Consider the following 144,179-nt stretch of genomic DNA (forward strand, 5'->3'; position numbering starts at 1 on the left):
ACCTTTCATACCTCTGTCTTACCACAAGAAATCTGGACAGAGCCACAAATAAAGGGGAACAAAGGAACAAAAATAGGGACTGACTTTAAATATTGCTGTTATAAACTTAGAAACATGCTAGAATAATATGGTTTCTGTTAACATGCATTACACACACACACACACACACACACACACACACACACACACACACACACACACACACACACACACACACACACACACACACACATACATTTACTTCTCATTTGTGCAGATTTTCGCAGAATGTCCTGACTTTTGGCTCATACTTTTGGTCTGTTTCTCATAAAAGTGTGGTTTTCTGGGAAATCAATGAGGGCTGAAGTCAGAAAAATACAGACATTTGACTTTCAGACTTCATACCCCTCAGAAAGTTCATCCTAATGCAAAATCTGTTATTCTATCAACTTTCTAAGTTTGTAAGAGCAATATTTAAAGAGTGTCTGTATTTTTGGGCCTCTGTGCCCCGTTATTTATGGCTTTGTCCAGATTTCTTGTTCTAAGAGGTCGAGAAATATGACACACACACACACACACACACACACACACACACACACACACACACACACACACACACACACACACAGCGATCGAGCAATCCCAAGAAAGGAACAAAAATAGGGACAGATTTTAAATATTGTTCTTATAAACTTAGTTCTTTTATATTTAGTACAGTAACTGTATATAAAACTTTATACACTGTGTTATCTTCATTTTAGGGATGAAATAGGTTTTGTGGCTCCTAATGAGTTTTATTTGGTGGGAGAGGGGGCCAAAAATGGCTCTTTTGATAGTGAAGGTTGCAGACCCCTGGTCTAGTAGCATTAAGCAGCATGACCTTGAGTTTGTCTCTAGTGGATTTTTTTATGTTGGAAGTTTTGATTTTGACATTGCCTAAAAAAAGGTGCTATGGGAGAGGCATGCATCTTTACCAGTATCCGAAAGCCTTGAGGAGACATCTCTCACATACCATATCAGTTTGCTTGAGAATTAACTGGTTGTTAGTAAATGAGACAATTTCTACATTGCCTCAGGATGCCCGTATTCACCAAGCTGGTAACAGAGGTAGTAGGAAAGTTCATATCCATGGCAACAGACCCTTTCTTATTGATTAGACAGTTGGAGACATTTTATTTGTTTGTTGAGTGTACTAATTTTTAATCATAAACAGTTTTGGCAAAAGGCTGTATTAAACATGATTTTTTGGTCTGTAACCAGTTGGGGCCTGAAAAAAAGGAGAAAAAGTGGCCCAATCTTCTAATATAGTAAACAGCTGCATATGAGTTAGCACAATCTGCATGTGTATGTGCCATGTCTTTCAACATTTAACGCATGGTTATAGACAAAGAAAAAATAATTAGGGAAAAGGTACTCTTAGTGGGTGGTATTCACTCAAAATAATTTCCAAACTTAGGAGGGATGTAACAAAAGTTTGAGAACAAATTAGATATGTCCAATATTGTCCCAACAAAGTTTTTTTAAACCCCTGGAGCCATCTTGCCTTGCTCACAGCAGCTGCCAATTCCCTTCAGCTCGTGGTGTATCTCATTGTAAGTGTTGGAGCTTTATTTTTTACATTGCAGCTAAGGTCTCTACCAACTCAATTGTTCTACTGCTTTGTTACTCTCAGCATGGCTACTGTTGCAGAACTGGTTTCCTATTTATAAAAGTTGTAGACAAAGTGTTACAATGTATCGTTTTTCCAGTCTGACTTGGTGCCTAGTGTGCTCAGTGCTGCTAGCACCTAGAGATGCTATAGTATCAAACTGGGTTGCTACTCCTCATCACTTTTGTTTAGCAAATACCTTTTAGTTAAAATAGATGCTAAGCACAGTGTGACTGTGTGTTCTGTGATTCAGTTTGAAGGAAAGCAATAAGTTAAATACAAAACACCATATTATGGCTAAAGTCCTGTTTTGCTACCAAGTTAGAGTGATCCTTAGTTGTTTTAACTGCTGTACCATGAGAAATATTATAGCAATGTAGATATGTAAATGTCTGTGTTGCGATATTTAAGTACCGTTGTATACAATTGTTGATAGTTTACTACTGCTATGGCTGTGATAGAACTGTCTCTTTAAATTCTTGGGTTACCTAAATTATCTGGTATATATCACTAGGTAAGGTGTTTTTTATGTCAAGGGCTTCATATGCAAATGCATAACAGTTGCCTGAGCCTTTTTTACTAAACACTTTCTACCTGTGTAAATGGTGTAACGTGCTGCTACTCTTAAACCCAATACCCTTCCTGCCTGGGTGATAATTTATTATTTCAGTTACGTTTTACAGCACTTCTCTCTCATTCCCCTTTCAGAGACCTTAACGTAATAATTGTTTTTGTCTCCATCTTTTCATTTAGTGACCACTGTCCCTGAAAATGGGTTCTCTCTCAGTCCCCCACTTGCTGAATCCTTGGCCATTGGCTGCATTTGCAGTGAAGAAACCAGCCACAAGGACTCAAGGGCTTTAAAAAGAAAATAAGTTACTGTAGATGTCTAGCTATGTTTCCCTCTTAGCCTGCTACTGTAGAAAGTACCTGGTCTAAAGCAGAAATAACTGGCTCTACCCATGGCTAGGGACAGCAGCTGCACCCCCCCCCCACATCTGCTGTAAATACATTCCCCAGTTAACTTTTTCTTTTTAGTTATCAGTAAACCAAGATAAAGCTCTAGGTGAAAATAGGTAACACAGTAGATACACTGGAATTGCCTACTTGTAAAATAGAGGCAAAAAGGTACTTAAACTGACACTTTTTGTCTGCTTCAAACTAGGTATCTACCCGGAAAGGACACATCTGAAATCAGGTCTATAGATTGTTTTTCACTAGATTCTAATAACTCCTAACAATATGGCTATTTAGACACTTACCCTGCAATCTTTAGCCTGGGAGAGGTCGTATATGATTCCCAGTTAATAGCAGGGTAATTAAATTTGCCCATACTTATCACATTAGTGTGGATGGTGAGTGTTTCCAGTAAGTTTATATATATGGTAAGGGTTTCCTTGCTCTTAGAGGAAGTGGTATTGGGGTTTGCCTATAGTGATTTGAATGTGGATAAGTTATAAGCCTTGAGGTCTATTTATTTTTGATGTAAATCAAGACATCTCATACTTTAGTCCCTGTTGGTGTAGTCTCTGGTCTAAATGTGTACAAGACATTATAAATTTGCACTGCTGGTGCACTCTACACAGCTTTAAACCATATCTCAGTGACCACAAAGATGTCAGCATTCTCTAGGATAAAGAGAGCTTCTAGGGAATGAGGTTTTTGTTTAGACTCCTAGCATTGAGCACTAAGACCTTTACATTTTCTTGGTTTTGATTTTTATTTCACAAGTATGTTGATTTTTGCAATACCTAAAAAAAGCACTATGCGATGACAACAGTTTTTAGCTAATATTTGAAAGTCTAGAAGGGAGAGGTGCAGACCATCCCTGGCAAGCAGCATGGTCTGTTAACTAGCTCCTTCAATGTTGACAAATATTGCATCCCCTTAGAATGATAATAAAAGCTAAGACAATTATTAAAGTCAGTCATCTTTTCTTCATATTGTGGCATCATCCTTGGAGTTGGTAAAATGCTGCTTAATGCTAGGCTCATACCAGATTCAGATGGATATTTCGAGAGCTCCATGATGTCCCTCTCCATATAGTCTAGGGAGGTACATCTCAGGTCATTTACACCCAAGTGCACTGTGACTGAGTCATACACATATCTGTAGTCCACTGATCTGAGTACATTTGTTATGTGGTGGATCCTGGCCCCTGATAAGCAACTGACACTGACTTTCTCCTTACTCAGCCCAGTGAGAGGGACATCAGTGTATTTCACAAAGGGGTCTCCAATGACTAGAATTTTGGATTCTGTGGTGACTTGCCTTATGGGGTTATAAGTAGAGGCTCCCTGAAATGTAGTTGTAAGGGGTGATGTGGGTGTTGTTTTGAAAGAGTGCATTCAGGGTTGCTGAGGGAGTTTGTTTTTTGTACTTCACCTGGGAGGTCTTTGGGGTTTAGGCAGGTTACATTTAAATGCCTCTGCATATGTGGGTCTATGTGTCTACTTTGTATTGTGTGTGTGACTGGTGCAGTGTATGTACTACTGACAGCCTTATCATAGGGGATTACTAGGCTGTCAACCTGGAGGTAGTTTTAAACCTAGCCATTTCATCCCATTGTAATACCATAGAAATGCTAGTTAATACCCAAGATTGCATTTAGTGATGACTGCCCATGTCCAGGAGGGTTGTGGGTGCTATCCCTGGTAAGAATTTATGGTGCCCCATCCACTTGTCCAGGTTCCTCTTGAACAGTGTCATAGAGGTGCTCTGTTTCACATGAACTGGTAACCTGTTCCAAGGATGCGGCAGTCACTGGGAGATAAATCTGTACCTGCAGCATGTCCTATTTAAGTCGCAGGTCATATTTAGTTCCCTGGAATAGTTAGCCGTAGTCCCATTTGATTTATGGATATGCAGCAAGTTCATTTGGTGTGGGTCTTGAATTGCTCTGTAGACCAGGCATAAGTCTGCCCTAAGACGTCTAGGCAATACGGAGTATAGTGACAGGCACTTTAGTCGGTCTGTGTAAGGCACATGCTGGAGCCCCATGATCTTCTTTATTAGAAACCTCTGAGGTCTCTCTGATGCAGGTGCTTAGTGTGGTACATGTCAAATGGGGAATTATATTCAGGTAGGGGCTGGATAATTGCTGAGTACAGGGGTTTATAACTTCTTTTGCTCTTGAGGCAATGCCTTTACTAATCAAGTGTGCTATGTGGAAAGCTTTCCTTACTACAGTAGACACATGGTTGAAGATTTTATATCATTTGGAAAAATGCATGCTAAGTCAAATCCTGTTATTCTAGCAACTTTCTAAGTTATTAAGATCAATATTTGAAATCTGTACCTATTTTTAGGCCATTGCCCCCCCCCCCCCATTCTGTCAGGCTTTCTTCAGATTTTTGGCACTAAGAAGTTGAGAGGTATGATGTGTGTGTGTGTGTGTGTGTGTGTGTGTGTGTGTGTGTGTGTGTGTGTGTGTGTGTGTGAGATCCCCGACAGCACTTTCTGCTGAAGCAGAAATCAACGAACATACTTAACAGAAAGTGCTGTTCACCGAAGCAGCACTTTCGGATAAGTATGCTCATTGTGCCAGTCGCACTAAGGTGCAAATAAGGGAAAATTCCCTTTTCCCCACTGTAGTGTGACCTCGCAGTGAGAATATTAAAGTGGGGGTGTGTGGGGGGGCACAGCACCCCACATGGGGGGTGCAGGAGGGCTTGCCCCCTGCATAAAAGTAGATTTATTGTTTTTTTTTTTTTTTTGTAACATACTTTAACGAAAGTGCTTTCGTTAAAGTGTGTTCGGTTATTGTGGATTCGGGATGCTGAAGTTTCATTCAACAGTCCTAGATCCATATATATATATATATATATATATATATATATATATATATATACACACACACACATACATGGGTCTACTTCAACCCACTGAAATTACATTTCTACAAAATGAATTTTGCAACTCCGTTTTCACAAAAGTGCATTTATCTGAAAATGCACTTTCTCAAAGAAATGCTGCACAGAACACAAGCGAGGTTGTTGCGCAGCTAATAGTAAAACCATGAATGTAAATCCACTACAAAAAATAAGTGCACATGGTTGATGTACAGATTTACAACATAGTGCTTTTCTACCTCTATAGAACAAACTAACTGTGCAAGTTAAACAGTGTGGCAAACACTCTGCCTTTAAAAAGGATAACTGGTTGGGTGTTCATAAACTGACTCCCTGGCACGACTGGCCTGACCTGGCCCTTCTTTAAAAGGGTGGAAAGGTTTAAGGGTGGGTAATGGCAAAGAGGAAATGTCCTTGCAGCTGAATTGATTTGCAACTACTGTGAGCCTAGGACATATGACTAAGTCACATCCTTGTATTGAAGCAGAGTTGGTGGGAATAACATGTTTAAGCCTTCTTTCCTGGTGACTCTTGGGTGACCTGCATGGACTTGCAGTATGTGGCAGTGGAGAAGGAGTATGTGCTGTCTTGTCTGCACTGAAGGCTGGGATCTTTTGCAAAAAACTTAGACAAAATGTATATGCATGGTATTTTTAGACAGTATATGCACTAGTGAGTGCATTTAAAACTATAACATGTTTACATGACTACAACAAAAAAGGTACATCACTCAAAATGCTGTAATGTAGTTTTTGCTTTTTTGTGTTTCAGGCCATCTTGAGATGCCAGTATCTGTAAGCCTAACCCAACTCATACATTTATAGGTTTTGGTTCTTGCAGGGGGGACCACACCATTAAAATATATGTGTTTCATCTCATGCCAACCTCTCTTTCTCAACTGTCCTCTTGGGCAACTGATATTTGTGGTTCCCCTGATGTTCACTGAAATTGTTTTTTTCACATCTGTTGTAAGTGTTACAAGCCTATGAATATGGCTCTTACAACTCTATACATAATTTTATTATCATTTGCTGAAAATATCAATATCCACTGAAAATTAAGTTTCTTAAATTTTGTTACATTCATTAAAACACTGATTAAATATATAAAAATAGCCACACAATTCTCAGTTTGTGGTAAGAGAAGCCTCAGACAATTGGTTTGCATGTTAATTGTTCTAAAATTGCTACAGTCATCCATGTATTTCTGTTAAGTGTTTGTAATCTTGGACATACAGGATTAAACAATGGGTGCCAGCAGAGGTGAAAATTGTCATATTCAACTTGATGAGGTGCTAAGTGCATTGGTTTCTGGCTTGGTATTGACTTTCATTTCATTGAATGAGAGTATTAAATGCTGAGCTGTTTAAGACATCTTAAGCATTTCAATGTATGCATTTATCTGAATGTGTTAAACAGTGTAATCTATTCATGAATTAAGTACAAAGTAGTAAAGTCAGATATTGTCTAGGTGCATCATGTGGAAAGACAAGGCTTGGCTTAATTGTTTGGGGTGGCTATGCTATTTTATAAAATGTGTGTCGCTGTCTATAGAATTTTGCTCAGTTGTGGAACTCATAGTCATAAGGAAAGGTTGGAGAAGAGGTTAGTGCAGCCTTTTTTTATTAAATTGCTACTTTTTAAGAATTTTACTTTTTGTGTGGCTTACTAGTTACCTATTTTTATACAATATTTATAGTGTTTTCCTTTTGTGAATAGTGACAGTATGTTCAGAATTAGTTTTATTGAGGGGTTGTGAAACCAGAGTTGTCACTTCACCTCCTGTGATGTATGTGGCTGATTATGGCCATGCTTTACTAATTATAGGTTCATAGGTAGGTACTAGGCTATCGGCCCAAGGGCCTATGCAAGCCTAGCCAACAAGGTTCCCTGGCTTATGCCACTCAAGAAAGTTATTTTCCTGTGCCACTGATGAGCAGAGACACAGAAGTGATCCCCGGGGTGTACTTCCTATTTCCCATCCACTCATCAAGATTTTTCTTGAAGAGTGCTAATGAAGAACTTTGCTTGACATAGATGGGTAGCCTGTTCCAGAGTATGGGAAGTCTCTGGGATAGGAATCTATCCCTCCAGCATGTCCTGTTTATTTTGGTGACAAGGTTTAGGTCCCTAGAGCGTGTAGCTCGGAGGGATTGGGATTTCTTTAGGTGTAGCATGTCCAACAGCTCTGGGTTTGACATAGCTTTCTGCAAGGCTATGGAGAGGATCATCATGGAACTCATAAACAAAGACATTGGGGACCTACAGACACTAGAACCTACCCAATTTGGCTTCATCAAGGGCAGATCCTGCCTTTTGAACCTGTTGACTTCTTCGAAACAGTCACCAAGGCCATAGATGAAGGGAAGGTAGTCCACACAGCCTATCTGGACCTTGCAAAGGCATTTGACACAATACCCCACTCGGGCATCATAGATAAGCTATCCAGCCTAAATATAAACCCCTATGTCACAAGATGGGTCGCAAACTGGCTCAAAGACAGAACCCACAGAGTCAGAGTTGCTGGAGCCATGTCAGACTCGAAACCGGTCACAAGTGGCATCCCACAAGGTTCTGTCCTGGGACCTCTCTTGTTTGGTATTTACTTTTCTGAGGTACAGGCCAACGTGGGAGGACTATGGCTCACCAAGTTCGCAGATGACTGCAAACTGGGCGCCATAATCGACTCTCCAGCTGACACAAACATCCTTCAAAAAGGTCTCGCAGAGTCAGATAACTGGTGCCAGAGCCATGGTCTAAAGCTAAATGCCAAAAAGTGTATAGTCATACCTTTTGGCAAAAACAATGTGCCCACAAATTACCACATAGGTGGTAACCCATTAAGTACAGAGAAAGTAATTAGGGATCTGGGGACCCAAGTTGATAGCAATCTCTCCTTTGACAACCACATTGCCAAAGTGGTTAGAAAGACCTTCTACATAGCCCACCTCATCATGAAAGGATTCACATCTAGATCAAGAGAGGTAATCGTGCCCCTTTATTCATCCCTCATCAGGCCCATCATAGAATACAATGCCCCCTTTGGGATGTACCTTACCCGACACCTGCAGCAATTAGAAAGACCCCAAAAGTATCTCACCAAGAGGATCAAGGGTCTCAAACAGATGCCATATGCTGCTCGGTTAAAAAAACTCCAGCTCTACTCAGTTGCATACCGCCTACTTCGAGGCGATCTATGCCTGACATATAAAGCTATGTCCAACCCAGAATTAATGGACATGCTCCACCTCAGTAAATCTAAATCTCTTAGAGCCACGCGCTCGAGGGACTTGAACCTCAGCACAGAAATAAATAGAACATGCTGGAGGGACAGATTCATAACCCAGAGGCTCCCTTCGCTCTGGAATAGAATTCCAATTCATGTTAGGCAGAGCACCTCACTGACTCTCTTCAAGAAGAATCTTGATGAGTGGATGGGGGATCGTAGGTTTGTCCCGGGGATTACTTCCGTGTCACTATTAGACAGAGGCACAGTTAACTAAACTTTAAAAAGGGCACAGTATACTCAAATCAAGGGGTGGCATAAGCCAAACACAATCGGGCTAGGCTTATAAATGCCCCAGGGCAGATAGCCTAGTATGAACCTATGAACCTATGTTAGGCAGAGATCACCTCTGAGTAGGCGATATGCTACGGAGTAAAGCTGGAGTTTTTTGAGACGGTCAGTGTAGGGCATTTGTTTGAGTCCAGTAATCCTCTTTGTGAGGTACTTCTGTGGCCTTTCCAGCTGCTGCAGATGTCTTGTGAGGTACATTCCAAAAGGGGTGTTGTACTCTATAATGTGTCTAATGAGTGATGAGTAGAGGGTAACAATGACCTCTTTTTTCCTGGATGAGAACCCTTTTATGATGAGGTGTGCCATGTAGAAGGACTTCCTGACTACTGTGGCGATGTGACTATCAAAGGAGAGACTACTGTCCACCTGGGTCCCAAGGTCTCTTATCACGCATTCAGTGTTAAGTAGATTGCTGCCTATGTGGTAGTTCATGGGTACAGAGTTTTTACCAAAGGGGATGACACTGCACTTTTTGGCATTGAGCTTGAGGTCATGGCTCTGACACCAGGCATCTGTCTCAGAGAGGCCCTTCTGTGGGATGTTCACATCATTTGGGGACTTGACTATGGCTCCTAGTTTGCAGTCATCTGCAAACTTCGTTAGCCAGAGGCCTTCTGTGTTAGCCTGTACTTCAGAGAAGTAGATACCAAACAGGAGCGGTCCCAGGATGGAATCTTGTGGTACTCCACTTGTCATTGGTTTGTGGTCAGATTTGGAGTCTGCAACTTTTACAGTGTGGGTTCTGTCAGTGAGCCAGTTGGCAACCCATCTTATGACGTAGGGATTTATGCCTAGTTTATTGAGTTAAGCTATAATTCCAGAATGGGGGATGGTGTCGAAAGCCTTGGCGAGGTCAAGATAGGCTGTGTGAACCACTTTACCCTCATCTACGGCTTTGGTGACTGCCTCAAAGAAGTCGATCAGGTTCAGGAGGCATGATCTGCCTTTCACAAACCCGAACTGGGTGGGATCCAAAGTTTGGAGGTTACCAATGTCTTTGTTTATGAGTTCCATGATGATACGTTCCATGGCTTTGCAGACCAGGCTCGTCAGGCTAATAGGTCTATAGTTCCCGGGATCAGTGGTGGCTCCCCCTTTGTGGAGTGGGATAACTGTTGCTGTGTGCCATTCAGTGGGCACAAAGCCTGATGTGAGGCTATTATTGAACATGGTGCTTAAGTGGGGAGCCAGTTCATTCTGAAGTTTGTGTAAAACGCAGCCTGTAATGTTGTCCATTCCCATGGATGCCGTGTATTTGGCTTTAGAGAGTGCAGCTTTCACCTGCGTAGTTGTGATTACAGGGACTCTGCATTCTTCCTGTATAGATATGGGCCCTTTAGGGGGTGAGGGGGTAAAGTTAGCACTGAACCTATCTGCCAGGATGTTGGCAATATCAATTGGTTCTGTAATTTTCATGCCTTTGTGCTGTAACTCAGAGCAGATCTGGGTGTTGCCATTGAGATTCTTGACATAGCTATAGCATGCTTTGTGGTTGTCCTTGGAATTAGTGGCAATTTTATTTTTGTAGCTAGCTTTGGAGGATCTTATAAGGGATCTCAGCTTCTTACTGAGGCTGACCAGGGAGCTCCTCCACTCATGGGATTTTACTCACTTTTGCAACAGTTTCTTCCTTCTGTTGTACAGTTTGTTTATGGCAGGGGACCACCAGATTGGCTTTCCTTTTTTGGAGGATAGCATCTTGGTTCTGTTTGGGATAGCACGATCCATGTACTCATGTAGGTGCTTATAGAGCGCATTTGTGTAGGATTCAGCAGTTGTAACTGTATTGTCCATCTGCATGGGTGTCATGAAGTTCACTACTTCTGTCTTAAGAAGCATGAAGTTGGCTTTGGAGAAATTTCTTACTGTGGTTTTCTTAATGGGGGGTGGGGGTGGGATGTGGATATCAAGGGTGATTAGCTTATGGTCAGATCGGACCAACGAGGTGTTGACTTCAGGTGTGGAACACCGGTCACTCATGTTGGTAATGACTAGGTCTAGGATATTGTTGCCCCTGGTGGGGGTGTGGATAAGTTGATCTAGGGTATTGGAGTTTATGAATTCCAGAAAGCGTTGCGCTAAGGAGTTAGTACATGAGTAGTTTTCCCAGTTAATGGTGGGGTAGTTGACGTTTCCCATTATTAGGGTGTTTGGTTGAACCCTAATATTTTCCAGTACATCAAGAAAAGAGGAGTGGGAATCCTGGGGCATGGTGGGGGATCTGTAGCAAGCTACAATTTGGATTGCAGTTTTGCCTAGAGTTAGTTGCACTTGGATAACCTCGGATGCATTATGCTGAGCAACTAGCCTGGAGGTGTGGATATCCTTAATGAATATGGACACACCCCCACCTTTGGTGTTTCGGTCCAGGTTAGATGGCCGAAAAGTGTGGTATGAGTTATAGCCTGGTAGTGCAGGGGTGCTCTCTGGAGCCTTGAACCAGGTCTCAGTCACTGCACAGATATCAATGTTCTCCATTTTAAGGAGTGCCTCTAGTGAGTGCATTTTGAAATTTAGACTTCTAGCATTGAACAGCATTACCCTCAGTTTTTGCTTACCTGTTCCTGTTATGGTGGTGAATTTGTTACTTGAACCCTGCCTAAAAAAGGCACTATAGGGGCAGCAAGAGCCTTAGCCAGTATCTGGAATCCTAGGGGCGACAGGTGCAGGCCATCTGTGGCAAAGCATCGTGGTCTGTCAACCATGTCATCCCAAGCAGACAGATACTGGATCCCTTTTGAATGACACCAGAAGCTTAGCCAATTGTTGAAATCAATTATTTTGTCCTTGTACTGCGGTATCATTCTGGGCGATGGCAGAATGCTACTCAGGGTTAGGGTCATACCTGCCTGGGCTACAAGATCGCAGAGCTCTTCCATGTCTCTTTTCATGTAGTCCAGGGAAGTACATTTCAGGTCATTCACACCAACATGGACAATGACAGAGTCATATTTGTACTTGTTGTGGAGTGACCTGAGTGCGTGGGTTATGTGGCGGATCCTGGCACCTGTCAGGCAGCTGACAGTAACCTTCTCCTTGTTTAGCCTGGTGAGTGGGACATCAGTGTGCCTGACTGTAGAGTCACCTATGACTAGTGTGTTGGGTATGTTGTTTTGCCTTATTGGCTGTGTTTGAGTGGCACACTGAATCTGTGGACTATGTATCATTTGGGTTGTGTTGGGGGATGGAGGTTGCTTGTGTTTCTGCTTTGGAGGTCTCTGTTGCTTAGGCAGATTATTATTGAGAGCCTCCGCGAATGTTTTTGAGTTTCTATGTGCGGATTTTGGTGGTGTAGACGTAGTGAGACTATCTGATGAGTGTGGTGTGGTGCAAATGTTTACCTTCTCCTCATGACTGTCATGTTCAGTCTTGGTTGGTGAGAGCTTTACCTCCAGTTTGGCTAGATAAGTGCATCTCTCACAGGTTGTAGTGTTGGGTGGTAGGAGGAGAGGGTTGTCTGTGCATATGAGGCAATTTCTACATTGCCTCAAGATGCCCAGATTCATCAGATAGACAGGGGAGAACACTGGGAGCTGACCCTTGGACATGCCTAAATAAAAAACTATTTTCCTCTAGATAAGTGAGTACAAGAGCTGTTTTTCTCAATGCCAGTGAGAAAAGTAAGTACAAAAACTGTTTTCCTTTAGGTAATGAGGAAGATTGAGTGCTATAGTAATTAGTAGCTTATTTAGTGCTTACAAGTTCTGAACAAGTGCTGAGTATGAATAAGCAAATTTACTGCTCAGATACTGGGTAGGTTTCCCTGCTGGCTCAATTGAAACAACAGTCCGCTGCACGCAACAACATGGCTCCAGTGAGACATTCTGGTACATGCTTTCAAGCCTACTGAATTATGCTACATGTTAGTGCATGTTTTTATGTATGACATTATTTAAATTCTCTTTCATTGTTTATGTCAAATATTGAATTTGGAGTATATGTTGTAGGAAGAAGTAAGTATGAATGATGCATTCATTGTATAGTTGTGCCATGTTTTGTGCATAACTAGCACCACACTGGAGTCTTTACAAGTCCAAAATCAGCTATAACTTTTAAGTATTACCCTAATTCACATTACTAGGAGAATAACCTGACTGGCAACTAATCGTGACTTTCTCCTTATCCAGCCTGGTGAGAGGCATATCTGTGTGTCTCACAGTGGAGTCTCCTATGACTAATATGTTCGGTTTATGGTAAACCCTGAGTGGTTGTGAGGCATAGGTGTGTGGACTATGTGTGGTATGTGGTGTGGAAGGCTGTGGAGATTGCGTGTGTTTTTGCTTCAGAGGTCTCCTTTGTTTGGGTTAAGTTTATGCGGAGGACCTCCATATATGTAGGTGTGTGTTGTGTAGGTGTGGATAGTGTTTGAGGCGTAGTGATTGTGTTGACAGCATTTTCAGTGCCAGATATACTGACTTGATGTGGAGATAGCTTGGACTGTATGTTCTGTGTCTTGAAGATTATACACTGTCATTTTTTCCAATCCTGGAACCAGTGCGCATATGAGGATTGGGTATGTGTTTTTTTCCTGGGATTTATGTACCCAGGTCTCTTTTTTTATTTTTTCAACCTACTTGTGTCCATGATGTATCTTATATAAAATACATTGTATATGTCAGTATCATACCCAGTAAAGTCTAGATTATTTAAAGAAAAGCTCATCACTAACCAGTATCCTACCCTCTCCTATGTTCCACTATAGCTGCTATTGGTTATTATAGGTATTTCTGGATTCCAGCATGTTAAGCAATTTCATGCATTTGCAACTCACTAGAAGAAATTCCATAGGAGGTTACCTGGGTAATGGCCCTAGAGCCTTTTTAAGCCTAGCTATTCATGCCCCGCTTTTCATAATTGTCAGTGCCCATGGACTCGAATGACTTTGGTATATGCCTGTGCTTACAGCATCTATATGCTGCTGTCCTTAAAGGCCACAGGTGACAAGCAGGGGTGAATTTATGATTTCCCATCTATTGGTCTAAATGTTATTGAAATAGGCTTAAAGAAGAACTATGTTTCACATAAATGGGGAGTCTTTTCCAGAAAAAGGGTAATCTCTCACACACACCTCTTCTTCCAACATGTTTTGCTCATATCACAGACAAGGTTTAGATGCTTAGATTGGGTAATTCTTGTGCTGTTTGTCTTGTGAATGTGTAGCATATCCATCCGGGCTGGATCTGACAAGGCCTTGTACGCTAAGCATAAATTGCCCCTCAGTAGTCTGTGGGAGACTGACTACAGGGACAAGGGTTTTGGGTTTTCCTCATAGAACATGTTATTTACACTCTGTATTCTTGTAATGCTTTTAATGAGGAATATCTGTGGCCACCATAGTTGTTGCAAATGCCTGGTCAAGTAAATGCTGAAGAGTGCAGTGTACTCTCAATTATTGGTCTACTGAGGGATTATGATCTCCTTACATCTGGATGCCTTGCCATAACTTGCCCACATAAAAAGATTTTCTCAACACTATGGATACATGATGATCAAAGTTCAGATTACTGTCAACCCAAGTTCTCAAGTCCCTTACCACTGGGTCTACTCTTAGGAGAGTGTTTTCAATGTTGTAATTTGCAGGGATGGTCATATTCCGAAAAAGTATAAATGTGCATTCTTTGGCATTGAGTATTAGGCTATGTTTCTGGCACCCAGTTAGTTGGCTGTCAAACCCTGCTCAAGGATATCTACATCTTTAGAGGAATAAGTCATTGCACCCAACTTGCAGTCATCTGCAGATCTGGTCATCCACAGACCCTCTATATTTGCTAGGACTTCAGAGAAGTGTATTCCAAACAGGACAGGTCTAAGTGCTGAGTCCTGTGGACCACCACTAGAACAGGCCTATTGGTGGAGGTGGATTCCCCCACCCTGTGTGTCACATCCATGCTCTGTTTGACTATCCATCAGGTTACATAGAGATTTATGTCTACATTTTTGAGTTTGTCTATAATACCTAAGTGAGGTAGTGTGTAGAATGGCTTTACCAGATCGAGGTAGGCAGTATACACTTTTTTGCTCATCATGTATGGCTCAAGTAGTCTTCTCAAGGTAGTCCACTGGGTTTAGTAGGTGTGACCTATCCTTGATAAACCCAAACTACTGTGGGTCCAGTGTTTGAAGATTTCCTATGTAGTTATTAGAGCCATTATAACTTTTTCCATTGCCTTGTATATAATACTAGTCAAACTTATGGGTCTGTAGTTCCCTGGGTCTGTTGATGGTCCACCTTTACATAGGGGGATGACCAGTCCTACATTTTATAGAGACGAAGCCTGCCTGGAGGCTGTGGCTGAATAGACATTGTAGTGGGCCTGAGGGGTAAATTTTCAATCTAAATATGTGGCAACCCTGGATGTTATCAAGACTCATTGCTGTTGTATGTTTAGCTCTGGAGAGTGCAGTGAGAACCTAAGCTTTAGTAAGAGTGGGGGGCTAAGTGTAGAGGGTATTTCCTGGGGAGTAACTAGTCATCTTTGAATCATATGGACTCTGTTTCTACTTGTACTTTATTCCTGTTGTGTGACACTTTTCAGTAAAGCTACTGTCATCTACTCTTGTATCTTGGACTTTTGGTAACTACTTTAGCCATTTAACTGTTTCTGTCAAGGCTTTCCTGTCTGCACTATAAGGTTGAGAGGTTTGCCTTCAATTATAACTAAAATGTCATGAAATTACAATAAATTAATGGCTTTTATTGCATGTATATTTCTATAAAAATAAATAAACAAGCAAACAGACACACAGGTTCCATGTGAAGTCATAGTTTTATTTAAATGACTGTTCTAGAACTATCATATCTAGGCATAGACAGATAAAATTTAACAGGTTTACAGTCGGTGTACATTTTAAATCGAAGCAAGTGTGATATTTTGTTGCAAGGAGACAATTTTCCGACGACTCACAACAATGCAAGACATCTATAATACACATTCATTAGTTTAAAGAACACCATTGCACATAAAACTAAAAAACTAAATAAAAATGGAGAGATACGTCTATACTTGACATAGCCACTGTTAAAGAGCTTATTTATAGTTATGCAAGTATTTCAGGTGTGAGTAATACTGCCGTTCTAACACGCAAACTGGTAGTTATAGTTGGACCTCATTTCCATTTCTTATATTTTTTAACTGCCATCTTGCTTGAATTCCACTTCTGCATTTTGCCAAACTGTTTGACATTCTTTCAGAGAATGGTATAATTCTTTATTCTGTTTACAATTTTCTGCTTGTGAGTTGCACCATGTAGCTCAGGTTGTGATTCAAAAGGGACTGTCCACCTCCCACTTACATGGTCATTGAACTGAATTTAATAAGTAAACAAGCAGATAAACAGTTGTATAAAGAAATAAGGGGAATGAATTAAATGATCTGAAACAGAGGGCAAGTTTAATTCATGGTACTTTGGAGAGTACAGCAAATCATTACTTATTAAAGTAAACAATTAAATGCTTGTTTACAGGCACCTTCTTATGTGTGTATACAGTTGGTACTCTTACAGGACAAAAACACAGTAGGGGATATTCTGAAACGAAAAATAGTACAGTGTGTAAAGCTAAACTATGCAGTAATGACATTCAGATGAGATGGATTATAGAAATAAATTTTCAAACTGATGGTTTTGTATGCATATATTCTATATGCAGCATGCACATGTGTAAGATACTTGGTAATTATATTAACTGCCTTTTTTGGAGGAGATCATCTTGGTTCTGTTGGTTATGGCTAGTTCCCTGTGTTTATGGTCATGTACATACAGTGCACTGGTGTAGGATTCTGCAGTCATGCAGCTATTTTCCATTGGCTTGAAAGCCGTGAAGTTAACCACCTCTGTTTTAGGAGCCCAAAGTCAACTTTAGAGAAGGTTTTCAAGGTGTTTACCTTTTTGGGGGGGTGTGGGTGAGATGTGGATTTCCATGGTGATTAGTTTATGGTCAGATGTGACCAGGGAGGCATTGACTACTGGTGTAGAGCAACGGTTGCCCAATTGAATAATAACCAAGTCTGGGATGTTGCTTCCTCCAGTGGGGGTCAGAATGAGCTGGTACATGGCATTGCAACTGATGAATTTCAGGAAGTGTTGGGCCAGTGTATTGGTGATTGAGTAGTTTTCCCAGTTGATGGAGGGGTAGTTGAAGTTTCCTAGTATGAGAGGGTTGGACCTTGATAGATTCTAAGGTGCTTAGGAACATGGAGTGAGATTCTAGGGACATGGCTGGGGACCTATAGCAGGCTTTAACATTGGGTAAGATGACGATCCAGGTCAGTTGTACCAGAAGTATCTCCAATGTGTAATACTGGGCTACTAGTCTGGAGGTGTGCATATCCTTTATGAATGTGGAGACACCACCACCTTTGGAGCTTTGGTCTATCTTTCAGGGCCGAAAGGTGTGGAATGAGTTATAGCCTGGTAGCACAGGGGTGCCTTATGCCTCTTTAAACCAGGTCTCCATTACAGCACAAATGTTGATGTTCAACATTTTGAGGAGTGCTTCGGGCAAGTGCCTCTTGGGCAAGTGAATTACACCACAAGTAATTGAACCAGTCAATGGATGGCTAGTTAATGTTGCCCAACAGCCTGGTTGGATGTATCTTGATGGACTCAATAGACAGAGTGGGTGTCTGGATTCATGGAGGTGGTCATGTATCTGCCATTTACTTGATTAGGTGTCCTATCAACACTTAATTGCACCTGAACCATCTTGAGGCAATTCTACTATTGCACCAATCTGGAGGTGTATTTATCTGTAATGAATCATGCAACACTACCTCCTGCAGTTTTCATGCCTTCACTTTGTGTTGAGAATGTGTGGAAGGAGGTGTAGCCTGGTATGGCTGGTGTTCTCTCCACAGGAGCGAACATGGTCTCTGTGACTGCACAAATGTCCAGTGTGTGCAGTTTCATGTTAAGACTCCTAGCATTTAGCAGGATAACCTTGAGGTTGTTTTTACATGGATTTTTTACATCAGGAATTATGTCCTTGAGACACTGGGTAAAGAGGCACTACAGGGGTAGCAATAGCCTCAGCAATTAGAGGAAATACCATGGGTGACAGATGAAGACGATCTCTGGCAAACCATTGAGGATGGTCAGTCATGTCATCCCAGGCTGACAAATACTGTATCCCCTTACAATGACACCAAAAACTAAGCCAAATTTTGAAGTCCATCATTTCTGGTTGTACTAAGGCATCATCCTACTTGAAGATAAAATACTGCTTACAGTTTGGGACATATATTTGCATGACATATGGAGTCTGAGATCTCAGTCGTGTCTCTCATCATATAATCTAGACAGGTACATGACAAGTCACTGACACTAACATGGACTGTTACAAAGTCATAACAGTGCCATTTTTTGAGAGACGTGAGTGCATGTGTAATATGGTGGATCTGGACACCAGACAGATAACTGACCCTGACTTGCTTCTTATACAGCACTACAATGTCACTAAATACATTTTCCCCACCATTCAGTTCAGCAGTCTGACCACTTCACATACGCACTTTGGTGACACATACAGAAATCATTTCACCAGTGATCACTTCAGTTGTTTGCACATGTATGCACAGACACTTCATTGACACATTCAAGAATAATTTCCACAATCACTCTTTCAGTTGTTTGTCCATGTATGCACAAGCACTATACTGACTTATAAATGACTAATTTGCCCTAGAGATACTATCAGTAGTTTGACCATGTATGCACAAGCACTTCCATGACACCATTTTTCCCAATAATCCCAACAGTAGTTTGAGCATGTATTCCTAAGCACTAACATAAACTCTTGTCATGAAGTAAAGTCAACATTCTAGCCTCCTATTAAAAAGTATGGCAGTAGATGTTCATTCTCTCCCTTAGTCAGTTAATGAGTCTGCAGCCCAACAGTGGTACTCCCCAAGTAAACTGATACTTACTGGTATAACTTAGGGCTCGTTCTGTGTTTTGTATGCAGATGAAGCCAAGTTATGTGTATCACTATGAATGCTAGTACTCAGATGTCTAATACCCCTTATCCTCATAAAACTGCTGTCCATAATACCTGTGCCTTAAGCACATTATGCTTCTGGGCTAGGAAGGTGTATGTACCAAAATTCTGCCACATATCCATAGATAGGCAGAATACTGCCCTTGGACTTTTAACTGTGAGTGTAACAGCATTAGGGTGTGCGATAACTCGCAAGTTTAATATTAAGACATTTACGAGTTTGAGCTGTGTAGGAGTATGGAGACTGTCCTTTATTTTTTTTTTAAGTTGGACAAGGGTTAACAGTTGCTTGGCTTGAGTTAGGAGGCTCCTGTTGGTTTCTCAAACTTGGTTAACTGCTGGGCAGGTAACAGGTTCATAGCTAACTTTATGTGCCACGCTGTGTTGGAAGCAGTCTGCCCAAATTAGTTAGGCTTGTTTTTGATGAAGGCTATTTGATGTAAGAAATAGCAGCTCCCATCACAGACAATCAATTTTCTGGCTTAGTAATGTAGCTATTTACTTTTTTTGGTCACTTTGGTCATGTTATTTTTATGTATTCTCATGAGGCTACTATGTCTCTCTCTATATATATATATATATGTATGTGTAGATATGTGTGTGTGTGTGTGTGTGTGTGTGTGTGTGTGTGTGTGTGTGTGTGTGTGTGTGTGTGTGTGTGTGTATGTGTGTGTGTGTATGTATATATATATATATATATATATATATATATATATATATATATATATAAAAATGTGTATACATATATGTGTGTGTGTGTGTATATGTGTGTGTATGTGTGTGTGCGTGTATATATATATATATATATATATATATATATATATATATATATCTATATCTATATATATATATACATACATACATATATATATGGAGAGCGGGACACAACCCTAATTTGAGCAAACGGGTGAACCAATCACTGCTGAAGACATTGACAGTTGGAGAGCTTGAGGGAAAAAAAAAGGAGGAGAGGGGAACCGGCGGAAATGGTTGGAGAGTAACATTACGACGACACATTTTCCGACTGAAATCAAACGTCCCCTATAAATACACAAAAGGATGCAATGATGTGAAAGATGGTAAAGAGTACATGACAATGTTCGATACATGTGGTTGAAAAAGAACTTAAAGCAGAAGTGAGACAAGCCACGGGAGACAGATTGCGAAGGAATTTTCCAGCTGAGAACAAAGGCAAGTAGGCTTCCAAACCTGGTATTGATATAAAGAGGCAGGTACTAGTTGAATGATACCCAAGAACATAGGATTATTCCAGAATGAGTAAGTGAGGCACAAATCAGCAAAAGGAAGGAGGATATGAAGAATGGACACCAGATTAAAAAGAATATTACAAGAAATGGACAATGTTCATGCTGGAATTGTGTCGAGGTCACGACACAGTAAAGACAAGTCAGAAATGATACCCAACAGAGGTATCACACAAATACAGCTGTCACCATGTACAAGGTGAAGGTAAATCAGACAGGCCAGGCAATTGTGAAATTTAGGAACAGGATTCATGAATAAGTGGAAGCTATATCTTTTATGAATAGACACATGCCATTGAAGAAAAAGACCCAAAATGTAGAGCAGCTTTATGTAATCTACTGTAGTGAGTAAAAGGAGGTTCTGGAATTCACAGGTTTATTGGAAGCACCGCCATGTGCAAGTGAATGAGGGCAACTCATTTTAATTCAGACCTAGTCCAAACCAGAGCTTAGGCAGTGGTTGGGTAGAGTACTTAATGTTGCTGCTAACTCATGGTGTAAACCATTCATAATGGGGACTGGCAGGTTAACCGGCACCAGTGTAGGCTGTACTTGCCCTTGAAGGCATCTGTGAAGACCTGCTGTTGTGTGATACCAGGTGAGGAGGTGACGGTAGGAATGTTTTGGAGTATATGTGGTGGGGACAGTGGTGTGGGGAGTTGTCAGTGAACTTGTCTGCAATCAAGCTGTCCATTTACACTAGTAAAGCACATGTGGCATCATCCACTACTGTGCCTTTAGCCCTCTCTCGAGTTATGGATGATAATGTTGATTTGTTGTTAGTTCAGATGACTATGGTGGATGTCTTTTTTGCTTGATCCACCTTGGAAAGGTGTCCTTCCAAAGGTGGGTTTGTTCATTATTGCCCTTAGACAGCAATTCAGTTCTTGGTTGATTTCAGTTGTTTATGTTGATGTTCACTGTTCATGCTTGTTGGATGTTTTTTTTTTTTTTTTAACTGTCTGGATTTTGTCCTGTCATGAATGTCTAACTCATAAGAATTGTACGAATGTGTATGCATTGCTCCTGGTGTATATTCCAGTGTGTATATATCCTTGGCATCAGTGTGGACAAGGCCTAGAAAGCTACTACTGCTATTTGCTTTACAGTCTGTACTTGGCTTTAGAGACATTTGTTAGCCTACGTTTGCATATGATTGTGGTCTGATGATGTCACTCTGGAAGACACTGATTTAGGATCAAATTTCAACAGGTAGGAGTTTACAGCATACTGGCCTTTTTGATGTGGACAACATTTGATTACAGATAGCCTCTTAGATTGCAGAAGTGCATTTAACAATGATTTTATGTACCCTGAATTTTTAATTTGTTTTCCTGAAGAGGTCAAAAACCCTCTCTCTTTCCAAAGTTGCCCAAAATCATGTACCATCCCAAAAGCATAATTGCTATCTGTACAAATATTGGCCACCAAATATAACTTTTGGTCAACTAATAATTGGCCAAATATAACCACAAAGCCTTCTTTAGCTATGTTAAGAATCTAAGTGGCAACTCTCAGATATGCACTGAACTAGTGCAAAATAGCACAAACTATACTGAACCTACTGATATTGCCAACATCCTGGTAGATAGATTCAGTGCAATCTTCACCACCCTCTCACCCCCAAAAAGGCCCACAACAATACTGGAAAAGTGTAGTGTCCTGGAAATCACAGACGCACAGGTGAAAATAGCCCTTTCAAAAGCCAAAAACACAGCGTCAGTGGGGCCAGATGGTGTCCCAGGCTGTGTCTTGCACAAACTACAGAACGAACTAACCCCCCCAACCTAAACACACTGTTCAACCTCAGCCTCTCCACAGGCTACATGCCCATAGAATGGTGCACAGCAACGGTTATTCCACTCCACAAAGGAGGGGCCACAACTGACCCTGGTAACTATCGCCCCATAAGCCTGACTAGCCTGGTCTACAAGGTTATGGAGAGCATCATCATGGAACTCATTAACAAAGACATTGGGAACCTCCAAACACTTGACCCGACCCAGTTCAGCTTTGTTAAGGGCAGATCATGCCTACTAAACCTGGTTGACTTCTTCGAGACAGTCACCAAGGCCATAAATGAGGGAAAGGTTGTACACACAGCCTACCTTGACCGCGCCAAGGCTTTCAACAGCATTCCCCACTTGAGTATTACAGAAAAACTCACCAGACTGAATATAAACCCCTACGTCATGAGATGGGTTGCCAACTGGCTTACAGACAGAACTCACACGGTAAGAATAGCAGGTTCCAGGTCCGACTCTAAACCAGTCACAAGTGGTGTCCCACAAGGCTCATTCCTGGCACCCCTACTGTTCAGCATATACTTCTCAGAAGTACAGGCAAACACAGGAGGACTATGGCTGACCAAGTTCACTGATGACTGCAAACTGGGAGCCATAACTGACTCTCCGGCTGACATCCTCCAAAAGGGCCTTACTGAGACAGACACCTGGTGTCAAAGTCATGGCCTCAAGCTAAATGCCAAAAAATGCATAGTCATCCCGTTTGGGAAAAACAAAACATCCACGAATTACCACATAGGTGGCAGCCCCCTTAATACAGAAGTGGTAATAAGAGATCTGGGGACCCAGGTAGATCATAATCTCTCTTTTGGCAATCATATTGCCAAAGTAGTTAGGAAATCCTTCTATGTGGCTCATCTAATTACTAAAGGGTTTGCATCTAGAAATAAAGAGGTTATAGTGCCCCTCTACTCCTCACTCATCAGACCCATCATAGAGTACAATGCCCCATTTGGGATGTACCTCACAAGACACTTCCAACAGCTGGAGAGACCACAAAAGTACCTCAACAAGAGGATTACTGGCCTCAAACATATGTCCTATGCAGCCCGACTGAAAAAACTCCGGCTGTACTCAGTGGCATATCGCTTACTCAGAGGTGATCTCTGCCTGACTTACAAAGCCATGTCCAACTCAGAATTGATGGACATACTCCACCTAAAGAAATCGAAGTCACTGCGAGCCACACGCTCTAGTGAGCTAAGCCTCGCCACAACAATAAATAGAACATGCTGGAGGGATAGATTCCTGTCACAGAGACTCCCCATGCTTTGGAACAAAATTCCAAACTACATTAGGCAGAGCCCCTCATTAACACTCTTCAAGAGAAACCTTGACGAGTGGATGGGTAACAGAAAATACACCCCTGGGATAACTTAATTGGCTCTCCTTGACACAGGATCAGTTAATTAATCAATGGGGTGGCGAAAGCCGACACACTCTGGCTAGGCTTATAAATGCCCTTGGGCAGATAGCCTCGTGCCTACCTATGAACCCTGTCTTTGGCTAATGCATCGATGTTGCAAAGCTAATAACACAGCTATTTGAGCAGAGTGAACACCCTCTAATCTTTGTTGCAAAAATATTGTCTCTTCGGTGCAGATGGCTATTCCCACAGTCAATTGGTTTCTTTGATTTCTTCCACATGAGCCATCCATGAACAAGTTCAGTTCAGCATTGGGTATAGGAGTATCCTTGAAGTCCTTCCTAGGAGAAAGCAAATAGTTACACACGCACAATCATGTGCTTCACCATCATCAGCAGCAGGGAACAGAGATGCAGGATTTAGAACAGGACAGTGGATCATAGAAATAGATGGATCAGAAAGAAGTGCAAGTTCTAATCGATTTAGATGTGCAGTCGATAGTGGTTGAGTTTTCATTTTAAGCAAAAGTAATTATACAGAATGAGGGACAGCTACTGTGAGATCATGCCCAAGCAACAGTGATGGTGCAAGATTAACTATAATGGCAGCAGCAGCAACTGCCCTTAAACTTGGTGGAAAACCTTTTGTAACAGAATCAAGTTCCATGCAGTAATAAGGTAATGGGCGATAACTGTCCCTATGTTTTTGTGCAAGTACTCATTGAGCAAATCCATTTCTTTCATGACAGAATAAAATAAAAGTTTTATCATAGTCTGGTAACCCTAAAGATGGGACAGTAACTAAAGCTTGTTTAAAATTATGAAATGAATTTTCCTCTTCACTATTGCAAAGGAGAGTCTGTGGTGTATGCTGCTTTAAAAGATTTGTCAAAGGTTTTGAAATTTCTGCGTAGTTAGGAATTCACTGTCTGCAGTATCCTGTCGTACATAGGAAAGACCTAAGCTGTCACTGAGTAGTCGGATGTGGGGCCTTAGATATTGTATGACTATGAGATGGTAACACTAGCCTGCTACCCTGTGATATTAAATGACCAGGATAATGTACCTGAGGTGACAATTGTAGTTTTTCTCTAGACACTTTGTGCAAGGATACTCTGATAATGCAAGGTATCTTGCTGACATTGCTGAAAGAAATTTGATGCTATTAGTAAACCATCTGCGTATTGTACCAACACAATCCCACCAGGAAATGTAACATTCTTCAAATCTTTTTTCTGACTTTGATAAAATAATGAAGGATTCTCAGTATATCCTTTTGGCAACCATGTAGGAGTATATTGCTGTCCTTGATAAGTAAAAACAAATAGAAAGTGATTGTCAGGTTGAACGGGTATCAAAAAGAATGCAGAATATAAATGTATGCCAGAATACTAACTAGCTGTAGGTGGTATGCAACGCAGTACTGGCGGTGGATTTGGATCAACAGGAAAAGAAGGCAATACTCATTTATTTACAGGTGTTAAGTCTTGTACATATTTATAAGTATCCTTTCCTGCCTTTTTAACTGGAAAAAAATAGGAGTGTTAAAAAGGCTTTTAGCTGATATTATTATCTCTTGCTGTATCAGAGACTGAATTACAGGTTTTATTCCCTGCTCTGCTTAGGGCTTTAGCGGATATTGTGGCACTCTAGGAAGAGGTTTTGATGGGTCTAATTTTATTTTTACTGGTTCTGTTGATTTCAGTATACCTAGTTCATTTGCAAGCTTTGTCTACAAGTTGTCAGGTAAATGCTGTAGTAACTCTCCATCTGTGTATGCTTCCAATAGGGTTCTAATAGGGTTCCTCACCTTCTGCTAAAACTGGCCAAACTTCCACCTTCTGATTCTGTCAGAACATTTTCGGACAGCACTTCTGGGGAACAGTAAATAGCAGAACCCAGCTTGCATAACAAATCTCTTCCTAGCAGATTTACTGGTGCAGTTGAACTCCAAAGAAAAGAATTATTTTCTTCAATCAGACCCAAAGAAATGGGGATGGGTTCCAAAACAGGATACGTAACTGTAGTATTTGTGACTCCGACGGCCTTTACTTTATGCTCTGATTCTTGTGTCTGGCTATCTGAAGTAATTTCTAACACTGGCCTAGTGCCTCCAGTGTCCACCAGAAAAGGTGCTTTTCTTTTAATTTATTTTGATCTTAACATAGGGTCTATTTTGATCTATTGGCAGTAGAGGGTTAAAATTTGCTTCCATAATATTTGCTTGACCTAGTCAGTATGGAGCTTCTTGACTCCCTCCAATCTGAGGTAGTGGTCTTGGAAAAACTGCATTATTTTAATTTGGTTGTCATTCAGTCCACGTATCTTGGACTCTGCATTTGCCTTTGTGGAGATTCCCCTCTCCAATGTGCTGCTTCTGCACAACTGAAGCAAGATGTGTTAGATGAAGCCCGAGGGTCACTGCCAGCTCGTGGTTGGTCCACAACTGAAGCAAGATGTGTTAGATGAAGCCGGAGGGTCACTGCCAGAATGTGGTTGGTCTACAACTGAAGCAAGATGTGTTAGATAAAGCCCAAGGGTCACTGCCAGCTCCTGGTTGGCCAACAACTGAAGCAAGATGTGTTAGATGAAGCCAGAGGGTCACTGCCAGCTCGTGGTTGGTCCACAACTGAAGCAAGATGTGTTAGATAAAGCCCGAGGGTCACTGCCACCTCCTGGTTGGCCAACAACTGAAGCAAGATGTGTTAGATGAAGCCAGAGGGTCACTGCCAGCTCGTGGTTGGTCCACAACTGAAGCAAGATGTGTTAGATGAAGCTGGAGAGTCACTGCCAGCTCATGGTTGGCAACCAAACTGCACCTTGTTCCCCTCGGCTAGCACTTTTGCTAAATGCACTAGCAATTTCCCTACCCCTCCCCCTCTGCTTCTGCCTCAACCGCTTTGGTTTTCCAGCTGCCTGATTTGTAAAGTTAACCACTTATCCTCAGTAACCTTTCTACATTTTTCCTAAAACTCTGTACAGTGATTTGGATCACTTAATAAAGACTCAAAGTCTTGAAGCTTGCCAGTGTAAGAGCACGTGCTGTATTTGATTTGGTACATCCCAATAATGCTGTGGGCACATAAACTTGTTGTATAGGGTACGTCCCAATCATGGTGTGGGCTCATGAATTTGTTTTCACAGTTTACAGTCTACGTCCTAATCATGCGGTGGGCTCATGAACTTGTTTTCACAGTTTACAGTCTACGTCCTAATCATGCGGTGGGCTCATGAATTTGTTTTCACAGTTTACAGTCTACGTCCTAATCATGCGGTGGGCTCATGAACTTGTTTTCACAGTTTACAGTCTACGTCCTAATCATGCGGTGGGCTCATGAACTTGTTTTCACAGTTTACGGTCTACGTCCTAATCATGCGGTGGGCTCATGAACTTGTTTTCACAGTTTACGGTCTACGTCCTAATCATGCGGTGGGCTCATGAACTTGTTTTCACAGTTTACGGTCTACGTCCTAATCATGCGGTGGGCTCATGAACTTGTTTTCACAGTTTACGGTCTACGTCCTAATCATGCGATGGGCTCATGAATTTGTTTTCACAGTTTACCATCTACGTCCTAATCATGCGGTGGGCTCATGAATTTGTTTTCACAGTTTACTGTCTACGTCCTAATCATGCGGTGGGCTCATGAATTTGTTTTCACAGTTTACAGTCTACGTCCTAATCATGCGGTGGGCTCATGAACTTGTTTTCACAGTTTACTGTCTGCGTCCTAATCATGCAGTGGGCTCATGAACTTGTTTTCACAGTTTACTGTCTACGTCCTAATCATGCGTTGGGCTCATGAACTTGTTTTCACAGTTTACGGTCTACGTCCTAATCATGCGGTGGGCTCATGAACTTGTTTTCACAGTTTACTGTCTACGTCCTAATCATGCGGTGGGCTCATGAACTTGTTTTCACAGTTTACGGTCTACGTCCTAATCATGCGGTGGGCTCATGAACTTGTTTTCACAGTTTACTGTCTACGTCCTAATCATGCGGTGGGCTCATGAACTTGTTTTCACAGTTTACGGTCTCGTCCTAATCATGCGGTGGGCTCATGAACTTGTTTTCACAGTTTACGGTCTACGTCCTAATCATGCGGTGGGCTCATGAACTTGTTTTCACAGTTTACTGTCTACATCCTAATCATGCGGCGGGCTCATGAACTTGTTTTCACAGTTTACGGTCTACGTCCTAATCATGCAGTGGGCTCATGAACTTGTTTTCACAGTTTACGGTCTACGTCCTAATCATGCGGTGGGCTCATGAACTTGTTTTCACCGTTTACAGTCTACGTCCTAATCATGCGGTGGGTTCATGAACTTGTTTTCACAGCTTACAGTCTACGTCCTAATCATGCGGTGGGCTCATGAACTTGTTTTCACAGTTTACAGTCTACGTCCTAATCATGTGGTGGGCTCATGAACTTGTTTTCACAGTTTACAGTCTACGTCCTAATCATGCGGTGGGCTCATGAACTTGTTTTCACAGTTTACAGTCTACGTCCTAATCATGCGGTGGGCTCATGAACTTGTTTTCACAGTTTACAGTCTACGTCCTAATCATGCGGTGGGCTCATGAACTTGTTTTCACAGCTTACAGTCTACGTCCTAATCATGCGGTGGGCTCATGAACTTGTTTTCACAGTTTACGGTCTACGTCCTAATCATGCGGTGGGCTCATGAACTTGTTTTAACTTTATCTGTAACTCTTAACTTATATTTTTTCTTTTGCTTTCTCTCATACATTCATACATTGACGGAATAAAACATCTCTCATACCTCTCACCTTTCAATAATGAGGGTACCGCCCTCGACACAAGGTGCTTCCTTGAGTTAATTTTTCCTTTACTGTATGTGCACATACAATTAATATTCTCATTTGCTGTGGGGTCCTCCCACTATTACTTTGCATACCTTACAAACAACTCAGTCAAACAAAAACAGTCATGCACTGATTCTATATTTTGCTAAAATTTTTAAAACAGAAAAAAACAAACCAACCCCTTTCTCCTTTACAAAACATTTTCCCTGCCAAAGCTGGTATGTTGCACATCCTGAATAGCTGCACATCTGAGTCTCTGACTATTCCATACAAAGCAGCGTGGAGTATGCGTAAGTGATACTTTATTCCCTAAAATATTCAGTAAGGGACAACCCAGCTCCCCCCCAAAAAATGTTTCAATACATGGACTGTAGACTACAGTGAAATTTCAGTACATTCTTTTACTGAGACAGTATCATGAAGTCAGGTTTGCACATTACTGTTTTGGTGTAATTTTAGAAATGTGGAGATGAGTTGAATGCCAGGAAATTACCAAAACAGCATGTCACAAGACAACTGTACCTCAAAAAGAAATGCTGAAGCAAAAATAAGTTAGCATAATAATGGCTTGTATACAGAAATGGGGTTTAATCAAAAGTTACTAGTAACAAAACACACTGAAATAATCAACAATTGCTTGCAAAAATTAAATTGAAAGTGTTTATATAAATATTTCTTTCAACTGCTGGCAAAGTGATTAAATAAATACATGACTCTTACTGCAGGCAGAGTGGAAGAAATTTAGACAGGACGTCCCTTCCTTTCAATTGTGAGCTGACTGTTGCAGTGACAGTTTTAACACCTTTGCAGTAGTGTTGGGGGAGGGGACTGTCAATTCATGTTGGACTACAAAAGAACAAAGGCCTCTAATTTAGCTACTTCTGTGACTGCAGATAGATAACTTCAAAGTATAGTGTAAAAGAAGCTCTGAGCAAAACATAAATGAGGGTGATTAGCCAAAGAAAAGAAGCAGCCCTCTTATAGAAGGAATACAAACTGACAGTGAGTCAAACATTAACCATTATATGTCAATGGCATGGGAATTCACAGTGACTTCCCTATGTCTGGCATGAGTCATAGAAAGAAGACTTGAAATACTTTATGGGAAAGAGAAAGGGTTGAAGCAGAAGAAGATCACATTGCTATATCAAGCGATTCTGAGGTGTTAAAATAGGTCTGGAAACAAAGATAGACTGAAAAAAAACATAGTTTTAGTTCTAGGGTAGAGTTTTCCTTTAATAAAGAGATGTCAAAGTACATTAATGCATAATAAATCATATATGAAACTGTATGAACATCCGTTGTATGTCTGTGTCCATATTTTCTTAACAAAAATCATCTCTGGATTCCATTCTAATTATCATATGCAAAAAAAACTAAAATGGTCAAAAGTACATCAATAGAGAACTATGGTAATACTCTGAATTCCCTACTGCCAATTTAGTATCCACAAACTAACATATTCTGTATAACTTAACTCCCCATGCAATAGTATAGAGCTTTTATCACAGTCACATAGGCAATGCTAGTATTACAACGTAACATTCTTTTTCAACTCTATCAATCACAAAGGCAGTATCACACCACAATTCCTCAATTATCAATTAAGGTTTCATTCCTCTTTATTTTCCCCAAACTCCCTTTCTGTTCCCCAGCCTAGATTATCTTCTGGAAGTAAAGCCTTTCATTTTTTGGTCCCATGCAATGGAATGAATTGCTCAGCCAGTTCCACATCACAGGGATGCAGCCTTGTCCAAGGCTTCTGTTGATAAGTATGACTATGAAATATGACATAAGGTTAATAACATTTGATTGTGTTAAGATCTGTGTTTTCCAACATATCCTATTAAGTTCAGAGAGAAGTTTCCTAACTATACATTCCCTTAAACTGAAGTTAGATTCAGGAATAATTCCTACCTCTCACCTATCTGAAAAATAGCTTCTAAGATGGTCAGATACTTTCATATCATGTACATAAAGGAGAGGGTGAAGAGATGGAGTTTATACCAGGGCCTAATAAGCTGTTAACCCCTTTCAGAATGTTTCTGATAACATATGAATAACTTATAAGGAGGAAAGCAGTTACATTTATACTGCTCAACAGCTTTTTTTTCAATAATTTTTGAGAGATCTGTATTGATTAAAAAAAGACAAATAACTTGATCTGTTGATACTGGGCCCATATCTTATCCTTTAAAAGAGTAAGACACCTAGGGTTGTGGGGCATGTTTAACCCTAAAAGGCTTCGTAGTAGTGAGGCTATCAAGCTTATCATGGATAAGTGAAACAAAATAACTTGTTTTGTTAGTGGGAGAATTTTCCGTCTGATACCTATAATGGTATGGTTAATGCGCTTCTGGTCAAGGTTTTTTAGGCTTCTATTTCTGATGTATGCATGTATGGCTAAGTTCAGCTTTGGTTTGTGACAGGATGGCAAAATAATATGATGGTCAGTTACAGCATCATAGTTTCATAGTTTAGTACTAGGCTATCTGCCCTGGGGCATTTATAAGCCTAGCCATAGTGATGTGGCTTTCGCCACCCCATGTAACGGTACAAAAGTGTACAGAATAGATTTAGAATACTGTGCCTCTGTCTAGTAGTGACACAGTGAAGACCCCCTTACATAATAGAATTAGTTTACTGTGCCTCTGTCTAGTAGTGACACAGAGATGACCCCCGGGGTAAACATACGATCTCCCATCCACTCGTCAAGATTTCTCTTGAAGAGAGTCAGTGAGGGGCTCTACCTAATATGAACTGGGATTCTGTTCCAGAGTATGGGAAGCCTCTGAGTTATGAATCTGTCCCTCCAGCATGTCCTATTCATATTTGTGCTTTGTGCTGAGGTTTAAATCTTTAGCTCTCGTGGTTCTGATGGATTTGGATTTTTTGAGGTGGAGCATGTCCATCAATTCCTGATTGGACATGGCCTTGTACATCAGGCACAGATCACCTCTGAGTAGGCGGTATGCTATTGAATAGAGCTGGAGTTTCTTTAGTCTGGCAGCATATGACATATGTTGGAGACCCTTGATCCTCTTGGTGAGGTACTTTTGGGGTCTCTCCAGCTGTTGCAAGTGCCGGGTGAGGTACATAGCAAATGGGGCATTGTACTCAATCATGGGCCTGATAAGGGAGGAGTACAGGGGTACAATGACCTCATTTGATCTGGATGTGAATCCCTTCATGATAAGGTGGGCAAGGTAGAAAGTCTTTCTAACCACTTTGGCAACGTGGGTGTCAAATGAGAGGTCACTATCGACTTGGGTCCCCAGGTCTCTGATTACTTTTTCCGTACTCAGTGGGTTACTGTCTATGTGATAATTTGTGGGTACTTTGTTTTTCCCATAGGGGATGACTATACATTTTTGGCATTTAGTTTAAGGCCATGACTCCGGCACCAGTTGTCCGTTTCAGTGAGGCCTTTCTGTAGGATGTATGTGTCAGCTGGTGTATCGACTATGGCGCCTAGTTTGCAGTCATCTGCGAACTTTGTCAGCCACAACCCTCCCATGTTTGCTTTCACATCTGAGAAATAAATGCCGAACAAGAGGGGTCCCAGGACAGAGCCCTGTGGGACACCACTTGTGACTGGCTTTGAGTCTGACATGGCTCCAGCGATTTTGACTTTATGGGTTCTATCCTTTAGCCAGTTTGCAACCCATCTTGTGACATATGGATTTACATTTAAGCTGTTGAGCTTATCTATGATGCCTGAGTGGGGTATTGTGTTGAAAGCTTTAGCCAAGTCCAGGTAGGCTGTATGGACTGCTTTGCCCTCGTCAATGGCTCTAGTGAACGTTTCAAAAAAGTCAACCAGGTTCAAAAGGCAGGATCTGCCCTTTACAAAGCCGAACTGGGTGGGATCAAGTGTCTGTAGGTCCCCAATGTCTCTGTTTATGAGTTCCATAATGATTCTTTCCATAGCTTTGCAGACCAGGCTGGTTAAGCTTATGGGGCGGTAGTTACCAGGGTCTGTAGAGGTGCCTCCTTTGTGGAGTGGGACCACTGTTGCTGTACGCCAGTGTTTAGGTACATATCCTATAGTAAGGCTAAGGTTAAATAGCATTTTTATGTGCCTCTGAACTACATAGATGTGAAGCAAGGATCCAGTCAATGATGTTGTCATGAACTGCTCTTTGTGTCAATTTAAGTTACAGGTTTATAGGCTCATAGGTAAGTACTAGGCTAGCAGATTTTCTTTTGGTAAGAATCAAACTCTGTACCTTGTGTCTTTGAGGTAAACACTTTTAACCATAATACCCCCCCCCCCCCAGTTAGTGTAGGCTTTTATGTATATACATTTTAGTATTACATCAAGGAATAGCCAAAAGGAAAGACAGAAGTTGACACACACCTCTGCCTAATGGGAGAATAAAACTTGTTGTTTCATAATAGACATGCTGATGGAGCATATCACCAGAAACGTATAGTAACATGCAATGCAAAAAGAAATGATGGAAAAGATACTGTCTTACCCTAAACTTTTTGTAGGATGATGATAGTGCCACATTTTAAAAAATGCTAAAAAGTACTTAGACTTTTGGGGAAACTCTTGAACTAACGTAAAACACTCAAAAGACCTAATGACCTTGGAGATGCTGTGAGGTGACTGTGCTGGATATGGTTCTTGCTTTGTCAGCAATGTGATCCCTTAAGTAGCTGGGGGGCTGGTGGGGGAAGGCATGGTTTGCACAGTTAAGGCTGTCAGTCATGATAAATAGTACTAAAGGTATTGATTGTGAGAACACTAACAAATAATACTAGGCTATTGATTGTGAGAACACTAACAAATAGTACTAAGGTACTGATTGTGAGAACACTAACAAATAGTACTAAAGGTACTGATTGTGAGAACACTAACAAATAGTACTAAAGGTATTGATTGTGAGGGGTCTATTTTAGATATTTGAACGCTTAAGTGTACGAATCACTAAAGATCGAACTTTAGTGATCGAACATTTAAATGTTCGAATATTTTAAAAAATTAAAAAAAAAAATAACTAATCAAAAAAAAAAAAAGAAGCCCCCCTGCACCCCCACCCCCCTGCTACTTAAATATACCAACTCTAAGATCGTGCTACAGTGTAGGAAATGGGAAAGTTTCCATTTCTGCACTGTAGCACACTGAAGTGCGATCTCGGAGTTGGTATATTTAAGTAGCGGGGGGTGCAGGGGGACCTGCTTACTTTTTCTTTTTTTTTTTTTTTTTGTAAATATTTATTTTTAATATATTCAAACATTTAATTGTTCAATCATTAAAGTTCGAACTTTAGTGATTCGAACAATTAAGTGTTCAAATATATAAAATAGACCCAATTGTGAGAACACTGACAATAGTATTAAGGTATTGATTGGAAGAACATTAACAAATAGTACTAAAGGTTTTGATTGTGAGAACACTAACAAATAGTACTAAAGGTATTGATTGTGAGAACACTAACAAATAGTACTAAGGTATTTATGACGACTGGGGAGAGATGGGCAAAGGCTCCCAGTCTAGTCAAATAGAATTTGATATATAATTCTGGCATTTGTAAATAAAATGTAAAATACAGGCATGTTTTCTTGAATGTAAAAGAACACTATGAAATGTGGAACTGCAAAATATGTGACAACATTGCCCTGTACTGGCCCAGTGAAGCATGTTGTGACCCTTTCATATTAGAATTCGGCTCCAGGACGACTGGATGAAGGTTTCAAGCCCATTGTTTTAAGGCTAAAGTTTATGATCAAAATTTAGATGTGGAAGGTGATTTATTGTTCTAGTTTCTGTTAGAATATACATGTGAAATGTCTTCTATTGTTGTAAGTTTCTGTGCAAGTGTTAGATTGCTAAATAATGCAGTTTGTTTGTCTGGGAAAACCTAAGTATCAAAAATGATGTAATTTGGGGAGGGACCCAACAAACATGTTTGTTAGTAATGTTTAAATACTATTTCTCACAAGAGACTAAAGCATTTTGACTTTGGATATCTAACTTATCAGCACTCTGCCTTGTGCTCACATGTAAGTTTTAGCACCGTGATTTCTTGTAGGAATAGTTAAAGCTAGTAAAGATTATTAGGTATTTTTCTTTGAAATCAGACCACCCCCAACCATCCCCAGACTAATGGTCTTGTTGAGAGGTTAAACTCTACAATCAAGTCCATGCTATGGGCATTTGCATATCAGTTTAAGAGGGAGTGGGACAAATATTTGCCCCATCTGTTGTTTGCTTACAGAGAGGCTCCCCAGGAATCCACAGGTTTTTCACCCTTTGAGTTGCTGTATGGGCATAGGGTGAGGGGACCTCTAGATTTAATTCGAGATGAGTGGGGAAGTGTGTGTGAGTCTCACAAGGTGTTGTGGCATATGTCCTGCACCTCAGGGCAAGGCTCAGGGAACTCATGGGCCTGGCCCAGGAGAACCTGTCAGAAGCCCAACGACAGAAAAAGGTGTGGTATGACAGGAATGCTTGAGCTAGGGAGTATGCTGTAGGGCAGCAGGTGATGGTTCTCATTCCTGTCAGACACAACAAGTTGCAAGCAGCTTGGGAGGGACCCTACAAGGTGTGATGTTAACTACATGGTGGAAGTGCTAGGCAGATGGCAGGGGCACAAAGTGTACCATGTTAACATGATAAAACCTTACCATGATAGGGAGGCCCTTGTGCTGAGCATTTGCAGTGGATTTCAGGAGGAGTCTGAGAGAGATCTGGTGACTGATTTCCTCAGTGAAACTTGGGCTGATACCTCGGTGGAAGGGGTAGTAATGTCCCAGCAGCTACGTCCTACCCAAGTTCAAGAAATCCGAGCAGTGTTGCAGGTGTTTGGGGGCATGTTCACTGGGAAACCAGGGAGCACCCACCTGGTGCAGCACCAGGTGGATACAGGACCCCAAAGGCCTATCAGGCAGGCCCCTTATAGGGTGCCTGAGAGAGTCAAACAGACTCTGAAGGAAGAGGTACAGGAGATGTTGGAACTAGGGGTGATTCAAGAGTCCAACAGTCCCTGGGCCTCACCGGTGGTACTGGTGCCAAAGAAGGATGGCAGCACCAGGTTCTGTGTAGATTACGGGAAATTAAAAAGTCACACAGAGGCAGATGCTTACCCCATGCCTAGGACAGATGAGGCACTAGAGCAGCTGGGTGGGGCTAAGTATCTTACAACCACTGATCTTACCAAGGGTTACTGGCAGGTGCCCTTGAATCCCAGTGCTAGAGAGAAGTCAGCCTTTGTGACTCCTTTTGGCTTGTATATGTTCACAAAGATGCCCTTTGAGATGAAGAATGCCCCAGCAAATTTACAGAGGCTGGTAGATCATATCTTAGCAGGAGCAGGAGGGTTTGCCCTTGCTTACATGGATGATATTGCTATCTACAGCCATTCCTGGCAAGAGCACCTTCAGCATGTCAGGGAGGTGCTGGGCAGACTACAGAGGGCAGGGTTGACCATTAAGCCGAGCAAATGTCAGGTGGGTATGGCAGAGGTCTCCTACCTAGGACATAGGGTGGGAAGTGGTAAGATAAGGCCAGAACCTGCCAAAGTGGAAGCTGTTCAGGCATGGCCTGCACCTGTTACCAAAAAGCAGGTGAGGGCATTATTAGGTACAACAGGGTACTACAGAAAGTTTGTTCCCAATTATAGTACCATAGCTGCTCCCCTCACAGACCTGACAAGGAAGAACAGACCAGATAAGGTAGTGTGGACCCCAGCATGTGAGCAGGCATTTCAGAAGCTTAAGGAAGCTTTGGGAGGACCCCTGTGTTAGCCAGTCCAGACTATAGCAAATAATTTGTTGTGCAGGTGGATGTTTCAAACTATGGGGTGGGGGTTGTAATTAGCCAGATTTCTTCAGAGGGAGAAGAGCACCCAGTGGTTTATCTCAGTCATAGGCTCCAACCCAGGGAGGAATGCTATGCAGCGGTAGAAAAGGAATGTCTAGCCATAGTGTGAGCACTACAAAAACTTCAGCCTTATCTTCATGGAAGAAAATTCACTGTGATGACAGATCACAACCCTCTAACATGGTTAAACAGAGCCAGTCAGCAAAATGCCAAGTTGCTAAGATGAAGTCTGGGGTTGCAAGCATATGATATGTCAGTGCAGCACAGCAGTGGGAGTAGCAATGCCAATGCAGATGGGCTCTCAAGACAGGGAATGGGGTGAGGTACACCCAGACAGACCTGACACTCTCAAGCGACGTTTCTCAATGGGCACTTGAAAAAACTTGCTTGAGTTCCCGGGGGGGGGGGGGTAGATGTGATGATTGGGGAGAGATGGGCGAAGGCTGCCAGCCTAGTCAAATAGAATTTGATATATAATTCTGGCATTTGTAAATAAAATGTAAAATACAGGCATTTTCTTGAATGTAAAAGAACACTGTGAAATGTGGTACTGCAAAATATGTGCCAACATTGCACTCTACTGGCCCAGTGAAGCATGTTGTGACCCTTTCATATTAGAATTCGGATCCAGGGCGACTGGATGAAGGTTTTAAGCACATGGTTTTAAGGCTAAAGTTTATGACCAGAATTTCGATGATGAAGGTGCTTTATTGCTCTAGTTTCTGTTAGAATATACATGTGAAATGTCTTCTATTGTTGTAAGTGTCTGTGCAGGTGTTAGATTGCTAAATAATGAAGTTTGTTTGCCTGGGAAAACCTCTTCTTCTTCTTCTTTCGGCTTTTCCCGGTTAGGGGTCGCCACAGCGGATCACCTGTCCGCTCATGATTGGCAGTGGAGTTTTACAGTGTCGAGTTGCCAGCCAGGCGCCCAACCTTCCACAGAAGGCACACACATGCACTCACACCTAGGGCCAATTTAGAGTGTCCAATCCACCTACTGCATGTCTTTGGGATGTGGGAGGAAACCGGAGCACCCGGAGGAAACCCACGCGACCACAGGGAGGACATGCAGAAGGCACCCCAACCAAGGATTGTCAAAAATGATGTAATTTGGGGAGGGACCCAGCAAACATGTTTGTTAGTAATTTTTAAATACTATTTCTCACAAGAGACTAAAGCATTTTGACTTTGGACATCTAACTTATCAGCACTCTGCCTTGTGCTCACATGTAAGTTTTAGCACTGTGATTTCTTGTAGGAATAGTTAAAGCTAGAAAAGATTAATTAGGTATTTTTCTTTGAAATCAGACCTGTCCTACTGTATTATTTTAAGTTTCTGTGTGATCTCTGAACTCAGATATATCTGTGGTGTTGTCATTTTGTCTTGTGTTTTAATTATTTATTATTAAATATTTTTAAAACCTTCTACCTGTGGCTGATTTGTGTAGAGTTAAGCTCTAGAGTACATTGCATATTTAAAGTGGTTATTGTAATAGGCCACTCTAAAGTAAGCATTGACTGTTAGTCATATTACCATTGGATATTAATATTGTACAGTAATAATTGGGCACCCTTTTAAGGGCTTTTTAGTAGCTGATATTATTAACTGGGTGGTGGCAGTAATTACTACAGTATAGTCTGGGTAAAGGGGCACAGTTGGAGAATCTGTGTCAGCCTTTCCCAGGAGTGTCTGTGAAGTTGTATAAATATAAGTATAAATTTAAAAATGGTTTGCTTTTTCTTATGGATTGTCTGGTGAAGTTCTGTGTATAGACGAAAGCACTTACCGGCTTTCTATGTCTGTTCAATAAACCTCATTTGCACCTGAGACTTGTGGCATTTTCTTGCTTTTTGGAGTCTGCCTTGTTCCCTATCTGCAGCGGTGTTCAGCAGTTTTTTTGTGCTTTTCGTGTGTGGAATTTGTGATGGCAGATGTGGATAGTGTGGAAGACTCCAGTGAATTATCTGTGAAAAGCACTGATTTCAGTGCCTTACAACGTGCCGTTCTGGACTTAACAAACATCGTTCAAAATCTAACGCAGAAAGTAGATTTTCTTACTACCACTCCCCCTGGTGATATGAGATGTACAACGGGAGAAGGAGATATGGCGTCTTCTGCTTTATGGAATACTTTGAGTAACTTTAATCTGCTCAACTGTTCACAACCTGGTACATCTAACGTCAATTTGACTCTGACTTCAAATAACAAATCCAATGCGAGCCCTATGAGTTCCATACCTTGTGGACAATGATTTCCTGATGTCAGCATGGGAATACAAAGTTCGGGTAATATACCACAACTGAAGGATTGGCTTGCAGCTACAATTTCTTTACAGAATGGACAATCCAGTAGGACAGAGGCTGATAACAAAGGCCTTCATTTTTTATTAGAAGAATTTGAGTATTATTTGTCGAAAATTAAGTGTTTACAATTAGATAATGCTTACTTTATTGAATGTTTGAAAGAAAAAGTGGTACCAAAGGGGTTACAGATGTGGAGGTACCCTAATGGACTAAAAGCTGGTTCTGCATTTTTTTAATGAACTGTTTTATTTGATCAACATGGTTTTGACTATATGAATTTAATTGTAACTAATAATGACAGACTTATAAATGAATTAATAGAAAAAGTTACGGAATTAGATTGTTTTATTTGTGCACACAGACAATATATTGATTTTAAAAGTGAACATCTTAGAATTTTTAAAAGTATTGACCAGCTCACTAATGAAATTAAGGTTTGCAAGATAAAGAAATTGAATAGGGATAAAATGGAATATAGTAAAGGTAATGCCTACCCCAATCCCCCACCATCTCAAGAGTGGGGCAATAAATTTAATAATAATGAAAATGGGGCGGTAAATACTAATAATGCTTCTGAGACACACTTCATACAAGAAGAGGGGGATGATTTTTTAGACGAAGAGGAATACCCTCCCCTGAGACGTTCTGAATGCCTGAAAAACAGGGCACCCCAAACCAACAACTTGAGAACAGAGAATTATCCAACCCATGGTTATACCAAAGATCAATGAAACAGGGGGAGGGGGGTATGAACAACAACAGGGGAGGGAGGAATTTCTACAACAGCAGTTGGAGCAACAGGAAATAAAACAAATACACCAAACAGGTTATAATGATGAACAGATAGGTGAAGCACCCATAAAGAATAAAGGATATTACATTCTACCAGCATGTAATGTTACGACAAATAGTTTGGGTGATTTTAAGGTCTATAATTTTTCAAACATCAGTTTCAATATAGAACAATGTGATGTTTTTACTAAAGGGTTTACTTATGTACCCTGGCAGCGTAGTAATGTGGCCAACACCTTAATGGATTTGAAATTGTACACACGAAAATTAAATTTTAGGGTACTACTTCATAATTCATTTACAAATCAGTTAATCAACCCCCTGGCAATCTCCAGTACATATAATCCCCCCCTACATCCAATGGTAGCACTATTTGAAAAAATATGTGAACTAGACATTCGGAATCTACTTTTTAGCCACCGTGTGGTGGATGATTGTGACATCAAGGATTGTGCTATTATTAAAGAAATTAATGGCCTCTAGGATAAAATTAGAATCATGAAACCTGACAAAGGAGGCGGTATTGTTGTACTGAATTTAGATGATTATAATAAGAAAATGTTGTTCATACTTAATGGGAAGGCTTATAAAAATATTCTCTCAGTGAACTGAATGGTACATATGCAAAGATTAGAAATGAATTACAGGATTTATTTATTGATGGTTTTATAAGCATAGATGTTTTAAATTACTTAACTGTAATGCATCCAAAAGTATCAATTATGTTTGGGCTTCCCAAGTTACACAAAGATTTACTACAACCCCCCATGCGCCCCATAGTGGATTCCAAAGGTTCAATTACACAACCTCTGGCCAAGTATTTAGATGTTAAGTTAAAACATTTTGTATATAAGGAAGCACATGTCTGTAAGGATTCATGGGGCTTCCTGAGGGACATCAATCAAATTTTATTTAAAGATTCATATATGCTATTAACTATAGACATAAAGGATCTATGTTCAGTTATCCCTCATAAAGAAGGCCTAGAGTGGTTTAATGAATATTTGTATAAGAAAAAAGTTGAACATTTTGATGTAATAATGTACACACAACTTATGGACATTATTTTGAAGAATAACTTCATTTTATTTAATAATGAGATTTTCGTACAACAAGAAGGTGTAGCTATGGGGTCAGCATGTGGGGGCCTCTATGCCAACATAGTAGTATTGCAATGGGAAAAAAATATTGATTCCCCCCCCCCCCGAGTTTTATAATTATGTTAAATACTACACGCGATTTTGGGATGATATATTTATTTTATGGGATGGTCCCTATACTTTGATTAATGAGTTTATATTATTTCTGGATTCTACCACTCAGTTTTTGAAATTTACACATCAATTTGATTTACATGAAATAGCATTTTTAGACATTATGTTAACCAAGGACTACCAGAAAAATAAATTTACATCAAGAATATACAGAAAGGAGACATATTCAAATTCATTACTACATTATACTAGCACTCACCCACAAAAACAAAAAAAGAGCAATAGTTAAAGGACAATTTGTTCGTGCTGCTTGGATGGTATCAGGATTTGAAGAATTCTTTAATGAATGTGACACCTTAAAGGGTATGTTTTTGAAGAGAGGCTACCCTATGAAACTTGTGAATGAAGTCCTATTAGAAGTAGTTAATAAAAGAGAAAGGAAGTTTTACATACCCCTTTTATCTGAAATAGCAATAGGGGAGGGTGATGTGATTAATGAAATTTCTTTTAACACTGGGCGGTTAATTATAAAGATTACAACATTTCATTTATTACTACATTTACAATAGATGGTGTTGATATAAGGAGTATTTTGGGTAAGATTTGGTCTATCTTAACCCAAGATAGGAACATTAGACCATATACTGATGAGAGGCCAGTCACTATTTTCAGAAAGGGTAAGAACTTGAAAAGTGCTTTTGAGAAAAAACTTCGAAGCAATAACACCAACATGAATGGACAGATGAAGAAATGTGGGATGTGCCACTACTGTAAATATATTAGAGAAGGAGAAGTATTTAATGTTAATAATACTAACATTTATATTAGGTATAAATATAATTCATAGGTTCATAGGTTCGTACTAGGCTATCTGCCCAAGGGCATTTATAAGCCTAGCCCATAGTTATTTGGCTTTCGCCACCCCTTTAGTTTGAATAAAACTATGCCTATTATTTTGCTGTGCCTCTGTCAAGCAGTGACACTGAAGTAATCCCTGGGGTATATCTGCGATCCCCCATCCATTGGTCAAGATTCCTCTTGAACAAGGCCAGCGAGGTGCTCTGCCTCACATGTACCGGGATTTTGTTCCACAGCATAGGGAGTCTCTGGGTGATGAATCTGTCCCTCCAGCACGTTCTATTAATAACCGTGTCAAGGTTTAAGTCTCCGCCCTTGTGGTTCTGAGGGATCTAGATTTTTGAGGTGAAGCATATTCATCAAATCTGGGTTTGACATGGCCTTATATGTCAGGCACAGGTCACCTCTGAGCAAGCGGTATGAGACTGAATAGAGCTGGAGTTCTTTCAGTCGGGCAGCATAAGACATATTTTTGAGACCCTTTATCCTTTTGGTGAGGAACTTTTGGGGCCTTTCCAGCTGCTGCAGGTGTCGGGTCAGATACATTCCGAATGGGGCATTGTACTCAATCATAGGTCTAATGAGTGATGAGTACAGGGGACGATGACCTCCCTTGATCTAGATGTGAATCCCTTCATGATCAGGTGGGCAATGTAGAAGGTTTTCCTAACTACTTTAGCAACATGAGTGTCAAACGAAGGCTACTGTCAACCTGGGTCCCCAGATCCCTGATGACTTCTTCTGTGCTCAGTGGATTGCCACCTATATGGTAGCTAGGGGTAACCTTGTTTTTCCCGAAGGGTATGACTATGCATTTCTTGGCATTTAACTTTAGGCCATGGCTCTGGCACCAGTTATCCGTTTCTGTGAGGCCCTTCTGAAGGATATCTGTGTCAGATGTGTTTTCGACTATGGCGCCCAGTTTGCAGTCATCTGCAAACTTTGTCAGCCATAACCCTCCTGTGTTTGCTTGTACTTCAGAAAAGTAGATGCCGAACAAGAGTGGACCCAGGACTGATCCCTGTGGGACACCACTTGTGACAGGCTTTGAGTCTGACATGGCTCCAGCAACTCTGACCCTGTGGGTTCTGTCACTTAGCCAGTTTGCAACCCATCTTGTGATGTATGGGTTTACATTCAAGCTGATGAGTTTTTCGATGATACCTGAGTGGGGTATTGTGTCGAAGGCCTTTGCCAGGTCAAGGTAGGCTGTATGGACTGCCTTTCCCTTATCAATGGCCTTGGTGACTGTCTCGAAAAAGTCAACCAGGTTTAAAAGGCATGATCTGCCTTTGACAAAGCCAAACTGGGTTGGATCCAAAGTCTGCAAGTTCCCTATGTCTTTATTTATGAGTTCTATTATGATCCTCTCCATGGCTTTGCAGATAAGGCTTGTCAAGCTAATGGGATGGTAATTTCCAGGGTCGGTGGAGGCACCGCCCTTGTGAAGTGGGACCACAGTCGCCGTGCGCCACTCCTTGGGTACGTATCCTGAGGTGAGGCTAAGATTAAACAGCTGTCCTAACTGCGGGTTTAATTCCTTATTGAGTTCGTGGAGCACACAGCCGGGGCACCATCCGGTCCCATGGATGCTGTGTTTTTTGCTTTGGAGAGAGCAGTTCTCACCTGGGTGTTGGAGATGTTTGGGGGGCTACAATCCTCTGGTATAGATATCTCTCCTTTTGGGGGGGAGAAGTTTGCACTGAACCTGTCAGCCAGTATGTTGGCAATGTGTGTAGGTTCAGTAATCTTCACATCATTTTGAACGAATTCTGAGCATATCTGGGAGTTTCCTCCTAGGTTTCTAACATAGCTAAAGAAGGCCTTATGATTGTCTTTTGAGTCCTTGGCAATTTTTCTCTCAAAATTTGCCTTGGATGATTTTATGAGAGCTCTTAGTTTTTTACTTATAATGATCAAAGGTGTCTTACCTTTCAAGGATTTTGCTCTATCTTGTAGTAGCTTCCTTCTTTTGTTGTAGAGCTTGTTTATGGCTGGGGTCCACCAGACTGGACGCTTGCCTTTGGTACAAAGAGTCTTAGTTTCGTTTGGGATTGCCTGATCCATGCAGTCCTGTAGGTGCTGGTAGAAGGCATTTGTAAGTGATTCAGTGGTTTGAGTAATGTTTACCACTGGCTCAGGGGCCTTAAAGGAGACCACATTAGTTTTTAGAAGTGTGAAGTCGGCTTTTGAGAAGTTTTTCACTGTGGTCTTTTTTATTTCAGGTGGGGGCGGGATGAGGACCTCCAGCGAGATTAGTTTATGATCTGATCTCACAGTGAGGGGTATACTTCTGGTGTTGAACATTTTGATCCCATGTTCGTGATGATGAGATCAAGTATGTTTTCTCCTCTTGTGGGAATGGTGACTAGTTGTTCCATGGCATTTGAGTTTATGAACTCCAGGAACCTTTGGGCTAGAGTGTTTGGGCTTGAGTAGTGTTCCCAGTCTATATTAGGGTAGTTGAAGTCACCTAGTATGATGGTGTTTGGAGATACATTTATCCCCTCCATTGTTTTCAGGAAGGCCATGTGAGGTTCCTGAGTTTGAGAGGGTGGCCTGTAACATGCTACAAATTGCAGAGCAGTCTTGCCTATGGTTAATTGCACCTGGATGGTCTCCGATGCATCGTGCGTTGCCACCAACCTTGAGGTGTGGGTGTCCTTTATGAATATGGACACCCTCCTTTCTTGGTGTTGTCCGGATTTTGGGGCCGGAACATATGATATGAGGTGAAACCTGCTAGTGCTGGGGTGCTCTCAGGAGCCTTGAACCAGGTTTCTGTCACAGCACAGACATCGATGTTCTCCATACTGAGAAGGGCCTCGAGTGCGTGCATCTTGAGATTGAGACTTCTGGCATTGAGCAGCATTACCCTTAGTTTTTTTACTTTTTTGTGTTCTAGGGTGGTAGGTTTAGAATTTGAGCATTGCCTAAAAAAGGCACTATGGGGGTGGCAAGAGCCTTTGCCAATATCCGGAAGCCTAGGGGTGACAGGTGCAAGCCGACCCTTGCGAAGCAGCGTGGCTTGTCCAGCATGTCATCCCAGGCAGACAGACATTGGATCCCCTTTGAATGACACCAGAATTTAAGCCAATTATTAAAGCTGATCATCTTATCACTGTATTGTGGCATCATTCTAGGTGAAGGTAGTATACTGCTCAAGGTCAGGGTCATACCTGCCTGGGCTACATAATCAGAGAGCTCCTCAATGTCTCTTTTCATGTAGTCCAAGGAGGTACGTCTCAGGTCGTTGACACCAGCGTGGACAATGACTGAGTCGCACTTGTACCTGCTGTTGAGAGACCTGAGTGCTTGTGTTATGTGGCGGATTCTAGCGCCCGACAGGCAGCTTACTGTGACCTTCTCCTTACTCAGTCTGGTGAGCGGGACATCAGTGTGTCTGACTATGGAGTCACCTATGACAAGTATGTTTGGTGTTGTATTTGGCCTTAAGGGCAGTGACTGCTTTGCACACTGATTTTGTTGTTTATGTGTTGTTTGTGTGGTGTATTGAGTTTGCAGTTGCTTGGGTGTCTGCTTTGGAGGCCTCTGCTGTTTAGGTAAATTTTTACTCAGAGCCTCCGAGCATGTCTTAGTGTGTTTATGTGTTTGATTCAGTGGTGTGGTTGAGTTATGTGAGACTGGTATTGTGGTGTGTGTAGTTGCCTTCTCCTCCTGCCTGGTCTTGCCAGTCCTGAGTTGAGAGAGCTCAGCCTCCAGTCTGGCTAAATAGCTACATCTCTCACAAGTGTTAGTGTTATGTGGGAGGAGGAGAGGGTTGTCCGTGTACATGAGACAATTGTAACATTGTCTCAGAATTCCCAGATTCACCAACTGGGCAGGAGAGGACGCCAGCATCTGACCCTTCGACATGCTAGAAAGAATTATGAGTTGGTATGAGACAGAAAAGTAGTGGGCTTAGCAGGGAAGTGGGCACTCCTGGGGGTTTTGCTAGTGAGAGATTTGTATAATATAGGAGTGCTTGACCTGCAAAGAGAATGCTTATAAGACAAGGGATATGCTTATAAGACAAGTGCTGAGCTTTTTGAGAAGAAAAAGCTATTTGGAACAAGTGCTGCACTTTTTAGTGTAGGTGTAAACTGTTTAGGTTCCTAACAGAGCAGTTCTAAGGGAAAAATTGAAGAACAGACTTTCTTGAGCCAGAAAGAGTTTAACCTTGTTTAACCGGCGCTGCCCGATGCTGCTCTAGTGGCAACTCCTCGCTAAAGCACGTTAAAGCGTGCTTGATAGCAGGGGCTGGAAAGAAGCAGGAATAGACCCAAAAGGGAAAATAAAACTACAGTTTCAAGTCAGTAACCACCTCTAGGGGGGGCAGGGAAGCTGCTCAATGTTAGTCACTGCCACTGATCAACAGAGAGACCCTCCTCCAGCCCAAGCAAAAATGGCCTCACAGAAACTTTCAAACAGTTCAGGAACAGCAAGCCTGTAACTGAACTTTTTTAACTCTCAGAAAAGTGGGAAAAAAGCAAGATTTTTTGTTTTTGTTTTTTACAGAGATAGCAGAGGTTCACAAGTAATATCAAGTTATAACAGTGCAGTAAATGACCCCACACAAGAGTGCTAGGTCAAGGACAGAAAATATGCAAGTTTTAAGAAAAAAACGATTTACAATTAAGTGCAAACAGGAATACTGAAAGGGTTATATACTGCACCCTCTATAACCAGTGTAGTTGTTTCTACATTGGAAAAACAGGAGGCTTAAAAATCATGTCTACGAGCACTTATATGAAATAAAAACCTGAAAGGACACAAACGCACTATACAAACACATTTCTGAAAATAATGAACATTCCTTTTGTTTCTTTATCATAGAGAACATTACCACAGATATCAGGGGTGGTGCTTGGTCTACTTTACTTGAAAGAAGGGAATTATACTGGCAGTTGCTACTAGATTCTAGCAACTGGCCAGGCTTAAATGAGAATCTTTCTATTAGTTCCCTCTTGAAATTGAGAGCATTAAGAAGATAACATTTATTTATTTATTTGTATAAACATATATATAAATGTTTTAGGATTTTATATTAAAAGTTGTGCACATATTTATTAACATTTTATATTAGTTTTTATGTATTAATTTGTCTATGACGTTAAGGGGGTGTGGTTAGTAATGATGACAGTGGTTATGACAAGGTTTAAAAATGGTTTGCTTTTTCTTATGGATTGTCTGATGAAGTTCTGTGTATAGGACAAAAGCGCTTACCAGCTTTCTATTGTCTTTTCAATAAACCTCGTTTGCACCTGAGACTTGTGGCATTTGCTTGCTTTTTGGAGTCTGCCTTGTCCCTGTCTGCAGTGGTGTTCAGCAGTTTCTTTGTGCTTTTTGTGTGGGAAGTTGTATAAATACTTATCTCAAAGTGTGTGTGTGTGTGTTGTGTCAGCTACTTGACAGGGACACGAAGCACTGGTTGGACAGAGAGGGTACTGGAGGTTTTAGCTTGCCAGTTAGGTTGAGACCTGGACCCTATAGCTGTGCCAGTGGGGAGTCTTATTGGGGAGCTGGTGTGCAAGGGAGCAACTAGCCCCAGACTAACTATGATCTCTGTGTGCACTTAAGGGAAATTGTACTTTACTGTGTGTATTAGTTATCCTTTTCTCTTCTAGGAGACAACCTCCCTGGTGTTAGCGATGAGGATTGAGGCTCCTTGATTGCTGGGCCAGGGCATGGTCATCACAGTATTGATTGTGAGAACACTAACAAATAGTACTAAGGATTGATTGTGAGAACACTAAAACCATTGTTGTATCAACCATAAGATAGGTCTTGTACATCAAAGGGCTGCAGTAAAAGTTAAGGTCTGTACGAGAAGGTACAGATTAGAAAGGTATACGGCAAGAACTGGAGAAGGAAGACAGATAATACATACCACATAGGACAAGGGAAAGAGGGCTCCAGATTACAGGTATAAGAAAGAAAGCAAAAATATTAAAACACATGCATAAAGAGTAGGGGACCACTAGAAAATGGGAAAGGAAAGTAAGAAAGTGGAATATAAACTACCAAAAGGATGCAATACAGACTACAAAACAATAAAGATGAACAGTTTGTAAGTTAACTAACAACTAGCAGAAAATAACAAGCTTAATAGATTGTGAGGGGGAAGAGAAGCCAGAATAGGGAAGACATTTAGGGAGATTTTGTAAAGATATGCATTACTGTTTAGGGTGTTTTTTCTGATTTCAGACATAAAAGCCACTAAATACAATGACAACTGTGTTCTTCCACTCATGTAGCCTGCTAAGCGCCTGAACTAAGCATGAAAGACAACTAGAAGATGTAGGTAAAAAGAAGGACTGCAGGAGAGACTGCTATTTCTGCAAGAAAACCACAAAAATGAAAATAGAAAGATTTTATATATATATAAAGCAAAAACAACACAGATGACTATAGGAAGACAGTTTATTGGTCAAGGATGTGACACACAGCCTTCAGGGACTCATAGACAACCATTGTAAAATAGAAGTTTAAACAGCAAAAAAAAAAAAAAAAAATCAAAATACATTAAATAATTAAAACTATTATCACCTAAATCAAGTTCCTTATTATGGCCCTTAGAAAACTGGGTCTGAAACTTGAAAATCAAATATGCTTCCTCTTAAGGTAACATCTGTTCAACAATATTACCTTCTCTAATTTTATAAGTAATATTTTTCAAAAGAATAAACTTAAGCAAAATAAAACTGCTTCCATGACAAGACAAATAAATATAGAAGAGTGTTGTCTCATACTTTTATTCTTAATATCCCTAATATGCTCTGTTAGTTTGCTCTCTCCCTCTCCCTCTCTCTCTCTCTCTCTCTCTCTATATATATATATATATATATATAAAACAATATACACGTTTAGCAGCATGAACCATGTTGTCATCATTGCTTGCAACAGAACTGTCTTGTTTGCATATTATAAGTGATATTATTGATTCTATACACTCCTAATATCAGTGTACCAAAATATTACAAATGCTACAGGGGAATGCCCCTGAAGCTCAATGACAGAAACCTGGTTACTTCTCCTTTCAAAACCGGTATAAACCAAAAATAATCTGAAAGATTTCTCCCTCTTCCTCTTTTGTAAGAAGGTGTGAGTACAGAAAAAATATTATATAAGGTAGGGTATTCAATAAGATAGAGCAATATTTTTTAAAAAGGCAATGCCTTCATTCAACAAAATGATTGCATCTAATATAGCGATTCACTTCATTAAAATTCAAATATTGCTGGTGAGACAAATCAGCCTGGGTTGTATTATAAGCTTGCCAATAGGCATATTCCATTATTTCTTACCATACTCCATTTGTATAATGTTATATGTTAATGAAGAATTCTTACTACATAGGCTATGAGGTCTGCATAATACATGCAATCAGGGGCGGCTCATGCTATTGGACTGCAGGACTGCAGCCCTCCCAGCTGCGCAGACCCCAGCTGTAAAACTGTAAAATAAAACAAAAAAGAAAAATAAATAAATAAAAATAAAAGAAATAAAAATGCGAGTCCTGGAACATCGCTCAAGCAGCATTCGGACTGCTGGTGAACCAGTCTGGAGGATGCGCACAGAATCCAGACTGTCTCCACCAGCAGTCCGGAGTATGAATACAACATCCAACTCCAAATTTTCCCAGCAGTCTATGCAGTTACAACTGCATAGACTGGAAGGGGATCGGACTGCAATGTCCGCAGGCAGGAAGGGCAGGATCAGAGTAGGAATTACTCGGCGGATGTAGCGCAGGCTTTATTCTGCATGGAAAGGACTTAGTTACAGCAGCTTTTGGCTCACAAAGGAAGAGATGTATTTGGCATGGAAAGCAGCTTTGGCTCAGGTAGGGTGTGTGTAAAATGCCCCAGTTGCTACATGGTGGTGGGTAGCAAATAAGGCTTGAACTCTGTACCTTGAGGCCAAGGGGCAAGAGCTTGAATTCCCTACCCACCACCATTTATAAAAATGTGCAGATTTTTGCCTCATATTTGTTCTGTTCCTCATAAAAATCTGTGTTTTTTTTGTATTTTTGTTTCTTAACACACTCAGTAGTGCAGTGGTGCAGTGGTAGCATTGTTGCTTGACAGCTACAGGTTGTCTGGTTTGATTCTTGGCTGGGATGCCTTCTTTGTGGAGTCTGAATGTCCTCTGTGAGTTTGGTCTGGTGTCCTCCCATTTTACAAAGATGTGTCTGGAGTGTTTCTGCAGAAAATTGGCTTTTGTTCCAAGTCAGACTTTCCTGGTTAACAAATGTTAAATAAAAATGACAAGCATTTGAATTTCAGACTTCATATTCTTCAGAAAGTACATGGTAATGTAAAATCTATTATTATAGAAATTTTCTAAGTTTATAAGATGGATATTTGAAATTTGTCCCTATTTTGGGACTGTATTCCCACATTATTGGCTTTGTCCAGGTTTTTTGTGCCAAGGTTGAGAGCTATGGTGAGAACTGAATTCACTGAATATGTTTGGAGGCTGTATTCCCCCATTATCGGCTTTGTTCAGGTGTTTTGTGCTAAGATGTTGACAGCTACGGTGAGACCTGAATTCACTAAATGGTACCCATTTAAGTTTCAGTCTTCCTCTTTTTCATAAAACAGATGATTTGGCATAGTGGTATGCTGCTTGGACTATTTTGCACAGGGTCCTGGGTTCAATACCTGGCAGTGAAATTTATGGTGGTAACACAGCATTTTATTCTAACAACTTTCCAACATTATATAATCAATGTTTAAAATGTGTCCCTGTTTTTGGTCTTTTGCCCCCCCCCCTAAATTTTGGCTTTTTCCAGAATTTTTGTGTTGCAAATTTCAGAGATACAACTGAGTGTCAAGTAGATTTTACAAGAAGCTGAGAGCTGCAGGGGAACAAATGTTTAGTGCTGCTTATGCTGAGTCTGCTTGCATTGTTAATAGCATAACAGGTAGTGTACTTGCTTTTGATTCAGAAGGCTGTGGGTTCTACTCCCACAGTAGATAAATGCATTGCTGATACTGTATTGTATTGTAAAGGGGGTGGATGCTGCAGTCCTTTTTGGTGAAGATACCTAGTAACTATATGAACGTGTTATCAGTTTGCAACTATATGAATGTGTTATCAGTTTGCCATCCATTCCCTATTGCAATATTACTAGCTTATCGTTTTTTAATGCAACATAGGCAATTTAGTCCTCAAGGGCAACATGCACTTTATTTGTAGATAAAACAATGAAATATAAAGTTGTTTGCTAGCAGCAACCTCTTCATTAGTTACAGATTTCTTTAATGTGGAATTATTTAGATGACTTTTACTTATTCAGAGATTGTGCATATTTACTGATACTGGTGGACTGTAGACATTTGAGTAGACGTTTATGATAGAAATATTCTGAACTGGGCAGTTTTGTCATTATTGGTGCATGCATTTTGTTTCATTGTTTACTGGAAAAATGTTCAAAACAACAAATTTAAAATGCCCTCTAACAACTGTACTATATTGTACAAGGAATATAATTTAATACAATCAGGAAAGTGTATCAAAGAGCACGTGTATGTTTCGTGTGCAAGGGGTCTATGATTTGAAAACAGCCCAAAGTTAATCTTTATCTACCACTTTTCAAATGCATTTTCTTTGAATGTGGGTTTCAATACTGTTTCAGTGAATGTGAGCTTCAAGGGCAGAGAAGTTTTAATGCTAATAAGTCTGTTTTCATTGTGAGATGGCATCGCTTTGTTTAGCAGATGTTTTAGTGTTTGTGCTGTAAAATGCAAAATAAAACTTTCAAATGAAGTCCAAATCATTGTAGTACGCAGGCAGTATGCACATTAATGTTTATGGTAAATGGGGTGATATAGCCAAGTAATGGTTCATTGGAATGGCTGCAGGGGGGAGGCTCCATTCAACCATGATTTTGTGAGGGGGGAGGGCGGCAAACTCAAAGACAGACCCAGCTGAACTATACCTTTCAACTGTCCAGATTTTCACAGAATGAATAGATTTTTGCTTCTTATTTTTGGTTTGTACCTCACAAAATGTGTGGTTTTCTGGCAAATAATTTAGAAATTGTCACTAAATAATGACAGACACTGAGTTTCAGACTTCATAACCTTCAGAAAAATGCATGCTAAATCAAGACCTGTTATTCAATCAACTGTCTCAGTTTATACAACAATTTTTAGTACTGTTTATATGTTCCCCCAGTATATTTGGCCTTCTCCAGATTTTCTGCATTAACAGGTTGAGAAGTACATGCAAATAAATTGCTTTATAGAATTAGGCATATCCAAACCTCTCAACTGTCCCCAGTTTGGCTCAAAATGTTGCTCTTCCCCTAATAATCCTGCCGCAAAATGGTAATTTTGGAAGAAAATGTGGAGGGTTTACAATTAAGAAATAACTGTAATAATCAGAGTTATAGATTACTTTTATTTCAGAAATGCATGTAGATTCTTTTATTTTGTCAGCTGCTCAAGTTAGCAGTACTAATATTAAAAAAGTGTCCCTTCTTTGACAGGTTCCCAGCTGTATTGTGTGGCAATTTTATATTTTTGCATCACATTTTTGGTCCATTTTTCATAAAATTGTGTTTTTTTGGCAAATTAGTGGCAAATCATTAAAAACTGAAGTTAGAAAATAATGACAGACATTTGAGTTTCAGATTCATACCCTTCAGAAAAATTCATACTAATGCAAGACCTACTATTCTATTATCTTTCTAAGTTTATAAGAGCCATATTTAAAAAGTGTCCTTATTTTTAGGCCTTTGTCCCACTTTTATGTATGGCTTTGTCCAGATTTCTTGCTCTGAGGTTGAGAGTTATGACAAATGTGTCAGGGCCATCACAGTCACCAGAGACATTTCAAATTGTGACATACTTGTTGCACCCCACTCCCCCATGTAGTGACTCTGTATGTGTCCAAGCAAGGCAAGGAGCAGTTATGCAGTGTAAATGTGCAGAGTATCCCCCCATCCAAGGTAGACACAAATACTGCTTTTATTCTGTCCTTGATTTTGCAGAATGATCTGGCTTCTGTCATATTTTTATACTGTTGATTTACGCTTATTATTACTCAGAAAGTGCCTGTTGCTCTGTGTTTAAGTAGCAATGCTTTAATGACCATCAGGTAAGCTTGTCTGAGATTGTAAGCTTTAATAAGCATACTGTTAAAGAACTGCCAACATTGAAAGCCTTTCTGTTGTTGCCTTGCAGAGAATACTTACATAATGTATAAGCCTTGGGTATTGAAATGCATATGACAGTATTTGTAATAAAGGACAGGATTACATTATTTTAAGAAGCTCATTACATTTGTTGGAGACTTGCAGTCATCTTTGCAGGCTTTACATGTAAACCAAACAGAATGCCAATCTATCATGTGTGGCCCATTACCTGTACAATAATCCTTAAAGCGATGTATCTTGAGCTTGTTTCTTGTTTGCATTTCATTTTTTACTTTGATCATGTTTTCCCCATGAAACAAGTAAATAGTTGTTGCAGGCAGCAGGTCTTTTTTGGATAAGAAACATTTTTACAAGTAGGGGTATCACAGAGATTGCTACTTTCAGCATGTTACTTGGTACTTTAATAAAGCTGAATATAAATTAGAATTAGAATTGCAGTGCAAGGAGAAGTGGTTTGAGTTGAGTGCTGCTTGTTTTTCTTATACTTGATTTTGACTGGTATTCCAGTAATGTATTTAAAAAGTAATTTATTTTTTCATGCCTCACAACCTTTTTGTTTCCATCTAGATATTAAGTAAGCTGTCATGCAGCCAATGCATTGAAATATTTTTTTTCTTTTACACTTCATTTTGTCTTGATTGGACTCTCATAATGACGGTTTGGTACCCAGTGCAGCTTATTTAATTAAAGTTCCAGTTGTTGTGGTTTTGAGCATAGCTCCTTCCCTTTCTAGTTGGCTGCACCCCTTCCCATTGGCTCCACCCATTCAGCTGTCTCCTGCAGCCCCCCTTTGATTTGAAGTCACCAGCCGCCACTGCATGCAATAGTACTGCCACCATAATATGTGGAGGGAGGGATGACAACTGTCACCAATATAATTAATGAACAACAGAAGTATCCTTTATAAACCATTCTGCATGTACTGTCAGATTTTCAACATAGTTCTAAATGCAAACATTATGCTGCCTGCCTGTTCAAAGTAAACCATCTATTTGTTCTACAGTCCTGAGAGAAATCATGCAACAGTTTGGGGTCCATCTTGTACAACATAATACATTATCTCTGTATCAGTAATAAGCAGGAGTATTCCTATAAAATATATATGTTCATCTGATGCAATTCAAAAATGCATCAACAAATTTGCAGAATGCTCTGCAAAGGGGGGATCCCTTTGCTGGTTCACAAAATTGTAAATAAAATGTAGCATCAAACACAAAAAAACATTATGAAAATAAAAAGTGGAGGAAAATGAGAACGTGAGGAATCATCCAAAAAGAAGTCTACAGCCTTAGGCCAGAGATACAGATTGTCTCCACTGTCTGCTCAGTGGGTAACCACATACAACAATACCTGAAAATGCCACATCTCACCAAGATTTCAACTCACTGAAATTGCAACTCATTAAAAGTTGCCAGTTTCATTATGTTAAGCCATCCTTGGAGTTGATATATTTACATAAAGAGGAGACATCCTACGTAGTAAATGAGGGGATGTGCAGTTCCTTGCAAAAATGCTTGCTTTAGTACTTGATTTAGAGGACTAGTTGTTGGTGCTTTGATGAAGTGAAACTGTGATGAGATTTTATGTTTCCCAATGGTTATTTATTTCTTAGATACCAGATGATAGATATTTACTATATAGGGAAACATGCACAGAATACTAAAAAATAAACTGATCATGAACTAGGTATGTAGTGCTGATGTAACAACATCCAGTAGACATTAGGGACAAGATTTATGAAGGAAGGGTCAGCAAATTGAGAACTGTCTGAAGTACATAGCAGGAAGTATGCAGGTATCCAACTCTTGTTACATGAAGGTGCTAGCGAGGGTGATTTGTAAATGAATAAGCAGAGTAGTAGGAAGTATGAAGGGAAATAAGGAGGTCAGATTCAGATCAGGATGCAGCTCAACTGACCCGATGTTTGTAATGCCACAGGTAGTAGAGAAGAAGCTAAAGATGTTGAAAGAGTCTAACTTGGCATTCCTACTCTTGGAAAAAGCATATGGCAAGATCCTAACAAAGCTGATTTGAGCAGTCCTGTGATAGCTCAAAGTCCTGGAAGCATTGGTAGAATTAGTACAGGCTGTGTACAAGGACCCAATGATACAAGTATGAAGAGTGTTCAGTCTCACAGAGGGTTTCCCAGTGGGAGTGGGTGCTGCATCAGGGTTCAGCTCTGAGGCTACTGCTGTTCATACTAGTGATGGACTACAATAGCAAACTGGTTGAAGGTAAGGGATCAGCAAAGTTGCTGTATGCAAACAATGTGGCATTACCAACAGACTCTGAACAGGAACATTTGCAAATGACACAGGAACAGAATGCAAAACTGAAGGCACAGGGAACAAAATGGAGTGTAGACAAGGCAGAAGGAGCTGAGCACCGAGATATAAGGAAATGGTACTGGATCAAGAGATCAATAGCAATAAGAGTAGGGGAGAGAAAACTAAATTAAGCAGTATGCATCTTTACTTAATCATGTTTCAGAAAGTATCAGCTGTTGCTTTAATAGTCTGTGCAAGAGAAAGAAAACATACAGCTTTCAAGTACTTTTTGGGGAATGCATGCTGGAGGTGATTGATATGGCAACATTTAGGAAAAGTGCCTTAATCTGATGGATGATTTAACTGAAAAGAATATTTAGATAGGGAATAGTATCCTTTAATAATATAGATGAAGTACATTAGTGTATTGAAGTTCAGAGAAAGAAGATACATCTAGGGTAGCTGTGTATCGGTAGTATAATTCAAGTTTGTTTGTTTGTGTCTTTTGGCTTTTCCCAGTTAGGGGTCGCCACAGTGGAATTCCGGTCCGCTAATGATTGGTAGTTGATTTTTACGTGCCGAGTTACCAGCCCTGACGCACAACCTTCAACAAAGGTACGCCCATTCACGTATGTCTCCACGCAGAAGACGCTCTAGTTGAGAATCGAACCGGACAGCGTCTTACTGTGAGGCGACAATGCTACCGCAGCACCACCACCGCGGGTAGTAATTCAAGGCCGCACAGAATATCATATATGTTTATTATAGTATGGGGTTTCAGTTTTTACTGTAACTTAAAAAATATTACAATCAAATTTTCACTGCAACTTAACTGTTGAGAAATGCTGTGTACAGAGAATGCGGTTATTAAACAAGTTGGTTTCTTTTTCCAGTATTGCCAGCTTCTGTGGTGTTTTTTTTTTGTTTTGATTTTTTTAAATTGAAAAGTATATAATACTGTGTCAGTACAAATTTACATTAAACACCTAGGCAAATGATTCAAACAAGTCCTTTAAGATGGCAGTCATAAATATATATTACCAACCTGCTTTAAATAGTGATTTAAAATCTATAACTATGTTATCCTTTTTATATATCTTTGCAGTTTTATTTGGTACAAGGAATGCCCTATGTAGATATCTTCTGGAAGAGTTTTTTTTTTTACACTAAAATCCTAGACTCTTCAATCTCAGTAAAATTAAGATAGTTTGGCGTACAAACTTTCAGTATGAGTTAAGCACATTTATCTTTTGGAAAAATTATAAGTCTATGTGATTTGAGTAGATAAGATTTAAAATTTGTATGATTAGAGATGGTGGACTTAATAGTCTATTAAAAGTGAATATGTAGTATTCTCCAGTTCTATCATGAATTGTATTTTTGATTTTATATATGTATATACTGTCTGATACTTTGCATTGTTAACTAATCATTCATTATTCATGTACTCTTTTCTCATCTCTGTCTTCTTCTCAGCTATCTGTCTTACTGCAGACATTGGCTCAGTTGTGTTGCATACTGATCTGAATCCAAACTTCTCATCTCACATCTTACTTTCTACTGCTGTGCATATTCAGTTATAAATTATCCTCTCCAGAACATTCATGCTTCGTAACAAGAATTTCATACCTCTGTACTGTCCATAGTTTTGAATGTCCCATTTGTTCATGTACACTGGCATTAGTATGGTTATCCTCCAGTCATTTGGGATTTCTCTCTATACTGCTATGAGTACCCTCAGGAGTAATGTCTCCCATTTGTCTCCCCACATCTTGATCATATCTGCTGTGACCACATCTGAGCTTCATTTTCCTTAGTGCTCTTCTTAATTCTTCTATGGTGGGCTCCTCCTCTTCTTTCATTATTGGCTCTGTCTGGGGCAATACAACTCTGTAGGGTTTTCTTCATTCAGAAGCTGCTTGAAGTAAACCTTCCATCTACCTTTGATGTCTTGGGGTTTGGTGATCAGGTTTATGCTTCTATTCATTACAAAGGGTGTCTGACTATCTTCTTTATCTTTCTGTCTTTTCCTTGCAACCTGATCTCCCACTTTTTATTGCACCCCTTCTTTCTTTTGAAGACTTTGCAGACTTCTGCATTCCACCACAAGCTTTCCTTATGTACCTTATTTCCATAATTGGCTTGGCTGCATATTTGTTATGTAGTCCTCACACATGCTGTTTAAAGAAACTGCCATTCTTCTTTGGGTCTATATCACGTTGTCGAACTTTTAAAAGTTCGAATGTCATATGGTCAACTCCATATGATTGAACTTTTAAAAGTTCAAACATTTCAGCAGAGATCTCTGTACAATGCGGAATGGGAAGATTTCCCTTTCTGCACTGTAGTGCAATTTCGGAGTTGGTATATTTAAAGAACGGGGGGGGGGGTGTTGAGGGCACAGCCCCCTATGTGGGTGATGCAGGGGAGGCATGCCCCTCTGCTTAATCATTCAGGTAGGTTTTTTCTTTGGTTTATTTATTTTTTTATTACATTTTCGAACTATTAAAACTTCGATCATAATGTGTCGACCATATGATGTTCAAACTTTTAAAAGTTCAATTATGTAATATAGACACTTCTTCTTCAACGTCACCTATTTCCTCTTCTACTGGAGGTGCTAGAACCCTGATTAATTCCTTGATGTTTTGTGTTCTCTACAGTCAACTTCAGGTCTTCAGCCTAGTATCTGTTGACCTTAGATCCTTCTATGACCACTGCTTGCAGCTGATTGTGGTTACCAGTGATTTATGCCATGGGCTGACTGTTTCATTGGAGATTACTTTGAAATCAGTGATTTTACACCAGTGCCCTTTCCTCGGTCGGAGAAAGCCCATCTAAGTTGCATATTGTCCACTCTTGTATGTGATCTTGTGATGGTCTCTCTTGCTGAATCATGTGTTGGCCACCATCAAGCCATTCGTTCAACATAATTCTTGAATGGCCTCTCCTTCTTTATTCCTGTTGCCCTACCAATTTGGAACCAGGCATTTATCATATCTTGTTCTGTCTATCCTGATATGTTCATTTAGGTCGCCCATTATTAACATCAATTCATGTTGTCCTGCAACTGATGTGTGAATGTACTCTTTTCTTCACTATCACAATCCTGTTGTGGGGCATTAGGTGATGAATGCTGCCTTATCCTTACACTGGAGCCTAATTGCCAGGGGTCTATCATTAATTCTGATGACATCCCCCACTGTCATAGATGTTCAGGTCATCCCACTTACCACTGCCAAATACCCATGTCCATTTGGTGACATTAATCAACATGACCAAATCACCTACAGCCAATTTTTGCACCGCTGAGTGGCTAGCCCTGACATGGTGTGCAGTCTGAGATCCATGTTCTCCTATACTGAGGATACCACACATCACAGCTGATCCTCAGAGTGGTTGGTACACAGTACAACTATTCCCCCTACAGGCACGTTCTACAGTTTGTGCTGCTTCCCACAACTCCATTCTTGAGCGGGTTTGACATGGAAACACAAAGCATGGTTTTGGGTGGTGGGAGAACATGCAAACTTGATCAAGGCATTGGCCAGAGGTGAGGACCTTGTACATTCTGCATGGGAGGCAAAGAGTGTAACCATTATCCCGTTATGCCAACTGGTCACTTACTGTCTAGGGCAGTATCTTTACAAAACATTTTCCAACATCCTCTAATAGATTGTTGTGGTCATCATGCAATTTTTTTAATGCCTTACTAAAATTCCCATAAAAGTAAATATAACATTTTTGATCTTCAACTAAGTTTAGGCAAATTATGTGCATGCATGTTTTACATTTACTGAATTTGTATTGCCCACACTTAAACTCTGTTGAAATTGGTGTGAACCTTGTCCAACTGCAGGATAGCAACAAGACCTGCACTTGTGTAATTTTCTCTGACAGGCTGAGCCCTGTCAAACAGTATGATATTAACCTGATATGCCCTTGTACTCTTTACTCTGATGGGTTGAACCTCCCCCCTAAGTAACAGGATCATAATCTGTCATGCATTTGTATTGTGTACCATGACAGAGGGGGCTCACCCAACAGCATGACGATAAACTGTCATGCATTTGTCTTCTGTACCATGACAGAGTGGGATCACCCAACAGCATGACGATAAGCTGTCATGCATTTGTCTTCTGTACCATGACAGAGTGGGCTCACCCAACAGCATGACGATAAGCTGTCATGCTCTTTTGCAGTGTTATCCCACATCCGCCATTGTTAGTATTCCATCTTGTTTTTTTCCCTACAACTGTTTGATTCTCAGATACTATCTATGAATCAAAATTTAAATCTCTAGAGGCCACCATGGGTGACTACCCAACTCAAAATAAGGAAACATAATAATATTTTTGTTACATTAGTTTATATATACCTTCTATCCCACTGACATTTAGCACATGGGATTAAAGCAATTAGCTGCTTCCTCTATTTTAGGTATTGATTCCATAAGCCTTTATTTGACTACTGTGCAATTATGAGCAGGTCACTTAAGCTGACATCACAATTTGGAAAATGGGTGACTGATGTAAGCTTGCACTTGTATGGTGTGCACTCCTTTCAGCTTTGAAGCAAGCTGTAGATTATGCCTTTATCAGCACTTGCTGAATGCTTTACCAGTCCCAGCTCTGATAAAAGAAACATTTTTTTCCTGGAATGGGTAAATATAATCAACAAAAGTTATGTGTTTTGCTATACATACTGGACCTAATTTTCAGTTTTGCTCTTATATTACATGTTCTAGTACCAAGATCTGGGGGAATCTGCTAGTGACTGGTGTCTTGGTGGAGGGGTCCTCACCTATTTTGACCAACTGGGTCCTATGAATGAGCCAGTTAACTATCCAGTGAGTGATAAAATGGTTTATATTTAAATTAGTGAGCTTGTCTATAATGCCTGAGTGAGATATTGTATCAAAAGCCTTGGCCAGGTCAGGGTAAGATGTGTGCACAGTCTTAATTTCATCCAATACTTTGACGACCCTCTCAAAAAAGTACACCAGATTTAATAATAGGTGTCACCTTTCTTTAACAAAGCTGAACTGTGATGGGTCCATCCAGTGTTTGCAGGTTACTTATGTCCTCATTTATCATGTCCATAATGATTCTTTCCATAGCCTTACATATGAGACTGGTCAGAATTATGGTCCTGTAGTTACCCGGATCAGTGGTTGGACCTCCTTTGTGCAGGGGAATGACTGTAATCAGCTTCCATTCCTTGGGCATAAAACCTAACTGAAGGCTCCAAATGAAAAGTGATTCAAGTGAACCAGAAAGGTCATGTTTCATGCTATTTATTAAGCATCCTAGGGTGTTACCAGGGCCCAAAGATGCAGTGTTTTTTGCCTTGGAAAGTGCATTAATTACCTGCTCCCTAGTAATGGTTGGGAGGATTATGGTATGTGATATTTCTTTGGACTATTGGTGGGGAATTGGGGGACAAAGTTGAGATGAGCCTGTCAGCCAAAAGTTTGGCAATGGCCTTTGGTTCAGTGTGGGTCATGCCTGTGATGATAAGGACAAGTGCCAGCATAATCAGCTAGAGTTTTGTAAAGAATGATATGTCCTGTAAATATCAAACCAATTTATACAAGATGCTTGGTTACAAATGTATTAGAACCGTATGTCATTTGTATAGCAAACTGTTTTGTACAGATGCGTGTGCTGAAAATGCATTTGTGAGGTTTGCTTGCGTTAAAATGTATCAATAGTGCACCCTGCTGAAATGAAAAGAAATGTACATGTATTATTTCAACTGAATTAAATGTATCAGCTAGCTTACTTAAAGAAAAATAAGGGAAATGTAAATAAGCTGTTAAACCATTAAAACTGTACCTCACTGTGCTGAATAGGATCTGAGATGTTGGGTCTGGGAAAAAGCCTTTGTTCATTAGTTCAGTGAAAAGATGGGAACATTTGGATGTGTATTTTGGCCATCTGTGCTAAATTCCTGTCTCAGCTTCAAAGGGGAATACTATGAGAACCTAGAGTCATGTGACCAGATGAGATTATTCTACCAGCCATCCTGGAAATTATATTTTAAATATTAAAAACAGAAATTTCAGAGTACAGAGTATTCTGTTTGGGAAGCTTGACTAGAAAGACCCTCATCCACAGCATCTTGCCTTGCGGTAGTAAGTAACTTAACTAGGGAACAATAAAATTCTTTTAGATTCAGTCAGGAATTTAATGAAGCTTAGTTTAGAGAGTGTTTTTTTTTATTTGTATGACTCTGTCCATCAATGTTAGTTTCAATATTTTCTGTGATTTGAACTCTCTGGTTTGATGTAAATATATATTAATTATTTTCATGCTCTTTTATTATTTATTATTAGATACATTTAAAACTTTTATTGTGGCTGGTCCTTGTAGAAAGTATTTAACCTTTGAGAGTTCTTATATTTATTTGGTGACACTGTGTGAGCCACTATAGAAGGCCTTGCCATCTTGATGAACTACTACCATTTGTATTAGTATTAATATTAAACAGTATAATTGGACATTCTTTGTTAAGGGCATTAGAGTAGCTGATTGTGGAGTGTCTGGTGGCAGTGATAACTACCTTATAGTCTGGGCAGAAGGGGGCACAGCTAGTAAACCTGTGCCAGCCTTTCCCAGGTGTGTGTGTGTGTGTGTGTGTGTGTGTGTGTGTGTGTGTGTGTGTGTGTGTGTGTGTGTGTGTGTGAGCCAATCAAATCTTTCAGTGTGTGTGTGTGTGTGTGTCAGCTACTTGGGGCAGGGACACTAATTAATGGGTTTACAGAGAGGGTGCTGGAGGACTTGGCTTGGACACTCGGCTGAGGACCTAACCTTACAGCTTTCCCAGTGGGGAGTCTTATTAGGGACCTGGAGAGAGACAGATAAAGAGACATCCAGACCCCAGGCTGAGTGTGTTCCCTGTGTGCTCTTAAGGGAAATTGTACTTGATGCAGAGAGGTCTGCATCTGGAAATACTGAGTGTATCCATTATATATAGCTTTGTTCCTGCTACACTTAGCCAAGATTTGTTTTCTTTTGCTGTATAACCAATTGATGTTGTGATTCTACCATGGTGGCTTATCTTTTGAGTTTATCTTATTCTTAATACGAGTGGGAAGAGCTCACCCTATGGTTGTACAGACATTTTGTAAATTGCTCAGCATATGCCATGGTGTTTACTGGGTTTGAGGATGTTTGGAATTTAACCAAGGTGTTGCTTAGTACAGATAGGTTAGCCTTGAAACAGTTCCTAAAGGTTTTTGGTTTCACTGGATCTCTGGATTTAATTTTTATTTCAAGCAGTACTGCCTCATGGTCAGATCTGATGAGTGAAGACTTTATATTGGGTGAGGAACACTGCCCCCTCTCCCAGTGTTTATAAGTACATGGTCAAGGATATTTGTACCCCTGGTAGGACAATAGACCAGCTGTTTCAGGATGTTGGCATTAACAAAGTTTAGGAATTGCTGGGATTGTGCATTAGAAGTGATATAGGATTCTCAGTCTATAGTAGGGTAGTTGAGATCCCACATGAATATTGTATTGTGTTGAATGGTGAGGGATTCTAGTACATTGAGACAGGCAGTATGGATGTCCTGGAACATGGAGGGGGACATATAGATTGCATGAAAATGGTACAAGGCTCTGTTTATGGTGAGTTGCACATGTATGAGTCTCAGTGGGTCTTACACTTAACCTAGTCTGGATGTGAGGTTGGTTTTAACATAGACGGAGACTCCTCCCCCTTTAGTTCCCTGCTGTGCATAGCTGGTTTAAAGGTGTGAAAGGCATTATAACCTTGCATTGGTGGGGTACTCTCCACGACTTTAAACCATGTCTCCATTACTACACAGATGTCTACACTGTCCAGGGAGAGGAAGGCTTGCAGGGAGTGGAGCTTCTTGTTAAGATTTCTAGCACTGAGCAGTAACACCTTCAGATATTCCTTTGCAGGTTCAGTTAAGTCAGGAGGTTTATCATTTTGCCACTGCCTAAAAAAGGCACTATGAGGGTGCAAACGTTCTTTGCCAATATCTGAAAGCCTAGAGGGGTTAAGTGCAGACCATCCCTGGCAAAGCAGTGTGGTCTATCTACTATATCCTCCCAAGCCATCAAATATTGTACCCCTTTGGATTGTTAAAATCATTAATTTTCTACTGGTAATGTGGCATCATCCTTGGAGATCATAGTATGTTGCTCAATGCTAGGCTCATACCTGCCTGAGACACAATCAGTGAGGTCGATCATGTCTCACTTCCTATAGTCAAGGGAGGTACATCTCATGTAATTAACGTCCGCATGGACTATGGCAGAGTTATACTGGTACCTGTGGTTCAGTGCTCTGATTGCCTGTGTGACTTGATGGGTCCTAACCCTGGAAAAGCAGCTAACTGTGATTCTCTCTTACTCAGTCTAGTGAGGGGGACATCAGTGTACCTCACTACAGAATCACCAATGACCAGGAAATTTGGCTATGCACTGGTTTGCTTTAAGGGTTTAGCAGTAGAGGCACTGGTAAAGTGTTACTACGTGTGGCTGTGGGTGGTGTTTTAACAGAGTGTTTACATGATGGCTGAGGACCCTTTCTTTGATTGTACAGTGCAGAAGATCTTAGTGTTTTATATAGGTTACCTGTAAGTGCTTCAGCAAGTTTTATGTGTAGGGTCTTTACCCTGTACAGTAGGCATGGTACACGTGTCATTAACAGCATCCATAGGATTAGTTTTGGTTGTATGACAGAGTTTTGCCTCAAACATTAAAGTGTATTTGCACTGTTTACATACTTTACCTGCTTTATTAAGAACAAATGGGTTTTTAGTGTACATAAGGCAATTGATGCAATGCCTCAGAATACCCATCAGTGCATAACCATGACTACTGATCTACTAGGGAGGAGTGAGGAAAAGTTTAATATTGAATAGGCCAATAAGACAAGGAACTGGATGAGCAATGCTCAGCTATATGCAAATTAGATGCTGTAGCAGTTTAAAAAATCTGTCTAGACAGTAAGAGTATTTTAAGGGAAACTTACAATGTGAGAGATCGGTGTCTACTTAGATTACATGGAGGAATTACGCTGTGAGAGATTAACAACTATTCAGATCACTGCTAGGCACCACTGTGTGGAGACCAGCAGTTCTAACTAAATACTTTAAAAAAGGCCAAAAAGTGCAGCTATTACACACAGAAACACTCTTCTCAAGTAGCATGGTTGCCAAACTTCTCCAAATGCCCTGGGCACAGAGATTCAGTTTTTTAGTCAAGCTAGCCCTCTAGCCAGTCAAATAAAGGCACTGTAAGACTTAAGACTTGCAGCAGCAATTCCCTGCTCAGAAGGGCATAAGCTATCCTCTACTGCCACAACAGCGTAGACCACAAACATTCCTAATGTAAAATAACTGGTTTGGAGACCAAGTGCTTAAACATGAACAAGGACACTTAGAATAACAAGCACAATAAGTCTTCACCAGCTGGTCTCAGCTCAGAAGCACATAGACTGCCCTATCTTCTCACAGGAGTGCAGACCACAAACCTTCTTAATGTAAAATAACTGTTTTGGAGCCCAAGTGCATAAAGCAGAACTAAGACACCTTTAGAATAACAGACACAATTAGCCTTCAACCAGCAATTCCCAACTCAGAAGGGTATAAGCTACCTCTGCTGCCACAAGAGTGTAGATCACAAAACTTCCTTGTGTAAGATACATAATCTGGAGCCCAGGTGCTTCAATCAGAACTGAGAGGCTTAGAATAACAAGTACAATGTAATCAGGCTACTAACAAGCAGTAAGAAAAATAGCAGATTAAATGCAACTGAACACTTTAGGAATGTTCAGCAAAAAGCTAAATAAAGTAAGAAGAAGCACAAATGCAGTAAAAGCAGCTGAATAAAGTGCATTTTAGTAAGTGGGAAGGTAGAAAACAGAAGATAATTCAAGTTTGAGACTAAGGGGGTGGTCCTTCCTAGCTATCTCTCAGTGCTCGGTAGAATGAGCTGATGAGATGAGACTGGGAGGTGTGTTCAATATCAGAGTTAGAGTTAGAGTAGGGACAGGAAACTTAAAAGCCAGCAAGTTTAAATGCACAACAACACAGCTTAAAACAAAACAAAATGTAACATAAGAAAAATATAAGAAAATATAAGTAACCATACCATAAATGAATAACTCGAATCCAAAATCAAATGCAGACAGAGATAGTCAAGCAGGGAACAAGTCAAACAAGCACTACCCTCATACATTTTTCATAATGTGCTTTTAAACTTGGTGGCTTTTGAGCTGCCCACCCCTACTATCCATTTGTCTTTGGATTCTACTCTCAGCCTCATTTCATCTACTTATTCAATTGGGCACTGAGAGATCAACTTGGAAGGTCCTCCCTTACACTCTTAAAGCTTGAGTTATCCTCTGTTTCATACCATCCCACTCATTTATTACACACTGCAAATTTCAGCTCATTAATCTTTATTTTCCATATTACTTTTAAAACCTGGCACAAATGAAACTGGGCTACCAGTCACTGGTGACCATTGGCACTGCTTGGGATTACTGCTGCTGTTTTATTCCTGGTAAGAGAAGGAGCAGATGAACATTGTTCCCTGCCTGTCTCTGATAGGGAAATGTGTATAGGACTTCATTGAGTGGTCTGATTGCAGTTTTGATGAGAAACTCTAGAGGGCCTTTGTGTAGCTTGACTTTCTGTTGCATCCAACTGCTCTAGGTTCTATTTAGGGTAGCTACTAAGAGAAGATAACATCACATGTACAAACCCCATAAATATATGGGTTAATACTACTCATGAAACAGCTTGGGACTAGTGCTAATATTTTGACTCTTTTGAGAGAGGGGAGCAAAGATTAGTCTTAGATAGTCTTGACTGTAGTCTATACTCTTACAGTACTTAATTTAGCTGTCTGTAACATCCTCTTGAACCATCCACTTGAAGGTCACATAAGAAGGATCTGAGTATCTCTTCAACCAGTTTGCTGAATATGGGCATCCTGTGCCACTTCTGCAATTGTCTCATGTTTACTGATAATCATCTAACTGTTAAACAAACTGATACCGTACATGAGAGACATAGTTGCACAATGTCACTAGAGCCTACAAGCATGTGACATAAGACAGGTTTTCAAAAACACAAACACACAATACACCCATCACACATTGAATGGGCCAGACACATTGACCCAAATATGTTTAGAGTCTTAAATGTAATCTTCTTAAACCCCAAAGGTCTGACAGATATTGCACTTACAATAAGAACCCTCAGCAACCTCAAAAGCACTCTACCATAACAACACCCACCACAACACATACAGCCACATGTTCTGGTGTCTCAACTTGTAAGCCAATAATAATTTGTATTGTGTTTACAGAAGACTCCGTAATGAGACACACAGATGTCCCACCCACCAGGCTCTATAAAGAGAGAGTCATGGCCAGCTGTCTATCAGGGGCCAGGATCTGCCAGATCATGTATGCACTCAGTTCACTGAATGATGAGTACCAGTATGACTTAATTATGGTCCACGTGGGTGGAAACAACCTAATACATAACTCTCTGTATTATATGAAGAGAAACCTAGTGTAGCTCTCAAACTCATCTCTCAGGCCAGTATGATCCTAGAATTGTGCAGCATTCCTCCTTCTTCAAGGATGATACAACAATACAAACAGAAGATAGATGGTTGTAATAACTGACTTTGGTTTTGGGTTTCATTCAAAGTTGGTACAATATTTGTCAGCCTGAGAATATATAATTGACAGACTATGAAACTTTCCAGGGATGGTCTGTACTTCTCTACTCTAAGTATTCTAATACTCATAAAAACCTTATTCAACTCTTAAGTGCCTTTTTTTAGACATTGCCAACCTGATAAACCTCTCAGCATTGAAAAAACTAACCTAAGAAAATCTCAAGGTGTTACTGCTCAATGCCAGTAGTCCTGTAAACTCCACATACCCTACTGAATGTGTACATCTGAGAAATTACTCAGACAAGGTTTAAAGCCACAAAGAGCACACCGACAGTGCAGTGATACAGTGGCTTACACACATTTAGACTTGCAACTGCATGAGAAGGGATAAAGGCACAGGTGTCAAAATTTACATCAAAATCTAAAGGCTGGTGATAAAATCATGACATGTTTGAGTTTCTCAGTGTCCAGATTTCAAAATATCATACCATATCCTTGCATCCTCTATGTTCCATAAAAAAACAATGTACATACTTAAACATACTGGAGAAACTCCCCATTCAACCCAACACCATATTAATGGACAACTTTAAATACCCCACTGTAAACTGGGAATAATACACCAGCCCAAATATGAAAGCCTGGACTTTGTTAATACAAGCAAACCAGCTTGTCTGTACACCCAGTAGGGCTGCTAACATCCTTGTCCTGGTCATCACAAACATGGGAGAAAGTTGTACCCTTTATCGTAATGTTCTCACTGGTCAGGTCAGACTATAATACTGCCTCTGGAATAAAAATAAAAGTAAACCAAGGACCACAGCTAACCATGGAACTTTTAGGAATTATTATATGGCAAACTTCCTACCAGTAAGTGACAGTCTGGCAACATTTCAATCCTCCCCAAACCTTGAGAACATTGCTGCCTTTGCAGATTTTTTCAAGGAAACCCAGTGACATCATGTTTAAGGATGCATAGAGGTAGTGATAAATACCCCAAATAAGCACAGGACAATCTCAAAAAACAAGCCACCCTGGTGGAATCCTAACATCAATAGGTCGTATAACAAAGTAAAGAAAAAAAAAAACAGGAACAGCAATGTTCAGCAAGGTAATAAATCCCTCATCAAAGTAAATAAACAATTAGGGGGACTAATTAAGTAAACCAAAAACAAATTTGAGGTAACAGTAGCCTATCAAGCCAAGATCAAGCACAAGGCATTCTTCTGCCATTTCTAAAACTCAACAATATGCTGAACTTATTAAAAATAGAGAAACCTATACTGAGGCAAATGAGGCTACAATCTGGCTCCCAGAAAACAACAAACTGTAAAGACTTCCCATCTTCTTTTTGTGGATGATTTAAAACTGAATAGTTCTTCAGATGAGGAACTGAAAGCACAACTGCAAGTGGTCAAATCTTTTTTAGATGATATAAGAATGTCACTTGGTCTTGATAAATATGCAAAACAACCTTTAAAGCAGGAAAGCTGCAGCACTAAGGAAACATCATTTTGGGACAGGAATGTGATATAAAAGAACTTGAGCAAGAGGGAGTATGGCAGAATGGTTAAGGTGTTTACTTTGTAGACACAAGGTGCAGGGTTTGATTCTCACATGCAATAATTGGCTAGGCTTAAAATGGCCCACATGGGCAGTTAGCCTAGTACTAATCTATCTATCTATCTATCTATCTATCTATCTATCTATCTATCTATCTATCTATCTATCTATCTATCTCTTGGGAATTGATGAAGGATCAACAATAAAACATGAACAAATGTGAATAAAACTTAGTAAAGTATATTTTTAGAGGCTAAAATTAATAGTAAAAACATCATTCACATCTAGGAACAAAGTCCAAGCTATAAACCAATTTGTTCTTCCTGTCCTAACTTACAGTTTTGGAGTGATTGGCCCCAAAAGGTGTTGGATCGGTTGGGAAGGAAAACAAGGATGCTTCATGCTTATCAAATGATTGATAAAAATCAGTGCATACCAAAAATATATATTCCCTTTTCTGAAGGAGGTATGGACCACCTCAAAATTGATTACACATGTAAATCTACAACCGTACGACTGCATACATATCTGCTGACCTCACAAAATCCAAACATAGTGAAAGCTTTAAAACATGAGGAGAATAAGTCTAAGATACTTCCCTGCTTAGTTTAGCAGACACATATCAGTGTCAAGTAGCAATGGAAATCAAACAAGTAGATAAAAATCAGGCAGCAATTGAATGTGCCAAAAAAAAAAGAATATAAAGTGAAGGATCAGGTGAGAAGGCGAGAAATGTGGAAAATGCATAAATATAGTTGCAAGTATAGAAAACTCTTGGAACAACCTCGTGGTTAATCATGGTAACACTGGAATGGCTAAGGAGAGGTGAATTTAAACCAAAAGATAACATGTTAATATTGGTGGTCCAAGATAGTGGACCACATACACATTTGTTTACAAAGTCCACTGAACATGTAGGAGAAACAGACAAATGTAGGTTTTGTAAAAAAAGAATGGGAAACAGTCACATATCTTGTTGCTGGTTGTGATATATTAATGGCAGAAGGACTGTATACTGAAAGGCATAATAATGTGACAAGACTGTTGCACTGCGGACTGTGCAAATATTATGGTATTGAAGTGGCTGGAAAATACTGGAAACATGAGCCACAAAGTATTATAGAAAATTATTAAGTTTATATCACACAGGATCACCCATTACCAACAGTTAAAAAAATGGATACAAGAAAACCAAATATAGTAGTCCATGAAAAGAAGGCAAAAGTAGCATTGATCATTGAAATTGCTACACACAGTGACTACAGTGCCTTACGCACAGAGAGACACAAAGTCATAAAATACCAGGATTTGCGGGCAGACACAAGGGCAATGTTGAAGGAAGATATTCAGACAGTTCCAATAGTAGTAGGAGCAATGGATCTTATAGAAAAGAATTTATAATCATACTTAGATATGTTACTGATACACGTAACTCTATATGAATTGCAGAAGGAGTCATTACTGGAGCAATTACTGGTGCTGCAAAGAGCACTTCTGGCTAACATCAAAGACTGAAACAATACTAATTTCATGAACTTTAATCATACTTTGACTTAGGAATGGGTTCCATTCCCATCATGGTATTAGAAACCCAAAAGTCTTGGAGAACTTAAAAAAGAGAGAAGCCAGAATATATATCAAATCTACTGGTCGAAAAACACAGCCCCAATTGTACTCCACTTTCTCCTCCCAGACACCCCTTAAGAAAAACCCACAACCATTGCTCCTCCAAGTATCACTAAGGAACAAGTTCTCATTGCACTCTACAAGACCCAAAACATTGCATTGATTGGACATGACAATATCCAGGATGTCTCCATAATGGCATGAAAATTACCTATTGAGGCCATTAGAACCACTCTTCATTCTTTGTCTCCAAACAGGCTTCATGCCAAGTAAATGGAGGACTGCAACTCTTATCCCTCTGCATAAGGGCAGGCCAACCACAGACCCTGAAAACTATTAATCTGTAAGTATAACTACCCTCATACTTAGGCCATAAAAAGAAGAATCATGGACTTGATAAATAATAATATATGAAACGTACAGACATTAGATCCAATGCAGTTTGGTTTAATCAAAGACAGGTCTTGCTTCTTAACCTTATGGACTTTTTAGAGAAGTTTACCAAGTCAATGGATGAGTTCAAAAAGTTGCATAATGCCTACCTCAACCTGGACAAAGCATTGCATTCTTCTAATTATCGTGTGCTAATGAAGCTATAGCATTTCTTGCCAAAGTTCTTTACTGCATACAAAACTAATATTATCCAAAAACTTTTAAGTCTCATACTTACTCTGAATGTTATCTGAACTTCAAATCCTTCTAAAACAAAGAGGCAAGGCATGGAAGCAATCCCAGTCCCAAACTCATCATAGCAATAATACTACCTTATGCAATCAAGAAAAAAAGGTGTTAGATAAGTCAAAGCAATATACCTTCATAACAGACATACGTCTTCCTTCTCAAATCCTAACTAGTTTTGGATAGAAGTTAACCAGTTAGCAGATCATTCTAAAATCATTTACCCTCGTCTGACTATAGCTCATGAAGAATTTGCCAAAAAGTTTTCAAACATTCCACGAGCTCATTCTTTAATTAATTCCAGTAGGCCAGCACCGCTCAAGGCTTGCGTCCATACCTTTTACCTCAAGCCTTGCAGAAGCAAGTAGGCTTTTACAATTTTTACATAATGACGGGTCTCTTGAATTTGATGTCCTTGCTTCATTACTTATAAAACTATATGCCACCAGTTCGACTTCCTTTAACTATCCATATTATCACATCTAGGTAAGTTGCTTAAAAGGGCAGTAGACAAGGAATTAAGAGAATTTATTTACCAAGAGCACATACTTTTAGAACATTAGCATGGCTTTATACAAAACAAAAGTGCACAAACTGCCTGACATATTCTTATACTTACACATAAGAATGAAGCACACTTTACTGATGCCCTTTATGTTGGCTTCACAAAAGCATTCAACTTGTACCTTTCTCATTAACCCTCTTGCATACTCTAGCTCCATATCCTTCGCTGTTAACTGGTTCTTAAAATGTCTCAATAGCAAAACCTTTTCTGTTAAATATAACATGTTATCCTTTTCACAAAAGACTACCTCAGGAATTCCCCAAGGATCCCTATTTGCCCTATCCTCTTTAGCATTTTGATTAACAAATTATACAAACACTTTAAATTCTCAAACTTTATTCTTTATGTAGATAACCATGCTATGTACAAGTCAGCCCTAAACAGAAAACAATAATAAATAACCTAAAAGTAATTGTCAACAATTTCCAATCCTGGCTCCTAACAAAGGAGCTCACCTCAAATATTAAACATCTAAAATGATGTTTTTGGTGCATATAAAAGACTCAACACATCTTCCTTCAACATCTGCCCCACTCTCTTATAATAACCAGAACACTGAATGGGCTCACTCTTTCAGGCCCCTAGGTATCAGAGTGAATACAAGTTTCACCATGTCTCTACACACCATCAGTGCTGAATCCAAAATAAACTCTACACTTTTTGGGCTATCACAAAATGCACCACTTCTTATCTCCCAAAATCTAAAGAGCTATTGAGGAAAAAATCATGCAGTCTCAATTGAAATATGGCTCTCCAGTACTTGCAAACACCTATAAGAAAAACCTTAATGACCTGCAAATTCTGTCTAATAGAAACTTATTCTTCCTATGAAACAAACAATACTGCATCACTCTCCAGCATATCAACTGACAATCTTATTGACAGTGTGCAGACCTCCTTCTCCTCAGCCTAATTCAGGCACTTTACAATGGCAAATCTGCCACTCGTAAGCCACTGACTACCATTATGGAACAAACAATGTAAATTGATTTTCAGCTAGCAGTGACCTCTTTTATGCTGGCCTACTGCTAGCTTAACCACAGGCGACCATGCCTTCTCTATTCTAGCATCTAGACTCTGGGACTTATTTCATAATAATATCTGCACCTGTCTTCACTTTCATACTATTTAGAAGTGCATTAAATGATCACATTAAAAATAACCTGCCTACCAATGCTTCAAAATACCTGCTATCATTTGGGGTATCATGACACCCAGTGTAAAACAGGTTGTACATCTTACACCTCTGGAAGGGGATAAGGCCATATGGAAATTCTCTCACTGTTAGGATTCTGATGAGGGTACAATCTACCTCTGTGGCTGCCTAGGTGATGGCTTTTCTGGACAGCAATTTTCTCCATACTAGTGCTACCTAGTACCGTGGAAGAAATGAGCTCATGTCTGATATTATTTATTTTTTATTTATTTGAGATTTGTTTGCCGGGATAGTCCAGCTGGGTTACATTACCCATTTTCAGCAGAGGCCCGTGGAGAAACCGCATTTAAAAACTAGTTACATATATTATACACAGTTACACAGTTGTAATCATGTTGCATAGTTATACAATATATACGAATACATGAGCAGATGAATTTTAGGCAGGCACTTAGGGTTACGTAGTACTAATAGTAGAATATTTACAGTTTACATTCGTACACAAATTGAAATAAGCTTCCTAGGGTACATAGTGTTTGCCTAGAGTGAGTTTGAGTAGCATGACGCAGGTTATTAGTAAAATGTTAGAAGACAGCTTTCTGCACTGCTTCCAAAAGATTCAAGAGATTGTTAGTAGATTAGTTTAGGAGGGGGAAGTTAGTGTAGTAAGAGGAGGTGTAAAGAGGGAATGAGGAAGAGGTGAGATGAGGGAAAGAAGTAGATTAACCTGGAGTAAGGCATGTACATAACAAAGTTTTATTTACATGTTCTTTTAGGGGGGGGGTTTAAAGATAGGCAGGCTAGGAGTTAGCCTGATGTTAGGTGGGAGTGTGTTCCATAAATTGGTGATAGAGTACGAGCAAAATGATTTTCCTTGGTTTCTGGAGGGTTTGTATATTTCGAGAAGATGTTTGCCTTCAGATCAGAGTGTTCTGTTTGGTTTGTAATGTTGGATTAAGTTGGCTGGGGCAGGACAGGCATTGGGCTTGTAGAATATTTTTTGGATTGTAGTTAGTTGTATATATGCAAGCTGATTTGCTAGTTCGAGACAGTTTAGTTCTTTAAGTGGTATAAACTGGTATGTACAATAGTTGGAGTTTGTTGCAAACTTTGCTATTTTGTTGTAGCAGTGTTCCAATTTGTTCTTGGTGGAGTTTTGTAGGTTGGTTAGTATACAGGAGCTATAGAATAGGGAGGGCATCAGAAAGGTTTTCACCAGAGTGGCTTTGGTGGGCATGGTAAGAAATTGTCTGTTTCTGTAGGGGAGTCCTAGTTTTATATGAGTTTTCTTGATATTTTCTTGTGTGTAAAGGTCAACATTGAGTTTGTTATCAATAATAACCCCTAGGAGTTTAGTTTCTTGTATGTTTTCTCTGATGGTTTTGTCAGCTGTGAGAATATTAAATTGGTCTGGGCCAAGGGAGGATATTTTTGGGGTGAAGGACTATAATCTTGTTTTTTGGGGGGGATTTCGAAAGATTTGGGAGTTTGTGAGCCATGATTCAGTGGCTGTGAATGATTGCTGGGTTTTAATTAGTAGTTCTGGAAGAGTACGAGAGGTGCAGATTAAGGATGACTCATCTGCATATTGGATTAATGTTCCAGGGGAAGATGCTGTATATAGATTGTTGGTGAATATGTTAAACAGCAGGAATCCTAAGATGGACCCTTTGGGGACTCCTGTAGGATTTTGTAGGAAGGGGAGAGTTGGTTAGACCATTTGACTGCTTGCTTCCAACCATGTAAGTAGCTTTGGAAGCACTGGAGTGTGATAGTAGAGTATCTTAGACTAGATAGCATGGTTAGCAGTAAAGTATGTGAAACTGTGTTAAAGGCTTTTGTTTGAGTGGTCCAGGAATACTGCAGGTACTAGGTATCCTTTGTCCCTGGCCTTGTTAACTGTGTTTGTGAAGGATAATAATGCAGTGGATGTGCTATGATATAGCCTGAAACCATGCTGAGTTTGAGTGAGTAAATTGTTTTGAAGTAAATATTTCATTAATGGTTGGTGAATACACCTTTCCATGATTTTTGATAAAGGGGATAGTATTAATACTGGGCAGAAATTAAATATTTCTGCAGCGTCCTCCTTTATGAATTGGTGTTGTGTGTGACATTTTCCATATTGTTGGTACTGTGGCCTCTGAAAGTGATCTGTTTATCAGTATGCTGAATGGATATGAGATTGAGTCAGCTGCAAGTTTTAAGTATTGCAGTGGGAGGTTGTCAGCTGATACATAGCAAGGTTTTAGTTTGAGCAGTAGCTTTTTATTGTAGAGGTATGGGCTGAAAGCAGAAAGTAGTGTTCAGGTTGTTTGGTTGGTTTTTAGTGTAGTTATGGGCTTGGTCTGTTGTAGGTGGTGTTATATTATTCTGGTTTGTTTGTAGCTTTGGGTGGTGGTGTTCTGAGCTAGTTTTGGAAGCGAGTAGGTCTGATACGTATTTTATGAAATATTTGTTGAATTATTTTGCTTTTGTGCTGTGGGGGCATTGAGTGAAGGGGGAGTGATATTTATTAGTTCCTGGGTTGAGAAGAGAAGTTATAGAATGCAAAATGATTTTTTTGGGTTGTGTTTGTGTTGTAGCTGGAAGTTAGAGTAGTAGGCTTCCTTACATTTATCCACTAGTTTTGTGACTTTAGTTGTATATCCGAAAATCTGTATTATAAATTGTATATCATGTTACCCTGGTTGTGCTGTTTATTCTGTATTTTCTATTTCAGTTCCTTGGGCTAACCTTTATTTTATTATTTTGCTTTTGTTTACTGAGTTTGACTGATTGGGTTTAGTCAAAAACCCTTTTTCAGTGCAGGCCTAGGGAGACAAGCTCCAACATACAACAAACATTCTGTAAAGCAGGATAAGAAACAATTATATATATGGCTAACATAAGTTTTATATTAGAATTATAGAGGTAGGGGTGAGCAGTGTCCCAAAATAATGTATACAGCTGGGACATGCTTGTAAAACTATTCCGTTATTGGCACAGACTAGTTGTGGGGCATAGGATTCTGAATGACGAGAAATAATTTGACAATATGTCAAGCTGGAAGATAACAATGCCATTCAATCTGAAGATATACAGGAGAAGATCCAATAATCTGACAGGTGAAGTTTTAGTTCGGTTTTAAATGGGTTTATATTCTGACTGGATTTCCATGGTACTGGGATGTTATGCATAGTTTAGCTGTACTATTTGAATACGAAGAGTCATCTGCATTATTGGATGATTTGGTATAGTGAATAGTGATTTTTCTTTAGAACGTAGAATTCTATTGGGGGACCACTATTATATTAAGTTATTAATGGCTAGGCAATGTTCTGGCTTATAGAAAATTCAGTGTATTTTAGTTAGCTGAGAAAGAGCTAGGCAATGAGGTAGGCCTCACCAGTTTTTTTTCTCCTAGGGCCAGGCAGTGATGTGTTCTGTTGTTATAGTTAACTGAAAATGTGGTTATTTTATTAAAACATTGCTCAAGGTTGGACAGTTGTGAGACTTAAATGATAGTAATGATTGGGCAGCATAGAGGAGAGACGGCAGTAAAAGTAGAAGCAAATGTCTTCTGTTTATGCCAGTGAGGTCATTTTTTACTCTTTGTAATGTACCTAGTTTTTGATGAGTTCTGTTTAACCATGTGTGACACATGGTGGTTGAATTTCATGTGGTTATCTGTGATGACACAGAGTAATCTTGAATGGTTTACTTGTTCTGTCATGGTGTTGCTGGCAGAGGCGTTACTGTTGTTTTGGCAGAGACGTGTTTTGGGGTGAGGATCAGAAATGACAATTTTTATGGTTTAGAAGTAGCTGTCAATTATTTAGCCATCTTTCAATCGATAACAATGATTGCTGTGTAAGGTCCTGAAGTTTAGAGAGAAACTTGGAAGAGGAGACTAGGGTCAAGTCATTGGCATATCGAACTAAGTTAATATTTTTTGTAGCAGCGTAGAGGTCATTAATGAATATATTGAAAAGTACGGGGCTTAGTATGCAGCCCTGTGTGATACCAATATTTACTGGCAAGAAAGAGGAGAAATCCTTTTGCAATTTTACCGCTTGTGCTCTGTTTGAGAGGTAGCTATGGAACCAGTGCAGTGAAGAGTTGGCAAGTCCTAAGGATGAGATTTGTGTAAGAGTTTCTCTTCGGACACTGCATCAAAAGCATTTGATAAATCTAGAAAGATAGCATACACTAGGCATTTCTATGAGTATTGACAGGATTAACAAAATTCAGCAAAACAGTTGTGCTGTGATGAGGACGCCATTTGGGTTGAAGACAGAAGGTGGTTATTTATTAGATAGTTGAGTATGAATACATTTTTCTAATATTTTTGTAGGGGAGATAAAATGACAATTGGCCTATAGTTTGAAAGATCTATGTCCATTCCACCCTTTTACAGTGGAATAATGAATGATTTTTTTCATAGCGGGGGGGCTTTATTTTCAGATATGGTTCAATTTATCAGAACTGAACCCGGATATACAATAGCCTCAGCTGCTATTTTTAAGATGTTCACCAGGCAGATTCTCAGGGGCAGTTATAGTAAGCTTTCATTATTTGAGGTATTTTGATGATATCTCTATAAACTGGTTGGAAGGAGAAATATTGAAGGAGGTTACTTGATTGAGCAGGGACCACAAGAGCTTGATTAGTTACCTGTTTGTAATGACTGTACTGCCTGTATGAAATTGGTATTTAATTGGTTGGCTATGGTATCATTTTGTTTCTGTCTGTATATTGTTGGCTGTATAGCTTGTCCTTGGTGTAGTAGTTTATTGGCTGAGGCCCAGAACAATTTTGGATTATTCATGTGTACATTTTGATTGGTTGAGTAGTAGATTTCCTTATCTCTGGTGATGTTATTTTGTCAAGTTTCTTAGTTGTTTATATACTAGTAAATTGAGAGGTTTTATTTTTTGTTCAGATTTTCCGTTCTTTGTCTCTTTGTTTCATTAATTGTTTAGTTCTAAGGCTAGCTATGGAGAATGGTTAGCTTTGACTCTTTTTATTCTGTGGGGACTAGTGTGTTTAGAACATCTGGGAAGATTTTTTGAAATCAGAGGCAGCATCATCTAAGGGGAGAGTTTTTAATGACTACCAGTTAGGGAAATATAGTGTATTAATAAAATTGTCTTCATGAAAAGTATTAAGGTTTCTTAACAGGCAGTAACAATGTGTTTTAGAGCTGTTGTTTTGGTATCTTATGACGTAGAGTCAGACGTGATCACTTGGAAGACAATTTCCTCCTTTTTTGTTTCCTGGTGGAATTAGATTTCTGTGGCATATATGTGACTATATATGAAGACCTTGGAGAGATGTTAGCGATAAAGGCATTGATGGGGGTATGAGGTCTGGTGCCTGTATATCTGGAGTTATCCTGGGTTTGGGTGAATGGCACTGCTAAGTTTTACTGTTATGGAGATATAATGGTACTGGTAGAGGTATTTCTGCTTGATTTTATATTTATTGCCCAATTTGTAAATACCTGTTGCTTGAATAGTAGGATATACGAGTGCTAATATAGATAGGGTGTGATTTGGAGATGAAGTTAAGAAGTATTTTGGAGGACACAACGTGAGAGTTTTGTTGGAATTGTGAACGTAATGGATGCCAAGTATGTAAGCAGGAGAAGAGGTACCAGTATGAGGAAATATAGGAGAAACATGTTCTTGTGATGTAAGAAATTGAGGGGTTTGAAAAATATTGTAAGCCCTAGGGTTCATGGCCTCATGTATTCTGCTAATTCCATATGCAAGACTGCATATGAGGAAACTTCAATGGTACTTAAAAAGTCTTTGGTGTCAGCATTCTCAGGACCTGGAAACAGTCATTCCAATCATATCTTGTCTAAGGGTAGAGTTCCTTTGGTGGGCAGAAGCATGCAACCACAACAAGGGATTGCTTTTCACTCAACTCCTCGTCGCCCAAACCTGACAACAGATGCATCAGACTATGCATGGGGGGCTCACATGGCAGGCAAATGCATTCAGGGCCACTGGAGCCCAGCGCAGATTCTCCTGCACATGAATCAAAAAAAGATGCTAGCTGTACAGAATGCTCTGACAGCTTTCAGATACCTAATCCTTCCAGGACAACTGCTTATAAAAACAGACAACACCACAGTTATGTGGTACATAAACAAGCAGGGGGGAACCCATTCTTACCCACTCTGCAGGTTAGCCATGGCCCTGTGGAACACAGCCTTGAGCAACCAAGTGCATCTACAAGCTCAATTCCTGCCAGATGACTTAAACAGAAATCTCCTAGACCCACACGAGTGGAAATTGGAGCCCAACACCTTCAACCTTCTGATCCAGAATTGGGGGACACCGGAGGTGGAACTATTTGCCTTCCCCAAGAACCACCAGTTGAGCAAATTCTGCACCAGGAACCCTCACAGCAGGGCCTGGAAGGTGGATGCCCTATCTTTTCAATGGGAAAACCTCCCAATTTATTTCTTTCCCCCTCTGCCTCTCCTCTCAAAAGTACTACTCAAGATAAAACAGGACAGGCCAAGGGCAATTCTTATTGCCCCAGACTGGCCACACCAGCACTGGTACCCACTCTTGTGCAGTCTGACAATGGTGCCACCCTAACACCTTCACCAGACTCCTACCCTGCTGTCCCAGCAGAAGGGACAGATTTTGCATCCACAATTGCAATCCCTAAACCTTGCAGCCTGACTTATTCCTTGAATACACCACCATCAACCCTCAGCAAACAGGTGCTGGATTTCATTCTTGAAGCCAGAAGACCTAGTACTAGGAAATCCTATGCTGAAAAGTGGAAAAGATACTGTTCTTGGAATCAGTCTCCAGGGAAGGACTCAGCAGTGCCCTCCTTACCTCTAATCCTGGATTACCTAGCAGAGCTACTCCACAGAGGCCTATCCTTCTCCACCATTAATATGCTTCTGCAATCTCAGCTCATTATAATACTGAGCCACCTCTATTTTCTCACCCTCTCATCAAACAGTTCCTGAGAGAAGCTAACAACTTAAGGCCCACCTAGGAGAGCACCCACCCCTGCCTGGGACCTTAACTTCGTACTGGAAAACCTCACGCTTCCCCCTTTTGAACCTGCAGCTTCAGTAGAGTTAAAATTCCTCTGTTGGTAAACAGCCTTGCTTTTAGCCATAACATCAGCAAGAGGAGTTACAGACACTAATGGTTGTGGAACCCTTCATTATTTTCCATGCTGACAGAGTTTCCCTCAGGACTAACCCATTCTTTATGCCTAAGGTGGTGTCCAGTGTGGCTTTAAACCAATCCATCCATTTGCCAACCTTATTCCCTAACCCTTAGAATAAAAGGGGAAAGGATCCTGCACTCCTTGGACATGCACAGACAGCTCAGGTTCTACCTTGACAGGACTAAACCTTTCAGAATATCTGACCAGCCACTAGTCAGCTTTGCTACAGGTGCAGAGTGTAAGGCCATTTCAAAGCAAACTATTTCCAAATGGATAGCACACTGCATTCATTTCTGCTACAAGCACCATGGGAAACCTACTCCATAGGAAATCAGATCACATTCCACTAGGGCTACTTCCACCTCTACAGCATTTCTCAGGGGAGTCCCTACAAGGGACATTCTGGAAGCTGCAACCTGGAGTTCTGTTCACACCTTCACTAAGCATTACACTTACCAATCCTTTCTAAATCCAGGGCTGGATTTGCTACAGCAGTCTTGCAAGGCCTACTAGCCAGCCCTAACACTTCTTGACTGCCTCCACCCTTCCTCAGCTTTGGAAATCAACCCAAGTGTGATGACTGCAACAGTGAAACACGAAGAACATAGTACAGTTGTGTACACTTACCATAAATGTAGATATTTGAGTGTATTCACTGTTGCAGTCCTGGTTTCCCTCCCTCCAGCCCACTTGCTTTCCCTGTCTTTCTACCTCTCCTCTCTTTGGCCATTCCTAATGGCATTGGTATTTACTTTTTACTGGTGGTGTTCCCCATCATATACTAGCTTCCTATTTGGGGGCTCCTGACATTTGGGGCTAGGGTTGCCACCTTTTCAAATGCCCAAAGTGGGACATTTTTGGTAGGAACGTCAGATTTTGCAGGGCAAAACATACCCACGGCCAGTACAAAGGACAGAAATTCATTTTTTGCCAGAATAGAAACTTATTCTTGTAGCATTTGAGTTGCTTATTCTGTTTATTATAATATTTTGGTGTTTCAGATACAAAATAACTGTTTTATGCAACTATTAAAGAAAATATAGGAAATATTTTTGTCCTAAGATATCAGGACATTTGCCATTTGTTCAGTTTTTTTGCAGGACACAACTGCCCAAAGAGGGACTGTCCCTCGCAAAGTGGGACAGGTGGTAACCCTATTTGGGGCAAGAAAAACTGATGTAATGGCGTTGGCTGCCTGTTTTATACCCCTGACGACCTGACGACCTGACGTCAGTCCTGAAGCGATACAGAAATCCTAAGACTCTGGTATTCAGGCTGACTGAAGGCTACCTGCAGGCAGATAACCCAAGTGTGATGACTGCAACAGTGAATACACTTGAACATCTACATTTATGGTAAGTATACACAACTGTACTTTTTGAGCTATGATACTGAGTTGGAATTGCCTAGATATAGTAAGGACTTGCTGACTAATTATGATGGCTGCCAAAAAAAACAATAACTAGAAATGGAAATCAAAATTTAGAACAACTTTACTAGAAGTAACAAAGATATTAACTGAGATGAAATAACTGGAATTGGGATCTTTAGAAAAGGGTAGGAGCAAATTACATAACAAAAAAATGTGAAGTGTGGGATCAATACATGCAAAGGAGGAACAAGGTTGAAAATAAGGCAGGAATTGAATTTGCTTTGTAATGGTTGACTGACAGTGGATATATTATAAGTGATGTATAATGTTTGCAGCTACAGTTGTGTAGGCATGGCTTGTATGGTATAATGTTTGCAAATGAGATTGTGCCGCTATGATTTATTTTCATTTATATAAATGTAAGATTGTCTGTGCCACACATGATAATTTAGTAAAGATGTTTCTTGAAAAAATAAAAATAAAAAAAAATGAAAGGACAGTGACCAACCTGGTAACTGTTCTATAGAATGCAAGGACTTCTCCTTTAAGGGAGTGTCACAGCTACATTCCGACACAGGATAGACATGCATCTGACTAGTTACAGTTAATATACTTCAAGGCTCTTCATGGTAAACTTGCTTAGACTGCACAATAGCAAAACTCTCTGTGACAAAGTTCACAGAGGTGTGCTCTGTGGCAATGCTCCTGATGTTTAAGGGAATGGGACTGATTTAATATCCACAAGCTCTGAAAGGAAAGAAAAAGAAAAAAAAAACAAACACCACTGAACTGAGGAATTATGTGGGGGCAATGGAGTTAATACATAGGTAGCTACTCCTAGATAAGATGGAAGGAAGGAAGAACACAGTGAGTCTAAGCAAAATATAATGGGCTATTCTAGAGTGCAGGGAAGGTAACAAAGTTTATAAATGTAAGGTCAAAATAGGTTTAGCAGGAGGTGTGCTAATAGAGAACCACTGTGTTGCACTGTAGAGAGCTCTACAGAGCAAATTAACAGAACACAGCACTACACTGAGAAGCAAATTATAAAACCTTGACTTGGTAAGCATATGCCATATTGATGAATATTTTATAAGAATGCTGTATATACCAAAGTATCAGAAACTGATATTACATATATTAATCACATACTTGTTAAAGAGCACTGTCTCAAAATACATAAAGGACATCTGACAAGAAAAAAAAATCAATGCATGTGCAACACACAAGGTATTTTCATTGTTCTACACACACTTATAGAAATAAAAATGTAATAACACATGACACATAACTGCACTGTGAAGGAAGATGGTGACCTGTTGGATGTGGAGAGCTAAATGAGGAGAGGTTTAGGAGTACATTCTACTACAGTGACCCATAGTTTAAGGGGGGATGGACTTATGAAACTGACCACTATTCATCTTGGTCATGAAGCCTGGGCTGCTTTCTACCCAGCCTCCGGCCAATTACAGAAAGCAATAAGTTTTATTGCTGGTGCTAGCAATTAGCAAGGAGGCCTGGTGTACAACAGGTTTTCTTCCGTTTATTGAAAATATACACTGTGAAGCTAGGGAGATGAAATAACTGCTTCTATCAACTAAAGTATGTTAGCCAATCAGATTTTGACGTTTTAGCTTTTTGCTCAAAAGTGCTATACACACATATAGATAGATAGATAGATAGATAGATAGATAGATAGATAGATAGATAGATAGATGGAAAACTATATCTGTGTCTATATCAATATATATATATATCTATATTTTGAGATCATATTTTGATTTCAGACACTCCTACCAGTCCCATCTATTCAGCTCTATCCCAGCTCTATTCCAGTTCAGTGTCATTAGCTCATTCTACATAATAGAGAGATAACATTAGAGAAGGCCAACCCGCTTAGGTCCTTAACCTTGAATTACCTTCTGTTTCTCCTTTCTCCCTTTCCACTTTACTAAAAAAAAAAAAACTTTACTACAATCTCCTTGTGTTCTGACTGAGTGTGCTTCTCAAGCTGATAAGTATTTTTTTTTCATTTTTTAACTGTTCAGAGTGAAATAAAACAATAATTGAATTCAGTTCAGAATACAGTTTGAATACATTGCATTTATTTAAACTGTATTTGCTTTAAATTGCTACACACTCAAGTGTGCTAGCTTGCACTGCACTTGAACGTTTTTAGTGCTGTTTTAGCTGCTATTCTGTAAAAAAAAATTTTTAAGCTTGTTTCCTGCCTTTCCTGTAACTAGTCTAGTCCAGATACAGATTTGCTGTATTCAGGACTGTTTGTAAGCTTCTGAGCCCCCCTAAGCCTTTCTCTGTTGGAGGGAAGCCTTCTAGCTTGTTAGTGGGAGTGGTAAGCACTAGGTAGCCTCTCTACCACAAGAGGAGTGGTTTCTGGACCAGAATTTGTAGTTTATTGGCCATTTGGCCATTTTTTCCATCTCTTTCAACTTTATGGTATAAAAGCCTGTGTTTGCACTTGTTTCCCACCTTTTCTGTAATTAGTCTAGTGCAGATACAGATTTGCTGTATCCAGGACTGTTTGTAAGCTTCTGAGCGGTGCCAAAGTCTGCTGTTCAGTTTCTCCCTGAGGTCTGCTAGTTCTCTTCTCTCCTGCACTTTTACTAGCTTATTAGTCTAGCACGTTACCAGGCTTCTTGTAGCAATTATTGTAGCACACAAAAGTGCTACCAGCACTAAACATTTTACAAGGAAACAGCTCCAGTACTTATTATTAATGCCCACCCCTCCAGGCATGTCTAAAGGTCAGTTCCCTGGTGTTTCTCCTATTAACCTGGTGGACGTGGGCATCCTGAGGCAATGTAGCAAGTGCCTCATGCACACTTGACAACCCTCTCCTTTTACCTCCCAACACTCAGACTTGTGAGAGATGCACTTATATATCCAAACTGGAAGCCACGCACTCTCCAGCCAAGACCAGAATAGCTGATCAAGAGGAGAAGGTCAACACTTGTACCACACCACATGGAGCACATAGCCCTCCAGAACACACACCAGAAGTGCCTTCACATAAAAACATAAATCACACACCCACCTTCGTGGAGGCTATCAATAAAAATCCACCCAAACAGCAGAGGCCTCCAAGGCAGAAACGCACTCAACCACCACAACACAACACTAATCACGAGACACATAACTCTCCTAAACAGTGTGCCACTCAACCAAAGCCCTAAGCCAAAACAACATACCCAGCACACTAGTCATAGGTAACTTGATAGTGAGGCACACTGATGTCCCACTCACTAGGTTGAATAAGGAGAAAGTAACAGTCAGCTGCCTGTCAGGTGCCAGTATCCACCACATAATTCACATACTCAGGTCCCTCATTAACAGGCACAAATATGACTCTGTCATTGTATATGTGGGTGTGAATGACCTGAGATGCACCTCCCTGGACTACATGAAAAGAGACATGGAGGAGCTCTTCGATTATGTAGCCCAGGCGGGTATGATCCTAGCCCTGAGCAGCATCCTACCATCACCCAGAATTATACCACAGTACACACAGAAAATGATTGATTTCAACAATTGGCTAAGTTTCTGGTGTCATTCTAAGGGGATCCAGTATGTGTCTGCCTGGGATGACATGACTGACAGACCTCGATGTTTTGCCAGAGATGGCCTGCATCTGTCACCCCTGGGCTTCCGGATACTGGCCAAGGCTCTTTCGACCCCTATAGTGCCTTTTTAGGCAGTGTTCCAAAGACCAAATTACCACTGTAGCAGCTACAAAGAAATGCAATCTGAGGGTCATGCTGCTCAACACTAGAATTCTAATTCTCAAAATGCACTCGCTTGAAGCACTCCTTAAAATGGAGAACATTGACATTTGTGCTGTAACAGAGACCTGGTTCAAGGCAGTAGAAAGCACCCCTGCACTACCAGGCTATAACTCATTCCACACCTTTCGGCCCCAGAACTTGGACTGAAGCTCCAAAGGTGGTGGTGTTTTCATATTCATAAAGGATGCACACACCTCCAGACTGGTAGCTCAACATAATGCATTGGTGATACTTCAGGTGCAGCTAACATTGGTTAAGACAGCGATTCAGGTCGTAGCCTGTTACAGGTCCCCAACCATGTCTCAAGACTCACACTCCACGTTCCTAAGCACCCTGGAAAATATTAGGGTCCAATCTAACACTCTCATACTGGGTGACTTCAACTACCCCTCCATTAACTGGGAAAACTACTCATGTACCAATACACTTGCCCAACGTTTCCTGGAATTCATTAATTCCCATGTCCTGGACCAGCTCGTTCTTACCCCAACTAGAGGTAGCAACATCCCTGCCCTAGTCATTACTAACATGGGTGCCCATTGCTCTTCACCAATAGTCAGCTCCACCCTGGTTAGATCCGACCACAAACTAATCACCTTGGAAATCCACATCCCTCCCACCCCCTCCACTCCACAAAGGTAACCACCATGAAAAAATTCTCCAAAGCTAACTTTGGGCTCCTAAAAACAGAGGTGTCTAACTTCACAGCACCCATACAAATGGAGAATAGTTGCATGACCACCAAATCATACACGAATGCACTGTACAAACACGTACACAAATGCATGGATCTTGCCATACCCAATAGAACCAAAACGTTCTCCTCCAAAAAAAGGAAGCCAATCTGGTGGTCCCCTGCCACAAGCAAACTCTATAATAGAAGGAGGAAACTGATGCGTAATAAGGTGAAGTCCCAAAACTGGAAAAACTCCCTTATCAGCCTCAACAAAAAGTTGAGATCCTTCATCAAATCCTCTAAAGCTAGCTATGAAGACAGAATTGCAGCAGATAGTAAAGACAACCACAAGGCCTTCTATAGTTATGTAGGGAATCTCCCATGGCACTACCCAGATTTGTTCTGAGCTACTGTACAATGGTACCTCCTATAACAAGACAACAGATATTGCCAATATACTTGCAGACAGATTCAGTGCCAACTATACCCCTCCCCCCACAAAGGACCAATCACAATGCCAGTAGATTGCCAGGCACCCAATATTACTGCTGCACAGGTTAAAATAGCACTGTCCAAGGCCAATAATACAGCTTCTATGGGACCTGACATTATCCCTGGCTGTGTTCTATACAGAGTGAACTGGCACCTCACCTGTGTGCCCTGTTCAATCACAGCCTCACCTCAGGCTTTGACCTTATGGAACGGCGCACTGGTATAGTCATCCCTTTCCACAAAGGAGGAGCGACCACAGACCCTGGGAACTATTGCCCCATTAGCCTGACAAGTCTGATATGCAAAGCTATGGAACACATCATCATGGACCTAATAAACAAGAATATAGGGAATCTCCAAACTCTGGATCCCACACAGTTTGGTTTTGTGAAGGGTGGATCATGCCTGCTCAACTTGGTCAGCTTCTTTGAGTCAGTCACCAGAGGTGTGGATGAAGGCAAGGTGGTTCATGCAGCCTACCTTGATCTGGCCAAGGCCTTTGATACCATTCCCCACTTAGGAATCACAGAAAAACTCACTAAGCTAGGCATCAACCCCTATATCACTAAGTGGGTTGCAAACTGGCTCACAGATAGAAGCAACAGTGTGAAAGCTGACTCCAAGTCAGACTGCCAACCAGTCACGAGTGGAGTTCCACAGGGATCGGTCCTGGGTCCTCTCCTGTTTGGTATCTACTTCTCAGAAGTCCAGGCCAACATGATAGGACTCTGGCTGACAAAATTTGCAGATGATAGCAAGTTGGGAGACATTATTAACTCCCTAAGTGATGTTGACATCCTACAGAAAGGCTTCACTGAGACCAACGACTGGTGTCAGAACCAGGGCCTTAAACTCAATGCCAAAAAATGTGTCATTATTCCTGTTGGGAAAAACCCAGTTCCCATGAATTACCACATCGATGGTAGTCCACTGAACACACAAGGCATTATAAGAGATCTGGGAACACAGGTTAACAACAACTTCTCTTTTGACCACCACATTGCCACTGTGGTCAGAAAGTCCTTCTATGTGACACATCTCATTTCTAAATGTTTTGCATCCAGGAAGAAAGAGGTCATTGTCTCCCTCTACTCTTCCCTCATTAGGCCAGTCATCGAGTACAATGCCCAATTTGTCATGTACCTCACTAGACACCTGCAACAACTGGAGAGGCCACAAAAGTACCTCACAAAGAGGATCCTAGGCCTTAAACACTTGTCCTATATGGACAGACTCAAAAAACTCCAACTATTCTCTGTCTCATATCACTTACTTAGAGGCAATCTCTGCTTGACTTACAAAGCCATGGCTGACCCAGCTCTGTTAGAAATGCTACATCTAAAGAAATCCCAATCCTTCCGCACCACATGCTCCAGAGACCTCAACCTCATTACCTCAATCAACAGAACGTTCTGGAAGGACAGGTTCATAACCCAGAGACTGCTGCTGATATGGAACAGACTTCCCATACATGTCAAACAGAGCACCTCACTGGTCCTCTTCAAGAGAAATCTTGATGAGTGAATGGGAAATAGAAAATTCACCCCGGGGATCACTCCAGTGTATCTACTCGACAGAAGCACTGGGAACTAAGGTCGGGTGGCACGATGCTAGGGTAATCCTATGAGCTAGGCTTGTAAAGGCTCCAGGGCCATTAGTCTAGTACACATCTATGAACCTATATATATATAGGTCTACTTCAGAAGACTGACAGACCAAAAGACTGAAAATTCAAATACTGAACACATTTCTAATGCAGGGGGCAAGCCCCCCCTGCACCCCTCCTGTGAGGGGCTGCACCCTCCACCCCCTGATAAGTATATATACCAACTCCAAGATCACACAACAGTGGAGAAGGGGCAAATCCCATCATTCAGTATTTTGAATTTTTTGTCTTTTGGGATTCAGTCTTTTGGTTTTTCAGTCTTCCGAAGTAGACCCATATATACATATATGCATGCGTGTTTTTATGCATGTTTGTGGGTATCATTCACTTTGTAAAATGTCTGCTGATTGACTAAGTGACTGTGAAATGTAGGTGTGTGTGTGTGTGTGTGTGTGTGTGTGTGTGTGTGTGTGCGCATGTGTGTGTGTGCATGTGTGTGTGTGTGTGTGTGCATGTGTGCATGTGCGTGTGTGTGTCTGTGTGTGTGTGTGTGTGTGTGTGTGCTGGTGCTTGTGTCCAAGCTGCCCAGAAGATGTAGGGTTACAGAAAGGAGTTTTGAAAGGTAAGGTGCAGGCTTACAGTTAGGGGCAGGTATTAGTAAGGTGGTGCATAAAAATAATGTAGACATTTCTTCTAAGGTGTCATTATGAAATAATGTCAATAAGTGATGTGGCACTGATGTCATTACCATAATCATTACATTTCAGGAGTTGTATCGCCCACAGTATTTGCACTTTTACCTTTCTCCTTTGGAAGTTTATGGCAGGTCTGGAAATTTATTGATTTGACTGGAAGACTTATTGCTGTCGGAAATGTTTCATGGACAGCAGTCACAGCAGCCATCAAACTGGATTTTCTGTGGTGCAAAGGTGTGGAATTAATAATGCACAAAAAAAGGGGCTAGGGAGTGAAGCCCCTACAATACCCTTTTATTATTTATTATTAAATTCTGTTTTATAGTGTTTAATAAACTGTTGATAAAACATTGTCAAAGTCTTTGGTATCAGTGAATGCACTGCCAATCAGTTGGCACATATTCCGGGAAACTTGCCCATTATCTCATGACTCACCCATAAAGACTTTAACGTAAAATGCTATAAAGAGTACAAGTACATATTCATAACATTTTCTTTCAAGAAGCTGATTGATGGAACACACTGTGGTGCTGTTGGGGGAGAGGATTTGAGCTAATTTACACATAAGGTTTGTACTGGTGCTTCTTTTGGCCTTAACACTATACTAGTACAACCCCCCTATTTGTATGACACTTTTATTACATGCATAGACACACACAAACACATTTGTATGCATATGCATGTTATTTTCATGGGTGGTATTTTAAATCCTGCTTGACTTTAATCTTGAGATTTTGCTATGACTGATGTGGGACAACATACTATGTGCAACTGCTTCTGTCCAGGAACATTCCATTTATGAAAAGAAAGCTTAATGGTAAATGCAGAATCCCCAGTCAGATTATAGTTTTCCTGTCTGTACATTTGTTGTGTACAAATTACAGGGTTTGGGTTTGTGGTTGGCACAGCTATCCCTTCAAAGAATGTTTAAGAACAGCTGCTTCACTCTCTCTAGAAAGAAGAGTGCAACATCTGAGAGAAATCATGTTCACAAAAAGGAATGAATTTTGCTTTGTAATTGTTCACCAAATGCTCTTATACATGTGAGGAACATATCAAATGGCTATCCTACAGCAGCCTTCCTGTCTCCAAGAATGTATTCCTGTAAGTGGGGAAATTATGGTGGAGGGGCACTGCTGTTATTTATTTATTTATTGTTTGGGTGGAGCAACTGTGCCTTTCGTTTTATGTTGTCAGTATCAGAGGCTTATGCAAAGTAGTTTATAAATTCCTTTTTAGAAAGTCATTTCAAGTTTTTTGGGTTTGCATTGTAATTTATTTGATAAAGTACATCCATGCCAAAGTTAGCATCTTTTTTATAGGTTGTAGAAAGTTTATACAGGCCACAATGTGCAAGGCTGCACAGAAACAAATCAGACTTGCAGTAAGTTATTTTTTATTGCCTTAAAGATGTTACATACATATATAGCATTTACAATACCAAAGGTGAGGTAGCGATGGACTCACTGGGCTCCTGTTGACTTTATTACTCTATTTATGTTTTATGTCAAAGACTATAGCCATCTTTTACCCATTCTGCATTGTGAATGCATCCTACTGTAATCTTTATAGGACAATCTACTTTCTCTGGACTTCATATGCTTCTAAGAGGCTATCATATCCCACATCCTTATTATTATTTTTTGTGATTTTCTTCATCTTATGTCTGGAGTTCATAACAGTATGCCAGATGACAGAAATTCCTGTCTGTGGTGGCAATTTTGTGAAGGACTATATGCACCCTTTGGATCCCCTTCTAGTCTAATTCAAGACATGTTCAACACACAGGCCATTTTCTAAGGACAATGAGGATGTCCAGGTCTTCCAGCAGTGAGGAGGGACAACATATATACCACACTGCCACTGGGGTCAGAAAGTCCTTCTATGTGTCACATCTCATTACTAAGGGTTTTGCATCCAGGTAGAAAGAGGTCATTGTCTCCCTCTACTCTTCCCTCATTAGGCCAGTCATCGAGTACAATGCCCCATTTGGCATGTACGTCACTAGACACCTGCAACAACTGGAGAGGCCACAAAAGTACCTCACAAAGAGGATTCTAGGCCTTAAACACTTGCCCTATATGGACAGACTCAAAAAACTTCAACTATTCTCTGTCTCATATCGCCTACTTAGAGGCAATCTCTGCTTGACTTACAAAGCCATGTCTGATCCAGCTCTGTTAGAAATGCTGCATCCAAAGAAATCTCAATCCCTTCGCACCACATGCTCCAGTGATCTCAACCTCATTACCACAATCAACAGAATGTCCTGGAGGGACAGGTTCATAACCCAGAGACTGCCCTTGCTATGGAATAGACTTCCCATACATGTCAAACAGAGCACATCACTGGCCCTCTTCAAGAGAAACCTTGATGAGTGGAAGGGAAATAGAAAATTCACCCTGGGGATTACTCCAGTGGCTCTACTCGACATTGGCACTTGGAACTAAGGTCAGGTGGCATGATGTCAGGGTAATCCTATGGGCTAGGTTTGTAAAGGCTCCAGGGCCATTATCCTAGTACACATCTATGAACCTATATATATATATATATATATATATATATATATATATATATATATATATATATATATATATGTATATGTATATATATATATATATATATATATATATATATATATATATATGTAAAAATGAATGCATGTTGGAGAGGGGTGTTCATCATTAGATCACTGCTGCAGTATCCTAAACTATATGGGTTATATCCTTCACAGGATTTAACTGCTGGCCAAATTCCAAATCTTAAGAGTAGGTCATGTAGTTCAAGATGAGTTTTCATTTGGTCATTTACTGACTTCTCACATTTCTTTGAGCATAATGAAGTTAGTGACTTGGGCATGTGGTTTTCTATAGTTTGGCAGTCTAGCTTTAGAAAGAGCAATGTAGATGATTTACACTGGTCACGGAAAAACCCGTCGACAAGGGAGCTATTGATAATATATGTTAGTAGCATAAAGTGTAAAATGCTTTATAGAATCTGAATGCTTTGTCTGTTTCTTTAGTGTCATTCATTAGATTACCTTTGTAGGAATCACATGATAAAAGGAAATTGTCTGAGAACCCAATCAGATTTTCAGCTATACATACCAGGGTGGGGAATAGTTGGGTTTGATATTTTGTCCTCGCTCCTGTTTGAAATATTTTGCAAATGCTTCTGTCACAGCTGTCAATGATGTTATCAGCTGATTTCCATTATGAAAACTAGTCTCCATGTGAACTTATTTTCCAGCCATCCAGAAAATTCACCCCCTCCAGAAACATTTGATGTTTCCCACGAGAGAATATTGTCTTTGCTGAAGTTAAAAGCTTTGGCTTTTTTGTAAGCCACCTGCATTAATTTCCTCACTCAAAGTATATATTCTTAGCTGTCTGGTTTCCAGGGATCATGTGTGAGGTGTATGATGAAAGTCCTTCTACACTCACTGGTAAGCCAAGGCCCAAATTATAGTGCACTTTTCTTGCACTAGTATAATATTATTTAATGGGAATTTCCAATGGACTATTACAGCTAGTGTCTAATGTAAACTAGTGCTTAGTTTGCAAATGTAACCTTAGTAAGCATAGGTAGTAAACTTACCTTTCTTAAAAGTTGTTGTTGTGTCTTTCGGGTTTTCCCGGTTAAGGGTCACCACAGCGGAACTCCGGTCCGCTAATGATTGGCAGTAGATTTTTACGTGCCGAGTTGCCTGCCCTGATGCACAACCTTCAACAAAGGTACGCCCATTCATGCATGTCTCAACACAGAAGACGCTCTAGCTGAGAATCAAATAGGAAAACATCTTACTGTGAGGCGACAACGCTACCGCAGCACCACCACTGCCAATTATGGTCTGTAATATGTATACTCTCTTGACTGAGAAGGTGACAGCTGGAACACAGCAGTTTCCAAACTGGACAGATGAAGATGCAATTTGAGAATTTCTATGTGGAATTTGTGAAGATCAAATCTGGCAATGTATGCCTTTCTGTTAAAGTGTCGGGGCTAGTTTGATCTGTAACACTTTATATTCAGAGCTTTATCTGTCACATATGTTTTGTAACGCAGATTAGTCCAATCCATGTCAACACCTCTTTGGTTTCTTCTAGCTGTTTTATGAAATAATCATCCATTATTTCTGCAATTTAGCACTGCAGAAAGCATATATTTGGCTTAATTTCTGACAGCATATAGCAAACACATATATGCATTTTCTGATAGGATGAACATATTTAACCTGAATTTGCCAGATGCAGCTTAACTGTATTCACATTTGCATTAATGTATAAGCCACTTCTGATGTGAAGTATGGATAGGAAAATTTATTTAACAGACTTGGAGAAATTGTCAGCTGAAAAGAAAATAAGCAATTTGACCGGATTTTACAAGACTCACAAAGTAATGAAATTAAAGTGATTGTGAAAAATCACTGACCACACTGTACATATTACTGTCACTCATTGGTGGGACATTTTAATTGGACCTTCTCATGCAAACAAGTGGTATAATTACTTGCTCCATCTGTTATTAATAACGTTTCTTTTGACTAAAATATTATAGGTTCATAGGTAGGTACTAGGCTATTGGCCCTAGGGCCTATATAAGCCTAGCCAAAAAATGTACCCTGGCTTTCGCCACCCAAGAACATTATTTTCCTGTGCCCCTGTCGAGCAGAGCCACAGAAGTGATCCCTGGGGTGAATTTCCCATCCAATCATCAATATTTTTCTTGAAGAGTGCTAATGAGAAGCTCTGTTCGACATAGATAGGGTTCTGTTCCAGAGTATGGGAAGTCTCTGGGACAGGAATCTATCCCTCCAGCATGTTCTGTTTATTGTGGTGACAAGGTTTAGGTCCCTAGAGCGTGTAGCTCGAAGAGATTGGGATTTCTTTAAGTGGAGCATGTCCAACAGCTTTGGGTTTGACATAGCTTTGTATGTTAGGCAGAGATCGCCCCTGAGTAGGCGATATGAGATGGAGTAATGCTGTAGTTTTTTGAGACGGTCTGCGTAGGGCATCTGTTTGAGGCCAGTAATCCTCTTTGTGAGGTATTTATGTGGTCTTTCCAGTTGTTGTAGGTGTCTTGTGAGGTACATACCAAAAGGGGCGTTGTACTCTATAATGGGTCTAATGAGTGATGAGTAGAGGGGAACAATGACCTCTTTTTTTCTGGATGAGAATCCTTTTGTGATGAGATGAGCCACGTAGAAGGATTTCCTGACAACTGTGGCGATGTGATTATCAAAGGAGAGACTACTGTCCACCTGTGTCCCAAGGTCTCATAACATTTTCGGCATTAAGTAGACTACCAGCTATGTGGTAGTTCATGGGTACAGAGTTTTTACCAAAGGGGATGACAATACACTTTTTGGCATTGAGCTTCAGGCCATGGCTTTGACACCAGGTATCTGTCTCGTGAGGCCCTTTTGTAGTTTGTCCACATCGTTAGGTGTTTTGATTATGGCTCCTAGTTTGCAGTCATCTGCAAACTTTGTTAGCCAAAGACCTTCTGTGTTAGCCTGCACTTCAGAGAAGTAGATACCAAACAGGAGAGGACCCAGGACTGAACCCTGTGGTACTCCACTTGTCACTGGTCTGAAGTCGGATTTGGAATCCGCTACTTTCACAGTGTGGGTTCTGTCCATGAGCCATTTGGCAACCCGTCTTGTGACATAGGGATTTATACCTAGTTTAGTGAGCTTATCTATAATTCCAGAGTGGGGGATGGTGTCAAAAGCCTTGGCGAGATCTAGGTAAGCTGTGTGAACCATTTTACCCTCACCTATGGCTTTGGTGACTGCTTCAAAGAAGTCAATCAGGTTTAGGAGACATGATCTGCCTTTTACAAATCCGAAATGGGTAGGGTCCAGAGTTTGGAGATTACCAATGTCTTTGTTTATGAATTCCATGATGATATGTTCCATGGCCTTGCAGACCAGGCTTGTCAGGCCAATGGGGCGGTAGTTCCCGGGGTCCGTCGTGGCTCCCCCTTTGTGGAGTGGGATAACCGTCGTGGTGCGCCATTCAGTGGGTACAAAGCCTGAGGTGAGGCTACGATTGAACATGGTACTTAGGTAGGGTGCCAGTTCATTCAGTAGTTCGTGTAGAACGCAGCCTGGGATATTGTCATGTCCCATGGATGCTGTGTTCTTGGCTTTGGAGAGTGTGTTTTTTATCTGTGCAGCCATGATTATAGGAACGTTGCATTCTTCCGGTATAGAGATGGGCCCTCTAGGGGGTGAGAGGGGGGTAAAGTTAGCACTGAACCTATCTGCTAAGATGTTGGCAATATCAGTTGGTTTTGTATATTTAGTGCCATTGTGCTGTAACTCAGAGCAGATCTGAGTGTTCCCATTGAGATTCTTGACATAGCTATAGAATGCTTTGTGGTTGTCTTCAGGGTCAGTGGCAATTTTGTTTTCATAACTAGCTTTGGAGGATTTTATGAGGGTTCTCAGCTTCTTACTGAGGTTGACCAGGGAGTTCCTCCAGTCATGGGATTTTACTCTATTTTGCAACAGTTTCTTTCTTCTGTTGTAGAGTTTGTTTATGGCAGAGGTCCACCAGATTGGCTTCCTTTTTTTGGAGGATAACATCTTGGTTCTTTTAGAGATAGCATGATCCATGCACTCATGTAAGTGCTTATAAAGTGCATTTGTGTAGGATTCAGCAGTCATACCTCTATTGTCCGTCTGCATGGGTGTCATGAAGTTTGCCACTTCTGTCTTAAGAAGTGTGAAGTTGGCTTTGGAGAAGTTTTTTACGATGGTTTCCCTAATAGGGGGTGGGGGTGGGATATGGATGTCTAGGCTGATTAGCTTGTGGTCGGATCTGACCAACGAGGAATTGACCTTTGGTGTGGAACATCGGTTTTCCATGTTGGTAATGACCAGGTCTAGGATATTGCTGCCCCTGGTGGGGGTGTGAACAAGTTGATCCAAGGCGTTGGAATTTATGAATTCTAGAAAACGTTGAGCAAAAGAGTTGGTACATGAGTAGTTTTCCCAGTTAATGGTGGGGTAGTTGAAATTGCCAATTATTAGGGTGTTGGGTTGTACCCTAATACTTTCCAGTGTATCAGGAAATGAGGAGTGGGAATCCTGGGGCATGGTGGGGGGTCTGTAGCAAGCTACAATTTGGATTGCGGTTTGCCCAGAATTAGTTGCACTTGGATAATCTCGGATGCATTATGCTGTGCAACTAGCCTGGAAGTGTGGATATCCTTAATGAATATGGACACGCCTCCACCTTTAGTACTTCGTTCTGGGTTAGGTGGCCGAAAGGTGTGGTATGAATTGTAACCTGGTAACGCAGAAGTGTTCTCTGGAGCCATGAACCAGGTCTCTGTCACTGCACAGATGTCGATGTTCTCCATTTTAAGAAGTGCCTCGAGTGAGTACATTTTGAGTTTAGACTTCTAGCATTGAGTAGCATTACCCTCAGATTTTGCTTGCTTGTACCCGTTACAGTGGTGAATTTGTCATTTGAACCTTGCCTAAAAAAGGCACTTTCTGTGTGTCATTTATATATTTATTATTTTGTATTTGTTTACTGGGTTTGCTCGACTGAGTTTAGTCAAAAAACTCTTTTCAGACTTAAATTATTACAGTACAAAAAACTATTACAGTACAAAAGATATTTATGTGTTAGTAGATGCTGAACATTAAACATTTGAAGAGGTGCATTACTAGGTTTGTCATATAGATAATACATAATGTGATTAGTGCTTAGAAATTCAAAGAAATGAAGGCGAGGGAAGGAACTAGAGGTAGGGCAGAACATATTAATATTGTAGTTAAGAGGTGGGGTATAACGTAGGCTCATAAATAATTGTATATATATTTATACCTATATATATATATATATATATATATATATATATATATATATATATATATATATATATACATATACACACACATATATGTGTGTGTGTGTATATGATTATCATAAGGTTTATATTAGAAGTTTAGAATTGGGACTGAACAGTGTCACAAAATTATGTATGTGGCTGGCAGATGCTAATAAGACTATTTAGGTATTGGTGAAGACTGGTTGTGGAGAACAGGATTCTGAATAAAATGAACCTGTTTGATGATATGGAAGATGACGATAACAGTGGCATTTATCCTAGAGATATACAGGAGCACATCCCCTGATATGACAGGTAAAGCTTTAGTTGTGTTTTAAATAGGTTTGCACACTGAATGATTTCAGTGGTGGTGGGATGTAATTTTCGTAGTTTAGCTACACAATTTGTATATAGAGAACCAGCTGCAGTATTTTTCAGAGTGTAAAATTCTGTTGGGGGATAGTGTTGTATTAAGTATGCTGGGCAGTTTTAAGTCTGTGTACTATAGGTAGCTGAGAAAGAGCTAGTTGATGTGGTAGTTCTAACTAGTTTAAATCTCTGAGAGCTAGGCAGTGGTGTGTTCTATTGTTTTAGTTTACTGCAGATATGGCTATTTTATTATAACATTTCTCAGGTATGGGCAGTTGTGAGACACGAAGGTTATTGAAGATTGTGGGAACACAGAGGAGATATGGCAGTAAAAGTAGAAGCTATGCATCTTCTTGCTATGCCAGTAGGGTTCCCAACCATCCTGGATTTCCCAGGACACTCCTGTTTTTCAGTCTTATGTTCTTTATGTTCTGTGCCACCTGTCCAGGATGTAAAAGTCTTGGATATGAGGTTTGACAGAGAATCTACTGGATTTTAAATTTTATTATCGGTACCAGACATAGTTTACTTGCTGCACTGCCTATCTTACCAGTCAAGTGCTCCAGATTGTGCTGAATGGTCCACATTTACATAGCCAAAGTCACTTTTCTGCTTTTCCGCATTGAACAGTGGTGGTTCCACTTTGTGTTTTTTTTTTGATTGGCTCATATGCCACAATTACAGTCAATTGGCATGACGTTATATGAGCAAATCTGATAACTTCTAATGCAAATGAGGACACACACAGAAGTCATCCAGTAGCATGCTGCTACAGTTTTTGCACCACTGCAATACCTTCAAAAAGGGTATTATGGGAAACCATTTGCTGGATAATCTTGGTGGCTTTGTTGTTGCAGTTGGATTTTTTTTATTCATGATCCTGCCTGCCTTCTCTACAGCACTGGGAGTTGTGGACTTGTGGAGCTGAAGTGACGAGTGACAACGACTGGCACATTTATAACAAGATAACTACAAACTAGTGAATAAGAAAGGTGAGCTATTTAATGTTAATACTTGCTGAAAATGCCTGAAATATTGAATATTTGATTTTCTGACATTGTTTGTATCACTTTGAGTTTGTTCCACATTAATTTGTTCTGGCACACAGTTAAGTGTTAAGTCAGAGTTAAGATTTTTTTTTTTTTACATATCGATGGTAAATAATCCTGAATCATATCAATTCATCAAAATCAAAGCTCTCAGCTAATCAGGGACAAATCTCACCAGAGTCAGGGGTAAATCCAGAAATAATTAGGAACACTTTTAAAATATTAGCACTATTAAGATGAGACATTGAATAAGAATGTATGAATTATTATACAGTTTTTTGAAGTAAAACAAGTCTATAACTCTATTGTCATTATTTATTAAGTGTAGTTCAGCACCTTTTCTCCAAAAGAAACCAGTTTTAGGAGGGATTAAAAGTGACAGAGCTAAGATATGAGGCAATATCAGAGACAGCTGAAAGATAAGATCAAAATGATTTTTTATAACTATAAATGAATGTATTTTAACCATCCTGCAAGTTTCCTAGATGAAGTTATTAGTAAGATGTTAGTAACTGTTCCACATTTTGGGAGATGGGAAGTTAAGCGCTAGGATGGCTGCTTTCTTCACTTAATTAGGCAGAGATACATTTTATGGCTGCAGCTGCCAAGAAAGGAGTGTACCGCGGTGGTGGTGCTGCGGTAGCATTGTCGCCTCACAGTAAGGCGCTGTCCGGTTCAATTCTCAGCTAGAGCATCTTCTGCGTGGAGACATCCGTGAATGGGCATACCTTCGTTGAAGGTTGTGCATCAGGGCTGGTAACTCGGCACGTAAAAATCAACTACCAATCATTAGCGGACCGGAGTTCCACTGCGGCGACTCCTAACCGGGAAAAGCCGAAAGACACAACAACTGCCAAGAAAGGAGTAGGGCTCATTTGTTATTGACTTGGTAAAATCATTTAGTATTTACATATTTGTTTATTATTTTACTTATTTAATTACATTTGATTGCTAGGAAAGTCTGACTGGGTAGGTTGTCTCCAGACCAGTGATTTGTGTAACTGAACACTTTACAGGTTTAGTTGATAAAGGAGAGGATGTGGAGGGGTTGGAAAAACTGGTCCGTGCTTTTTTTGTTGAAAGAGTTGATTAATGTCATTTAGTAATTTTCTGCTAAGTAGAAGTATTTCTGTGTTAGAGATTGCAATGTATGAATTCTTTCTGCAGATTTAATTTATTTTATTTATTGACATTTGATTAACAAAAAAGTCAGACAGACTGGGCAATCTGTGTGTAAACTGGCTGCTTATTGTAGAACAGGAGTGATTTTTATGCTGATTACTGCTCAGCAAATTTAAGTTGGTACAAGACTGTTGTGGACTATGGTTTTAATTTGGAGTTAGACAGATGCAGTTTCTTTAACATGAATAATCAGCAACGCATTCTAGAGTCTCATACTTATTCTGTGGCAAATGTAAGCTGATAAAAATATGTTCCAGCAACTTTTGTAATGAATTACAGTGCAGTCAGCAATTATACTTTAGTCTCAGTGATGTCCACGTAGAGAGGTTTGTGCTTATTTAGGCAGTATAAATTGATGCAAAACGTGAAGTGTGCAGTTCTGGCAGAAAGACAATTTCAGCCATACCACACAGAAATGGTACATTTTCTTCCATTGTGAAAATAGGGTATTCCACATTTTTACTATTTGCCACACATTGCTAGGGTTTATATTCTACAGTGACCCCATAAGAGGTTGAGACCTATGCTGCCCATTCAAAACATGCTGTAAATACTGGCAATTCATTTTTGATTGGTTGTACTTAAAAGTTCTACAGTTTTTGTTTAACAACAACATTAAAGCTTCTATTCCAGATTCTGCTGTTCACTGATTTAATCTTATTTGTTTATTTTTGTGATACTGAGCATATTTTGTTGAGTGTTGTATTCTTAGTGGATACAAGCAAAGACTTTGCAAGCATGGACAGTGATTCAGACCAGGATTGTGTGGTTGTGCCACCCAAGAAGGTAAAGGCCAAGAAAGCTAAAATGAGAATGTCATGGTTTTGTCACAAATGGCAAACTGATTTTGCGTGGTGTGAAACAGTCCAGGACAATGTGTTTACTGCTCACTGCATGGTTTGTAAAAAGAGCATATTGGTAGTGCATAGTGGAAAAAGTGACTTGCTAACTCACAGCCATTCCCAGACACACATAAAAGCACACCATTCCGTGAAATCGGCTGCCACTGACATTTTTTTCAAGAGAGCAGCATCAACTTGAGCTGATAAACGGGTAATGACAGCAAAGTTGGCGAGGAACTATCATGTCGTGTGCCATCACATTTCTTACAATGCTGCAGAGTGGGTCATCTGCTTTGACCCAGTCGATTGGTTCTGGTGTCACCAACCTATTGCCAAGTTCTGAACACACCCACCTAGCTTGCCTTTCGCAAACTTCAGACACAGAAAGAGCTGTTAGTTTTCCCCTGCCTATTTGCAGGGATATGAGACTTATCCAGGAGATCATACAGAATTACTGGGACATTCTAACAGACAGTAGAGAGGTTAATAATTCCTTAGGAGCCTCTCCAATGTTTGCATATAAAAGAACCATGACTATCAGAAGGTCACTTGAGAACAGGGATACTCCTTTGTCATTAAGTAACACTTCTGATAATTCTACCCCAGGGATGTTTGCATGTGGCAGTTGTGTAACCTGTAATCACATTTACATAGGTAAAAACTTTGTCTTTGATCACTGTGCAGTTAAAGTCTGGTTTCACAACTATTTCGATTGTAAAACAAGGAATGTTGTCTACGCAGGAATATGTGATTCTTACTCCAGTTTTTATATTGGTAAAACATCACGACTGTTATCAGGTAGAATTAAAGAACACTGCTCTGCTGTTAGGAAGAAAGACACTAAAAATGCTATTTTGTTAAATTCAGATTCCTTGTTTTAGTGTGTGTAGATTATTTTTTTTGAGACATAGACACACTTGTAGAATTTAAAGAGCTGCACTGCTAATTGCAATTAAATGCTGACTCCCCACCTGGATTAAATGAAACCCTGAATATTAAATGTGCGATTAAGTGGCAAAATTAGTTATGCTTTTCTACTGCAGCTAGCTGACACTTTCTAAATGATACTTTTGTTTCCTGTACTGCTGAAACTGTTACATGGTCTGTCCAAATGGTTGTACTAAGATTTATTTTTGTCTTAACTAAACAAACAGTTTTATTACTACACGTCTTATTTTTAATTATGATTTTTTTCATTATGACATGTTATTCTGTAACATAATATGTGGCACAGCAGTAGCATTGTTGCCTCACAGCAAGAGGTTCTCCTGTTCATTTCTCGGCTGGAGTGCCTTTTCTGTGGAGTCTGCATGTCCTCCCCATGGTCGAGTGGCCTCCGAAAGACATGCATGAATTGGCGTGCCTTCGCTGAAGGTTGGGCATCAGGCTGGCAACTCGGCACCATAAAAATCTACTGCCAATCATTAGCGGACCGGAGTTCCGCTGTGGCGACCCCTAACCGGGAAAAGCCAAAAAGACAAACAAACAACATGCTGTAACATAATATTTTGACCAATTACCTTACTGCATATATTTCTGTTGCTTTGAGTTTTATTACTGTACAAGGGAAATCTTTAGATATTCAAAGTTTATTACATGGTTTCATTACGTGGCTTGTCTACACAGTTGCACAGCAAATAACTGATCCATTTTATTTCTGCTTTATTGTGTATATATTTCTGTTTACTGGCTTGAATTTTTTCATTACTGTAAAGGGGATTCTTAGGTTATTTACAGTTTATTACTTGCTTAGTTTGCTGCCTTGAATTTTTTCATTACTGCAAAGAGAAGTCTTAAGATTTTTATGTGGGTTGTATAAAGAGTTGAAATAAGGGTTACTTTCTGCTTTACTTAACTGTTTTTTTATTATTTCTACATGTGACTATCTGTCCTGTAAAAACATTTATTTTAATACTGTTTTTCGACCTTATTACATATCTTAGCTTTTCCTTTACTTTTTGCTGCTTAGGATTTTTTATCATTGATGTAAAGAGATATCTGTACATTATCTACGTTTAACTGGTGTTACATGTCTTAACATTTTCATTGGTGCTAAACTCAGCTAGAACAAGCCTTTGTTTTACATGGTATGACTTGATTTACTTTTATGACCTGTTTTTATGTATAAATACTAGAGCATTCCTTATTCACTGATTATTTTTCTCTGATGAAGTTCCGTTTACTACAATAAAGGAACGAAAGCACTAACACTGGTTTGGCTTCTATTTTGTCTTCTCTACTTGGAAGCTTTTGTTACATGGAAGTTTTTATTTTTATATTAGAATGTTGACAGGGCAAAAGAGCGAATGCCCTTACGTCGACACATCTTAAGTGAAACCACTAAATCTTGAACGAATGGCCAGAACAGCAATTTTTTTCCCAGTGAAAAAAATCGCTGGGCCATTGTCATGAATTTGCTGTTTCCTCCACTGTAGTGCAATCTCGGAGTTGGTATATTTAAGTGAGGGGGGGGGGCAAAGCCCCCCATTTTATTTTGTCTGTCGGCTTTTTTTTTTTTTTTTTGGTCCAGCGATTTTTTTCCCCCTGGGGGAAAAAAATCGCTGTTTTGGCTATTCAAGATTTAGTGGTTTCACTTAATATGTGTTGATGTAAGGATGTTTGCTCTTTTGCCCTGTTGATGTTGTAATATAGCCCCTGCAGACTGTGGTGCTACTCTCGATCACCAGCTGTATCTGGACTCGGTCATTTGCAAGAAGATGACCTGTGGTCACACTAAGATGTTGGTGACCGCTGTCCTCATTCCAAAGTCAGTTGAGTCAATCATTATGGACTTTTCTAACAACACAACACATCGAGATTTTCTGTGTCGACAGATGCATCAAATTTGAAGAATCACAAGATGCTTCCCGTATGTGTCCAGTATTATCCTGTGGAAACTGGCTTTAACAAAAAAACTTCTTGACTTTGTTGAGCTCAACAACAAACATTCTACTTTTGTAGTAAATATGATATTTCAGGTCCTGGCTGACAACTGTCTTGACATCCCGCACATATTGTCATATTCAGCCAATAATACCAATGGCAGTTACGGGCACAAGCAGTCCGTCTTCCCTGAGTTGCTGAAAAGAAATGAAAAGATTATTAAAACCAACTGCAGTGCACGTGTGATTCACATTGTGCGGAAGAAGGTAACTGATGAACTGCACTGTCATGTCCGTTTATAGTCACTTCAGTAAATTCCGTGCACTTGGAGTACCGCAAACTGGTGGGACATGTACCAACCAGATGTCTGTCTCTGGGTCCTGCTGTCAATAGCTTATTGAAATCATGGCCAGCAATCATCTCGTATTTTTTGTTTCTCCAGGTAGTGAATGCCCTAAAAGAGTTTGTGCAAATCTGGGCATAGAAGAAGACACACATGATCATGAACTGGTGAAGACTAACAACAAGAAAGCTTACTTATGCTTTGTGCAAAAATCTGCAGTGGTTTTGAATTATCTGTTCTGAAAGTGGAGAGGGAAGATTTTATGTTAGTTGAGCTGCTTGTGACAATGCAGGACGTGAGAACAAAAATTGAATCACGGATAACAGATATGTTTTTTGGATCCCAAATATATGCTGGTCTTGAAAATGAAGATATGCAACTATTCCAGGTGTCTATCACAGAACATTTTTTGTGCTGCTCTCAAAAAGGATTTTACATACCTGAGCAAGTGGTTTAATTTCTCAGAGACAGAAGATGGTATCGCTTTTGCACTAAGTCACTTGTTGCTCAGCAAACCACAGGAATTTAAACATGTAAAAACTGCATGTGCTACCATGGGCTTGTTGCAGTAAGTTGACTTGGATGCATTGTACAATGAATTCTGCATGGATAAAGAAAGCTTGACATGCATTATTGCTGATTCGACTCTGCCATTACCATGAGACAAATGGCAGAAGTTTTTCAGTTAAGCCTGTACTGCTAAAGCATATGTAGTTAACTTATTTAATGTTGTGTTGGTTTTGTTGTCATTGCCTGGGAGCAATGCCTTTCTGGAAAGAGTTTTCTTATTGATGAATGCCAAGTGGAGTTCGCAATGAAACAGAGACAATGTTGCTTTGGCGAAAGCCGAACTACAGGTTTTCCTGAATTACAGCATGACCTGCTGTGGGTTTTACGGATTTGTTTTGCATGATGCCATGCTGCTGCTATCAGCAGGTTGCAGCAAGAAATATTATTGGAGAAAACATCAAATGACTTTGAGTGAAAGCATATCAATGAAACAGACTAAGTCTTACCTATTGCTATTAGGCCTCATATTATTTTTGTCACCCGTAGTTCTGTTTGTGGCTCCCTGTATGCATGGTTGTTGTTAGCTGGTTTTGTACTTACTGCCATTATTATTTTTTCACTCTTCACTGTAGCAAACCAGTCCCGCTAGTCACATGGTGCAATATGCGGAATTAGTTTTGACATTTGCTGCTTGTACTGTTTTTTGAATTTAGAGGCTACTATAATACTAGACTAGTGGAAATTAAAGTATTAAGTGGTTAATTATCTGCCTCAAGTTGCTGTTAGGCCACTCTTTCCTGGATCTGTTCATTGGCTGTGGTGGGTTTTACTGAAGGCTTATTGTTTGTTGTTTCTAGAATATCTGATAAATTCAATAAGCAAAAAAGCATAAATAATTTGATAGAAATACACATTTTACAGCAGTTATGTGACATTTTTGTACATGCGAAAACTGTCATAAAACTGCTCTAAAAGATTCATTTTATAATGCAAAAATACAAAGGCTTCCCAGGGAATGATACCCCTGGACCCCCCCCCCCTCAAAAAAAAAAATGTTCCTTGTGCCTTTGGACCTCAAATATCTATCATCCTGGATTTTCTCTTTAAAGTGTTGGCAACCCTATATGTCAGTGAGGGATATTTTTACTCTTTATAGTGTACCTAGTTTTTGATGAGTTTTTTATCCATGGTGGCCGAATTTCAACTAGTTGTTAAAGATGACACCTGGTATTTTTGCGTAGATTACTTCATCTACTATAGTGTTGTTGGCAGAGACTGTAGTGGATACTGTTATTTTATCAAAGATGGCTTTTGGGGAAAAGAGCAGTAATTTTTTTTTTTGGGGGTTTAATAGTAGTTGTGAATTATTTAGTCATGTTACAATTGAGAAGTAGGATTGCTGTGTAAGGTCTTGGAGGTTAGAGAGAGAAATTTGACAGAGCACATTATGGATGGATCATCCCCGTGTTGAAATAGGGTAGCATTTTTAGCCAAGTATAAAGGTCATTGATGAATATGTTGAAAAGTATGGGGCCTATTACAGATCCTAGTGGGACACCAATAGTTACAGGCAAGAAAGTAGAGAAATCAGTTTTCCATTTCATTGCTTGTTATCTGTTTGAGAGGTAGCTATGAAACCACTGCAGCAAAGAGTTTGTGAGATGCAAGGACGATAAGTCTAGGAAGATAATGAAGACTAGCCTTCCAGCATTTCATTAGGTGTCGACTTATTTACAAAAAATCAGCAAAGCAGTGGTTATGCTGTGATGGAAACAGTAGCCATGTTGGGTTGAAGATAGAATCTGGTTATCTATAAGTTGAGAAGATGTGTATGAGTAGATCTTTTAAAAATGTTGATAGGGGTGATAAAACGATAATTAGTCTATAGTTCAAAAGACATGTACTGATTCCATCCTTGTGCTGTAAGATGACGAATACATTTTCCATAGTGAGGGGACTTTATTTTCAGCTATGAATTGATTTATCAGAACACAAACTGGATATGCAATAGCCTAAGCTGCTATTTTAAGATATCCACCAGGTAGATTGTCAAGGGCAGTTGTTGGTATCTGTGGGGTAAAGGTTGGAAAGAGAAATGTTGAAGAAGGTTATTTGATTGATTAGTCACCTGTTGATTAATGGCTGTACTTTCTGTATAAAGTGGATTTTGAATTAGTTGGCTGTAGTATCATTTTTCTTTTCAACAGTTCAGAGTAATGGTGAATGTGGAAGAGAGGTGAAGAAGATAGTACAGGCAAGATGGAATGGGTGGAGAAGAGTGTCAGGAGTGATTTGTGACAGACGGGTACCAGTAAGAGTGAAAGGGAAGGTCTACAAGAGGGTAGTGAGACCAGCTATGTTATATGGGTTGGAGACAGTGGCACTGACAAAAAGGCAGGAGTCAGAGCTGGATGTGGCAGAGTTAAAGATGTTAAGATTTGCACTCGGTGTGACTAGGATGGATAGGATTAGGAATCAGTATATTAGAGGGTCAGCTCATGTTGGACAGTTTGGAGACAAAGCAAGAGAGACGAGATTGCGTTGGTTTGGACATGTGCTGAGGAGGGATGATGGGTATATTGGGAAAAAGATGCTAAGGATGGAGCTGCCAGGTAAGAGGAAAAGAGGAAGGCCTAAGATAAGGTTTATGGACGTGGTGAGAGAGGACATGCTGGCGGTTGGTGTGACAGAGCAAGATGCAGGGGATAGGAAGAAATGGAAAGAGATGATCCGCTGTGGCGACCCCTAACGGGAAAAGCCGAAAGAGAATGATGAGTATCATTTTTCTTTTCATGTGTTTGGTGTCAGCTGTGTAGCTTGTCCTGGATTTAACATTTTATTGATCGAGACCCAGTTCGGTTTTGGATTATTACTGTCTGTGTTTTGATTAGATGAGTAACAGGCTTTCATATCTTTGTTGATAAGTTGTTTTGTTAGGTTTCTTGCTTGTCTAATTGCTAGTAAAGTGGAAGCTAATTTATTTTTTGTCCAGAACTTTCATGTTTTGTCTCTTTCTTTTATGAGTCGTTTATGTTGCATGTATCATGTATCATAAAGTTTGGGTGTTAAGATCCAGGGTCCAGGAGTCTGTCCTCTTGTTACATGATATATACTATCTTATATGAATGGAAGGATGGGGTATAGCTAGCAGAACTAGAGTCTGCAATACATAAAGCACATATTTAATTTAAAATTCTGCTTGAATGGTACAAAAAGTGTATGTGTTTTCTAACAGAATGCACATCTTTGCCATGTTTGTCAGTTGAATCTCAATTGTAGTCAAATTTTTTACTTGTAGCATGATTTGGTTTGGAAAATGTTAAAGGCTGTCAGTGTATTTTTTCAAATAAACCTACAGATTTAGGTGAGCTGTAGTATCTTAATCATTGCAATCAACTATAACTTCCTAGTTGAAACACTTACCCTTTAGCTGTAAAGAAACTCTTTCTCATTAAGAAGGTCCTGTCTTAGCTAATTAGGGCGTTTGTCTTTGAAACTCAGTACAGCTATAAGTCTGTGTATGTTTAAGCACTTCACAGAGCTTGATCAAAGGAGAGGTTTTACAGTAGAAATATGAAACTATATTTGATATATAAATGTAAAAGCTCATCTAAGCAATTTCACTTCTGTATTGGAGAATTTTTTTTCTAGAATGCTGTAAGTTTGCTGGGATGCCATAAAGTAAGTGGATTAACACCTCAGGTTGAAGCTTCCTTTGATGTTGGAGTAAGGAGTCTTGTGGCGTCATTTATTTACAGTGCATGCACATTATTATTACAGTGTAACCTCCCTGTATGTCACAACTCTGATGCTTCAGATGTGCCCATTATAAAGTGGTTCTGAAGGAAATGATAGTAGCTCATGCCTAAGGTGTAGGGTAAATGTGTTCATAGGTTGGTACTAGGCTATCAGCCCTAGGGCCTATACAAGCCTAGCCATAACAATTCCCTGGCTATTTCTTCCCACACTATTTACTTCCCTGGACCCCTGTCTAGCAGGGTGACTGACGTGATCCCTGGGGTGGATTTCCTTTCTCCCATCCAATCGTCAAGGTTCCTTTTGAAGAGGACCAAAGAGGCACTCTGCTTGACATGTATGGGCAATCTATTTCAGAGTCTGGGGAGTCTCTGGGTCAGGAACCTATCCCTCCAGCATGTGTTGTTTATTGTGATGACAAGGTTTAGATCCCTGGAGCGTGTGGCTCTGAGGGATTGGGATTTCTTTAAGTGTAGCATGTCCAACAGCTCTGGGTTTGACATGGCCTTGTATGTTAAGCAAAGATCGCCTCTGAGTAGATGATATGCGACAGAGTATAGCTGGAGTTTTTTAAGGCGGTCAGCGTAGGGCATCTGCTTTAGGCCTGTGATTCTTTTAGTGAGGTATTTCTGTGGCCTTTCCAGTTGTTGCAGATGTCTTGAGAGGTACATACCAAATGGGGCATTGTATTCTATAATGGGTCTAATGAGGGATGAGTACAGTGGGACAATGACCTCCTTTTTCTGGATGAAAAGCCCTTAGTGATGAGGTGTGCCACATAGAAGGATTTCCTGACTGTTGTGGCGATGTGGTTATCGAAGGTGAGACCACTGTCCACCTGTGTCCCTAAGTCTCTTATCAAACTTTCGGTGTTTAGTGTACTGCCACCTATATGATAATTCACGGATACATGTTTTTCCCAAAGGGGATAATTATACATTTCTTGGCATTGAGCTTGAGCCCATGGCTCTGGCACCAAGCATCTGTTTCTGTAAGGCCCTTTTGTAGAGTATCCACATCATTTGGGGATTCAATAATGGCTCCCAGTTTGCAGTCATCTGCAAACTTTGTTATCCAGAGTCCCTTAGTGTTGGCCTGTACTTCAGAGAAGTAGATGCCAAACAAGAGCGGTCCCAGGACTGAACCCTGAGGTACTCCACTTGTCACTTGTCTGGAGCTGAATTTGGAGTCGGCTACTTTTACAGTGTGGGTTCTATCAGTAAGCCATTTAGCAACCCATTGGGTGATGTAGGGATTAATGCCCAGCTTAGTAAGTTTATCTATGATTCCAGAGTGGGGGATGGTGTCAAAGGCCTTGGCAAGGTCTAGATAGGCTGTGTGGACCACCTTACCCTTGTCCATGGCTCTGGAGACTGATTCGAAGAAGTCAATCAAGTTCAGCAGACAAGATCAGCCCTTCACAAACCCAAACTGGGTGGGGTCCAGTGTTTGAAGGTTGCCAATGTCTTTGTTTATAAGTTCCATGATAATACGCTCCATGGCCTTGCAGATAAGGCTTGTCAGACTGATGAGATGGTAGTTTCCGGGATCCAAGGTCGATCCCCCCTTGTGGAGTGGGATAACTGTAGCTGTGCGCCACTCAGTGGGCACAAAACCTGAGGTGAGGCTATGATTAAACATGACACTTAGGTGAGGTGCCAGTTCGTATTGTAGTTCATGTAGTACACAGCCCGGGATGTCATCTGGTCCCATGGATGCTGTATACTTAGCTTTGGAGAGTGCGTTTTTTACCTGTGTGGCCGTTATTACCAGAATTTGGTAATCTTCCGGTATTGAGATGGGCCATTTAGGGGGTGAGAGGGGGGTGAAGTTGGCACTGAATCGATCTGCCAGGATATTGGCAATATCCTTGGAATCAGTATATTTAATGCCATTCTGTTTTATCTCAGAGCAGATCTGAGCATTGCCATTTAGATTCTTGACATAGTTATAGAATGCCTTGTTGTTGTCTTTGGAATCTTTGGCAATTTTATTTTTGCAACTAGCTTTGGAGGATTTTATGAGGGATCTCAGAGATTCATCTGATCTGAAGTTACTCCCACCTCTCAGCTACATAGTTATCTTTTCAGATGAAAACTTAATGAAAACATGTATTTAGGGTTTAGTAGTAGTTGCAAATTATTTACTCAGTTTAATTATATGTGCGGTAGGCAGTGTTGTGTATACTACAGTTTACTGTAAATTTGGCTACTTTATTATACTATTGCTCAAATTCAGACAGTTATGAGACTTGAAGGTCTGATTATCTTGCCTCCCGACAACATAGCATGCAGCAGAACAGACTACAGCAGCTAGATGCTTACTTATGTTACCATCACCTGCACTTATTAAAATGTGGAGTTACTTGTGTGAGTCACCTACCCAGTTCATCCTCTGTGTTTTGCTATAAAAGGATTGCAATGGAGTAGCTCACTTTATGGTCTGCAATCAACTGAAAACCTTAATGCTTTTACAGGGGAAAAAAGCTTTTGATAAACTTTATTCCACTGATGTCAAAACCACACGACAGGTCATGCTTGCCATGTAATCTTTAGTAGCCCTTTTTTCCAAATTAGTGGTCCTACACTTTTTCACAGCTGTTAGCAATTTCAGTCTGCAAAGGCTTGATTGTTTTGTAGGATACACTAGCACCAGAACAGAATATTACATACATAGATTACTATATGTGTTGTAGGATATACCAGCGCTGGAAAAGAATATTACATTTTGTAGAATAAACTGGCACTGGAATGGAATACCACAATCCTGTAGCAATATACTTTTAGGTGGATATACTGGCAGTAGACTGGAATACTTCAATCCTATAACAATACATTTTTAATAGGCTATATTGGCAGTAGATGGAATACTACAATCCTATAACAATACATTTTTAGTAGGCTCTACTGGCAGTAGATGGAATACTACAATCCTATAACAATACATTTTTAATAGGCTATATTGGCAGTAGATGGAATACTACAATCCTATAAAAATACATTTTTAGTAGGCTATACTGGCAGTAGATGGAATACTACAATCCTATAAAAATACATTTTTAGTAGGCTATACTGGCAGTAGATGGAATACTACAATCCTATAACAATACATTTTTAATAGGCTATATTGGCAGTAGATGGAATACTACAATCCTATAAAAATACATTTTTAGTAGGCTATACTGGCAGAAGATGGAATACTACAATCCTATAACAATACATTTTTAGTAGGCTATACTGGCAGTAGATGGAATACTACAATCCTATAAAATACATTTTTAGTAGGCTATACTGGCAGTAGATGGAATACTACAATCCTATAACAATACATTTTTAATAGGCTATATTGGCAGTAGATGGAATACTACAATCCTATAAAAATGCATTTTTAGTAGGCTATACTGGCAGTAGACTGGAATATTACAATCCTATAACAATACATTTTTAGTAGGCTATACTGGCAGTAGATGGAATACTACAATCCTATAACAATACATTTTTAGTAGGCTATACTGGCAGTAGATGGAATACTACAATCCTATAACAATACATTTTTAGTAGGCTATACTGGCAGTAGATGGAATACTACAATCCTATAACAATACATTTTTAGTAGGCTATACTGGCAGTAGATGGAATACTACAATCCTATAACAATACATTTTAGTAGGCTATACTGGCAGTAGATGGAATACTACAATCCTATAACAATACATTTTTAGTAGGCTCTACTGGCAGTAGATGGAATACTACAATCCTATAACAATACATTTTTAGTAGGCTATACTGGCAGTAGATGGAATACTACAATCCTATAACAATACATTTTTAGTAGGCTATACTGGCAGTAGATGGAATACTACAATCCTATAACAATACATTTTTAGTAGGCTATACTGGCAGTAGATGGATTACTACAATCCTATAACAATACATTTTTAGTAGGCTATACTGGCAAAAGATGGAATACTACAATCCTATAAAAATAAATTTTTAGTAGGCTATACTGGCAGTAGATGGAATACTACAATCCTATAACAATACATTTTTAGTAGGCTATAGTGGCAGTAGATGGAATACTACAATCCTATAACAATACATTTTTAGTAGGCTATACTGGCAGTAGATGGAATACTACAATCCTATAACAATACATTTTTAGTAGGCTATACTGGCAGTAGATGGAATACTACAATCCTATAACAATGCATTTTTAGTAGGCTATACTGGCAGTAGATGGAATACTTCAGTCCTATAACAATACGTTTTTAGTAGGCTCTACTGGCAGTAGATGGAATACTACAATCCTATAACAATACATTTTTAGTAGGCTATACTGGCAGTAGATGGAATACTACAATCCTATAACAATACATTTTTAGTAGGCTATACTGGCAGTAGATGGAATACTACAATCCTATAACAATACATTTTTAGTAGGCTATACTGGCAGTAGATGGAATACTACAATCCTATAACAATACATTTTAGTAGGCTATACTGGCAGTAGATGGAATACTACAATCCTATAACAATACATTTTAGTAGGCTATACTGGCAGTAGATGGAATACTACAATCCTATAACAATACATTTTTAGTAGGCTATACTGGCAGTAGATGGAATATTACAATCCTATAACAATACATTTTTAGTAGGCTATACTGGCAGTAGACTGGAATATTTCAATCCTATAACAATACATTTTTAGTAGGCTATACTGGCAGTAGATGGAATACTACAATCCTATAACAATACATTTTTAGTAGGCTATACTGGCAGTAGATGGAATACTACAATCCTATAACAATACATTTTTAGTGGGCTATACTGGCAGTAGATGGAATACTAAAATCCTATAACAATACATTTTTAGTAGGCTATACTGGCAGTAGATGGAATACTACAATCCTATAAAATACATTTTTAGTAGGCTATACTGGCAGTAGATGGAATACTACAATCCTATAACAATACATTTTTAGTAGGCTATACTGGCAGTAGATGGAATACTACAATCCTATAAAATACATTTTTAGTAGGCTATACTGGCAGTAGATGGAATACTACAATCCTATAAAAATACATTTTTAGTAGGCTATACTGGCAGTAGATGGAATACTACAATCCTATAAAATACATTTTTAGTAGGCTATACTGGCAGTAGATGGAATACTACAATCCTATAAAAATACATTTTTAGTAGGCTATACTGGCAGTAGATGGAATACTACAATCCGATAACAATACATTTTTAGTAGGCTATACTGGCAGTAGATGGAATACTACAATCCTATAACAATACATTTTTAGTAGGCTATACTGGCAGTAGATGGAATACTACAATCCTATAACAATACATTTTTAGTAGGCTATACTGGCAGTAGATGGAATACTACAATCCTATAACAATACATTTTTAGTAGGCTATACTGGCAGTAGATGGAATACTACAATCTTATAACAATACATTTTTAGTAGGCTATACTGGCAGTAGATGGAATACTACAATCCTATAACAATACATTTTTAGTAGGCTATACTGGCAGTAGATGGAATACTACAATCCTATAACAATACATTTTTAGTAGGCTATACTGGCAATAGATTGGAATACTTCAATCCTATAACAATACATTTTTAGTAGGCTATACTGGCAGTAGATGGAATACTACAATCCTATAACAATACATTTTTAGTAGGCTATACCGGCAGTAGATGGAATACTACAATCCTATAACAATACATTTTTAGTAGGATATACTGGCAATAGATTGGAATACTTCAATCCTATAACAATGTATTTTTGAGGGATATACTGGCAACAGAATGCAATACTGCATACATATAACATATTTTTGTAGGATGTAACGGCACCCAAATGGAATATCATGTACTTGATTTTATGCATCTTTTAATCAGTCTATTTGCACTTTTTCTTTCTGTCTCTCTCTCTTTTCTGCAGTGTAGCGGAGCTTTGGGGTTCCTTCTTTCTCCTCTAGGGTGGAGAGGCTACCATATACTTAAAACAGTACATTTTTAAAACTACAGATCTCAGATTTTTTACATGCAAGTTTTGAGAATGCAGTCTGAAAAAATAACATGATGGTTAGTGTTTGAAATAATGGCTTGTCCTTGGAGTCCTTTAGAATTATATAGGGTAATCTAATACGAGTGCCAATTAAATAGGGTGATCTAATATGAGTGCCACGGCTAGTGCTTATTCTGCTTTGTGTAGTCAGTGACGTACTTGCAAAGGAATGAGAGCAATGAAGGATATAGCTTAAAGAAACATACAGCGGCAAGTAAATAACATTACTTTAAGGCTGTACAGGTGGATTCTGATGTGGCAATTCCAATTTGAAAGGGACCTGAACAAAACATGAACACTTGTGAAACAAATGAGAAAGTCTTAGTCATAGAGCACTGGACTCAACATCAAGGCAGGAGATGCAGGATGAGTTAGTAGCAGATATGGATTTGCTATGATTAATTCCATTGCTTAGCTGAGATGCAAATAATCATAACTAAAGACATCTAACATATGTGTGTATTAGTATACCAGAACTTCAGGGGAAAAATGAGAGAAAGACAGAGGAGAAATGGCAAATATCACATAGCCATGGACCAGGATTTGTTTTTTCTTTTTTTTCTGTAAGTTTTTGTCCCATAGCAGCAGGTCAGAAAGACCACACCAGTTGAGCACAACCCATTGGTTTCCCAACACAAGGAATTTTACCCAGTGCTGGGATGACAGCTGTGCATAGAGAGCATTATTTAAGCAACCATGAGGGCGTTTTGAGCATTCACTTGTATTCTGAAAATGAGAAAGTACAGTTGTGTACACTTACTATAAATGTAGATGTTCGAGTGTATTCACTGTTGCAGTCCTAACATATGGGTTATCTGGCTCCCGGTAGCCCTCAGCCGGCCCGAATACCAGATTCCTTGGTATATGACAACGGCTGCCATCGGTTGTAAACTGATGTCAGAATGTCAGGTATAAAGGGAGTCGGCCAACGCCATTTCCTCAGTTTTTCTTGCCTTAACTGTCAGGAGCCCCCAAAAGAAGGCCAATCCAGGAAGGAAACACCCTGGAAAAAAGCCATCCAAAAATAACATAAGTAGTCTGTGCCTTAGGGAAAAAGGGGGAATGGAGGGTGGGAAACCAGGACTGCAACAGTGAATACACTCGAGCATCTACATTTATGGTAAGTGTACACAACTGTACTATGTTCTTCATGTTTCACTGTTGCAGTCCTAACATATGCTTTGATTCCCAAAGCCCATGAAGAAAACAAAAGGGGGGAGGAAGAATCACAGATTAAGGATTGGTAAGGAGACCTTGCAAAACTGCAGAGGCAAAACTAGCCCTAGACTTAGAAAACAAAGATAGGTTGTAATGCTTTGTGAAAGCATGGAGAGAAGACCGAGTGGCTGCTTCTAGAATGTCCTTAGTAGGCAGACCTCTCAAAAAAAGCTGCAGAGCTAGAGGCTGCTCTAGTAGAATGGGTCCTAATACCCTGGGGGGGAACCTTTCCATGCTGCAGGTAACAAAAGTGAATACAATGAGGAATCCATTTGGAGATGGCTTGTTTGGAAATTGCTTTACCCTGAGACCGAGGGGCAAAACTAACCAACAACTGCTGAGACTTCCGAAAGGGTTTAGTCCTATTTAAGTAAAATCTCAACTGCCTGTGCACATCAAGGGAGTGCAGAATCCTTTCCCCTTTATTCTCGGAGTTATTGAAGAATGTAGGCAGATGAATAGACTGGTTAAGTGTCAGACTGAAAACCACCTTAGGCATAAAGGAGAGATTAGTTCTCAGAGAAATGAAAAATAATGAAAGGTTCTACTGCCATTAAGGCTTGCAGCTCTGAAACCCTTCTGGCGGAAGTAATAGCCAAAAGAAAAGCAGTCTTCCATGAAAGGAACTTTAAGTCTGCAGAGGCAGCAGGTTCAAAGGGAGGTACAGTAAGCTTCTCCAGGACAAAATTAAGATCGCAAGCAGGAGTAGGAGCTCTTCTGGGAGGTCTAAGATTGCTAGCTCCCCTCAGGAACTGTTTCATCAAGGGGTGAGAAAAAATTGGTTGCTCAAAAGAACAATGAGCAGAAATTGCTGAAGCGTGAATTTTAATTGAAGAAAAGTAAAGTCCACCATTAAGCAAACCTGCTAGATAATCAAGAATGAGGGAAAGAGAAGGTTGGGAAAACTCTTCTCCTTTAGCCTGCATCCAAGAGCAAAATCCAGTTAAATGCAGAGTTTGAAGATGAGGATGAAGAAACTTTCCCCCTTCCTGAACCAACAGATCTGGTACCGAGGGAAGATGCCAAGGCTGAGCCTGTGAAAGGCTGTGAAGAAGGGGATACCAGTGCTGCCTGGGCCAATCTGGTGCTACAAGAATAGCCTTTGATTTTTCATCCCTTATCTTTAGCAGCATTCTGGGAAGAAGAGGCAGAAGAGGGAATGCATAAACTGAGAGATGTGTCCATGGGAAGGACAACGCATCCACCCTCCAAGCTTTGTTCTGAAACTCCCTGGTGCAGAAGGTTGGAAGGAGATGATTGGTGTGAGAGGAGAAAAGATCCACCTGAGGAGTGCCCCAATGCTGAGTGATGCGATGGAAAATGATCTTGTTCAGTTGCCACTCGTGAGGATCCAGAACATGTCTGCTCAAATGATCCGCCAAGGAGTTTAGCCTCCCTGGAAGATACTGGGCTATGACATGTATGCCTATGGAAGCTGCTAAGGACCAAAGTTTCATGCTGTGTCAGCACAAAGGGTAAGAGTGAGTCATCCCCTACCTGTTGATGTACCACTTCACTGTGGTATTGTCTGTCCTGATCAGAAGAGTCCCAGGGTAGAGTAGGTCCTTGAAAGCCAGCAAGGCCTGCTGCACTGCCATAAATTCTTTTAAGTTTATGTGCAGATGAATCTGTTGGGTGCTCCAAATCTCTTGCCTTCCAGATGTTCACCCCATGCATAATCTGAGTAGTCTGTGGTGAGAGTCTGGCTGGCAGGCGGTGGGCGGAAAGGCAGACCCTTGTTCTGAGAACAGGCTGTCACCCACCAAAGGATCTCCATTTGTAGACAGGGAATCAGGGGAAGAATCAAGTCTAAGTCCTGTGTATGTTGACACCAAAGAGTCTTGAGGTACCACTGACGTTTTCTTATATGCAGCCTTGCATATGGGATCATCAAAACACGAAGCCATGAACCCCAGTGCTTGCAGGAATTGCCTTGCAGAGAGCTGGGTCATGCTTGCCAAGTTCTTGAAATAAGCTGACAGATCTTGCTTGTCTTGAGGGAGGAAAACCGTCTGGGTGGCTGTATTCAGACTCGCTCCCAGGAAAACAATCTCCCTTTTAGGAACCAACTTTGACTTCTTTTCGTTGAGAGTGTAACCCAAAGAAGTGAGAATGTTCTTCACAAAGTCCAAATCCTTTTTTAACTGTTCTGGGGAGTTTGCTTGAATGAGGCAGTCATCCAGGTAAGGATAAATTTGAATGTTCCTCTGCCTGCAAAAAGCAATGGCTGGTGCCAGGCACTTTGTGAAAACTCTGGGAACAGTAGATAAGCCAAAGGGCAGCGCAGAAAATTGGAAGTGTTGCTCCCCAGTCCTGAAACGAAGAAACTGCCTGCAACTTTCCTTATTGGGATGTGCAGATAAGCCTCCTTGAGATCCAAAGTTACTAGCCATGATGAATCATTGTCCAACATTGGCAGTAACTGTTGAAGAGTGAGCACCTTGAATTTGGGAATCACCAGAAAAGTGTTTATAATAGACAGATCCAGAATAGGGTGCCAGGTGCCCCCTTTTTTGGGTACCAGAAAAAGTTTTGAATAAAAACCTAGGCCTGCCTGATTTGCAGGAACTGGCTCTATAGCCCCCATAGCCAGTAGAGAATAAATGTGATTCTCTACCTCTGCCCTGAGAGTTCTGGGAATTTCTGGGTAACCTTATAGAACAGGGAGTGTGAAAATAAAACTTGTAACCTTAGTTTACTGTGTTGAGTACCCATTTGTTGTCTGTGACGGTTGACCATACCCCTGCGAACCTGGCTAACCTTCCCCCCAAAGGAAACCCTGGGCCTGCAGAGGTAGGCAAAAGAAGGCCAGAGTCACTGAGAATGCTTGCTTTGGGAAGCTGGCTTAGAACGCCCCGATTTAGCAGAAGAAGGATGCCACTGTTTAGTCCTTTGAGGGGCAGAAGCCCACCCTCTGGAAGATCTGAAACCCCTAGGCCTAGAATAACCTTGCTTGCCAGGATCAGGGAAAGACCAGTTCTTGGAAGGATAATGCCTACTAAACCGAGGAGGCTGAACCTGAAGGAAATCTTTTACAGCTTGCATAGATTTCGCCTTATTCTCCAACTTTTTCAGTACTTTCTCAGCCATGTTACCAAAAAGGTTGTCTTTGTGCAAAGGAACATCCAGCAATTTAGATTTTACAGGTTCAGAAAGAGGCTGCTCCCTAAGCCAAGCATGCCTTCTAATAACGGAACCAGTGGCTGCTGCTCTGCAGGAAGTCTCCAAGGTGTCAAAACCACAATGAAGGGAATGCTTATTAACCAGAGTGGCAGAATTTAGTAAATCTTGTAAGTCTTTGTTCTCCGACATGGAAGGAATATCCCCAAGCTTAGCCTTAATAGCCTCCAAAGTATGCTGCTGATACTTAAGTATGTGAAAAAGACAATTCACAGATCTAATGGCAAGAGCTGCAGAGGTATAGACCTTTTTACCCCACCCGTTCAAGGCCCTAGACTCCTTATTAGAAGGTACAGGGTTGTTAGCAATAGTAGCCTTAACACCCTTGGGACCTTGAGAAATAATCTCAGGATCAGCATTAGGGGTTCGAAAAAGAAATTGATGAGAATCAGGAACTCTATAGTACCTATCAGGTTTTCTGGGAGCAGGAGGATCAGAATTAGGACTTAAAGAATTTTCCATGAAAACATCATCCACAACTTCCAAAACAGGAGGTATAGCCAGAGGTTTATGCTGTGGCAAATCTAAAAATTCCCGGATCCTCTTCTTAGACTGAGGGAAATCCTGACTTTCCCATTTAAATTGCTCCCTAAGAGTATTCAAAGTATCCCCAAAGGAAAAATCTTCTGGAGGGGAGGCAGAGGGGATAGAATCCTCATCATCATAATCCTCAAAGCCAGAAAAAAGTTGAGAATTTCCTTTATCACCAGTAGAAATACTGGAAACCTCAGAATCCGATTCAGACAAAACATCAGGAGACAATTCCCTAGCCCTCTTGGAAGGGGGGGGGTGAGAGCCCTTAATAAGGGTAAGAAGGTCACCAGCCATCTTTACCAACCGGGACCGAGGCACAGGAGAGGAGGCCGATGCCCGCTTGTGGGTAGATTTGCGGCTGAAAGGTTTGCTAGTAATCTGGAGGGACTCGGGAGGCCTAGCAACTGCAGAGGTCTGAGCTAAGGTAGTCGGTCTGGCTCTGGTCTCATGTCGAAGAGAAGAGGCATCAGAAGCCGGTGCCTGCATAGCGGCTCCGGACCCATCTGAGGCGGCGACAGGAGGAGGGTCTGAGGACAAGATAGCAGCCTGTGGCATGGAGGACTCTGTAAAGGTCTTGGCAGAGGCCTGTGGCTGAAAGTCTGTGGACTGTAGGGACTGCAAAAGCACCTCACTAACTACTGCTGGGCTGACGACCAATGTCACTGGCATGTCATCAGCAGCTTTAACCGTAGGCCTGTCACGGTTCTTATCCTTGCGTTTCCTAGGTATATCCGAAGTCGGGAGACCAGAAGATGCCATACCAATCAACTTAGGCCAGACTCAAAAATGCTTATATAAAATCTTAGTTTTACGGCGTATGGTACGCGGGTTGAAGGAAGCACAGAGATCACAGTTAGGGACATCATGCTCAAGGCCCAAACAAGTTATACAATAGGAATGAAAATCACGGTGCAGAATCTGGCATTCATTAAAGCAAGAAAAGAGAATCCCCAACAGGGTACTTATCTAAAGGCATCTTCAACTTGGTAGTCGGAATGCAGAAAGAAGGTAAACGGCCGACTGGCACTAGTGCGAATTGCGTCTGCTTCGGGCTGCGTGGCAAGAAAGACTGAGGAAATGGCGTTGACCGCCTCCCTTTATACCTGACGTTCTGACATCAACTTACAACTGATGGCAGCCAATGTCATATACCAAGGACTCTGGTATTCGGGCCGGCTTGAGGGCTACCAGGAGCCGGATAACCCATATGTTAGTACTGCAATAGTGAAACATGAAGAACATCAATTATAATGGGTCTAACTCCACCCCTTAGAGGAAGGGACATGTGATCAACATTATCAGAGGAGCCCATGATACCTTCTCCATGGGAGTGCCATACTTCCTTATACCTGATCTGAAAAATACTACCTGTCTGCATCCTGCCACGCATTTTCATCAGACCCCCTCCTCTGAGGAATGGTGGTAGAGTGTGGCAGGCTCCTCCTGCCACCCCCATAAGAGGGACATGCTCATCCTCCCCAGCCACTTTCTTCAGGGATCTAAGATGCTCATTAAATTCATTGTACCTGGGTACCATCAGCCAGAATTCATAGAGATTCAGCGGAATCCTTGCACAGTTAAGTGGCACTCCATGGTGACATAGGAAAAAAAAATATTCAAAGCAGGAAGCAGGGCATGTAATTCTTCAGTGTTTTTAGATGCGCTTCATGAGCAGTACAGCAACGTGGCTGTGTAGTGAAACTGTGCATACAGACACAGGCATGCAGTGAAATTCACACACAGAAAAGTGCAAGACACAATCTACAGAGTGGTTGAATGCAACATTGCATGATCTTGTGAGAAACAAACACAAACTATTATGTATCAGTACAAAACAGTGCTTCTATTAGAAATACTGCAAGTTAGTGCATTCCTTGGTAGGATGGCAAAAAGTATTCAAGAACATTAATTACTTATATAGTATTTGTTAATGGACTCTTGTGGTATCCACATAGGTGGATGCCTGTTTATGCATAAAAGGGAAAGAAAGGGGTTTACAGAAAGGTAGAAAAAAGGGGAAGAGGAACCAGAAAGTGACCCAAAATGACAGCATGTGAGTGTACAGGATAGGGGTGAGGATGAGCAACTTTGCTTTCTTTGTAGAGATAGGGCCCCAGGGAAGAGGGGAAAGGGTGAAAGAGAATGATGACAGGAGAAAGGGTTGGAAAATATGTAGGCTCATTCAGATATAAATACATAGTGTAGACGGGCAGGAGTAGAAGTGCACACAATAAGACACAGGATCATAGAAGGGACACAGTTAAACAGAGGGTAAACAAAAGATGATGAAGAGGACTGGAAAATGCAAAGGATTGGGATGAAACACAACAAGAAGGGAGCACACACATGGCTGCTGATAGGTGGGAGTATGAGCAGCTGGTGTGCCATTAACCATCCCAGATAGAAGGGAAATTACAATGATCCATCATCATGTGAATGATCAGGGTAACTAGTGATATGAGCCAAAGCCTCTTCTGGTGGCCTGATGGCAGGGTCTGACCAATCAAGCAAATCTGCAATCTGCTCTAGGAGGCTGTAAACAATGGAAAAATTGAAGAATTTGCATCGTCTTGGTTTATATAATTTTAGTTAAACAGCATGTAAAAGTGTATATCACGTAAAGCATGTACTGCCGCTTCCTCGGTAATGGATACCTAACCATGACAAAAAGGTATCTCACTTCATAATAGTAATAATAAATAAACTATTTGAGATAAAACCTCAATATTAGGATAAAAAACAAAGGAATGGGATACCTGTGTGTTTTGAATAAAATAAACAAAAGTTAAACTAGGTTACCTTGGAGTATTAAGAACAATATAAGTAGCATCAAAATCAAAGTGTAACTGTGCAGAGGTACTGTGGATAAATCTTTATGAGAGAATATATATGGTCTACTACTACCCACATTCGCGGCTGTGAACATGGAATACTTAAAAAACAATAGTCCCATCTATGATAAGACAAGTTATAAATGCAGCCTTCATAGCGCTGACATTCAGGAGAGCTGTGTAGTGTATTTTTGTTTATTTTGTATAGATACGTAAATATTTATATCCACCTGTTTTTGCACAATTTCGGACATTTTTTTCATTGTTTATTAAATCATGGCCCAGAATGTTGTAGCATAAATCTGAACAAATAAGAATCAATCTTTTGGTATAATACGATTAAAGATTTTTATTGATTATTTTATGTTTTGTTTTTATGGCATGTTGCTTTCAACCAGGAATTATGTTTTGCTTAGATTTCTTAATATTGGTCATGATTAATAGGCTGGAACTTCTCCTTAACTCAGGACTGGTTAGATGTGTGTTGTGTCATCACACTTCCTGGTCCTACATCTGCTATTTTGATTTGTTAATTTTTGTAGGTGTGTTGGCTGAAATTAATATGATTGGTTAGTTATTGTTATTTGAACCAATGGGGACCTCTGTACACTATGATCTGATGAAGGCGAAGTTTCGCCGAAAGCGCTTATCATTGTACTCGGGCCGTTTTGTTTGTTTTCTTAAATAAAGTGCATTTCACTTTTAACGTTCCAGTTGCCTTTCTGCACAGCCTTAGCCGTGGTGTCACTTCAGGATTCTTACTGCTAAGCTTTAAATTTTGGTTGTTTATACTACTTTATATAGTAAAATGACTTAAATGTAGTATCAAAGATGTCTCTGACATTGAAAGAAAAGTCAGAAACTATTTTTCCTGTAATTCTTGTAAAGTATCAACATATTTACCATTTTCATACCCCCCCCCCACACACACACACGGCAGAACTGCCCAAAATCAGGACTGCTGATGAGGCAGGTAAGAACCCTTCAAATTAGATGCACTAATAATGTCTATAAAAAGGTCTTTTATGCTTTCTTGTGACATCCAGACTTCCAGAGGAGGATGCACATCTGGTGCGCAGATCCTTAGGAAGAGGCATCTTCCAATGACTTTTGAGTCATTCCTTATACCGTTGGAGTGCATGAACACGTTTTTAGTCTACAAAGGCAACTATGATATAAAGTTGAATTTACTTTAGTATACATGTGTTGTGTACCTTAAGAAAAGGAAATCAGAAGTACGTTAACTATCTGTCTATATATCTATATAGGCTAGCCACCTGCCGGTTTCAACTTTGGCTCTAGTTGATTGTCACTGCTGAAGTGATACCCTGACCCTATGTATAAAAATGGAAAAGGGAGTGTGGATGGATGAAGGGATATGAGGTACATGTGCGTAACACACATCTTACATGTATGCATAGAAATATATGAGAGTGTGGTATAATGAAGAAAAAGATTGTGTGTGTGCATGCATGCATATACAACTAGTGAGACTTCACCTCCGTATCTGCAGTTAAGTTAGGTAACCTTTTCATATAAAAAATTCCTTTGAAGTATCTGTATTGTACACTGCAAGCACCAAAACTGTCTTTCTATTAATTTGGTATAAAAGACTCACTGTAATGTATGTGTATTGCACAGTACAGTTAAGTCATGGTTTTAAATCTTGAGATGTCTGTCTCTCTTATAAAGTTATAAATCCTTTTGCTGTACTGATTTGTAAGTTTATACCATGCTAATGACCACCAGGGTCTTTATAAGCCTGGCCATGCAACCCAACCCAGATTTGTCCCAGAGTTCCTTGGATACCTATATGATGGGGTGTGTTAGTAAAGAGATAGCCAAGGGTTTTGTGTGTGTGTGTGTGTGTGTGTGTGTGTGTGTGTGTGTGTGTGTGTGTGTGTGTGTGTGTGTTGGGGGGGTATGTTAGTTGGATATTAGTTTGCTTACTATCGACCTCTTTCCATCTGAGACATGGGGGCCAGACCAAGCATGACCTTGAGATTTCCCATCTAATGATCACAGTTTCTTATTGCACATTTTCATAAAAACTTTGTATGTGTAATCATGGAGCTTTATTCCACAGGTATCTATTGAAAAGGGGTTTTATTTCCCAGTTGGACGCTCCCCATAAAAATGTAAATAAGCAAGTAATAAACAACGGGAGTGAAGGGGCTGAAGCTTCAGACTCACATGCACGAAGAAGGCCTGTTGTTTCCATTTCCTCTTTAGTCTGAAATCCTGCACTACTGAAACACTAAATAGACCACTTATAATTTTCAGTTCCATATCCACTCGAAACATAATCCAGCACTGAATACAGGTGAGGCAAAGTATGGCTAAATTACCAAGCAAAGAGGGAGTGAAACACTGACATAACCAAACACTCCATTTTTAAGTAATCATTTCATTAACCTTAGGGTTGTGAGAATAGGATGACACAAATATAGTTTTGCCAGAATATATCCTACATAAATACAGTATTCTCTTTGCATAGGCCTAGAAATCTAGCCATATTAAAGTAGGCTATATCTTCATTTTATATTTTATATTTTACATGCAGTTTCAGTAAATGCAGTTTCAATGGTAAGGAATGTTTCAGTGAAGGATACAGATGAATTCTGTCAAATAACCTTCAGGCCAAAGCACTGATAAGGAGGAGATGTGCTAACAGAGTGTATGAAACATTTTGTACAGAAACAGAACTTGTTTATATGGTACAAGGCTTGGGAACCAAGGTTAAAGAGGTATGTAGTATGTGTAGGAAATTTACAGGGTTTTAGTATTATGAGAGATACTTCAGTACAGTGCAGTTCAGTTTGGAGAAGATTGAGTACAGCAGTTTGGTTGAGATATTCAGTCAGAAGATTGGCTAGAGATATTCAGAAGTCAGTAAAAGTCCAGAAAATACAGAAAAGAGTGTAGTTTCTCTTCATTCTGTCATTACAGAGAAAAGAAAATAACCTGTATAAGACTTGAATGGCTCTTTTTGAATTACTACATCTATCGCCATTGTATGCTGCTACTACATTGTACAGTTTATCAAAGCTGTAACAGGTACAAGAAGATTTGGCATATAATGGAGAAACTGAGATATTTGGCATTTGTCTAGTACAGCACCAGGTAATTAAAAATAAAGACATTTTTTTCCGGTTCTTGCAGTTCTTACAAGGGTTTTTGATTGTGACATTCATGTATTACATATTTAAATATGGTAAGTAGTGCTATGTAAGGAAAATAACTGACATCTGAACTGAATGGGAGGACTAAAAGCACAACACAAAGAGCAGACAAGACGTGGCTGAAATGTATGAAAGACAGGAGTCAAGGTGATGCAGCAGTTCCTGTGCAACACTGGGAAAAACAATGGCCAAAAATAGGCTTGACAAAGTGCAGTACAATGCTTCTTAAAAACATTTAGTGCATTAATAACATACCATGCTTCCTAAGAGTGTGCAATTGATGAAGAAAATAGATGATGAGCAAACTTTCTTGAATTTGTGCCATGCCTTTTTTACCATAGTACAAGAAAAATGTAGACATAGGTGTAACGTATTGTGGCTGGAGCATCTTTATTGACATTTTTTGTGCTTTTCTCATAGGTTCATGTGTTGTTACTAGGTCAATAAGCACTAGGCCCTTTATAAGCCTAGCCATTCACCCCAACCCAGTTTTGTCCCTGAATACCTTGGGTATCTATTAGGAGGGGGAGAATGTTAGTAAAGAGGTAGATAAGGGACTTGTGGAGGAGGGGTTAAATGGAGAAATATTATACTTACTGATGGCCTCTGTCCATCACAGACATAGGAGCAGGACTGGTGGTGAATTTGCAATTTCTCATCCAATGGTCAACATTTTGTTTTAATAAGGTTAGGAATGTACTCTGCTTTACATGGAATGGGAGCCTGTTCTATAACATGGGGGATCCTTTGAGTCACATATCTGTTCCTCCAGCATGTACTATTTATGTCATAAATGAAATTCAGATAATTTGATCTAGTGTTTCTAGTGCTGTTTGTTTTGCAGATGTGTAAACAATCCATCAGTGCTGAATCTGAGGGTGCCTTATATGCCAGGCATAGATCACTTCTCAGAAGCCTGTATGATACTGAGTACAGAAACAGGGCCTTTAGGTGATCTGTGTAGGACAGTGTATCCATGCCCTGGAATCTTCTGGTGAGAAACCTTTGTGGGTGTTCCAACTGTTGCAAGATCCTCGTTAGGTACATGCAAAAGGGGGCACTGTACTGAATTAAGGGTCTGATAAGGGTTGAGTAGAGTGGTAGTACAACATCCTTGGACCTGGTTGCCATACCGTTGCCTATAAGTTGGGCGACATAGAAAGATTTTCTTACTATCTTTGCTAAATGTTGGTCAAAGGCCAGATTACTCACTATATATGTTCCCTGATCCATGACTACTTGTTCAACTCTTAGAGGTGTTTTACTGATGGAGTAATTAACTTGTGTGGACAATTTCCCAAAGGAAATTATAATGCATTTCTTGGCATTGAATTTTAAACCATGGTTTTAGCACCAGTCATTTGTCTGTGTTAGACCCTCTTGCAAGATGTTTGTGCCATGGGGGGGATCTATGATAGCTCTCAATTTACAGTCATCTGTGAACTTGGTGAGCTAAAAGCTTTTGACATTCTGAGAAGTAGATGTCAAACATGAGTAGGCCTAGCATGAAGCCCTGATGTACTCCACTGGTGACTGGTCTATTGGTGGAGGTGGTCTCACCAATTCTGACTTCTTGGGTCCTATCAGTGAGCCAGCCAGCCAGCATTCCACTGAGTTATGTAGGGATTTATGCCTAGTTTGGAAACACTGTCAACAATGCCCTCATCTATTGCCTTGATGACCTTGAAGAAATCAAACAGGTTAAGCAGGCATGCCCTTCCCTTCCCTTAACAAAGCCAAACTTTGATGGGTCCAGTGTCTGTAGATTGTCAGTGTCCTTGACGATCATTTCCAAGATAATTTGTCCAATGGCTTTGCATATTAGACTTGTTAGACTGATAGGTCTGTAGTTCCTGGGTTTGGTTGATAGTCTGCCCTTATGAAAAGGGATGACCATTGCGGTCCTCCATTCACTTGGTACATAACCTGTTTTGAGGCTGTGAAGAGTCCTGATAGGTCATGATTTAGACTATTCAGGAGGCAAATAATAATATTGTTGGAGCCCACTGAGCAATGTTTTTGGCCTTAGCAAGTGCTGCCAGAACCTGATCCCTGCTAATAGTTGGAGGGAGTATGCTAGTAGGGATTTCACAGTGGGAAGGGGGGACGAAGTTTGAGCTGCTATGACTCCCTGATCAGTGACGGTACTGCCATTAACCAGTAGTTCAGCACACTGCTGTGTGTTACCTTTAAGATTCTGGACATAGCTAAAGAGGGCCTTGTGACTGTCCTTAGCCTAAGGGGCTATCATGACCTCATAGTTGACCTTGTTAGACTTAATTTGTCCTCTTAGTTTCTTAGTTTAGTTGAATCAGAGAGCTTGTTTATTTCTGGAAGTTGTTCTTTCTGATTTTGGATATGGCTTTTTCCTTTTCTTATATACCCTGTTGAGATGAGGAGACCACCAGTGGGGTTTGCTTGTGATGTTTGCTTTGAGCTTACATCTGGTAGGTATGGCAGCCTCTGTGCAGCCACTTAGATGTTTATACAGGGTTTCTGTGAATAATTTTGTATAGGTTGCTGTGGTCTCAGGCTAAGGGGGAGCCTTGAAGTTTGACAAACTCTTGCTTAACAGGCTATAGTTTGCCTTAGAATAGTTCCTAAATATTATAGGTTTAGTTGGTCTTTCTGAGTTGATTTTTATTTCAAAGAAGACAGCTTTGTTATTCAACTTCACTAGTGAGGACATGACACGGGGGGGGGGTGCAACACTCTCCCATGTTGGTGAGTACTGGATCCAGTATATTTGATCCTCTGGTTGGAGTGCACACTATCTTGTCCAGGGTGTTTGTGTTAATAAGGTCCAGAAGGCATTGTGTCTGTGAGTTTGAAGCAGTGCATGTTTCCCAGTCTATAGAAGGACAGTTAAAGTCACCCGTGATTAGGGTATTTGGTTGTATGGTGAGTGCCTCTAATAGGTCTAGATAAGAGTTGTTAGACTCTTGGGGCACAGATGGTGACTTATAGCTAGCTGGTATATGGTAAGGGACCTTATCTAAGGTGACATGCATGTGGATGAGCTCCATGGCATCATCCTGTCTGACCAATCTGTAGGTGTATTTATTGCTAACACAGATAGAGATCTCTCCACCTTTAGTCTCTGTCTGTGCTATTGTTGGTCTAATGTGTGGAAGGCACTGTAACCTTGCACTGCCGGAGTACTTCATAAGGCTTTAAACCAAGTCTTGGTAACGGCACAGAAGTCTACATTCTACACAGTGAGGAGGGCTTATAGGGAGTGTAGTTTTTTGTTTAGGCTTCTAGCATTGAGCAGTAACACCTTAAGGTTGCTTTGAATGTTTTTTGCTATGTTGGTAGTTTTGATATTTTGCCATTCCCTAAAAAGTCTCTAAGAGGGTGGATAAAGTTTTAGCCAATATTCAAAAGTCCAGGGGGAACAGATGCAGACTATGCTTGGCAAAGCAGCACGGGTTGTTAACCATGTCCTCCATTACTAACAGATATTTGATTCCCCTGGAGTGACACCAGAAACTAAGCCAATTATTAAAATCAATCATTTCTGCACTTACTGTGGCATCATCTTTGGTGAATATAGAATGCCGCTCAATGCACAGCTTGTACCTGTCTTTGACACATATTCAGAGAAGTCCATGATGTCTCTTTTCATATAGTCCAGTGAGGCACATCTCAGGTCATTTGCACCCACATGGATTATAGTAGAATCATATTAATACATAGGATGCAGTCACCTGAGCGCATGCGTGATACTGCAGATTCTGGCTCCATACAGGCAACTAACAATTATCTTCACCTTGTCTAACCTGGTGAATGAGGCATCTGTGTGTTATACAATGGAATCCCCAATGACAAGATGCTAAAGAGCTTGCTTGCCTTATGGGCTTCATTCTTTGGGGACCATTCTGTGTAGGCCTATGAGTGGTGTTTGGCTTTGCTTTTCGTGTTTACTTTAATGATGGCTGAGGAATGGTGCTGTCGTTAGATGGCTTAGGAGGTCTTTGAGGCTTAAGACAGTTTCTCTGAAGTGTCTCAGCTTGAGAAGATCTGTGTGTGTTACGAGTAGTTTGTGTGAGGGATGTATTTTGTGTGTTCTTCACAACCTCATTTGTACGCAAGCTTTTTTGTCTGCATCTCTCACATACTCTATTAGTTTCTTTAAGCATTACCTGGTTGTCTGAGAACATGATACAATTGTTATATTGTCTCAGGATGGCTGTAGCTATCAAGCTGGCTACAAAGCCACTTGGAAGGACTATTATTGTTTATGGATTGGGTTTCAACAGGGGTCTGCTAGAGTGGTGGGTGGAAAAAGTATATAAATACCTTACGCAACAGACAATAGCAGCGTTAAAGGAAAGGGAGGGACTTTGAAAGTCAGCAGACAGATTCAAAAATACTTGCACAAGAAAAAACATCAAAACCTTCAAATGTATTTTTGTATTCATTAATACAACAAATCCATGAAAAACATTATATAGGTAAAAAAGTTTTGGGATGTTTGAAAAAAGAAGAAACCAAGGAAGTGCAAAAATGTAAAGAACAAAACATAAAGATTTTTTGAAAGCCATGAAAAATTAACATGGACAGGGGAAAGAAAGAGATCAGATTTGCTGCAATATTTATGCAAAGGAGAAAGTCAAAGTAAATCAGTACCAGAAAGCATCTCTAAAGATATTTGCAGAGAAATACAAGCAAAGTATCCAGGGTATGGAAACTTTCATAACACAAAAAATAAGATCATAAAGGGGAATATAAAACAGAAGATTAGTAAAGCAGAAGGTAAACAAATAGAAGCTGAAGTTATGGAATACTTCCAAAGTGAAGGATTTAGTGTAGAAAGTCTAACACAATTTATGTCACAGCATGATGGAACAGTTAGTCCCCATAGTAAGGAAAACACAAAGAGAGGGATACATCTGAGGGAGGAATATGGACATGGGAATGTATAATAACTTTAATATAGTGCAATATTTATGCACCGGAGAAAGCAAAACAAATCAATACAAAAAAGCGGCACCAAAGATAGCTGCAGAGAAATACAGGCAAAGGCATTCAGATATACCAAATTTCATATTACAGAAAAATAAGACAAAGGAAAAGCAAAGAGGATTACTAATGAGGAAGTTGAAGAAATAGAAATTGAAGTTATGGATTACCTGTAAAGTTAAGGATTTAGTGTAGAAAATCCTACAGTGGTAATGTCACAGCATGATGGAACAATGAGTCTAATAAATTAAGGAGAAACAGGTAGAACGGGAAGCATCTGATCACTTACCACATGAAGATTCTCTGCAGTCTTCAGCAGGAAATGAGTACAAAAGTTCATCTGGAGTTACACAGCAAGGGAAGGAGCAAGAAACATCGACAACTCTGACACAATGTCGTGTAGTGATAGACAAGTGAATTCCTATATTCCAGAAGTTCAACCTTAAGGTTGTCATCCCCTCCTCTCTCACTTGGAACAACCCTATCAATTACAAAAAATATAAACTTCTTATAGTTTGAACAAGTAATACTATGCATATATAGGGCATTATGTAAATCTTTTACCCTAATAGCCCTGAGATGTTCAGATATCCTGTGCTGGAATATAAATGGCAGGTTATCTTAAACTCAATTTCTCCACCTGGTCTAAATGACCATATGTCTATAAGGTCAGTTTTGAAACAAAGAGCTAATAAACTGTGATTGTATCATCATGACAGTTTTTCATTTGTATTATACACCACAATATTTTATATAAATGTAGAATATTGTTTTTATATTTAAATGTATTCTACAAAGTTTTTGTTTTGGTAGGAATATTTACGAATATATTTTATTGTTGTTATGTGATGATAGCATTGTTAGGGTGTTATTTAGGAATGTATCTTTAAGATGATGATGTATGTTTTTTATTGGAGGTTGAGTAATGTGTATATAAATTATGTATGTGTATGGCTTCCACTAACTCTGATGATGCCATCAGTGTATGGTGAAAGCGCTAAGTTCATGGAGCTATATTAAAACCCACTGGAAGTGTGTCTTGGCTCATGTTTTTCAACTCTGGTTTTCTTTACTAGATATACGAATCATGCAAACTGCATGGTTGCTATGCAGACAAATTGATTGAGCTCACAGACTTTAGACATTACACACTGTCTGGTAATTTACTGAATAGCAGCCCTCGCCATTAACAAAAATTTGTGACAGTGAGTTAAGTGGGAGTCTTTCTTGCTATATGTGCAATATGTAGCAGCCAGTACCTCAGGGAGGTGGGCGGTATCACAGAAGACATACACGATATTAACACACTTTTGTGGAGTGTCAGCCAAGCCATGTCTACGATCCTCTTGATTTGGAAGCATTTTGTCGAGGGACTTGTTGATTATTCTAGAGGTGAAGGCCTTTGTGATACCTACATGTCCCCATTTAGTCTCTGAAAAAAAATGTCCCTTTAACTAGTATAGAAAGAGCTTTGCATATCTTTGTCTTCACTGATATGGGAAGGACATGCATTCCTACTAATTTCTGTCAGAGGATGATGCATGCCAGCCAAATCCATACAATATCCCAGTCTACTGTATAGTGATCAATAATATTTTGTTTGGTAAAATTGTGATTTGCCACACATAGACTATACCACTTATGTTGGGATTGGATGGTACCTAATGCATACCTCTCAAATGTACAGATTTTTGCCTCATATCTTTGGTTAATTTTTCATAAAATAATGGCTTTCTGACAAGTTAGTGGCAAATCATTAAAGACTGAAGTTAGAAAATAATAATAGACATTTGAGTTTCAGACTTCATACCCTTCAAAAATTCATGCTAATGCAAAACCTGTTGTTCTATCAACTTTCTAAGTTTATAAGAGCAATATTTAAAAAAGTGTCCCTATATTTGGGCCTTTGCCTTACTTTTACTTAAAGCTTTGTCCAAGATGTCTTGCTCTAAGAGGTTGAGAAGTATGCTTTGTGTATAGCATCAGGAACTGGGAGCACTAAAGACTATAGAATGTTGCTGTGTATCAACTGCTAAGAGTCCAAGCATTCTTGCTATATGCAATGATAAAATTTTGGTGTGCTTTGCCTCTTTATAGTGAGATACACAGAGATGCACAATTTCCTCTATGTAGAGGTAGAAATTGTGACTTTGTTCACTTTGCATACATTTTAATATTATTAGAACCTCATTTTACTATCCCATTTCATTTGCATGACATTATTCAGTCATTTGCATATATCTTCTGTAGAACATGTGACTATGACCTCACCATTAGGTTGTGCTAGTCCGCACATGGCTGATTCTGTTATAAGTGCCCACACAATACTATACAAGCTGTGTGTAAGTCCCAAGCATTATTTTTGCAAGGGATAAGCTCTTAGTGTGGGGGCTCTCCCCAACACCTCCCTTCTCATACTAATTCTGAGGACATATAAACTCAAAGAAAAGGAAAAGGTACAAGACAAAAATAAAACCGATCTTTACCCTTTTGTCCAACTCTTACACCTTCATTACTTTTTCCATAGTCCTAGTCTTTTAGATGTTTGTGAAGTTGAACATTGTGACTATCATCCATGGAAGTTGGTGCATGTTACCTGGGGGGTAAAACATGTAGCCAGGGATGCAGCAGATGTTTACATTTTTCAATGTATCAGATATAAGTGTAAAAAGAACCATAAGTACTTTATAGTCATCAGATACAGATGCATCTGACTGTGGTATTCAGAATACAATATAAATTTTGTTGAAATATATGGGAAGAAAAATGTGCACACTTTCGGCTCCTGTGAGAGGCCTTATTTCCTCATTACAAAAATAAATGAAAAACAGCATACTAAACTCATGAGTACAGCAATAAAGTCAAACATACTATAGTATCTGCATTTAAAGCATTCTAGCCAGCCAGCCAGTCAGTCAAAGGAAAGAGAAAGCAAGTTCAAACAGAGTGGTGAGAAATGACAGTGAGGAACAGCTAAAAACTACATTAAAGAATGCATGAAAAATACAAAAAGCAAAGAAAGGGAAGAGAAAGGATACACAGCAGGTATGGTTGTCAAGTTACAGAGTTCATGAAAGTGCAGAAATGAGCCTTGTGACGGGTATAGGGTATATCAGAAGGAGGTGACCAAACGTGGCAGAGCAAGTAATGAAATCCTGAAGATCTCAAGGCATGAAGGCAGATGGCCTAACTGCTGCTGTCAATATAAGTTAGCTGGCAGTGCAAGTGTGTGTAAACAACCGATGTAGTAATCAGGGTATTTAGTAAGAAAGAGGAAAAGGAAGCGAAAAGAAAATACTGTAGGAATGAAACTCGACTTGCTCTGTGATGGCTTTGTTTTAGAGCCTGAAAGTAGGACATTGGATTATCTCATACCTACAAATTTAGGTCGAATGGTTCCACAACTGTTATGTGGTTCAAGTTTCATTGTAAAAGGTATTTATTTTGTTGTATTTGTCTTTGTGACATCTGAACAATGCCAATCAGTTTTCTGTATTTTATAGCTTTTCCTGAGGTGTAGCCTGAAACAATGTTAAGAGAATCATCATGCAAACAGGAATTCCCCAGAAAAATTTCAGGAAGTTCTGAAGTATATTAATATCCTGTTTTAAAAAGCACAAGCATACATGGCGAGTGTGTATCTTCTTAGGTCATACATGAAGATAAAGGCAGTTTCTTTCTGTATTCTTCTAACCCATAATAATCAGTATCTCACATGCTGATTGCATAAGGAATGACTTGTCTTATGACTTTATGTTTGAAGGATGTGGCATACGCGATGAAAGGTAAATATGCATGACCACAGGACACTGATTACCAGAAAAATGTTGGGACAAAAGGCACACGATTTTTTTTTTTTTTTTTTTTTTTTTTTTACTAAATCCCTCCTACTGTTATAGAGACTCTGTGCATTAGATCTGTGGCTTTTCTACTCTTGGATTTTTCAAAGAGAGGGTCTTGCACATTTTTTTTTTTTTTACTTTTTCTAAACCCAGCAAAAAATTTAAGCTGCGTATAATAGCCTTTTTAGTTTGTCATACTCACATGCTTTACATTATGTGGAAAACAGCTTCATGAAGATGTCCAGTTAAACTACTTGCCCCTGCTGTTATTCCAACATGAAATTTTAAGTACTGTTTATTTGAACACTTTATATCTGAAATCAGTTCTTTCCAATAAAATAAAAAGTTTGACAATAACACAGTAAGAGCTACATGAAGGTATAACATCTGCAAACTTTAGTTACAAAAGTGTATATGTTTCAGAAGGTATAGCCCATATGCAGCAATCAGAAAGTGCAATGACCTTGATTCCTGCCTTAATGACTCAGCAGCAAGTTAAGACCAACTTTTTTTTTCCAAGATGGGCGGGGACTCAAATGAAAAAGTGCGTAAATATACAGTGGAATTATTTTTAGTTGGTATAGCGTGGGGGGATTAAGTAATGCAGCAAACCGGCTTGCCACTAATCATATCCTTACTATCTTCTTGGGTTTACCTCTATTGTATTTAGTTAGCCATTTCTTAATCATGTCAGCGGACTGATCCAAAGGGTCAGTAAAAGTAATGATTACAGCAAGAAAAGTAAACATGATGCAGAGCTCAAATACAAAATCCAATAAAAATGCAGTGACTGAAAACACAGAATAGTATAGCTTCATCCGTAAACATAGCATTATCTGTTGTTATTCAGGGAGGACTGGAGTATGGAGTAGTAAGTAAGGTAGCATGTCTAGGACCTTTCACTTGTAGGAAAGATGAAGTTAGCCAATAATGAGTGAAAAGCAGATATGAGCAGGAAAGGTATTCCACTTCTTAAGCTCCTGTACAAAAAATGGCTTCCTCCAGTCATATTTATAGGTATTAACGGAGAGTTTTGAAATGAGAGGGAAGAGACATATAATATTACAGAATGTCTGGAACTACAAACTGTGTGCTAGAGAAAAACAAACTTGCTTGTTTATTGATTTGACTCAGTTAACTGGTAAGTGAACTGGTCCAAAGCCTGTTTAAACTATGACCCAGGACCAAAAGGCAGTAACAACTTTTCAAAATATTTTCAAAACAGATTACCCTCCGAGCTACATTTCAAACCAACATTTACATTCAAGTTACATTACAACCAACATGTACAATTCAGTAACTACAACAGTTGTGTATTTTCAAGAATGTTATTTACAGAAATCAGTTGATTCTATGCAAGAATACCAGCAGTAATACAGTCCAATAACTACTATTGTTACAGAGAAAAGTCTGAATGTGTTTGTACTCTGAAAAGAATGAAGTAGCTTGATCCTGCAGAATTAATCATTTCTAGTTAGAATTCACAGCTGACCTATGTTCTGGCATTTATATATGTGTGATATATACATATATATATATATATATATATATATATATATATATATATATATATATATATGGGTTCATGTCAAACCAACGACATATTAAAATAACGAAAGTCACTACAGTGAAACGAAACCATCGACAGTTGAAAACATCGACAGTACATGTATACGAAAGTACAGCACTAACATGGGTCCTGCAAGGGGGAAGTAAAGGATATGATATGATACTGTACCCATACTACTTCCCCCTTGCAGGACCCATGTTAGCGCTGTACTTTCGTATACATGTACTGTCGATGTTTTCAACTGTCGATGGTTTTGTTTCACTGTAGTGACTTTCGTTATTTTAATATGTCGTTGGTTTGACCTGAACCCATATATATATATATATATATATATATATATATATATATATATGTGTGTGTGTGTGTGTATATATCCATGTCGAAATCTATGTCTATATAAATATATATAAACACACACACACACACACACACACACACACACACATATATATATATATATATATATATATATATATATATATATATAGGTTCATAGATTAGTACTAGGCTAACTGCCCTTGCGAGTCATTTTAAGCCTAGCCAATTATCCCTTATGAGACTCAAACCCTTCACCTTGTGTTTGTAAGGCAACCCCTCCCATCCCCTATATATATATGCATTTATGGATCTAGTAGTGACTGTTGAACAGCTGCTATGCCAACCTCACAAACATCACCATAGTCTGGCGCAGAACATGCAAACATAGATGGCAAGCCCCCAACACCCTCCATGAGGGGGTTGTGCTCCCGTCACTCCCTGCTAAATTGTATACATTAACTCTGAGATCGCACAATCCCCGGTGAAAGGACATATTCCCCATCTCCATAGATTCTCCATTCCCGCACCACTGATGAGTCAGTTTTCCCTAAAATCAACCAATACAATGGAACTCACACACACACACACACACACACACACACACACACACACACACACACACATGATTATGTGTGTATGTGGGTCCACTTCAAATGAATTTAAATTCACATTACCGAAAATGACATTGCCTAGATGACATCGCCAAAACCAGAATTTAACGAATGGCCACTATGCCAAAAGATTTCACAGGGTAAGTACAGGAAATCTGATGCCATTGGCTGGCAGTGTGGTGAAAGGAGGTGAGTTCCTGCAGCTTACTAATTCTGAGCCTTTATTTAAGATTTAGTTTATGCACCAATTGTAGCTGAAAATGAAAGTGTTCATTACACTGTGTTTGGAAGATGACAGAAAGCGCACACCAGATAATATTCAGGAGATAAAAAAGTAATCCTCTTAGAATGTAGAATGCAGAATGCATTGAGGAAGAGAGAAAGCTTAGGTAAAAATAAAATCATGCAACTATGGCCATTCCATCATGCCAAACAAATTTAATAAAAATAAATAACTATATATTGTCCAATGATATTTGTGTTGCACAGAATGTCAAGATAAGATTATTTTTCTTTTACTTTCCGGCCATAGAGAAATTTTCCATCATGTAAATGAGCAGCAGCTAGCCCTTTAAGAACATAAGAAAATTAAGGTAAAAGGTAGACTAGGACTGAGCTAATTAGTTAATTATTGTTTGCTGTGTTAATAGATGGGCTGATCCAAAGGAGCATTTTGAACCGCAACCTGGGTTATTACAGCAAGGCTGAAACAGATTAGGCAATCGCATTCTGTGAGCAGTTATACATCTGAAACAGGCAAACAGTCAACTGCACAGGCTAGCAGTAAAACATACATACATTTCCACAATTAATACATGCAAGTTCACATCCGTGACAATGCAGGAAATCAAAAGTTACAGTATAGTAAAATAAAATAGTGCATCCATGTAGCAACATTATTATAAAGTCTTCAAATGAACTGGCAAGAGTAAAGGAGACGGGGGGGCAAAGTGCTGGATTAGACCAACAGGAATGAAGGAGTTGCTGATGGTGGTAAAGACGAGGGTACTGTTAGATAAGGTCAGTACATCATCTGAGCATTAGAACTATTAGGGAGTGTAAGTTTTGGGAAAGGACTGGGGTTACTTTGCTTCACAAATTCACATATGTCCCTTTTGTTTCATAAATCAACAAGCCTTTCCTTAAATGTTGGAACCTCAGAAGCATTTCTAAGATCCTGAAGGATAAGGTCCCAGATGGTAAATCCTTGGCATTATCAGCCATTTCTACATCATTAGATAATCTTAAAATATTAAGATTAGAAAGGGAATAAGGTAGAAAGTTCTGACAAAGCAACATTAGACTGACACAACAAACTCAAAAACTCCCACGTTGCTTTCTTGGACTGTAAAGAAAATATGTATAAGGTGGTGTTGTGAGGAGAAAAGGCTGGTTGATATTGCAGAGATTAGTGAAAAGAACCAACATTCAGCAATGACTGTGAACTGTTGGAGTATGGGTAGATGGATGGGTCAAGAAATGACTAGCAAAGGATGAACAGGAAAAGATATGTTGTTAGCTGGGGTTCGTTGTTAGCTGGGGTTCGTTGTTAGCTGGGGTTCTTTACTTGTGCTGTTTAGATGTGACTTGTTTATCTCAGGGAGCTAAAAAAAGTAAAGAAGTGGATTATTTTATGGGAGATTTATAAGGAAGTAACGAAGTAAGGGAGAGAAGTACAATTTATGGGGAATTTATAAGGAAGAGAAAAGGAAGTGAGGGTAGATAGGGGCTATAAGTGTGATTATGCTTTATATTGAAATGACAAGGGGAAGTGGGGATGGGCAAAGCCATGCGCCAACATCTCATAAGAAAAACAATCTGAATACAGAAAGTAACTAGTTAGAAACTAGGATGAGTGAGAGGAGATGAGTGCCTTTAGAAATAGTTAGGTGTTCGAATAAAAGTCTATTTGGATTTTACACTGACCTTTGCCATCTGCTTTTTATTGGTTTGCTGTAGCGCTGTGTTCTACGTTTTTGTTCATACTACTTGGTTTGTGGTTGAGCACAGCTTTACAGTCAGCAGGACTTGTTTTACCATATATATATATATATATATATATATATATATAGGTCCCCTTCATATTGTTGACACTTCAAAATGCCGAATTTCATATGGCTGGGACCATATGATTGACATTTGAAATGCAGAGAATGTGGAACCGGCATCTCCATACAGTGCGGAATGGAAAGATTTCCATTCCTGCACTGTAGTGCGATATCGGAGTTGGTATATTTAAGTTACGGGGGGTGTGGGGGGCTTTCCCCCCTGCTAGCAGTGTTTAGGTAAGTGTTGTTTTTTACTTTTGTATTTCATATGTTCGACATTTCAAATGTCGATCGTATGGTCTCGGCCATATGAAATTCGGCATTTTGAAGTGTCGAACATATGAAATAGATCTCTCTCTCTCTCTCTATATATATATATATATATATATATATATATATATATAGATATATATATATATATACACACACACACACACGTGCATTTATGTATGCGTATATTTTATATATACATATATATATATAATTATATATATATATATATATATATATATATATATATATATATATATATATATATATATATATATATATATATATACATACATATATATATATATATATATACATACATATATATATATATATATATATATATATATATATATATATATATATATATATATGGGAAGACAAAGGGGTTTCACTACATCTCATTTTGACTGTCATGGCTGAAGCTTCAACCAAATGAAACAAACCAGATGAAGCTTCATTTGGACAAACTACATTTTTTATGGGGGCAAGCTTCCTTTCACCCAACCTATATGGGGGGCTTCACTCCCTGACCTCTTTTAATTACATATAATTCTATGGTCACACAAATGCATAGAAAAAAAAGAAAAATTAAAACACTTTGAATTGTTACCAGGGTGCACGCAGTAACCATGCTTGTAATGATTCTCTATGGAGAACAGCAATAAGGGAGTTTTACATTTGGATAGTATACTCTGTGGACTAGCACCTCCTCTACTTTAAACTCGACTAGTAGCAGGAAAGCCAAGAAAATCTTGTGCCAGGCAGGTGTGAGCCAGCAGATGGAATGATGCAACTAAGAAAACTGAAACACATAATAAAGAAGTTAACTACTGTTTATTTTCCAGTGCTATGAAACAGTCAGTAGTTTAAGCAGCATGGCATATGTTAGTGTTACAAATGTTGTGTATTTATGAAGGGCACCAGCAGCCTTATAGGTTTACATCAGACTGAACAAAAACACCCTAAATATAAACTATTCATCTGAAAGGTAGACCACTTTCAGTTATATGATTTTTAATAATGCAATCGTCTAAGCAAACATTAATTGATTAAAATGGAAAGTGAAACACAGATTAAATCCAATGGCAGGCCCAAGAACTAACTGATGCAGAAGAAGGATGGATGAACAAGACTGCAGTGATGAGACACAGTTGATAATTAAACCTCACCAGCATAATGAATGTCATCTGCCTAGCATCTGTGTGTTGATGCAGAGTTTTGTGACAGGAAGGTTTCAGAGAGCAGAAATGGTAGTGCAGTCTATCACGGAATAACGACTCATGCTGTAAAGATCGGCAGTGGTCATTATAAAATACAAAAAGTGCAGAAGTATAAAACAGGATTTTAATGAAATGTGAAAAGATTTGACAACAACTATATATTTGTCCCATGGATGGCACAATGAGTAGTAATGTCACCTCACAGCAAGAGTTTCTTAGGTTTGGTTCTTGGCTGGGGCACTTTCTCTGCAGAATCTGCATGTTTTCCTTGTCTTCAAGTGGGTTTTTTCAGGGTTCTCCAATCATCCTGCTGCATGTCTTTTGGAGATGTGAGGAAAAAGAGAGAACTCGGAGAAAGCCCACACCAATAAGACCCAGAAAGTCTTCACAGAACACACTCCTGACAATAATTGAAATGCAACTCCTCTTGCTGTGAGGTGACAATGCACTATGCTACTGTGTCACCATGCTTGTTATATGGCATTATTAAATCTGAATGTTTGGACTGACCTTTTAAAGAACTAAAGTGAAGTTCTAAATGCAACAAGATATTTTTAAGAAGAGAGGGCAAGATAGGTTTGCCATTTTTTTGACCCATCAGCTTGACTGCAGTTGGCCAGTGGGAGGGGAATGAAATTATCTGAGCAAAAGACCAGCTGGTGATGTGCGTACAGCAACCTTCTATTCTCGTTTAATATTCCTACAAGCAATGACAGTAGGCAAAGAACAAAACAATTATTTATATGAATGATCAGTTACAGAAACATGCAATAGCTCTGTCATCTCAGGAGTGACAAAAGTGGACAAATGTAAAGCCATTGCAATAAAAACACTGCTCAGTATGTGCTCATCATGGATGCTTCAGTGGTAACAGGAGTTTTCTTTTTTCCTAGTAAAATTAGTTATGATTGTCTATTGCTTTTTGCTAAGTCATTGGTAGGGGGAGGACTTCACACTGTAGCTTCCCTAGCATCATCTGTCATAGCCATCATTGCTCACCACCTGAATGTGAAAGAAGGCAGGCCCACATCTGCTGCCTAAGGTTTCAGTAGTGTTGTTTTATGCAGGTTATGGAATACATGAAACAAATTGCCCTGTTACTGATAAGGCCAGTAATTGTGTAGTGGTGGTGGTGGCGGTGGCAGAGGGTTATACTGGTTTAGAAAAGCCCATAATTACTTCATTTCATTCATTATGTGACTGCTCACTTACTTGTAAGGTTGCAAAGAAATGGAGCCTATCCTGACACTCACTAGTCACTAGACAGAGGAATTAATTCTGGACAGGATGCTAGTTTTGTACAAGTGCGTGCAGACACACACACATACACATGAATGTGTGCGCAAATGCATACACAAAAATACATACTCATTCACACATAACAAGCACTCCCATGGGCAATTTAGAAGAACGCTACTTTACCTTTTACTTGACTTCAGGATGTGGAAGAAAACTAGAGCACACTGCAACAACCCATATGGACACATGAAAACTTATAATCTACATGTTATTTTTTTATACATTTCATACATTACGTGTCCCATTGTACCATGTTTTACATGATCTGCATTATAAATAGTATGTCTTTACACAGACTGTATAATCTGTATGAGTAGTAAACAGTGTCATTTATTATATCTGCCTACGATTATGTGGATAAGATAATTTGATAAGATAATGGTTAAGAAATAAATAAATTACATTTATAAAAAAAACTTTGTACTGAAGCTGTATTCCAATTGCAACTGGACAAACTGGGTATACGTGTCCACCCCACATTATGACATTATAGGGTGAGACCACTGTACAGTAGTGTGTAGAAGTACTTAATAAGTTTTGTAATAAGAAGACATGGCTCCACTGAACCACACTGCAGGGCAAGAGCCACATGAAAAGGGCTTCTCTGAGAACATTTGCACCACAAATGGTATGATGAAGTACAGCTGACTTCATAGGATCATAGGAAGTTAATAGGCTATTGGCCCTGAGGCCCTTACAGGCCTAACGAAGAATATAGCCCATGTTCCAATAAGTCAGCATCCTATGCCACTGTCCAGCAGGGACATAGGTGAAATCCCAGGGGTGTATTTTCTGCTCCCCATCCAGTTATCCAGGTTGAGCTTAAAAAGGTTTAACGAGGTAGTCTGCTTTACATGGAGAGTGAGTCTATTCCACAAATGGGGGAGTATCTGGGACACAAATCTTTCCCGCCAACAAGTCCTATTGATGTCACAGACCAGGTTGAGGTCTCACATGTAGGTTACATAAGTGGAGCTTGACTGGCCAATATGCGGCAGTCCCATCAGGGCGTGGTCTGAGATTCCTTTGTATGCCAGACAGAAGTCACCTCTGAGGAGTCTGTAGGAGACTGAGTAGAGGGACAGGGCTTTTAGCCTATCTGTATAAGGTAGATGTTTGAGGCCCTGGATTCTCAGGGTGAGGAATCTCTGTGGTCTCTCCAGCTGCTGCATGTGCTTTGTAAGTTACTTGCCAAAAGGGGCGTTGTATTCAATAATCGGTCTTATAAGGGAAGAATATAGGGATGTTATGACCTCCTTGTCCCTGGATGAGATACCCTTACTTATGAAGTGGGCAATGTAGAAAGCTATCTGTACAACAGAGGCAATATGGTGGTCAAAAGTCAGTTTGCTATCAACCTGTGTTCCCATGTCCCCACAACTGATTGCATGCTTAGTGCTTTATTATCACTGAGATAATTTATGGAGACATCATTCTCCCCAAAAGGGATGATGATGATGATGCATTTTTTTGACATTCAGTTTGAGGTCATGTTTTTGGCACCAGTCATTTGTTTGGGTGAGACCCTCTCTTGAAGGATGCCCACATCACTAGGGGCAGCATGAATATGTTATCTAATATCGTTCAGCATATGCACACACATATATGTATCAACATCAGCGGCAGCATGAATATGTTATCTAATATCGTTCAGCATATGCACACACACACACACACACATATGTATCATCATCAGCGGCAGCATGAATATGTTATCTAATATCTTTCAGCATATGCACGCACATACACACACATGTATGTATCATCATCAGCGGCAGCATGAATATGTTATCTAATGTCAGTTAGCATATGCACGCACATGCACACACATATATGTATCATCATCAGCGGCAACATGAATATGTTATCTAATGTCGTTCAGCATATGCACGCACATACACACACATATATGTATCATCATCAGTGGTAGCATGAATATGTTATCTAATATAGTTCAGCATATGCACGCACTTACACATATATGTATCAACATCAGCGGTAGCATGAATATGTTATCTAATATCGTTCAGCATATGCACACATACACACACACACACACACACACACACACACACATATGTATCATCATCAGCGGCAGCATGAATATGTTATCTAATATAATTCAGCATATGCATGCACATACACACATATATGTATCATCATCAGTGGCAGCATGAATATGTTATCTAATATCATTCAGCATATGCATGCACATACACACACATATATGTATCAACATCAGCGGCAGCATGGATATGTTATCTAATATCATTCAGCATATGCACACACACACACACACACACACACACACACACACACACACACACACACACACACACACACACACACACACACATATGTATCATCATCAGCGGCAGCATGAATATGTTATCTAATATAATTCAGCATATGCATGCACATACACACATATATGTATCATCATCAGTGGCAGCATGAATATGTTATCTAATATCATTCAGCATATGCACGCGCATACATACACATATATGTATCATCATCAGCGGTAGCATGAATATGTTATCTAATATCGTTCAGCATATGCATGCACATACACACACATATATGTATCATCATCAGCGGTAGCATGAATATGTTATCTAATATCGTTCAGCATATGCACGCACATACACACACACATACGTATCATCATCAGCAGAAGCAGCATCATTATCCCCATTTTCCCAGTTTCTACACATCATATTAACTGCTACCACCTTTCTTGATTCAATGCTACTCTCCTACTTCTTCACCAGTCATGCCTGACTCTCGCAGGTCTTCTCTCATGCAATTCATCCATCTCTTTGGTGGACATTTGAATTTCCCCTTGCCTTCTACCTGTCCTTCCCAAATCTTCTTCACCAAATCATCTTCTACTTTCTTGTACTTGGGCCCAAACTACTGTAATCTGTTCTCTCACTTTCTCTGCAAATGGAGCTACTACATCTTCAGTTCTGATGTCATCATTTGTTCATCTGCTCCACAGTTCGCATACTGTCACCCATCTCAGACACTTCATCTCCATTGCCTCTAGCTTCCTCAACTACTCTGCCTTCACTGCCCATGGTTGTTACACCATATTGGCCATACTTGTCAGCTCTTTTGCCATTCTTCTGTCACATTCTACCCCTGACACCCCTGCTAGTTGACTGTAGTTCCTCTGATTCTAGTTTTGACCTCCTCACTCCCACTTCCCTTCTCAGTAACCCCCCTCCCAGATATATGAAGCTGTTAACCTGGTCTACTGTTTTCCTTCCTACATCAATTTTCACCTTCTTCTGATTTGCCATGACAACTGTGTTGTCTGTATTCAGTTTCATCCCTTATGTCTTCAGTTTTGCATTCCATTCCCCTCTTCTTTGCTGAAGTTCCTGTGCAGAGTGTTCTTGTACTGCCATATCATCTTCACAGAGCAGCTTTATTAATCTGCTCCAAACAACCTGTTTGCTAATGTAGCTCATTAGCAGCATGAACAGTACTGTGTTCAAAGCTAAACCCCGATGCGCACACACTCTCACTGGGAACCCTTCTGTGAGTCTGAATACTGTTCATACTTGTGTTATAGGGTCCTTGTGCATAGTCTGCCCTAATTCAATCAATATTTCCAGGATTTCGAAAAATTGCAGGCTTGCTGAAATCAGCTTTCTTGGGACCATGTCATATGCTTCCTCCAAGTCTAGGAATATGCATTTGGATCCTGCTCTTGTCTCCAGCTTCTTCTCCGTTGTCTTTCTCACTGCAAACATTGTACTGGTTGTGCTGCTGCTGCTCTGCATATTCCTTTATCATTCACCATCTCCAGCACTTTCATGCAGCGTGACAGGAGTATGATACCTCACAGTTGTGACTGTCCCCTTTGATTTTGTCCACTAACAATAGCATGTTTATTCTTCAGTCATCTGGGATATGCTTTACTTTCCATGCTACTATGACTCCCTTCAAGCGCCATTTCTCCTGTAACTCATCCAACATCTTGAACATATCTGCTGTGACCTCACGCGTTCCTGCTGCTTTCCCTGACTTCATTCTCATTAGGGCTTTTCTTACTCCTAGGGTGAGATCCTCATCTTCTTTTATCATATATTTTATACAGGGCAGAGCTGACATTTAGCCTGCTCTCAAACAACATTCCTTACTAAGAGGGGCCCAGTACATACAGGCTTTGGTCCCAGGTGTTTTCCTTATTTTCAGCACTGCTGAAAATAGTGTGAATCACTGATCAGAGAAAGCAAAGACAAGTGAGAAAAATAAACCTAGCTAAACTCTGTGTCATAAGCCACTGGTAATGTTAAGAGGTCACGTATGACTTTTTCATTTTACTATATATATTGTCTTTCTACTCTCTCTGCTCATTTT

Source organism: Protopterus annectens, chromosome 13.part0 (assembly GCF_019279795.1).
Source record: "Protopterus annectens isolate FY-2018-M chromosome 13.part0, PAN1.0, whole genome shotgun sequence".
Taxonomy (NCBI): domain Eukaryota; kingdom Metazoa; phylum Chordata; order Ceratodontiformes; family Protopteridae; genus Protopterus; species Protopterus annectens.